General features: G+C 41.8%; 2 protein-coding genes across 5 annotated transcripts; one reads left to right on the forward strand and one right to left on the reverse strand.

The window, feature by feature from the left end:
• Nucleotides 1–19,111: 19,111 nt before the first annotated feature.
• On the reverse strand, nt 19,112–63,685 carry lypla1 (lysophospholipase 1). Of its 4 annotated transcripts, none has more exons than XM_067980023.1 (9): nt 63,567–63,685; nt 53,636–53,667; nt 45,808–45,873; nt 45,404–45,451; nt 43,032–43,102; nt 39,193–39,266; nt 36,028–36,129; nt 22,518–22,694; nt 19,112–20,889 (listed from the first exon to the last, which is right to left on the reverse strand). In XM_067980023.1, the coding sequence occupies exons 4-9, from the start codon at nt 45,430–45,432 to the stop codon at nt 20,836–20,838; spliced, it is 507 nt and encodes a 168-aa protein (XP_067836124.1). In that variant the 5' UTR covers nt 45,433–45,451; nt 45,808–45,873; nt 53,636–53,667; nt 63,567–63,685; the 3' UTR covers nt 19,112–20,835. The 4 variants fall into 4 exon arrangements, with proteins under 4 accessions (XP_067836124.1, XP_067836108.1, XP_067836117.1 ...); XM_067980007.1 differs by lacking the exon at nt 63,567–63,685 and adding an exon at nt 62,862–63,101; XM_067980016.1 differs by lacking the exon at nt 63,567–63,685 and adding an exon at nt 62,966–63,098.
• On the forward strand, nt 63,450–73,941 carry mrpl15 (mitochondrial ribosomal protein L15). The gene is made up of 5 exons (XM_067980000.1): nt 63,450–63,910; nt 65,728–65,885; nt 70,218–70,383; nt 72,316–72,439; nt 73,512–73,941. Exons 1-5 carry the CDS (start codon nt 63,812–63,814, stop codon nt 73,847–73,849), a joined length of 885 nt encoding a protein of 294 aa, XP_067836101.1. The 5' UTR covers nt 63,450–63,811; the 3' UTR covers nt 73,850–73,941.
• Nucleotides 73,942–144,179: the final 70,238 nt, after the last annotated feature.

Raw genomic sequence — 144,179 nt, forward strand, 5'->3', positions numbered from 1 at the left:
TAATTTTCCACAACAGATGTCTGGTGCCAATTTTGTGCTGAATTTTGAACAATTTTTTTGTTCAAACTGAACTGAAATCTGGATTAAAATTGCCCAAATTCATTGTATTTCTAACCTGAGTGTTATGGGTGTCAACCTTGGCTCAGTGGTAGCACTCTCGCCTCTGAATCAGAAGGTTGTGGGTTCAAGTGCCACTCGAGGTCTGAGAAAATCTGACACTTCAGAGCAGTACTGAGGGAGTGCTGCACTGTCGGACATACTGGCTTTTGGATGAGACATTAAACCGAGGCCCTGACTTCCCTCTCGGGAGGACGTAAAAGATCCCATGGCACTGTTTGAAGAAGAGCAGGGTAGCTGCTCCCCACCAATCCCCCCCCGTTTCCTGGCCGATATTTATCTCTCAACCAATATCACTATAACAAATTATCTGGTCATTGTCACGTTGCTGTTTGTGGGACATTGCTGTATGGAAATTGGCTGCCACGTTTCCTACTTTACAACAGTGGCTACACTTCAAAAAGTACTTAATTGGCCTTTTTTAATTCATTCATGGGATGTGGGTGTCGCTGGCAAGGCTGGCATTTATTGCCCATCCTATATTACCCTTGAGAAGGTGGTGGTGAGCCGCCTCCTTGAACCGCTGCAGTCCGTGTGGTGAAGGTTCTCCCACATTGCTGTTAGGTAGGGAGATCCAGGATTTTGACCCAGCAACAATGAAGGAACGGCGATATATTTCCAAGTCAGGATGGTGTGTGACTTGGAGGGGAATGTGCAGGTGGTGTTGTTCCCATGTGCCTGCTGCCCTTGTCCTTCTAGGTGGTAGAGTTCGCGGGTTTGGGAGGTGTTGTCGAAGAAACCTTGGCGAGTTGCTGCAGTGCATCTTGTAGATGGTACACACCGCAGCCATGGTGTGCCAGTGGTGAAGGGAGTGAATGGGCTGCTTTGTCCTGGATGGTGTCGAGCTTCGAGTGTTTTTGGAGCTGCACTCATCCAGGCAAGTGGAGAGTATTCCATCACACTTGCCTTGCAGATGGTGGAAAGGCTTTGGGGAGTCAGGAGGTGAGCCACTCGCTGCAGAATATCCAGCCTCTGACCTGCTCTTGTAGTCGCAGTATTTATGGTCCAGTTAAGTTTCTGGTCAATGGTGACCCCCAGGATGTTGATGGGGGAGTCAGCGATGGTAATGCTTTGAATGTCAAGGGGAGGTGGTTAGATTCTCTCTTGTTGGAGATGGTCATTGTTCTGGCACTTGTCTGGCGCGAATGTTACTTGCCACTTATCAGCCCAAGCCTGAATGTTGTCCAGGTCTTGCTGCATGCAGGCGCGGACTGCTTCATTATCTGAGGGGTTGCTAATAGAACTGAACACTGTAAAGCGCTAGAGACGTCCTGAGGTTGTGAAAGCTGCTGTATAAATGTAAGTCTTTTGTTTTTCTTTGGAAAAAGAGATCAATTGGCTATATTGGAACAAATGGTCACAGGGGAAAAAAGGATGCTGTAATCCAGAGTTGTCCAACTTGTGGCTCTGGGGCTATGTCACCTTTGAACCCTAGCAATGTACCCCCACCAAGCCCAGGCAACGTACTCCTACTTATGCTTATATTTCTTATTTGCTGATTTTTCCTGTTTTAATTTTGTGGTATTTTAGCACTGTTGACTCATTGGTGGATAAATCCTATATCAGAGCACCAACATTTGTTAGTATCAGCAACCTGAGATGTGCAAATTAATGGGAACATGGATTTAAACTTTATATGTGGCCCTAGCAGCTCTATGGTACATACCTGAGCAGCCCAGAAATACAAAAGCTTGGGCAACTCCACTGTAATCTACTACACTATGTAATCACCCTGCAAAAGAATATTAAATGCTGTACAGTATATTCCTGTTAATTTGAGGTTTTTTTACTTAAGTTTTTTTTAAGTGATTGAGTATTGCAAATTAAGCAATCGTAATAAAACGGCAAGAGTGAGTAATGTGAAGTGTAATTCAGTGACAAACCAGTAAATCAGACATATATGGGGGTAAATTTTAACCTCACGAATGGGTGGGTTGGAGGCAGGTGGGAAGGTGTGTATGTGTATATATTACTTCCGTTTTTGACAGAGGCGAGTTGAGGGGCGGGTGACCAATCTGCTCTCAGGAGCTGGGTCGATCAGTAAAATGAAGCAGCGGGCCTCCATTTTGAAATGTTTTTTATTTTTTAACTCTTGAGGGGCCAGTATTCCCAGGCCTTCTGCTTCATGCCATTTAGGAGGAGTTGAAAAGGTCCATTTCAGCAGGTAAGTGACTTTATTGCACTGCTTGTGGGCCAGGAGGAGCAGGAGTGCTTCCTCCAGGCCCAATAAGCCTACCTGCCGCAATCCCACACATGCGATCGCCCCTCCCATCTAAGACTTAACTGCTGGCATCCGCTCCCTGGCTGTTCTCCCGTCCGACTAACGGCCAGCCTGTCACTGACTGGCCTGTCAGGCGAGAAACCTAGTTTTTAAAAAAAAAGATGTCCTTACGTCAGGAACGTAAGGACATCCGGGAAACCTGCCCTCCCAGCTCCCTGTTTAAAATTAACCCCATGGATAATGATACTGTCTTTCTCTGTTCACAAAGCCTTTCAAATAAAAGAGCGGAACCTGATAGCCAAGGTTGTGACACATTTCCTCTTATCTGCAAAGTTAATTGGTGGGGAATTGCCTCTGCTGTACAGGGAGAAACCTGATCTAGTGTGCCTTTCAACAGGTGACCGAGCAGTGCATGCGCACCTGACCCAGTAATGAAGAAATCTATTGCTTGCTTACCTCCCAGCTAAAGGAGCTGGTAGCATGGAAAGATAACCTTGCAAGATTTGATTTCCTAGCCTGTAGTATAGTTTCCATTGTCCTACAGCTCTGAAGCAGCCCTTAAGCTAATTTGAAGTTGTATTTCCAATTTTTTCAGTTGATACAAAATGATACAAAAATTGGCCACATGGTTGATAGGGAGGAGGAAAGCTGTAGACTGCAGGAGGATATCAATGGACTGGTCAGATGGGCTGAAAAGTGGCAAATGGAATTCAATCCGGAGAAGTGGAAGGTAATGCATTTGGGGAGAGCAAACAAGGTAAGGGAATACACAATAAATGGGAGGATACTGAGAGGTGTAGAGGAAGTGAGGGACCTTGGAGTGCATGTTCACAGATCCCTGAAGGTAGCAGGGTGGTAGATACGGTAGTTAAGGCGGCATATGTAATACTTTCCTTTATTAGCCGAGGCATAGGATAGAAGAGCAGGGTGGTTATGCTGGAACTATATACAGCACTGGTTAGACCACAGCTTGAGTACTGTGTACAATTCTGGTCACCACATTATAGGAAGGATGTAATTGCACTAGAGAGGGTACAAAGGAAATTTACAAGGATGTTGCCAGGACTGGAGAATTTTAGCTATGAGGAAAGATTGGGGTTGTTCTCTTTGTAACAGAGGAGGCTGAGAGGTGATCTAATTGAGGTGTACAAGATTATGAAGGGCCTAGATAGTGGATAGGAAGGATCTATTTCCTTTGGCAGAGAGGTCAATAACCAGAGGGCATAGATTTAAAGTGATTGGTAGAAGGATTAGAGGGGAGCTGAGGAAAAATCTTTTCACCTGGAGGGTGGTAGGGGTCTGGAACTCACTGCCTGAAAGGGTGGTAGAGGCAGAAACCCTCAACTCATTTAAAAAGTACCTGGATGTCCACCTGAACTACCATGACCTACAAGGCTATGGACCGAGTGCTGGAAAGTAGGATTAGGCTTGGTGGCTCATTTTCAGCTGGCACGGACACGATGGGCTGAATGGCCTCCTTTTGTGCCGTAAATTTTCTATGATTCTGTGAAGCCACTTTCAGTTGCTTCCTGAAACAAATATCACTAAGATGGCCTAGTAGGGAGGGAAATTCTATTCAATGGTCTTCATGCCTGCAGGAACATTTTCAAAAAATGTTAAATCAATTTAAGATGTTTCCAGAAAAAATGGAGTGCTCTGAACAAAAAAATATTTGCTGTAGAATTTCCTTCCCCTTTAATTTGGTGTCAGCCATGGCTGAGTGGTAGCACCTGAGTCAGATGGTTGTAGGTTCAGGTGCTACTCTAGAGACTTAAGCACATATTCTAGGCTGAAATTTGAATGCAGTACTTAATTCAATAATTAAGAATGAACTTTCATTTATATAGTGCCTTTCACAACCTCATGTCCAAAGCACTTTACAGCCAATGAGATACTTTATGTCAGCTGTGGCTCAGTTGGTAGCAGTTTTTTTGCTTTAGATTCACACCAACTGAAATCATAGAATCATAGAAAGGTTACAGCACGGAAGGAGGCTATTCAGCCCATCGAGTCCATGCTGGCTCTATGCAAGAGCAATCCAGCTAGTCCCAATACCCCTGCCTTATCCCTGTCTGGATTAGGACTGCCCAAACTAATTGTACTCACAACCTGAGTATCAGCAAGGTTATGGGTTCAAAATCCCACTCAAGAGACTTAAGCACAAAATCTAGGCCATAGCACCGAGGGCGTGCTTGCACTGTCAGAGGTGCAGTCTTTTGGATTAGATGTTAAACAGAGAACCCGTCTACCCTTTCAGGTGGATGTAAAAGATCCCATGGCACTATTTTGAAGAGCAGGGAAGTTCATCCCGGTGTCCTGGCCAATATTTATCCCTCAACCAACATCACAAACAGATTATCAGGTCATTATCTCATTGCTGTTTGAGAGACCTTACTATGCGCAAATTGGCTGATGCATTTCCTACTTTACAAGTGGCTACACTTCAAAAGTATTTCATTGGCTATAAAGCACTTTGGGACGACCTGAGGTTGTGTAAGGTGCTATATAAATGAAAGTCTTTCTTTTCCTTAATGTAAGGAAACACAGCAGCCAATTTGTACACAGCAAGATCTCACAAACAGCAATGAAATAATCATCAGGTATTCTGTTTTAGTGATGTTGGTTGAGGGATAAATATTGGCCAATACTGGAGAGCTCCCTGCTCTTCTTCAAATAGTGCCATGAGATATTTTACGTCCACTTGAGAGGGTAGACAGGTCCTCGGTTTAACATCTTATCTAAAAGACGACAATGCAGCTCTCCCTCAGTACTGCACTCAAATTTCAGCCTAGAATATGTGCTCCAGTCTCTCGAGTAGCGCCTGAACCTACAACCATCTGACTCAGGTGCTACCACTCAGCCATGGCTGACACCTAATTAAAGGGGAAGGAAATTCTACAGCAAATATTTTTTGTTCAAAGTACTCCACTTTTTCTGGAAACATCTTAAATTGATTTAACATTTTTTGAAATAAGGTTAATTTTCCTGCAGGCATGAAGACCATTGAATAGAATTTCCCTCCCTGCTAGGCCATCTTAGTGATATTCGTTTCAGGAAGCAACTGAAAGTGGCTTCAACTGCAAAAATTGGAAATGCAACTTCAAATTAGCTTAAGGGCTGCTCCAGAGCTGTAGGACACTGGAAACTATACTACAGGCTTGGAATTCAGATCTTGCAAGGTTATCTTTCCATGCTACCAGCTCCTTTAGCTGGGAGGTAAGCAAGCAATAGATTTCTTCGTTACTGGGTCAGGTGCGCATGCACTGCTCGGTCACCTGTTGAAAGACACACTAGATCAGGTTTCTCCCTGTACAGCAGAGGCAATTCCCCACCAATTAACTTTGCAGATAAGAGGAAATGTGTCACAACCTTGGCTATCAGGTTCCGCTCTTTTATTTGAAAGGCTTTGTGAACAGAGAAAGACAGTATCATTATCCATGGGGTTAATTTTAAACAGGGAGCTGGGAGGGCAGGTTTCCCGGATGTCCTTATGTTCCTGACGTAAGGACATTTTTTTTAAAAACTAGGTTTCTCGCCTGACAGGCCAGTCAGTGACAGGCTGGCCGTTAGTCGGACGGGAGAACAGCCAGGGAGCGGATGCCAGCAGTTAAGTCTTAGATGGGAGCAATAGATTTCTTCATTACAGATTTTTAAGCTTAATACTTTTAATTTAAAAATTGTTTGAAATTTTGTTTCAATAACTTATTTGACAAAAACAGCATCTCCTAGCTTATGGTGGACTATCAGTTGGCTTACTAACATACTGTACTTTCAGGCACTTTTACCTTGATAGAGTGCTGTTTATTACATACATGAAGTGAATGACCCATCCTCTATAGAGCTGCCAACTGCAGCTCTTTATCAGATACATTTTTTTCCCTGCCTCTTCAGCTTGAAACATTAGGTCAGCCCTGTGCAATACTATAAACTTATGTGCACCTGAAAATTGGATATTTGAAATGTTTTTGTTTAACATTCCGTTACTACAAATTGGTAAAACAAATTACATTTATATTGTACCTTTACTATAAAGAAACATTTCAAAGCATGTGTGCGGGAAGTGTATCCAGCTGCAGCTACTGACAGACCGCATTGCGGCACTGGAGCTGCGGATGGATACATACTGGTGCATTCGTGATGCTGAGAGCCACGTGGATAGCACATTTAGCGAGTTGGTCACACCGCAGGTAAAGGGTGTACAGGCAGGAAGTGAATGGGTGACCACCAGGCAGAGTAAGAGGTGCAGGCAGGGGTCCCCTGTGGCCATCCCCCTCACAGATATACCACTTTGGATACTGTTGGGGGGGATGACTTATCAGGGGAAGGCAGCAGCAGCCAACTTCCTGGCACCATGGGTGGCTCTGCTGCACAGGCTGGGAGGAAAGAGTGGAAGAGCTATAGTGATAGGGGACTCAATCGTAAGGGGAATAGATAGGCGTTTCTGCGGCCGCAACCGAGACTCCAGGATGGTGTGTTGCCTCCCTGGTGCAAGGGTCAAGGATGTCTCTGAGCGGCTACAGAACATTTTTGAGGGGGAAGACGAATAGCCAGCTGTCGTGGTGCACATAGGCACCAACGATATAGGTAAAAAAGGGGATGAGGTCCTAAAAGCAGAATATAGGGAGTTAGGAGGTAAATTAAAAAAATAGGACATCAAAGGTAGTAATCTCAGGATTGCTACCTATGCCACGTGCTAGTCAGAGTAGAAATAGGAGGATATTTCAAATGAATACGTGGCTAGAGGAGTGGTGCAAGGAGGAGGGATTCAAATTCCTGGGGCATTGGAACCGGTTCTGGGGGAGGTGGGACCAGTACAAACCGGACGGTCTGCACCTGGGCAGGGCCGGGACCGCTGTCCTAGGGGGAGTGTTTTCTAGTGCTGTTGGGGAGGGTTTAAACTAAAGTGGCAGGGGGTTGGGAACCTGAGCAGGGAGACCGAGGAAAGAGTGTCAGGAAGGGACAGGAGGTATGGAGTAAAAGGTAAAGTGTTAAAAAAGGAAAAAGCAGGAACTAAGTGTCACAAAACATATTTGAAAGTTCTTTATCTGAATGCACGTAGCATTCGTAACAAAATGGACGAGTTAACGGCACAAATAACTACGTATGGGTATGATCTTGTGGCCATTACAGAAACATGGCTGCTGGGTGACAACGACTGGGAATTAAATATGCCAGGGTATTTAACAATCAGGAAGGACAGGCAGGAAGGAAGGAAGGGGAGGTGGGGTGGCTATGTTAATAAAGGAAGGAATCACTGTAATACAGAGAAATGATATTGGGACAAAGGATCAGGATAATGAAACAGTTTGGGTCGAGATAAGGAATAATAAGGGGGAAAAAAAACACTAGTGGGCGTAGTATATAGGCCTCCTAATAGTTGCAACTCTGCTGGAAGAAGTATGAATCAGGAAATAGTTGGGGAATGTAATAAGGGAACAGCTATAATTATGGGGGATTTTAACTATCATATTAACTGGACAAATCAAATTGGGCAGGGCAGCCTTGAGGAAGAGTTTATTGAGTGTATTAGGGATGGATTTCTTGAGCAGTATGTAACTGATCCTACAAGGGGACAAGCAACCTTGGACCTGGTCCTGTGTAATGAGCCAGGATTAATTAATAATGTCCTAGTTAAGGATCCCCTTGGAATGAGTGACCATAACATGGTTACATTCCATATCCAATTAGAGGGTGAGAAGGTTGGTTCTCAAACAAGCGTACTGAGCTTGAATAAAGGAGACTATGATGGTATGAGAGCGGAATTGATTAAAGTGGACTGGGAAAATAGATTAAAGGGTAAGACGGTACATGAGCAGTGGTGTTCATTTCAGGAGTTATTTTACAACTTTCAAAAAAATATATTCCACTGAGGGGAAAAAAGGGTGTAAAAGAAATGACAGCCATCCGTGGCTAAGTAAAGAAATTAAGGATAGTATCTGACTAAAAACAAGGACATATAAGGTAGCCAAACTTAGTGGGAGGATAGAAAATTGGGAAGTCTTCAAAAGACAGCAAAAAGTAACTAAAGGATTGATTAAGAAAGGGAAGATAGATTATGAAAATAAATTAGCAAAAAATATAAAAACAGATAGCAAGAGTTTCTACGGTTATATAAAAAGAAAAAGGGCGGCTAAGGCAAACGTAGGTCCCTTAGAGGATGAGACTGGGAAATTAATGGTGGGAAACATGGAGATGGCAAAAATGCTGAACAAATATTTTGTTTCAGTCTTTACGGTAGAGGACACTAAGAATATCCCAACACTGGACAAACGGGGGGCTCTAGGGGGGAGGAGCTAAATACGATTAAAATCACTAAGGAATTGGTACTCAGTAAAATAATGGGACTCAAGGCGGATAAATCCCCTGGACCTGATTGCTTACATCCTAGGGTCTTGAGGGAAGTGGCAGTGGGGATTGTGGATGCTTTGGTAATAATTTTCCAAAATTCTCTGGACTCGGCAAAGGTCCCGGCAGATTGGAAAACTGCTAATGTAACACCCTTATTTAAAAAGGGTAGTAGGCAGAAGGCTGGAAATTATAGACCAGTTAGCCTAACATCTGTGGTGGGTAAAATTTTGGAGTCTATTAGGGAGACAGTAGCGGAACATTTGGATAAACATAATTTAATAGGACAAAGTCAGCATAGCTTTACGAAGGGGAAGTCATGTCTGACAAATTTGCTTGAGTTCTTTGAGGACATAACATACAGGGTGGATAAAGGGGAACCAGTAGACGTAGTGTATTTAGACTTCCAGAAGGCATTCGACAAGGTGCCACATAAAAGATTATTGCTCAAGATAAAGAATCACTGGATTGGGGGTGATATTCTGGTATGGGTGGAGGATTGGTTATCTAACAGGAAGCAGAGAGTTGGGATAAATGTTGGCTTTTATTGCTAGGGGGATAGAATATAAAAACAGGGAGGTATTGCTGCAGTTATATAAGGTATTGGTGAGACCCCACCTGGAATACTGCATACAGTTTTGGTGTCCATACTTAAGAAAAGACATACTTGCTCTCGAGTCAGTACAAAGAAGGTTCACTCGGTTAATCCCGGGGATGAGGGGGTGGACATATGAGGAGAGGTTGAGTAGATTGGGACTCTACTCATTGGAGTTCAGAAGAATGAGAGGCGATCTTATTGAAACATATAAGATTGTGAAGGGGCTTGATCGGGTGGATGCGGTAAGGATGTTCCCAAGGATGGGTGAAACTAGAACTAGGGGGCATAATCTTAGAATAAGGGGCTGCTCTTTGAAAACTGAGATGAGGAGAAACTTCTTCACTCAGGAAGCTATGGAATTTGCTGCCCCAGGAAGCTACATCATTAAATAAATTTAAAACAGAAATAGACAGTTTCCTAGAAGTAAAGGGAATTAGGGGTTACGGGGAGCGGGCAGGAAATTGGACATGAATCTGAGTTCGGATTGGTCAAGGCCCTGTGGGTGGCGGAGCGGGCCCAGGGGCTGAGTGGCCAGGTCCTGCTCCTACTTCTGTGTTCTTTGGATTGAGGTTAGGATCAGATCAGCCATGATCTGATTGAATGGCGGAGCAGGCTCGAGGGGCCGATTGGCCTACTCCTGCTCCTATTTCCTATGTTCTTATTTCACAAATAAACATAAGAGAAACAGCATTGAGTTTAGAAAGGAGAGATTAGGATGGGTGACTGAACGCTTGGACATACAAATATGTTTTGAAGAGGTTTTTTTGGGGCGGAGAGGAAGAAACCATGGTGCCAGATTAGCATCAGGCAACAACGCATTGCTTCACCTTATTTCCTTGATCATTTCCCGGTATGCATATAGAAGAGAAAGTACACCAAGAAAATTATGGAAACAATTAAATTTAAGATTTTAATGCAAGGTTATGTTTTAACTTTAATAAAAGTTGGAACTTGCAGATTATCAAAGCTTACTTTTATTCTTTCTTTTCTTGCAGTTTTTCATTGTGACCATATCAATGGTTAGACATACACCAGAAGCAAGATTACAGAGATGTTAATGAAGGGTTCTTTAGGGTGGCATTCTTCTTGTAAAGTTCTATGTAGATGTGATTTTTCATCAAGTTATGTCTTTCAAACCTGCAGATGTGTCATTCTGTCGCTCCTCAAATTTGACAAGTGAATACTTGAGAGGACTGGAAGGCATTCAACTTTTGTGGGTTCTTCCTGGGATGGTGGGATCGTCATATAAGGAGAGAATGTGTAGATTAGGCCTGTATTCTCTGGAGTTTAGAAGAATGAGAGGTGATCTCATTGAAACATACAAAATTCTTACAGGGCTCGATAGGGTAGATGCAAGGAGGATGTTTCCCCTGGCTGGGGAGTCCAGAACCAGGGGGCCACACACTCAGAATAAGGGGTAGGCCATTTAGGGCTGAGATGAGGAGAAATTTTTTCACTGAGGGTGGTGAAGCTTTGGAATTCTCTACCCCAGAGGGCTGTGGAGGCTCAGTCATTGAGTACATTCAAAGCAGAGATCGATAGATTTCTAGATATTAAAGGCATCAAGGGAAACGGGGGATGGTGCAGGAAAATGGTATTGAGGTAGAAGATCAGCCATGATCTTGTTGAATGGCGGAGCAGGCTCGAGGAGTCGTATGGCCTACTCCTGCTACTATTTCTTATGGTCTTACGTTAGAGGGTACTAGAAATGGCATGAAGACAGTGATTCATTGTAACCGATCTTTCTTAATTATAACTAAGGGCAAGGAGGGATGGTAGGAGAAATGGCTTTACACAGGATTGTTGGAACATGGAATGCTTTGCATAGGCAGTGATTGAAGCAGCATTTTTAAGGAAACAATGGATAACTATTTGAAGCATAGGAAGATAGAAGAGTGGGACAGTGGGATTAGTTTTATATTGCTGCTGCTAAGACTTGACACAGGCTGTTGGGCTGAATGGCCTCTTTCTGTGCTGTAAACTTATATGGTTCTATGATTACTATGCTACACAGGCACTGGTATTTTTCAAGTGCACATACAACCAAATGCAATGCTATGAAGAGTAGAGATATTGGGGTTCCAGTTAATGCAAGCTGTTTTTTTAATAAGAGGGACTTTGATGCAGCCCTTACAGCTAAATCCTGTGACACTGTTGGCAGGTCAGCCTGTGGTCAAATTTCACAGGATAAATTGTTGTCTTCACATGCCAAATTCAAATGTGCAGCTGGTCAATGACCAATAACACAGGATCATGTAAGTGAAATTTACTTCCCAGGTAGCAGTTATAATTCCTTCATTTTAAGACAATCTCCTGCTTGGGCTATTTAATCAAAAAGATGGACTGGAAGAATGGCTTGTAGCATAAAGGCAACTCTCTTCAGCCCTGGTTCATGATACCACTGCAACATCTAGGATTACTGGCTGAGTAAAGATACAGTAAGGAACATGCAGCCAATAGGATTGTTATTTAACATCCCATTGGCTTCCTGAAGCAGCGCTTTATATATTTGGACAGATTGGAATTATATTACAGTAAAGCCCCAGCAAGGTATCCAAGATTATCATGTCTGCTGCATAACTTTGTACATGCCAACAGTCAGTATTTCACGCTGACTGTGTTTCCTCAGTTGTATCAACATTTACAGACAAACATCAGTGTTTGCACCACTATCTGGTGGTACTCCGTAGTCAACTCAGCTGACCCAGCCATGCAGTCTACATCAGTGGAGTGGTTCTGTTGAATGTGTTATCGCCTCCCAAATCCGTGCCCATCTTTCCCACAACTCCACGTTTGAACTCCTCCAATCGGGTTTCTGCCCCTGCCACAGCACTGAAACAGTCTTTCTGTTTCCAAAATACAAGCTTTTAATTGGTACATTCAAAAGTGATTTAAATTAAACTTACTTTCTATTCATCAGTGGTTGCAGGAACACAAGCTGTCCTATGCTCCTGGCATAATATCCCTAGAGAAAACTTTTTTTAATTTCATACATTTTTCTTTCCATACTTTTCCATATTAGCAAAATCTAATGTATTTCAAACCTATCCTTGCAGCATTTATGAAAACATTTAAAAGCATACTACACTTTGTATAGAATCACAGCATTGTTATTTATTTAATGTAAAATATTCTTTTATATTACTGAAACTTTGTTTAAAGGGATGTCACCTTAAAAGGAACTTGTGGATAATCCATAGACAAACCATATAAATTTACAATACTGAAAAAGGTCATTCAACCCATTGTGTCTGTGAGTTCTTTGCTGGATCAATCCAAAACTAATCCTACTGCCCACTTCTCTCCCAATAGTCCTGTATCTTCATTTGCTTCAAATTTCTATCCAATATTCCCTTAAAAGATGTAATGGTCTGTGGCAAAGCATTCCATGCTCCAACAACCCTCTGTGTAAAGGAATTTCTCCTAACATATCTCCTCCTCTTAGTGACAGTTTTAAATTGATGACATCTCATCACTGACTCTCCAACCAGAAGAAATTGTCTTCCCCTATTCACTCTATCAGAATTCTTCATCATTTTAAAACCTCTGTGTAATTCTATATGATTTAATAATGTACAACACCGAAACAGGCCATTCGGCCCAACAGGTCCACGCCGGTGTTTATGCTTCGCATGAGCCTCCTCCCTCCCTACTTCATCTAACCCTATCAGCATATCCTTCTGTTCCCTTCTCCCTCATCTGTTTATGTAGCTTCCCCTTAAATACATCTATGCTAGTCACCTCAACTACTCCTTGTGGTAGCAAGTTCCACATTCTAACCACTCTCTGTGTAAGAAGTTTCTCCTGAATTCCCCATTGGATTTATTGGTGACCATCTTATATTTATGGCCCCTAGTTCTGGTCTCCCTGCAAGTGGAAACATCTTCTCCATGTCTACCCTATCAAACCCTTTCATAATCTTAAAGGCCTCTATCAGGTCACCCCTCTGTCTTCTCTTTTCTTGAGAATTAGAGCCCCAGCCTGCTCAATCTTTCCGGATAGGTATAATCTCTCAGTTCTGGTATCATCCTAGTTAATCTTTTTTGCACCTTCTGCAGTGCCTCTATATCCTTTTTATAATACGGAGACCAGAACTGTTCACAATACTCCAAGTGTGGTCTAATCAAGATTCTATACAAGTTCAAGGTTCTATAACGTCTCTGCTTTTCAATTCTGTCCTTCTAGAAATGAACCCCAGTGCTTGGTTTGCTTTCTTTAAGGCCTTATTAACCTGCGTCACTACTTTTAGTGATTTGCGTATCTGTGCCCCCAGATCCCACTGCTCCTCTACCCCATTAGATTCTTATTACCCAAGCAATACGTGGCCCCCTTATTCTTCCTACCAAAATGTAATACCTCACACTTATCTATATTGAAATTCATTATCCAATTACATGCCCATTCTGCAAGTTTATTAATGTCCTCCTGTATTTGGTTGCAATCCTCCTCATTAACTATACACCCCAATTTGGTGTTGTCCGCAAATTTTGAAATTGTACTTCCGATTCCAGAGTCCAAATCGTTTATGTAAATGGTGAACAACAGTGGTCCCAGCACTGATCCTTGTGGAACACCACTTCCCACCTTTTGCCAGTCTGAGTAACTACCGTTAACCCCTACTCTCTCTTCTGTTTTGAAGCCAGCTTGCTATCCTTTCTGCTACTTGTCCCCTGACTCCACATGCTCTGACCTTAGTCATAACGACTATGTAGTACCTTATTGAAGGACTTTTGAAAATCCAAATATATTACATCTACTGCATTACCCTTACCCATCCTTTCTGTTACTTATTCAAAGAATTCAATAAGGTTGGTCAAGCATGACCTTCTCTTTTGAAATCCATGCCGACTATTCTTTATTATATTTTGTTTTTTATTACATCTTTGAGTAAGGATTCCATTGTCTTTCCTACCACCAAGGTTAAGCTGTATCTTAGCTGGGCATTGCATCTTAGTAAGAATACCTGGACTCCACGGGCTAAATTACGAGAAAAGATTGCACAAACTAGGGTTGTATTCCCTGGAATTTAGAAGATTAAGGGGTGATTTGATCGAAGTTTTCAAGATATTAAGGGGAACTGATAGCGTAGATTGAGAGAAACTATGTCTGTCGGTTGGGGAGTCTAGGACTAGAGGATATAACATAAAAATTAGAGCCAGGACTTTCAGGAGTGGAGTTAGGAAACACTTCCACACGCAAAGGGCAGTAGAAGTTTGGAACGCACTTCTGCAAAAGGCAGTTGACGGGAGCTCAATTGTTAATTTTAAATCTGAGATTGATAGATTTTTGTTAACCAAAGGTATGAAGGGAAATGGGGCTAAGGCGGGTATATGGAGTTAGGTCACAGATCAGCCATGATCTCATTGAATGGCAGATCAGGCTCGAGGGACTAAATGACCTACTCCTGTTCCTATGTTAAAGGCGCTGTATAAATGCAAGTTGTTGTATGGATGCAGTTCAGCATACTATGGCTCCAGTCATATAAAAAAGATAGAAATACCATCTATGGAATACAATTATAGTAGAATAATATAGACGGTAAGGTGAGATTGATATCCTAGTGTGTTTGCTGAATTACCTACAGTTTTTTCTATGGTTTTTCACCTCTCAGAAATGAGAGTCTGACAAAATTGGTAAATTACCTGTTGGGGGTATTCTGTTCTGAGTTCATGGGCATGATTTTAACTTTGAAGTTGGGTTGTTTTGAGGGGCTAACAAAATCAGGGATTTCAGAGCAGGAAAAAATTCCGGCTCCAACCTGCCGAAAAATGCACACGACCCAGAACCATCTGGGTGCGCGAGCTGTTCAGGAACCTGGAAGTCCCGCCGGCAATTAAAGCTGACAGAACGATATTTACAGCAGGAATTAAAGTACTTAAACTTGTTGAAATAGTCATTAATCTTGTTATTCATGCTGGGAAACGATTTCAATGCTGCCTCAACACGTTTCCCGTGCTGTGTGAAGCACGCCATGGGAAACTAGGCGGGTTGCAGCTGGCAGCCATTTGGCCATTTAAATCCCTGTTTGACAGATGGGGATAAAAAGTGAGTTATTGCAGAAGGGCACTCGGTTCTCTCAAACAAACTTTTGGCTGGGAGTTCTGTGTGTATAGACTGAAGATTATTGGTTCACACTCAGAATTGTTCTATATACACATATTTACCGACTTTTTGGACCCCCTCAAACTGACATCAGGATAGGGGGACACAATGGCTGCATTCACTAGTACATCCGAGGAGGAGGCACATCACCATCCTCACCAAGCCCAGTGTGCACTTCCACCACTTGCAGCTCCACAACACAGAGGTGCACTACAGGGTCCTGCACAAGAGCAGAGAGGGGACCAACAGAGGGAGCAACGTCGCAGGAGGTACTACCCTCGTGAGATGGTCTACAGACCGAGGCTGAGCTTCCTGGACCTCCCTGAGGAGCAGTGCCTACGAAGGCTGAGAGTGAGTCACAAGGCGGTCGCAGACATCTGCGCGCTCCTTCGTGCAGAGCTGATCCTAGCAGGGTCTGGTGGCACTGCATTGCCCGTGGCAGTTAAAGTGACCACTGCCCTCAACTTCTTTGTCTTCAGATCCTTCCAGGGTGCCACCGGTGACATCGCCAGGGTCTCTCAGTCGTCTGCCCACAAGTGCATAAGACAGGTCACCAATGGTTTGTTTTGCAGGGCATTCCACTATGTCAGCTTCCCCATGGACAACCTCAGCCAGACGGAGAGGGCAGTGGGTTTCCACTCTGTGGCTGGCTTCCCACGGATACAGGGTGCAATCGATTTCACATATGTCGCAAAACGAACACCTCCAGACGAGCCAGGACTGTTCATCAACAGAAGGGGCTATCACTCCATCAACGTGCAGCTCATTTGCGACCTCTGGAAAAGATTTTTTCAAGTGTGCCAGATTCCCTGGCAACTGCCATGATTCATTCATTCTGTGGGAATCCAACATCTCGGCCCTCTTCCACACACCAAACAGTCTTAAGGGCTGGCTCCTTGGAGACAAGGGATACCCCCTGCACACATGGCTCATGACACCTCTGAGAAACCCGATCACAAGACCATAAGAGTTAAAAGCAGGAGTAGGCTATTTGGCCCCTCGAGCCTGCTCGGCCTTTTAATGAGATCATGGCTGATCTGATTTTTACCTCTACTCCACTTTCCTGCCCTTTCCCCATATCCTTTGGCTCCCTTGCTGATCAAAAATTTGCCTAACTTAGCCTTGAATGTATTCAATGACTCAACCTCCATGGTTTTTGGGGGTAAAGAATTCCAAAGGTTCACAACCCTCCGGGAGAAGAAATTCCTCCTCATTTCCGTCTTAAACAGGCGACCCCTTATTCTGAGACTATGCCCTCTAGTTTTAGATTCCCCCACGAGGGGTAATCCCGTGAGGGGATCAGCAAGGCACAGTGTCGATACGATGACAGCTACATCGCCACCAGGTCTGTCACTGAACATATGATAGGACTGCTGAAGATGCGATTTCGGTGCCTGGATCGGTCTGGAGGAGCGGTTCAATACACACCAGCGAGAGTGGGTCGAATTATAGTCATCTGTTGTGTCCTGCACAACAGAGAAGGTTACTGGTTGATGAGGCCCCGTGCCCTCTTCCAGCATCCACATCTACCATCAACATTGAGGAGAAGGAGGAAGGACGAGGAGGAACCCATTGGCAGAGCAGCGGCTCAGCTGGGTGCTTGTGAGGTCAGGGAGTCACTAATATTTGAATGATTCTCATAAGGACATCTGCAAAGTGAGGATAGTCCAGTCCTCAGACCAACTGGAAAGATCAGCGCCAATACCAGCCTCCGCCCCCCCGCCGCACAAAACAGTCCTACAACTACACATACATCCACTAGGTGGCATCAAATGTCGCTGTTCATGATGAAGCACATGAAAGGGCGCTATCAGAAAAGCCAGTCAAGAATGGGCAAGACGTGGCAGTAGTGGTGAAAATGCTAACATTTAATGTGAATTTAACAAAAACCAAATATAAATGAAAAACATGACAGTCTGTCAGATATCCTGAGATCACCAAACATTGGCCTATCACTGCCTACTACATCTACGTGCTGCAGCCCCTGTGGCTGTAGCAGAGGTAGAAGCAAGTTGCTCATGTTCAAGCCCTGACTGTTGAGATGCTTTTGGCCTATGTCCTCTGGGTTTTGGAGTCTGTGAGGGCCCCACCAGCACTTGTGCAGGGGCAGACTCGGCCATCTGGAGAGGAGGCAGCATTGTGGGTACCGGTGTTGAGGGGTTTTGGGGGGGGCGGGGTGGGTGGGGGGAAAACGGATGAGACGTGGGAGCGCTTTGAATGGCATCCCCACTTCCATGTCCCCTTTCGCCATCACCTCTCTCCTGGGCCACATCACTCCTATCACCCTGCTGGAGAACAGTTTGGAGGGCATGTGATGCCTTGCAAGCCCACCTGTAAAGTTTGTGTGTGCCTGTTTAAGACGGCAGAACGTTGTTCACTGAGTCCGCACGACCGTTGTCAGGGCCTGAATGGACTCATTTGTGAGCCATGCTTGAAGCTCAATTGAGGCTGCCATTGCTTTGGGTGAGGCTGATTATGAAAGAGATCCATCAGAGGGTGACTCTGACAGAGACATCACATTGGATCAGGATTAGGGTGTGTGGTAATGATGGGGTCACAAATGGGGAGGTGAGGAAGTGCTCAGGAAGGACAGGTGAGTTGACAATAAGCATTAAGTGGGTGTGAGGAGTGATGTGACGGAGTAGGCTTGGCAGTGCAGAGGGGAGGCAGCCAGGCCTTCTTGGTGTTTCCTTCTGTCCGTCGGGTAGGATATTTCCATCCTCCTCACCCTGGCCAGCAGCACCTCAAATGAGGAGTCACTAAATCGTGGAGCTGGCTTGGCCCTCTGCTACTTGCTTCTTTGTCCAGCAAAAGCCATTGATGCAATGGCCCTTTAAATACAGACACTCCAGCTGACAGCAGGTCATGTGGTTGCATAGTCCACTCGCTGTGCAGCTTTCAGACGTCAAACCCAGCAGCCACGTTAAGGGCCATCAATTAAGTCGCGATCGCGTGGGGAACAGTAAGGATTTATTTTTCGGGTTTGCCGCACACACATTGAAACCGCTGCCATCCCGCTGTCTTAATAAAATTGTGCCCCATATTTGCATGACTCAGTGCTATGATTTGGAATTGTATTTTTTTCTATTTACAGAGTTTATATTTACATTATGTTCTGAGAAACACCAATATACGGGGCAGTATTTTTCCATCACTTAAACTTCAGACTACTCCGGACTTCTCAAATCTCATCCAAACATTAAACTGCACCTTATCCATTTCACCAACCTGTCATGAAACCGGGCTTGATATGGAGTATATAGTCAGGCAATTAGTTCATCTACCATCAGAAAATACAGGGAGTTTTCAAGCTTTCCTTCATGGATTTAGGTGCTTTCTTGGGTTTATGGAGTTTCAGATCACAAAAAGTTTATCAGTATTTCATTAATTTGCATATATCTCAAGTTGCTGATGCTAAATCTTGGATTTCTGATTTAAGGTTTATCCACCAATGAGACAACAGCATTAAGAACGGTCATTTGTAAAGTTCCAGGCCCACAAAATTTAAACAGGACAAACCAGCAAATAACAGAGATAAGCACAAATAGAACTCAGATAGCATCCCACTAGCCATAGTTTGGACATTTGGGACAAAGCCATTATCTACCTCAGCTGCACTGGATTTTGAATTGCAAATATTCTTAGAAATTTCAACCTAACAACAGAATCAACTAACTCAGCAGTGGAAGAAAAAACAGAGTAGAAAAACAAAGCATACAACCCACAAATTCTTTATGTCTAGTATCAATAGGTGGTTTTATTTTTAAATCATGTTCTTGGTTCATTCTCTGAAATTACTATGTGCACTAAAAACAGGGCACAATTATCTTATATCTTGACAAATATTTGTGAATCAGGTGTTATCAGCCTCACAGTTTGCATGTTGTACAGCAATTGCAGGATTTTATATCACATCTATGAATTCAATTAACAAAAAGTCTTCATATCATACATATGTGTTTTAACCTAGGAAGCTAGGTATATTTCTCAGAATTGTGAATACATTACCAAATAACTTTATATACTTACCGCACAATCAAAATTTCTTTACTTTTGAAACCAAGTTAAACATTCCATTAAATGTTCATGGGTAGTCAATTGGAATATAGTTTATTTCTGAAATATTTCATTCGAGGGTAAATCACATTTGTTTTGAAGAGGTGCTTCACCTAGTTTCCATGGCAATGAATACAGATTTTTTTAAAACATGGAACTGCAGTACAAAAGCCACTTTTTTCAAAAATAAATTAAACATTGTACCAATGATGACCACAAACTTAAATTTAGATCCTTCTATGAAATCTCATCTTGTTAGTTTGAGAATCATGAAACATGTTTGTCACTGAAACCTGCTTGCATTCTAGGATTATCTGTGTCACACAAGGCACATATCAGTCCTAGATGAATCAATATTATTAAGATTGTATTCAGTTTAAAAATGTAATACTTAAACATTAGGAAAATTTCATATCATACAAAAAGTAAATAAAAATACACGAGCCGTATCCACCATTACAACCATTGCACAAATCTAACTGGAATATATAATCATATAAAGTTATCCCTGCACAGTTTTAGTTCTTTAAACTTGGGAAAATGTACATAGCAAAGACAACTGAAATGAAACTAATAATTATTCATCTCATAATTGTTTCTTAAATTGGTATGTTGTATTACACCAAGTAAGTAATGTTGCCTTGACAAGCCGTATTTATTTAAATGATAAAGTACCGATTGTTATGCTGCACTTGGCTTCATGCAGTTTTTCAACAGTGTATTATTACACGGTAACTTCAAAGCAGCATTTGTTCTTCAACTGATCACTTATTCCTATTGTTTTTCATACTGCGCTGCTTGGATGCCACTTTTTTCAAAAATAATGGGAGAAGATGTGCATTTTTAAACACTAATCTGAGCAGTACACTGATAGGAAATGCAATCGTTACTATTTTGAAATAAGTACCTTTGGTTATCAAATATGACCTTAATTTGATCTTCTATATCGCTATTTGCTGTGTTAAAATACCAGCAACAAGTGACAATCTTTTTGGGAGTTTATAGAAACTTGCTTCTTATATCTTTTCCCATATGGTCATACAGACACTGTCACCACACTGTCAAGATAGAATGAATTACAATGTGAACAGAATCAAAGCAAACTGTACTTGGACAGAGTCAAGATCAGGGTGCTCAAACATTTGAGGATGAGCAGCTTAAATGTTCCCTGCAATTACTGCAGTGCTCAGCATTAATAAACCTTGGCAGGCAGCAATCATCTCATTGTAACATTGAAATTCCTGTGAAAATTACAGAATGTAAATTGGGGGAAAATGTGCAAGTGTTAAAATGATGGATGACTGACATCTTAAAGGATGCAAGTGAAACTAAGGATTAGGGTCTATCATGATCAAATGCTGGTGCAGCCTCTTAGAAAAATGCTTCTGATGGTATATTAGTTGATTGGAGGTAGCTGCTCTTCAATGAATTGTTTGACATCCATCATTTCCTAGTTTTAAAACAAAAGGTCATTAAAATTATTGTATTGTAAAGAGTTGAAAACTGGCTTTAACACATGGGACATTTGCAATGGGAACAGGGGCAATACCAGATGGTCTGTGGCCTATTCTTGGAGATCCATTCAACACAAACTACCCCTCAGCACAGCAACCCACCTATTAGCCATTGGTGGCACCAAACCAAACCAATGACCACCATCTTCAAACCTAAATACCCCAAGAACCCAGGGCCAAAAAGCTGCCTTGGCTCCCTGACCTGCATCACCAAGAGTTTAAGCAACCTTATGTGAAGATACATTCTTCTTGCTGCAACCCTGCAGTCAGGATGTGCTGTGACTCTATAAATGCAATCATTACTATTTGCATTTATGTATGGGAATGTCCACTACCATTTAATGCGTATAATTAAATACAAATGACATCAAAATATATACGTGAATGAATCCTTAATCACACAATGGCTTCATAAAATGTGAACGTACGTTATAATAACTTCTAAAAAAAACAATTTTAAAAGAAGTTGATAGCTGCTAGTACAACCCACCAAATGCCTACTGATGGTGTTTTGATATGTACACAATACAAAGACACTCCCAAGGAGCTACTTCTCCAGTTCAGATTATTTATATAAGTAAATCTGCTCATTATTTCAGATGGGAAATAAAGTTTTCTTCCCCATGATGCTTGACATGGTTCACAGACGTCAGTCAATCAACTTTTAAATTGATAACTTCCAGTGGGGGAAAAAGTAACTGAGAAATTGAAGGCGGCATAGAGTTGGGTGCAATTTTATTTTAAAAACAAAAATGGCAAATAACTGCTGCACTGCATTTTGTAAACTGATGTGGTTTGTTCCAATTTTCTCCTCTCCTGTGAATACTAATCCATGCTGGGGTTTCATTCCATAAGTGCCAGCAGCCCTCTGGTACCTCACCCAAGTGGCTATTCTTCACATAAGCCTAGATAGTGAGTTTCAGTAGGCTATTTGTCAATGGAAAGACATAACAGCTGATCCTGATCGAGATATCCAAACATACACAATTTCTAATAGTGCTCACTAAATAACGATCAATAGCAGGAGCCCTGGTGCTTTTTCCCATCCAAAATCCAGGATTGCAGAGACCAACTAGTGCCTCAACTACCACCACCCTGGCCAAGACCAGCTAACTCAGCACAGACCAAGGATCAAACATGGAACCTTTCTAGTCTGTAACTCTGTTCCATATCAGATGACACATTTAATCACTGATTCATCGGAGGAACTCACTGTGAGGTTTCTTAAAGCGATACTAGGAACAAGAGAAGGGGAGGGGCAATGAAAGAAAAATCATAAAAATATTATACATTTCAAAAAAATGCTTTAATACCAAAAAGTAGACTGGATTTTTAAAAAATTCTTCTACTTGAAACTATGTATTTAAGAGAAAGAAACTACAATATTGCCCTTTTAACAGGTATCAGATGGCTTTTTAGTGCATTGGATTATTATTTCTATAAATTTATAGACGTTAAAACATTGCAGTAAAGTGATTATAATTACTGTCAAATTCAATAACTTTCTGATGATTTTACAGGAATATATTCAGCTTCTCATGCTTCAAGATATGCAATTACTGACCTGGGGACAAGAACCATGCATCATGCCTGCGTAGGACTTGAAAGTGATGTTGTCTGGATTGATGATAGTTTTTAATTTATCAGCAGTGAGAGCACCGAACATTAGAGGCAATAAAGTGTCGGCCTCCCCGTGACACTGGAGAGCACAAATATCTTTGTTTGGACTATTAGCAGATGCCTTGAAAAAAAATGACAAAAATAACTTGTATGACTTGTGTTGCTCCACAGCTCAATCAAAATGAAAAGTAACATGGTTATTTGAAATTGTGCAATGAACCTTACAGAAATGACTTCTGTTAAATGAATAGTACATATATCCGCTCTAAATAGTGCATTCCTTTTACTCAACACAAATCTGTTTTCAGTTAATATTAAGATTAATATATCTGACACTCTTATTTATCCTTTCTACAAGACAAGGAAACAGTAAATAAGTATATAAATAATCAGAGTAATTAATTAGATTTATGGGATAAAATTAAAATGAGGATTCCAACATTAAAAGGGATCCGAACTGCATTAAATAAAAACCGGTATTCGTAAATAATAAATGGGCATTAAGGGGATACTAAAATAAAGCAGTAAATAAACAAAAAAGATTAATTAATTACAAATTAATCTAAAATCAAGCTAAATCCATCTACTAAATATAATCTAGATCTCAAGTAGTTCTGTTATATCTAGAATTAAATTACTACTAACAAATAGAAACTATAAATGGCAGTGCAGGCTACATGTTGGGACTGTGATATGTGGGAGTTTGTGGACAGCGTGACTGTCCTGGATTGCCACATCTGCAGGAAATTTCTCTGCCTTGAGACACTCCAGCTTGAGCTGGAGTGCGAGTTAGAGACACTCTGACACATAAGGCAAGGGGAGGAATTTCTGGATAGTTTTCTCCAGAATACAGTCACATCTCAGAGGAAAGTACAGGTGCAGGAAGGGGAGAGTGTGATAGTCAGTCAGCAAGGTAGGGGGAACAGAGGGGAGATAGAGGGGGAGGTCCCGCAGACACCGGTCTTGTCCAACGAGTACAATGTTCTTAATAACTGTGAGGATAATTAGAAAGGCTACAGGGAGGATAGCCACAACGCTGACCTAGGCACTGTGGTGCAGAGGGTTGTCCAAAGGGGGAAGGAGCAGAATAGAAACGTAGTTACAAGGGATTCAATAGTTAGGGGGACAGATAACATCCTCTGCAGCCACGATCGAGAATCTTGACGGGTGTGTTGCCTACCTGATGCCAGGATAAGGGGTATCTTGATGTGGCTGGAAAGGAATTTGGAAAGAAAGGGGGAAGATATAGTTATCGTGGTCCATGTTGGGACCAATAATATAAGGAAGAAAAGGGAGGAGCTCCTGCCGAGGGAGTACAGGAGTTAGGAGCTAAATTAAAAAGCAGGAACTTAAGGGTGCTAATCTCAGGATTATTACCGAGCCACTAATGGCATAGGGACAAACAGATCAGGAACACATGGCTAAAGGAGTGGTTTCACTTCACAGGACACTGGCACCAGTACAGGAGGGAGCTGTACCGTTGGTATGGGCTGGGACCAAGGTCCTAGCGGAAAGGATAAATAGGGTGGTAAAAAGGACTTTAAGTTGGGGGGGGGGGGGGGGGGGAAGGCTCAGTCAGTAGCAATAGTAAAAATGATAGTTCAAAGATATTAAAAAAGCAGAATTTGATAGCCGAAATAGTAGAGCAGAAATTGATCGCCAAGTTCCGCACCCATGAGGACGGCCTCAACCGGGATCTTGGGTTCATGTCACGCTACACGTTACCCCACCAGCGAACAAATGTTATCTGTTTTTAATATAACGGGTCAGTTGCTGTCTTTTCTATGTTTCTACCTCTCTATCTCTGTTTTTTTGGGTTTTTTTGGTGATTTGTATATTCGGAGACCTTGTAGGTAACACCTGTCTGTCTGCACACTGATTGCCTTGGCAACGGGCAGTTGAAAAAACTGTCTGTAATCATAAAGCATTGTTCTGTGATTTATAAATGCGATTTCATTTCGAGGATTTCATTTCCAACAACGTTCACCTGAGGAAGGAGGAAGCCTCCGAAAGCTTGTGAATTTAAAATAAAATTGCTGGACTATAACTTGGTGTTGTAAAATTGTTTACAATTAAAAAAGGGGTAAGGGCAGAGTTCAGGTCAGTGATATAGATACTCCAGGTGAAGGGAATACTAAAATAACTAAAGTAGTTAAAGCAGAAGTGACAAATAACAAACATGTTTAGTTAAAGGGCGTGAGAAAGACAGCATCAGGGCAGAAGGACAGGTTTGGGTCTCTTGCCCAAATAAGAGTTTTATTTACTAATGCACGAAGTATAAGAAATAAATTGAGTGAATTAGAGGCTCAAATACAGCTTAGAGGGTATGACATGGTGGCCATTACTGAGACATGGCTGCAAGCTGGTAATGATTGAGAGTTAAATATTTCAGGTTATAAGGTCTTTAGAAAGGATAGGGAGACTGGAAGAGGAGGCGGCGTAGGCTTGATTAAAGATTAAACATTAGTTGTACTTAGTTTTGGGGAATGAAGCTGGGCAGGTGGAAGGAGTATCAGTAGGAGAGCATTTTGTTAGTAGTGATCATAATTCAGTTAGATTTAGAGTAGTTATGGAAAAAGACAAAGATACAACAGGAGTAAAAGTTTTCAATTAGGGAAAGGGCAATTTTACTAAGCCGAGAAGTGATTTAACAAAAGTGGACTGGAAACAACTACTTGAAAGTAAATCAGTGTCAGAACAGTGGGAGGCATTCAAGGAGGAGATAGTGAGGGTTCAGAGCAAATATGTTCCCACAGAGAAAAAGAGTGGCACTCCCAAATCTAGAGCCCCCGGATGTCAAGGAGCATACAGGATAGGATAAGGCAAAAAAGGGAAGCTTATGTCAGATACTGAGAGCTCAATACTACAGAAAGCCTAGAGGAGTATAGAAAGTGCAGCGTGAAATTAAAAAGGAAATTAGGAAAGCAAAGAGAGGGCATAAAAAAATATAGGCAAGTAAAATCAAGGGAAATCCAAAGATGCTTTATAAATACATAAAGAGCAAGAGGATAACTAAGAAAAGAGTAGGGCCTGTTGGAGACCAAAAAGATAACCTGTTTGTGGAGGCAGAAGATGTGGGTATGGTTCTTAATGAATTCTTTGCTTCTGTGTTCACAAAAGAGGGGGAGGATGCAGGGATTGCAGTTAAGGAGGAGTGTGAAATATTGGATGCGATAAACATAGTGAGGGAGGAAATATAAAGGGGATTACCATCTTTGAAAGTAGATAAATTGCCAGGCCCGTATGCAATGTATCCCAGGCTGTTAAGAGAAGTAAGGAAGCAAATAGCAGAAGCTCTGAACATCATTTTCCAATTCTCTCTGGCTACAGGTGTGGTGCCGGGGGACTGGAGTGCTTACGTTGTATCGTTCTTTAAAAAGGGGGAAAGGGATATATCGAGTAATTACAGGCCAGTCAGCCTAACCTCGGTGGTGGGGCAAATTATTGGAAACAATTCTGAGGGACAGTATTAATTGTCATTTAGAAAGGCATGCATTAATCAAGGACAGTAAGCATGGATTTGTTAAGGGAAGGTCATGTCTGACCAACTTGATTGAATTATTTGAGGTGGTAACAAGAAGGATCGATGAGGGTAATGTGTTTGATGTAGTCTACGTGGATTTTAGCAAGGCTTTTGACAAGTCCCACATGGCAGACTGGTCAGAAAAGTAAAAGCCCATGGGATCCAAGGGAAAGTGGCAAGTTGGATCCAAAATTGGCTCAGTGGCAGGAAGCAAAGGGTAATGGTCTATGGGTGTTTGTGACTGGAAGGCTGTTTCCAGTGGGGTTCCGCAGGGCTCAGTACTAGGTCCCTTGCTTTTTGTGGTAGATATTAATGATTTAGACTTAAATGTAGAGGGCATGGTTAAGAAGTTTGCAGATGATACAAAAATTGGCCTTGTAGTTGATAGTGAGGAAGAAAGCTGTAGACTGCAGGAAGATATTAATGGACTGGTCAATTGGGCAGAAAAGTGGCAAATGGAATTCAATCTGGAGAAGTGTGAAGTAATGCATTTGGGGAGGGCAAACAAGGCAAGGGAGTACACAATAAATGGTAGGATATTGAGAAGTGTAGCCCATGGAATCGAGGGAAAAGTACAGACTTGATTAGGAAGTTGGCTGAGCGAAAGGCGACAGAGAGTAGGGATAATGGGTAGGTACTCACATTGGCAGGATGTGATTAGTGGAGTCCCACAGGGATCTGTCTTGAGGCCTCAATTTATTAACGACTTAGATGAAGGCATAGAAAGTCTCATATCTAAGTTTGCCAATGACACAAAGATTGGTGGCATTGTAAGCAGTGTAGATGAAAACATAAAATTACAATGCGATATTGATAGATTAGGTGAATGGGCAAAACTGTGGCAAATGGAATTCAATGTAGACAAATGTGAGGTCATCCACTTTGGATCAAAAAAGGATAGAACAGGGTACTTTCTAAATGGTAAAAAGTTAAAAACAGTGGATGTCCAAAGGGACTTAGGGGTTCAGGTACATAGATCATTGAAGTGTCATGAACAGGTGCAGAAAATAATCAAGAAGGCAAATGGAATGCTGGCCTTTATATCTAGAGGACTGGAGTACAAGGGGGCAGAAGTTATGCTGCAGCTATACAAAACCCTGGTTAGACCGCACCTGGAGTACTGTGAGCAGTTCTGGGCACCGCACCTTCGGAAGGACATATTGGCCTTGGAGGGAGTGCAGCGTAGGTTTACTAGAATGATACCCGGACTTCAAGGGTTAAGTTACGAGGAGAGATTACACAAATTGGGGTTGTATTCGCTGGAGTTTCGAAGGTTAAGGGGTGATCTGATTGAAATTTATAAGATATTAAGGGGAACAGATAGGGTGGATAGAGAGAAACTATTTCCGCTGGTTGGGGATTTTGGGAGTCGGGGGCACAGTCTAAAAATTAGAGCCAGACCTTTCAGGAGCGAGATTAGAAAACATTTCTACACACAAAGGGTTTTAGAAGTTTGGAACTCTCTTCTGCAAATGGCAATTGATACTAGCTCAATTGCTAAATTTAAATCTGAGATAGATAGCTTTTTGGCAACCAAAGGTATTAAGGGATATGGGCCAAAGGCAGGTACATGGAGTTAGATCACAGATCAGCCATGATCTTATCAAATGGCGGAGCAGGCACGAGGGGCTGAATGGCCTACTCCTGTTCCTATGTTCCTAATGGAGGGACCTTGGAGTGCATGTCCACAGATTTCTGAAGGCAGCTGGACAGGTAGATAATGAGTTTAAGAAGGCATATGGGATACTTTCCTTTGTTAGCTGAGGCATAGAATATAAGAGCAGGAAGGTTATGCTGGAACTGTATAAAACACTAGTTAGGCCACAGCTAGAATACTGCATACAGTTCTGGTCACCACATTACAGGAAAGATGTGATTGCAATAGAGAGGGTACTGAGGAGATTTACGAGGATGTTGCCAGGACTGGAGAATTTTAGCTATGGGGAAAGATTGGATAGGCTGGGGTTGTTTTCTTTAGAGTAGAGGAGGCTGAGGAGTGATTTAATTGAGGTGTATAAAATTATGAGGGGCCTAGATAGAGTGGATACGAAGGACCTATTTCCCTTAGCAGAGGGGTCACTAACCAGGGGGCGTAGATTAAAGTAATTATCAAAGGATTAGAAGAGAGTGGAGGAAAATTTTTCTCACCCAGATGGCGGTTGGGGTCTGGAACTCACTGCTTGGAAGGGTGGTAGAGGCAGAAACCCTCATCGCATTTAAAAGGTGCTTAGATGTGCACTTGAAGTACCGTCACCTACAAGGCTACGGACCAAGAGCTGGAAAATAGGATTTGGCTGGATGGCAGTTTTTCAGCCGGCACAGATACGATAGGCTGAATGGCCTCCTTCTGTAAATTTCTATGATTAGTAAGAGAGGATATAGGTAAGAGAAAGCAGAGACTCTTATGTTTAGAATTAAGGAATAAGAGAGGACTTAAAACTGTAATGGGAGTTGTCTACAGGCCTCCTGATAGCAGCAATGAAGTGGCAGAATGTATTAATTCAGAGATTAGAGAGGCTTGTAGCAAAAGCAGAGTTGTTTTAGTAGGAGACTTTCATTTTCATATAGATTGGAAAGAGCAGAGTAGCTCAAGTGAATTTCTTGAGTGCATTCAAGATAGTTTTCTGGAGCAATATGTTCTAGAACCAACAAGAAGGCATACTAGATTTAGTAATGAGTAATAAACCAGACTTAGTTAATAATCTAACAGTAAGGGAACATTTATCTAAGTGATCATAACATGATCGAATTCAATATTATGTTTGAAAAGGAGAACCGTAACATAGTTAACATAGTAACTAAGATTCTAGATTTTGGTACGGCTAACTTTAACAGGATGACACAGAGACTGACTACAGCAAACTGGTATAAACTGCTGTCGGGTAAAACTACAAATGAACTGTGGGAGGTGTTCAAAATAGAATTTAGTTTAATACGGGAGCAAGAGCTCTATTTACCAAACAGCCATGGTCGACAAAAGAGATGAGAGGTAACTAAACAGCATACAAAAATGCAAAGAATAGTGTAGATCCAGGGGACAGGGAAAAATATAAAGAACAGCAAAGGAAGACAAAAAAAAGACAGTAAGAGCTGCAAAAAGGGAATACAAAAAGAAACTTGCAAGGGATAGCAAGATCAACACAAAATTTTTACAATTATATTAGAAAAGGGTAGTCAAGGGTAATGTGGGTCCTTTAAAAACAGATGCAGGTAATATTGCGCATGAAGATAAGGAAATGGCAGACTTGTTGAATAATACTTAGTGTCAGTCTTCACAGTAGAGGAAGAGGATAATATACCTGACATTCCAGGGAAACTAATAATGAATCAAGGACTGGAACTCACTAAAGTTAATGTAAGCAAGAAAACAGTATTAGAAAAAAGAATGGCAATAAAGACAGACAAATTCCCAGGACCTGATAGTTTCCACCTCAGGGTTTTAAAGGAAGTAGGTGAGGAAATTGCAGATGTTTTAGCCATAATCTTCCAAAGGACTCTCGATTCAGAAATTGACCCTTTGGATTGGAAAATTGCAAATGTAACTCCATTATTTAAAGAAAGGTGAGTGAGAAAAGCCAGGAAATTACAGACCTGTTAGTTGAAGATCTGTTGTGGGGCAGTTATTGGAATCTAGAATTAAGGACAGAGTGACTGAGCTGTGAAGAGAAATTTGAGCTGATTAGAGAGAGCCAACGTGGATTTGTAAAGGGTAGGTCATGTCTAACGAACCTAATTGATTTTTTTGAGGAACTAACTAGTTTATAGGTTTATAGGTTTAACTAGGTTATAGTTTATATGGACTTCCAGAAGGCATTCAACAACGTTGCACATAAGAGGCTGCTAGCTAAAATTAAAGCTCATGGAAGAGAAGGTAAATTATTGACCTGGTTAGGCGGTAGAAGACAGAGTATGGATAATGGGTATGTACTTGATTTGGAAGGAAGTGACTAGTGGTGTCCCACAAGGATCTGTGCTGGGGCCTCAACTATTCATGATATTAATGACTTGGATAACGCAATAGAGAGCCATATATCCAAGTTTGCTGATGACAGAAAAGATCGGTGACATAGTAAGTAGTGTAGACGGGAGCATAAAATTACAAGAGACAGTGATAGATTAAGTGAGTGAGCAAATTGTGACAGATGGATTTCAACGCAGCTAAGTGTGAGGTCATCCATTCTGAACCAAAAAAAGATAGATCAGAGTATTTTTTAAATGGTAAAAAGCTAGGAACAGTGGAGGTCCAAAGAGATTTAGGGGTTCATGTACACAGATCACTAAAATGTAGTGGTCAGGTACAAAAAATAATCAAAAAGGCTAATGGAATGTTAGCCTTTATAATTAGAGGGCTAGAATATAACAGGGGAGGAAGTTTTGCTACAGCTATACAAAGCACTAGTTAGGCCACATATGGAGTACTGTGTATAGATCTGGGCACTGCACCTTAGGAAGGATATAATGGCCTCGGAAGGAGTGCAGCACAGATTCACCAGAATGTTACCAGGGTTCCAAGGGTTAAATTATGAGGAGAGATTACATAAACTAGGGTTGTATTCCCTGGAATTTAGAAGGTTATGGGGTGATTTGTGAGGTTTTGGGGATTTTGAAAGGAATTGATAGGGTAGAGAGAAAGTTTTTCCGCAGGTGGGCGAGTCTAGGACAAGGGGACATAACCTTAAAATCAGAGTCAGGCCATTCAGGAGAGAAGTTAGGAAACACTTCACACAAAGGGCGGTAGAAGTGTGGAACTCTCTCCCACAAAAATAGTAGATGCTGTTTAATAATTAATAATTTTAAATCCGAGATTGATAGATTTTTGCTAGCCAAGGCTATTAAGGGGCATGGAGCCAAGGCAGGTGGATGGAGTTATGATCAGTCATCTGTCTAACATCTAGCCGAACACCTGTCATTGGGAAAATGCTAGAATCCATTATTAAGGAAGTAGTAGCAGGACATTTGGAGACTCAAAATACAATCAAGGAGAGTCAACAGGTTTTATGAAGGGGATATCATGTCTGACAAATTTATTAGAGTTCTTTGAGGAATTAATGGGCAGGGTGGATAAGGAGGAACCAATGGATGCAGTATATTTGGATTTCCAAAAGGCATTCGATAAGGTGCCACATAAAAGATTACTGCACAAGATAAGAGCTCATGGTGTTGGGGGTAATATACTGGCATAGATAGAGGATTGGCTAACTAACAGAAAACAGAGAGTCGGGATAAAAGAGTAATTTTCAAAATGGCAATCTGTAACTAGTGGGGTGCCGCAGGGATCAGTGCCGGGGCCTCAACTATTTACAATATATATCAATGACTTGGATGAAGGAACAGAGTGTCTTGTGGCCAAATTTGCTGATGATACAAAGATAGGTGGAAAAGCAAAGTGCGATGAGGACACAAAGTGTCTGTAAAGGGATACTGACAGGTTAAGCGAATGAGCAAAACTTTGGCAGATGGAATATAATGTGGGAAAATGTGAAGTCATCCACTTTGGGAGGAAAAATAAAAAAGCAAAATATTATTTGAATGGAGAAATACTACAAATGCTGCTGTACAGAGGGATCTGGGTGTCCTCGTACATGAAACACAAAAAGTCAACATACAGGTGCAACAGGTAATCCGGAAGGCAAACGGAATATTGGCCTTTATTTCTAGGGGGATGGAGTATAAAAGCAGGGAAGTCATGCTACAACTGTACGGGGTGCTGGTGAGACCACACCTGGAGTACTGCGTACAATTCTGGTGCCCTTATTTAAGGAAGGACATAATTGCATTGGAGGCAGTTCAGAGAAGGTTCACTAGGTTGATTCCGGGTATGGAAGGGTTGTCTTATGAGGAAAGATTGAACAGGTTGGGTCTATACTCATCGGAGTTTAGAAGAATGAGAGGAGATCTTATTGAAACATACAAGATTCTGAGGGGACTCGATAGGATAGATGCTGATAGGATGTTAACCTTCATGGGAGAATCTAAAACTAGGGGGCATAGTCTCAGAATAAGCGGTCGCCTATTTAAGACGGAAATGAGAAGGAATTTCTTCTCCCATAGGGTCGTGAATCTTTGGAATTCTTTACCCCAAAAAGCTGTGGAGGCTGAGTCATTGAATACATTCAAGGCTGAGTTAGACAAATTTTTGATCAGCAAGGATATGGGGAAAGGGCGGGAAAGTGGAGTTGAGGTAAAAATCAGATCAGCCACGATCTCATTGAATGGCAGAACAGGGTTTGAGGGGCTAAATGGCCTACTCCTGTACCTATGTTCAAAGGCTGTAAACCTTGTCACCTAAGTTTGCAATTGTACAAGAAAAAAATCCATTATTAACATTATTTTTCTTCTGCTGTGGAATGATTTTGTTTGCCACGGTACAAGACTGTTGGTACTCACAATTCAAGTACATAAAGAAAAAATCCTACTGGGTGGTTGAGACAAACACAGCTGGATAAGCTTTGGCATAAGTTTATCCAAATTAGTGAGGGAAAACTGCTAGCAATGAATCTTGTTTAATAAAACATCCTTGCCAAGCTTTTGCATGCCAGGTGATTAAAAGAAACAAAGGCACAATCAGTGCTTTATAGCTAAGAATATGAATATTCTTATGAGTTTGCAGGTGCAAAAGAAATGAATAATCATTGTCACTAGTGACTTCAATTTCTTTCAACTTTAAATATATTCACAGTATAATTAGGAACGGGTACACAGCTGATGGTTTATAAACCATGTAATGAACTAAGCTTGTGACAGTGTAATGAATAATTGAGCAGTATGGACACTGCTACAGTTAAAACACATGCAAATTTTTAAATCAGAAACTGGGGAAACAAAAGATAAAAAGGAAACGATCCTTCATTGCAGAGTGGTCCAAATGAATGTAGAGTATAGTTTAAATTTAAACCCATCCAAAGCATTAACATTAAAGCATATCTTTTGATTTATGATAGCTAATAAGCTGGAGAGCAATTAAAAGCCATGTTTATATGTTTCAGAAATATATCATGCAATGATAATTTTATAAATTAATAGGTTAAATATATAATTTTCTGATTAATCAAAAATGTTTCACATCCTTCATTTTCAGGGCAAAAAAAACATTTGCTACACAATAGAATTAGCTTTCATTAAGATATTCCAAAAGCAATACATGACTGATCTCTTTCTTGCACTGACAGAATTAAAAACAGACCAATAATTGGAAAGCAATGACAAACTGCAAAATGGAAAATACAGTACAACTGTAAAAAGGACAAATAATGAAACAGAAGAGAAAACAAAAGCTAAAGTACAAAGGCCAGTATATAGAAATAAAGGCAAAATAGCAAATGGGCTAAGTGGTGCAGTGGGACAAACATGCTGCCCTTATATCTGAAAGACCTGGGTTCAAATCCAGCTATCTCCTTTCTCACCAGTGTAAACTTTATTAAGAAAGGCCATACGGATGATTGATGTGGGAAATGGAAATTTCATACTGCTACAGAAGAGGGCGCTCCACACTTGGGTTTTGAGTGAAGGAAGCAAGTTGTTTATGTTATATCTCTCCAGAGCATGTTTGATGTCAAAATTTGTTCCAAGTAGAAGAAAACATTCTACATCAAAGCAATGGACAGCCCTAATTTTGCTCAGTGCAAACCCCTAAAATGTGTAAACATACTCCACTTTATCATGCATGCATTTTAATTGAGGGCTAAAATCTGTCAACATATCACTGTTTCAAACAGTATTAAATAAATTGTATATTCAAGGAGAAAGTCTAGGAGTAATTTCAATACAAAGTGCTTCCTATACTTTTTTTAAAAAAAAGAGGAATGTATTGTATACATTATTTTCAGTAAAAAGATTTCTTTATCTTACAAATTGGCTAGAGATGTTCCTGATAGTTCAGTAATACAAAATGTAACTGCCATCTTAGTAACTAAAACTCAACAGCAAAGTTTAAGAGTTATGCAATATAATGTGCAACATCAGCAACAACTGGTGCTAGACATTAAAATAGCAGCAGTTTGCATGCATTTCTTATGAAGAGCAGATTTAAAGCATAAAGATCATGGGAAAGATGGAAAACAAGTAAGACACAAGAGAAATCAGATGCCTGGGGGGGGGGGGGGGGGAGAATTAGAACAATCTAAAACAGAAAAAGGAAAGATGAGGTAGAAAATCAATTTTAAAAACTAGGACTGGACAGACAAATAGAATAAAAAAACTAAATAGGACACAGCTGCAAGTACAGTAGAGGGAGCTTTACTGTTCATCTGGCAGTGCATCTCAGAGCATTTAAAACAGGGTGCCAAAAGAAAACTCGTTTTAAATTGTAAATCAACAGAATATATTTTTAATAAATTGACAAGAGCAGCACAGATTTTATTAAGAGCTAACTTAAACAGGTAGCTGCAGCAATATGAATTCACTAGAAAAGTTAGGGAAACCAAAAAGATACTGGAAAAATGAATTCGAATAGGGATTATAAAAATTTAGTGACTACACAGGGAAAAAGAAAATTATTGTGGAACACTAAATTAATATGGCAAACAAAAGATTTTAGGCTCAAAAAGACATCAAGAATGTTAAGTTATTAGAAAAATCATTTATGAAATTTGAAAGTATTAACCAGCACAGATAAAGTTAATCAGCAGGGCTTTTTCTAAAGCAACAAGCTCGCCAGTAACTCAATGTAGTGGGAGACAATTATAAAATGAAAATAATATTTTCAAACTTTAAAAAGCACACATTGAATAAATTGCAAGACTAAAGAAATGGTAAGATTTTCCAAACTAACAAGAAAATCTTATTAAACTTTCTGAAGAAAAAAAGGTTATTCCTTTTTAACCACAAATCATCAAATACTAATATCATCCGACTGTTTGCAGTTGACTATCTTGCTTAACATTGGTTAGGCACCTAACCAGAGATCTCAACTTCTTGTGCAGTAGATTGGAACATATGATCGTGATGAAGAAACAAGGTAATGAATTTACATCTGCTTGTCTAGCAGGTCTGATGTCACAAATATCACTTGTTCACTAGTTTTACTCCAAACAGCTATTACAATTTCTTAACCAGGCTGCAGCTAGTGGTAAGGCTGCATTCAGTACTAAAGTAGATTTTTTTAAAAATAGAAATTATTGAGAGAAGGAAAAGTTGGGTTGAATAAAAATACAAAAAGAAAATATGACTTGTGAAACAATAACAAATCTTGTTTACTTTTATACAAGCTGAACTAGATACCTCTTATTGCTAGTGCCTTTGCATAATTGATTGGCTTCTCTCATGCAATAGTCTCGTATTTCCAGTACTTGATTTAATAGCATATGTAGTGTAGTTTTCATTTCATGCCTCTTGTGCGTTAATAAGATAATCAATAAAACTGGTTACATTTTAATTACATAAGAATTTGAAAGGATGGGGAGTAGAAAGCAACAAAATATTAGTCTTGTATGAAATTTGGCAAACATACCAACTCTTAGTTTTCAATTGCCTTTATAGCAGCCATGAAGCAGTACAAACTTAGCACTATTTGTTCCTTTAACCTACAAAATGGTGTGATTTCAATTAGAAATTTGTATCATTTCTGTTATTACTAGCTACCACAATGAGATATCTGCAAGACAATCACATTTTGATGAAACAACCACAGTAGTGATGAATCACACAAAATTTGCACAGTATAGATCACAAAAAGAATGTAAGTATTGATAAGATTAGTTATCAAAACAAGACAAAGTATTTCATATACTTTAGAATATAGCATTACCTATTTTAAAATAATTTTGTGTGTGAAAAAGTGGAAAGTTTTTTTTAAAAAAAGACATGAAGCTCGTGTAGTGCTGGATACTTTAATTGCTCCAATTTCTGCCTCTTATTTCTAAGAATGTTTGCAGAACTTTGCTGCTCATTGAGTAATGACACCAAGCAAGGGTGTGGATTATTTTATTAGTACCTCTGGAAAAGAGTTCCGAAGCGGAAGCCAACAGCTAAGGCCAATCACTCCTCCCAGTTTCTGATGTGTTGTCAGAGCTGTGTACAATGACAGAGCTCCTCCCTACAGAATAAATTAAACCAAGAATTAAATCACTGTTAAGCCTCATTATAACAAACTATTCATGTTAACATTTTCCAGCTGAATCTCTGATCTAGTTAAAGCATCTTCAACTCATTAAAAGGAATGCTGGCTAACTATTACTTTGTTGATCCAAGTCTGTAATGGTCAATGACTATGCAATAGGGAATAATTCCAATTTTCATTACAAATGCACACTAGATTTTTAAAATTCAATCATCTATACCATATTACAAATGTTGTCTAATCTTAAAGCGAAGAATTAGTAATAATAGATTTCCTATCAATAAGCAGTAGTTACAAGCATTACTTACAAGTTTATGATTAAATGTGCCTAGTGTAACTTGCAGATGAATTTCCCACATTTTACCACTTATAAGAGTTACAAAGCCTCTAATATGTCATCCTTTTCATGAACGCTGTACACTCCTAATGATACTTATTTTCTATCCAGAGACATTTATGTGCAAATATATGTGCTTCCAAAAAACCATTGGGACAGCAGTATTTATGTTATAGGATGCCTTTGCAGGAAGGGTGAGCGGGACTTGTTGTAAGATAGGACAGCAGAGGTCTGGATGGGTTGAAGTTTACAGCGTGCAGGATAGGAGGCCAACCAGGATTGCATTGGAATAGTCGAATCTGGAGGTGACAAAGGCATGGAATAGAGTTTCAGCAGCAGATGGGCTGAGGCAGGGCGGAGACGGGCGATGTTACAGAAGTGGAAGTAAGCAGTCTCTGTGATGGCGAGGATATGGGGTCAGAATCTCAGCTCGGAGTCAAATAGGACGGCAAAATTGTGAACCGTCTGGCTCAATCCGAGGCCAGGGAGGAGGATGGATTGAGTAGCTAGGGCCAAAGAGGATAGCTTGGGTCTTTGGCCCTTGCCACTCATTCCATCCCCCTCCAATGTTTAACCGGAAGACACTGCAGCTTACCAAGACTGAATGTCAGACAAGCGGTCCAACAATACAGAGCGCAGTGGAGGGGTTGACAGAAGTGGTGGAGAGGTAGAGCTGGGTGTTGTTAGTGTACCTGTGGAAGCTGACTCCATGTCTTTAGATGAGGGCATCATGTAGATGAGGAAGAAGATGGGGCCAAGGATAGATTCTTGGGAACTCTAGAGGTAATGGTGCTGTGGCAGGAAGAGAAGCCAATGCTGGAGATATTTCAGCCATGAATTGATAAGCAAGAGTGGAACCAAGTGAGGGCACAGAGAGGCTTTGGAGGATAGTGTGGTCAACTGTGCCATAGGCTGCAGAGAGGCTGAGGAGGACAAGGAGCAAAAACGCATCACAGTCAAAGAGGATGTCATTTGTGACTTTAATTAGCTTCATTTTGGTGCTGTGGCAGGGATGGAAACCTGACTAGAGAGATTCAAGCATGGAATTGTGGGAAAGAGGCACAGATTTGGGAGGTGGCAACACATTTCAAGGACCTTGGAGAGGAAAATAAGATTAGAGAAGGAGCAAGGAATGAAGGGTTGAGAGGTTTTTTTTCTTTTTTGAGGCTAGGGGTGAAGACGGCCATACCGGAGGAGAGGGAACAATTTACAATGTCAACTAATATACAAGCCAGGAAGGGAGGTTGGGTGGTCAGCATGTTGGTGGAAATGGGGTCAAGGGAGCAGGACGTGGGTCTCACGGACAAGATGAGCTCAGAGAGGGCATAAGAACATAAGAAATAGGAGCAGGAGTAGGCCAATCGGCCCCTCGAGCCTGCTCCGCCATTCAATAAGATCATGGCTGATCTGATCCTAACCTCAAATCTAAAATCTAAAAGGTGAGGGAAGATAGGAGAGAAACTAGAGAAGGATGCGAGATCAAGCTGGGGCAGGGGGAATGGGGTAAACAACAATGGCAGCGGAACAGATGGTCTCAATCTTGCTGACTAAGAAGTTCATAAGCTCCTTGAACTTGTTGTTGGACACAAGGGTGGGGGGGAGACGGTTAAAACTTTCACTGTACTAAAGGCAGGTCTGCGTAAAACAGCTGATAACGAAATTGAGAATATGGATAACAGCTACTGTAAAATATTACCAACGATGTTAACATGCACACATATCTAGGGTTTGATGGCTACCTTGATTGGGTTGCAGAAATGCATGTAGTTGCTGTTGAAGGTCTGCACCTCCACTATTTGATGGAGTATGCTGCATGTTCATTTAGTGGTCAGGAGCTTGATGGCAATGCATACATATATTTTATGTGCTGCTCATAACAGTGCTTGGATGAGTTCCTGGCACCCAATGTCCACCAAGCGAGGGCTCACACCTGAGCTGTTTGGTTACCTAATGCCCAACTCGTGACTATCCTACTGGGGTGGGGGGCGTTAAGAGAAGAGGTAAGTAGGGTATATTTGGAGTTCAGTTGACTCCAAGGTGACATGCTTGGTAGTGGGAAATTGGAACAAGTCGATTCTCTGAGGCAGACATGGTTATCCAAAATCTGAGCTAGGCAGGTCCTCATTACTTGACAATCAATCAGGCAGTTTGGATCTGGTGGGGTATGCCGGTCATTGGATTTGTCCCTACCTACAGAAAGTTTAAGATTTATCAGTTTAGCTCAGTTTGCTGTATTGCTGGCATTCACAGTTTATCTAATATACTGATCGTATTCTTTTGTAATGCATGCAATTCAGAAAGATAAAGTGTGCAAAAATATTAGATTTTTTTTTAACAAAATCACGAACATAGGCAATGTTGTGATGTTATTAAAATGGACCACGATGTCACAGTATGTGGAGTTCTGTAAATGCCTCTGACTGGCATTTCTAAAGCATAAAACACTGATAAATGTACAGAGAAATGTATCAATTGATAACATTTAAATTATGGGACAATTGCTTCCCCATTAATTCAAAGTTTGCAAAAATTAAGGCTCACTATGCTTTATATGTTGGCAGTATCTGTTCTACAGTTACAGCTGTAATGGAAAAATACCTAATTGGCCATTATATATTTTGCGGTGATGGTCTATTATAATATTGGGGATTGACTAACAAAAGCAGACACGATGTCTTGCTCATATGCATATGATACATCACCTGAGAAAATCCTCCCAAAATAATTCGGTGAGATGGTATTCCATTTTTAACTTCTAGGTCTATCATTGCTTTAACTGCAAAACAAAGATGTTAATAAAAATAAATAGGTGTTGCGTTATTTTCACTCAGTGCACAGAAAAGTAAATGATAAACCAAATGTGATGCAATCTGCTTAGGACATTTATACACCTGTCATTTTTATATATTTTAAATTCTGTACTTTCAAAATCAGTCATCACCACCACCCGCCCCCCAACCAAATAAAAATCCTACCGTTGACCTCCAGGGCCTTGCAGCCTACTGTCCCATCTCTGATCTCCCTTTCCCAATCCAAAGTAATTAAATATGCTTTTGCCTCCCAAATCCATGCCCATATTTTCCGCAACTCCCCATTTTAATATCTCCAATCAATTTCCGCTCCTGCCAGAGCACTGAAACGTCCCTAATCAAAGTCACAAATGACATTCTCTGTAACTCTGCCCATGGTGCATTATTTCTCCTGAACCCATCTTCAATCTTTGACGTTGTCAACCATACCATCCTCCGACAATGTCTCTACTCTATTGTTCAGCTCAGTGGGACTGCCCTCGCTTGGTTCCACTCTTACCTGCCTGATCATATCCATGGCATCTTCAGCAATGGCTTCCCTTCCCACCCGCACACAGTTAACTCTGGAATCCCCCAAGGATCTATCCATGGCACCCTCCTCTTCCTCATTTCAGCCCCAGTGTCATCTACCTCTCCATCATCTCTCTCGATCCCTCCACTACCTGTGTTGTCAGACTGCTTGTCCAACATCCAGTCTTGGATGAGCTCCAATTTCCTTTAGCGAAATATTGGGAAAACCAAAGTTATTGTCTTTGGTCCCTGCCACAATCCCTGCACCCATGCCACCGATTCCACCCTGCTTCCCATTCACTGTCACAGGCTGAATCAGACTGTTCACAATATTGGTGTCCTATTTGATCCGAGCTGAATGTGTGATCCCATATCCTCTCCATCACAAAACCACCTATTGCCACCTCTGTAACATTGCCTGCCTCCATCCTTGCCTAAATTAATCTGCCACTGAAACTCTTATTAATGCCTTCGTCACCTCCAGACTTGACTATTCCCATGCACCTTTGGCCGGTCTTCCATCTCCCACTCCTCCTCCTCCCTCCCCCCCCCCCCCCCCCAACAATAAACTTCAGCCCAACTCAAACTCTGCAGCCCGTAACCTATGCCACACCAACTCCCACTTGCCTACTCCCCTGTCCTCACTAATGTATATTAGCTACTAGTTTAAAATTCTCATCCTCATATTTAAAGCTCTTCATGGACTTACCCTATCCTATTTTTGTAACCTTCTCCAATGCTACACTCCACCGACTCTGGCCTTGTGTGCATCACCCCACCATTGGCAGCTGTACCTTCAGCTGCCTGGGCCCTGTAGTGATGTTGGTTGAGGGATAAATGTTGTCCAGAACAATAGGGAGAACTGCCTTGCTCTTCTTCAAAATAGTGCCACCCGAGGGATCAGATGGTGCCTCAGTTTAAAATTTCATCTGAAAGACAACACCTCAGACAGTGTAGCACTCCCTCAGTACTGCACTGGAGTGTCTGTCTAGATTTTATGCTCAAATTTCTGGAGTGGGCCTTGAACTCTCAACCTTCTAACTCGGAGGCAAGTGTGCTACCACTAAGTCAAAGCTGACACCTTGTACCGTTAAAGAGCATCTGCACCAGGACAAGGTTAGCTAAGCACACTCAGACTTCCACTGCAAATAGCTTCTTAGTAAAGGGATGAATTTAAGTGGGCCGAATGGCCTTTCTTATCCAAGAGTTTTATTCGTTTATTTCAAGTAGTGCACAAAAAAAAGGTGGACAATTCAAAAGCTGATGTTAAAGATCAATGCATCAAAGATGCAGTCTTTAGAAAATAGATCTGAATAGTATATTTTATAGAAAATGGATGTCAGATGATTCCAGAGATGACTTTTGACACTGACCCATGAAGTGAAAGTTGGATATTTTTACTTTTCCCTGTGATTGTCAACCTACCAACTGACATTAAAAGATACATTCCAGAACCCACTAAGAAAAAAAGTGCATTTTTGCAGTGCTTCTCACAATTTTTAAAATGTCTCAGAGCACACTTCAAAGTGGAGAGGAAGGCATAAAAAGTTGTATATGGAGCAAGGATCAGAAAAATTTTGAAGGTGGGCAGAAGAAATCAAAGGCAAAGTCAAAAAGATAAGTTTTTAGACTTTTGAAGGGAGGGAGTAAAAGTGAAGTGGTTTTGAAACAAGAGCTGCAGAAGGCAGAGCATAATGAGTAAAAAAAAAATCAACCTCAAAAGAGGGGCAAGGGAAACCAGGAGTCTAGGCTGGAGAAGGAGGTAGACAAAATAACAGAATTTGAGTGGGATTAAAATCATGAAGTTGATTTGCTGAGGCACAGAGAACTAGTGGAGCTAGGTGAGAACATAAATGATGGGTGTGAGGGACTTTGTACGGGAGCAGACCTGAGCCAGAGTTCTGGATTAGCTGAAGCTGCGAAAGGTCAAAGCATAGGAAGAGTGGAGCAGAAAGCTCAGTTTACAGTCACACAAAATGCTAAAGGTTGCACATCACTGGATTGAACCCAAGCGAGCAGCCATGAAGACTGATGGAGTTAGCACCAATAGAATCTAGGAGCTGATAGCAGCCAATCAAGATGGTTTTAGTTTTGCTAACATTGAACTGTAGAAGTCATGAGTCATGCAGGATTTGAGGTTTGACAGGCAATAACAGTACAGCAATAGCCCTGGAGTCAATTTGGTGGTGGAGAGACAGAGTTTGCTGTCATCAGCATGCATGTGGAAGCAGATCCCATTCTTGTAAATGATGTCAAAATGAAAAATAGGAGGCAACCAAGACTGAGGTGACCAGGCACTTATAACCGCTGTCTTCTGAATTCTACACCCAGATATTAGCGTTGAGGCTTCAAGCTGAATGTCATGATTAATACATTATTTTAAACAGGTTAACTATAGCGAGGGTTGGAACCTAGCAGCTGAGGAAGGCCTTTTGGAATATTTCTCAAGTTTAGAAAAAAAAAATCCATATTCTCTAGTCTTTGTTAGACTATTATCTTCAAGGACTCCTAAAACTGAACTCTAATGAAATGACTGTCTTCATAAAAGAAAGCTAGATAACTACAGTTGATAGCTCCCCCTGCCAATAAGCACTTTACAAAAATACTGGTACTGAAGTAGGGGTAAAGTGCAATGCCTTGTCCTGACAACAACCCCTGATCATTGAACAAGTACTTTTGGTGGCAACATCTTACTTTCTGACAAAAGGTCTTGGTACTGAAACATTAATGCTGTTTCTTTCTCCACAGATGCTGCCTCACTTGCTGAGCTTTTCCAGTATTTTGTTTCTATTTCAGATTTCCAGCATTCACAGTATTTTGCTTTTGACTTTGTCTTACTTTAACCCTATTAATCTTTAGAGTTGCAAATGAGTTATTTCATGTCAGCTGGTTTGGACCCTGGGGATGAAAATTTATTTCATTTCATTCGTGTACGAGTCGAAATGTTAAAGGTAGGCTAGTGGAGAAGGATAGAAAATTCCTTCGGCATGCTGGAAAACATATTACAAAAGTAACACATCTCAGAATATTGGCGTCTAAGGAGATGGTAGAGGAGCAACATAAATATTTAATGTTACTTATCAAAATTTTTCTGAAAAAGTTAATGATTGAGGCAAAAGTTTTAAAGCAGTCTTGTTCTAGAAAGTCTAAACATGGCTATAATTATTTACCAACACAATCAATTCTTGGCTTAATTAGGCAAAGATGTTTCTCCATCTTACCACTTTCTGCAGCATTTTTGATGCCTCCCTCATCTTCAAGAGCATCCACAGAAAGTCCAATGATATCAAACCTATGGGAAAAAAAGTTTTACTGACAAATTAGAAAGAACTTACTTTTGATTTTACTTAGGTTATCTCAGTTTGGGGAGGGCGTGTTTCTCATGTCTTCTCTTGTGAATACTTCAAGGAAGTAATCATTCTGAATAATTACGATTTTGTATTCAATCTCAATTTCAAACCCGTTTGCATCGTCTAGGTTTTTCACCTCTTCTCTGACTGCCATCTTACTGTTGTAATACTGATTTTTTTTTTGTTTAGACTTTGCTCTTATGCTTTTTTTCTAGTGCCCCTTTTAAAATGTTTCTGCATTTTCTTATGTCATCTCAGTGAACCCTTTCTCCCTGCAGGACTTGCAGGGGTAGTTTCCCCATATTTTTTAATTTGTTAATCCATTTAGCATTAAGTTTGTTTAGCCTCAACTTGCTAGTTTTAGGAAAGTATTCCTTTTAAAGGTGTTCCATTTGTCTTCAACTGACCCTCATTTCTTTAAATTTAGCCCTTTTCAAGTTATCTACCTGACTCCTGATCTTAAATATTTCTGACTCCCAGATCATGTTGAACGTGATCATTCAATGGTTGCTATTGCTTGGGGTGCTACACCTTCCATTGTCTGGGTCACTAACAAATGCCAGGTGAAGATAAGTACTGCCTCGTACATTGTAGTCAGTGCCCATTGCAAATGGATATTTAGCGAATAGCCTTGACAATGTCTGGATGAGCAGTTTTGACTGTATTTATAGTGAGCATAAATGATAAAGTTTTACAATATTTCTAGAAAGAAAGTCCTATATTACAACAGTGGCAACATTTCAAAAGTACTTCATTGGCTGTAAAGTGCTTTGGAACGTTTTGACGTCATGAAGGGTGCTATTTAAATATACAGGATACACTGCAGCAACTCAACAAGTTTACTTTGTTGTGACCTCCCAGCCCCACAATTTCTGCCATTACTCTGGCCACAGTGTGCCAGTAGTGAAGGAAGCAGATGGAGTCCAGTGGCAGGGGTACCGATCAAGCAAAGTGCTTCATCCTGCATACTGGATGCAGTTGATGATGCTGCACCCATCCAGGCGATCATTCCATCACACTCCTGAATTTAGCCCTGTAGATTGTGGATAGGCACTGATGGGTCAGAAGGTGAGCTACTTGTTGCAGAGTATCCAGTCTCTATTTTGGGGCCTCAACTTTTCACCATATTTATTAATGATTTGATTGAAAGAATAGAGAGTTTATATCCAAGTTTGCAGACAACATTGAATATTGTGTACAATTTTGGTCTCCTTACCTAAGAAACTATATACTTGCCATAGGGGGGGTGCAACGAAGGTTCACCAAACTGATTCCTGGGATGGCGGGATTATTGTATGAGGAGAGATTAAGTAGACTAGGCTTGTATTCTCTAGAGTTTAGAAGAATGAGAGGTGATCTCATTGAAACATACAAAATTCTTACAGGGCTCGACAGGGTAGATGCAGGGAGGATGTTTTCCCTGGCTGGGGAGACTAGAACCAGGGGTCACAGTTGCAGAATAAGGGGTAGGCCATTTAGGACTGAGATGAGGAAAAATTTCTTCACTCAGAGGGTGGTGAATCTTTGGAATTCTCTACCCCAGAGTGCTGTGGAGGCTCAGTCATTGAGTACGTTCAAAACAGAGATCGATAGATTTCTAGATATTAAAGGCATCAAGGGATATGGGGATAGTGCAGGAAAATGGCGTTATGGTAGAAGATTAGCCATGATCTTTTGAATGGCGGAGCAGGCTTGAGGGGCTGAATGGCCTATACCTGTTCCTAATATTCCTATGTTTCTCTGCCCTGCTCTTGTTGCCATGACATTGATATGGCTGATCCAGTTAAGTTTTGGTCAGTGGAGACCTCAACAATGTTAATGGTGGAGACTCAACGATGGTGGTGCCACCGAAATTCAGGAGAAGTGGTTGGGCCTTTTTTTGTTGGAGATGGTCACTGCATGACACTTATGTAGTGCAAATGTTACCTGCCACTTGACAGCCTAAGCCTGGATGTCGTTCAGGTCCTGCTGTAGATTGGCTTGGGCTGCTTCATTATTGGAAGAGTTGGGGATTGAAACTCAGTTTAAGGTTGAACAGGACACTACAAAAGCTACAAAAATATTTGATAGACAGAGGGAGGGATGAACTGGTTTGCAGCACTGCAGGAACCAAAAAATATTAAGGAACCTCCAATATTTACATTACTAATGCATTCCTGAAAATTCATACATCCCCATGGCATTTCAAGCCAACTAGCCCCCATAGTGGTTACAAATAAGAGTCATCCTATTCAAATACTTACCAAGATGACATATTCATTTTGAAGTTCATTGTGACAGGAGCAATAGGCCTAAAAAAACAAACATGGATCACGTGTATTTACATATAATGTGGTGCAGAAATTAGTAAGATTTAATCCTAGTTTCTATCTTAAAGCAAACAAAAATTAGAAATGAAAGTTCAGTCATGGGCCAAACATTTCTGGAACAATCTCAAAAAATTGGTAATAACAAAGCCTCATAATACAATTCAAACACTCTTCAAATTACTCAGTAAAGTAAGATTCATTTGTACAGGAAGCATGTGCCATTGACAATTTTTAATATATCTATTATACTGAATTGTACCAAATGTTCAGCTTTATTTTGGTATCTACAACTCAAAGTCAGAAATGGCCTATACAAAATTTTCCATTCAAGTACTTACGCATGTGGACATATATATTTCACATGTGGTGTCCTGATAGCTGCCAATCCCTCTGCCCAGCCATGTCTACAAAATATAAAACATGTAAAGACAGTAACTACAAATGTTGTGCATAAAAATCTGAAACATTCCCATTAAGATGGATGCCAGCCACACTCACTCGCTCATCCAGCAGGCCAATGTATACTTATGTTAGGCTAAGCAGTGAGTGACTGCAGACACTATATGAATGCACAACACACTCGCTGAATCTGGTGCCGTGCTCCACGCATGTGCACTTCCAGCTTGGGTTACAGGACAACGATCATAAGCGGAAAACCAAAACCAACTTTCTTCCCTAATTGCGAGGTGCCAATACCCCCATTACTGTCACTTGAAGTATGCTGGAGAAGTTTTGACTGACAGAAAATACAAGCTTTTATAAACGAGGTGGCTGCAGAGATATTGGATGCATTGATGCGATCTTCCAAAATTTCCTAAATTCTAGAACGGTCCCAGCGGATTGGAAGGTAGCAAATGTAACCCTGCTATTCAAGAAAGGAGAGAGAAAACAAGGGAACTACAGGCCAGTTAGCCTGACATCAGTCGTCCGGAAAGTGCTGAAATCGATTATTAAGTATGTGGTAACAGGGTACTTAGAAAATCATAATATGATTAGGCAGAGTCAATATGGTTTTATGAAAGAGAAATCATGTTTGACAAATCTATTAGCGTTTTTTGAGGATGTGACTAGCAAGGTAGATAAAGGGGAACCAATATTTGTATTTTCAAATGGCATTCGATAAGGTGCCACATAAAGGGTGGTTACACAAGATAAGGGCTCTTGGGGTTGGGGGTAATATATTAGCATGGTTAGAGGATTGGTTAACGGACAGAAGACAGTAGGGATAAATGGGTCATTTTTAGGTTGGCAGACTGTATCAGTGGAATGCCGCAAGGATCGGTGCTGGGCCTCAGCTATTTACAATCTATAATCTTAGATGAAGGGACCAAGTGTAATGTAACCAAGTTTGCTGACGATACAAAGCTAGGTGGGAAAGTAAGCTGTGAGGAGGACGCAGAGTCTGCAAAGGGATATTGACAGATTAAGTGTGTGGGCAAGAAAATGGCAGATGGAGTATAATGTGGGGAAATGTGAGGTTATTCACTTTGGTAGGAAGAATAGAAAAGCAGAATATTTTTTAAATGGCGAGAAACTATTAAATGTTGGTGTTCAGAGGGATTTAGGTGTCCTTCTACATGAAACACAAAGTTAACATGCAGATACAGTAAGCAATTAGGAAGGCAAATGGTATCTTGGCCTTTATTGCGAGGGGGTTGAAGTACAAGAGTAAGGAGGTCTTGCTGCAATTGCACAGGGATTTGGTGAGACCAGACCTGGAATACTGTGAACAGTTTTGGTCTCCTTATCTAAGGATGGATATATTTGCCTTAGAGGAGGTGCAACGAAGGTTCACTAGATTGATTCCTGGGATGAGAGGGTTGTCCTATGAGGAGAGATTGAGTAGAATGGGCCTATATTCTCTGGAGTTTAGAAGAATGAGAGGTGATCTCATTGAAACATGCAAGATTCTGAGAGGGCTTGACAGTGTAGATGCTGAGAGGATGTTTCCCCTAGCTGGAGAGTCTAGAACCAGGGGGCATAGTCGCAGGATAAGGGGACGGCCATTTAAGACTGAGATGAGGAAGAATTTCTTCACCCAGAGGGTTGTGAATCTTTGGAATTCTCGATCCCAGAGTGCTGTGAATGCTGAGTTGTTGAGTATATTCAAGGCTAAGATAGATAGATTTTTGGACTCTAGGGGAATCAAGAGATATGAGGATCGGGCGGGAAAGTGTAGTTGAGGTCGAAGATCAGCCATGAACTTTCTGAATGGCGGAACAGGCTCGATAGGCCATATGGCCTAGTCCTGCTCCTACTCATGTTCTTAAAATGAAAGCTATATTAGATTAATATATCCTGAGATATACCTCTAAGGTAGTAATCGCAGGATTACTCCCAGTGCCACGTGCTAGAGAGAGCTGAAATAGGAGAATAGACCAGATGAATGCGTGGTTTAAGAGATGGTATAGGAGGGAGGGGTTTAAATTCCTAAGGCATTGGGATCGATTCTGGAAAAGGCGGCACCTGTACAAGCTGGACGGGTTGTACCCAAGCAGAACCGGGACCAATATCCTCGCAAGTGCATTTGCTAGTTCTGTTGGGGAGGGTTTAAACTAGTATGGCAGGGGGATGGGAACCAAAGGGCAAGTACAGATAGGACAAATTCAGACCAGGAAACAGGAAGTAGAAAAGCAGTTAGTGACATAATTAGCGACTCAAAGGCAAAAGAAGCAAAGATTAAATAGTGTTCAGCACAGGAATTTGACGGGGTTAGAGGGTATATCCTTCAATGCAAGGAGTATTACAAACAAAGCAGATGAGCTAAGGGCACAGATAGACACATGGCAGCATGATATCATTGCTATAACGGAAACCTGGCTTAAAGAGGGGGATAATTGGCAGCTCAATATCCCTGGATATAGAGTTTTCAGGCAGGATAGAGTGGGTGATAAAAAGGAGTGGGGGGGGGGGGGGGTAGCATTATTGGTTAAAGAATCAATTGCAGTTGTGAGAAGGGATGATATGCTCAATGGATCATCAATCGAGGCCATATGGGTTGAGCTAAGAAATAAAAAAGGGGCAGTCACAATACTAGGAGTGTACTATAGAGCCCCGAGTAACGAAAGGGAGATAGAATAACAAATATGTAGGCAAATTTCTGAGTGCAAAAATAAGAGGGCAATAATAGTAGGGGACTTCAACTACCCTAACATCAACTGGGATTCAAACAGTGTGAGGGGTACAGAGGGCAAAAATTCTTGATCAGTGTCCAGGAGAACTTTTTTAGCCAGTACATGACAAGCTCAACAAGAGGGGATGCAATTCTAGATTTAGTCCTGGGAAATGAAGATGGGCAAGTGGGTGAAGTGACAGTGGGTGACCATATTGGGGAAAGTGACCACAATTCAGTTAGTTTTAGCATTATTATGGAAAAGGACAGAGTTAAATCAGGAGTAAATGTTTTAAATTGGGGGAAGGCAAATTTTACAGAACTAAGAGGTGATTTGGCAGAAGTGGACTGGACACAACTACTTGTGGAGAAACCAGTGGCAAGCCAGTGGGAGGCACGAAGAAGTGAAATTCTATGGGTACAATGCACACGTCCCCTCAAAGAAAAAGGGTGGCACTGCCAAATCTAGAGCCCCCTGGTTATCTAGAAGTATACAGGGCAAGATAAAGCAGAAAAAGAAAGCTTATGACTATCACAGAAAACTAAATACTGCAGAAAGCCTAGAGGAGTATAGAAATTACAGGGATGACATAAAAAAGGAAATAAGGAGAACAAAGAGAGTGCATGAAAAAATATTAGCTAGTAAGATTGAAGAAAACCCAAAGATGTTTTATCAGTACATTAAGAACAAGAGGATAGCTAAGGAAACAGTGGGATCTATCAGGGATGATAAGGATAACTTGTGTGTAGAAGCAGAGGATGTGGGTAGGGTTTTAAATGAATATTTTGTCTCCGTATTCACAAAGGAAAGGGATGATCCAGACATAGTATTTAAAGAGGAGGTGTGAACTATTGGATAAGGTAAACATAACGAGAGAGGAAGTACGAGAGGGACTGGAATCCTTGAAAGTTGATAAGTCATCAGGGCCGGATGGATTGTTTCCTAGGCTATTGAAGGAAGCCAGGGAGGAAATAGCGGATGCTCTGAGGATCATTTTCCAATCCTCACTAGATACAGGGGAGCTACTGGAGGACTGGAAGACTGCAAACGTATTACCATTGTTTAAAAAGGGTACGAGGGAAAGGCCGAACAATTATAGGCCTGTCAGTCTTACCTCGGTAGCGGGCAAACTATTAGAATCAATACTGAGAGATAGGATAAACTGTCACTTGGAAAGGCATGATTTAATCAGGGATAGTCAGCATGGATTTGTTCAGGGAAGGTCATGCCTTACAAATCTGATTGAATTCTTTGAGAAAGTGACAAGGAGGATTGATGAGGGTAGTGCAGTGGATGTTGTCTATATGGATTTTAGTAAGGCATTTGATAAGGTACCACATGGCAGACTGGTCAGAAAGGTAAAAGACCATGGGATACAAGGAAATGTGACGAATTGGATCCAAAATTGGCTCAGTAACAGGAAACAAAGGGTAAAAGTCAATGGATATCTTTGCGAATGGAAAGCCGTTTCCAGTGGTGTGTCACAGGGATCAGTGTTGGGTCCCTTGCTGTTTGTGGTATTTGGACTTGAATGTAGGGGGTATGATTGGCAAATTTGCAGAAGACACAAATATTGGCCATGTAGTTGATAGTGAAGAGGATAGCCCTAGACTCCAAGAAGATATCAATGGGTTAGCGGAGTGGGCGGAAAAGTGGCAAATGGAGTTCAACCCAAAGAAGTGTGAGGTAATGCACTTAGGAGGGCAAACAGTAAAAGGGAATACGCAGTAAACAGGAATATACTGAGGGGGTAGAGGAAGTGAGAGACCTTGGAGTGCATGTGCACAGGTCCCTGAAGGTGGCAGTACAGGTAGATAAGGTTGTGAAGAAGGCATACAGAATGCTCTCTGTTATTAGCTGAGGTATAGAATACAAAAGCAGGGATGTAATGATGGAACAGTATAAAACACTGGTAAGGCCACAGTTGGAGTATTGTGCGCATTTCTGGTCACCACATTACAGGAAGGACGTAATTGTCCTGGAGAGTGTGCAGAGAAGATTTACAAGAATGTTGCCAGGGCTTGAAAATTGCAGCTACGAGGAGAGATTGGATAGGCTGGGGTTGTTTTCCTTGGAGCAGAGGAGGCTGAGGTGTACAAAATTATGAGGGGCCCAGATAGAGTAGACAGGAAGTACCTCTTTTCCCTAGCGGAGAGTTCAAGAACTAGAGGACATAGATTTAAGCTGATTGGCGGAAGGATTAGAGGGGACATGAGGAAAAACTTTTTTACCCAGAGGGTGGTGGGTGTATGGAATTCGCTGCCCGAATTGGTGGTAGAGGCAGGGACCCTCAACTCTTTTAAAAAGTAGCTGTAAGCTGCAGGGCTACGGACCGGGTGCTGGAAGGTTGGATTAGAATGGGCAACTGGTTGTTCTTCGAGCCGGCGCGGACAAGATGGGCCGAATGGCCCCTTTCTGTGCTGTATCTTTTCTATGGTTCTATGGTTGTAAAAACTTTGGTTGTAAAAACAGAAAGGCAGATTATTATCTGAATGGTGATAGATTGGGAAAAGGGGACGTGCAAGGAGACCTGGGTGTCCTTATACACCAGTCGCTGAAAGCAAGCATTCCGGTGCAGCAAGCTGTTAGGAAGGCGAATGGTATGTTGGCCTTCATTGCAAGAGGATTTGAGTACAGGAGAGGGACGTCTTACTGCAGTTATACAGGGCTTTGGTGACACCACATCTGGAGTATTGTGTGCAGTTTTGGTCTCCTTATCTTGGAAGGATGTCCTTGCCATGGAGGGAGTGCAACAAAGGTTTACCAGACTGATTCCTGGGATGGCAGGACTGACGTATGAGGAGAGATTGGGTCGACTAGACCTATATTCACTAGAGTTTAGAAGAATGAGAGGTGATCTCATCGAAACATATAAAATTCTAACAGGACTAGACAGACGAGATGCAGGGAGGATGTTCCCGATGGCTGGGGAGTCTAGAACTAGGGGTCACAGTCTCAGGATATGGGGTATGTCATTTAGAACAGAGATGAGGAGAAATTTCTTCACTCAGAGGGTGGTGAACCTGTGGAATTCTCTACCACAGAAGGCAGTGGAGGGAAAGTCAATAGATGTATTCAAGAAGGAGATAGATATATTTCTTAATGCTAAAGGGATCATGGGATATGGGGAAAAAGCGGGAACAGGGTACTGAGTTAGACGATCAGCCATGATCATTTTGAATGGCAGAGCAGGCCCGAAGGGCCGAATGCCTACTCCTGCTCTTATTTTCTATGTTTCTATGGTTCTATTATATTTTTGTGCAGTGTTGTGTCATGTGCATTAGTTTAAAAAGTTAAGAAATTTCAGTAACAGACTAAGTTTTTGTTGGGTGTGCTGGTACTATATTTTTCAGGGTGGGGAGGATTGCATTGTGCACAGCATTACTCAGTAGCACGGTTGAATGCTTGAGGACAGCCGTCACAATGCATATTACAACATCACCAATAACTGGACAATAAGTGAGGATGCAGTATGTATGTCTATGTAAATATGTCCATCTATATAGATATCTTCATATATAAAATCTTTCATCTAGCACATAGTCATCATACACCTAACATCATATTTTGATAGATGCAAAACAACCTTTAAAAAAAATCAACCATGTACCAGATTTGAAAGCAATGTCAATAGAGATCTTCTTGTAAAAGGAAATAAAAACTAGAAATTCTACCTTCATTCCCTTTCATTTTGAAGATGTTTCAGTCCCCTTTTAAATGCATTTCTAAAGCCTGAAAGTGCTGTTTTCACACCATTTTCAATTCTCTTTCCTGCCTATTTGAGATCTTTGTCCATCATCCAGCATTTCTCCCCCACATCTTTTGCTTTTTAAAAAGTCTATTTACAGCCTCTTGTAATAGTAGTTAGCATACTCAATTCCTTACCATTACCTGTGGTTTTCCCCTTTCCAGTCTGTTCAGTCCTATTAAGTGGCTCACTTTCTCATTCACAGTTCTGACAAAAAGGGCTACACCCAAAAGATGAATCTGTCCTTTCAGATGCAGCAGAAAATTCACTTCCCAGATTTTGTGTTTTTATTTCACTGATGTGTACGTTGGTTATTAAGATTTGACCTTGGTTTCCAGGTTTGTTTGGTTTTTATTTAGGTGCTGCTTGTGCACGAGTGGTTGTGAGATGCATGAGCTCTTGTGTAGCATTGATGTGTTTTTTATATATATTACTGATGGTGCAGAATGCTTAAAGACAGCCACAATGAGGGAGTTGCCATAGTAAATTATGGAGAGATCCAGCACTAGCTGTTTGATTTATTTTTAAACTGCCAGCGGCTTGCAGGAAAGCAGTTCTAGTCTGTTCACACTCACATATAGAATAAACTACATATTCCAGGTACAGAGACGAACTCGTATTTCATGCTGCTTTGGCCACATAAGCCATGATAAAGTATTATCCAATACACAAAAGATTTAAACTGGTTGATGCTGAGTTTGCATTATGAGATGTATGGATCTGAATTGGTATTTATGAATGTTTTCAAAAATTAGCTACTATATGTGCTTTGTCTACATTTTCGGTTAAATCCTGTCTGGTGTATTTTTATTACGATAGGCACTAATAGAATTGTTACAGGTTTTTCTATTTAGTAGTGAATGTATAGAATTAATCAAGTAATAACAATCACATTATGGTGTGGTATTCACTGTGCCAATAGCTCATCCATATGCATGCTCATCACATGCAAGCCTAGAGAGAGTGAGTTTTGGGGTGCTTTTTGATCATGGAGACCAACCCTGTCCTTAGACACGGGTGTGTCTGTGTGTGTGGAAAAAGTACAGGAACCTTAGCCAATTTTACTCAGTCTGTAGCTGAGGGACACCAAGGGCAATTGTAATGCCCCTTCCTCACCCTGACAATAATTAGCTAACCTAGCACATGTCAGGAATTAAACATGGGACCTTCTTGGTCTCCATACCACACGAGTACATTTATTGAGCCATGGAGGAACTCTACATGGCTGACTATAACAAAGTTTCAAAGTACTGTCTTTGAAGTGATATACAGTACACCAGAACTTCTACGAAAGTCTCCTCTTACCCAGTGTCTCCTAATCCATGTAGAAAGATAACCTGCAAGTAAAAGGGGAGAAGCCCTGTAAGAATGACTTTTAAATTGGCATTACTAGTAAATTGTCTCATTTGTCAATGTAAACACCCTAAACAAAAATTTGCTTAAATTTTCTGCACAGAAAATGCTCCTCATAAAAAATTAGTGCAAAACCATAAATAAGTTTATGACACAGAATTGCATACAATCAGGACATGCCTGCATTTTTTTTAAGCAAGGTCAAAATTAAAATTCACAAAACCAAGCTGTTTCTAACTTACTTATGTTTGTCATTGTCCATTGACATTATTAACCAACATTTTTAACAACAAATTAGGGGAGCCATTTCTTTTTGTTGATTAGAAGCATCATATCCAGTCACATTTGTTCACTGCCTAACCACTTGTGAGAAGGTGGGGTTTGTGCACTCTCAAGTCTGAAATTATTTCTATAAATTTGATTGGTTTCATTGTTGCACTACAAGTTGTTACTGACATCTTTAGCACAATACTATTCTATCTTAGATTACAAATGGAGCAGCATATTGTATACTTGTAGATCGCCAGTGATGTTGCACAAGGGGACTCAAATCGATGAACTGGTTCGAAATGTCAGCGAGTGAAGTCCAAAACTAAAGCTCTCAATAACACAACAATGAACTTGCAAAAATAAAATGCATTAGCAAAAACAGGTTATTGCCTACTAAATAAAAAGAATATGTATGTGCAGATCACCAGTCAGTTTAAAAAAAGCCAAGAGTGAATTATTCGGGGGTAAAAGGTAAAATCACTGTATAAAAATGAATAATGGTGTAAATTGTGTATACATAGATCAGAGGCCACGCATGCATGATAGGCCACAATTCTGGCCCAAGGTTGGGGGGGCAGGGGGAAGCAGGAGGGGAGGCAGGGGAAGAGAACCAAGCCAGAAATCCAGAAGGCTGTAATACCTACCAAATGGGTGAAACTCTGTAGGAAAACATTATTCCAGAGATTTCAAATACACAAGAGACACTTTTTGACCAGTAAACAGACTCAAATGTTCAAATGGAACATGTAAACACAATTAATAGCTTCAATCAACACCAAGAATCAGAAGGGTGGGAGATTGATCTATAGCTTAACTCCACAGTCATAGAGTAAGACCACACCTACAATACCAACATAATATTCTTCCTTATTTGTGCAACTTCATATACAAAGAGCAGTACAAAGTACTGCAGACTTGGAGGTGGGATTCTGAAGATCTAAAAGTACATGCCAGCTTGCAGCACTGCAAAGCTGAAGTGTTTATCACCCTGATCTGACAAGCCAGGACAATAATATTTAGTAAAAGCATACAGGTTACTTAAAGTAATTGCTTTACTGAAAGCATGAAAAAAGTCCTCTGCTTATCAAGTAATATGTGACCATGGGTCGAGTAGAATAGCATGCAACTTATCACGGTGCTTTCAGGCCAGGCATAAAGTAACATAAGGAGATACATCATACTGTTCTACTAACCAGTTTGTTAAAGTTATTTAGTGATTGTTTGTTTGGGGAATTAAAACCACCAACGAAAATAACTCCTCATTGCAACCATCTTTTTCTTCTTACACATGCTGTTTAATCAAAGCTGGTTATTTTAATTCACTTGGGCTGAAATGACTGCCACAAAAACTCTCATCACCCATCTTTGGCAGATGTGGTGTGATGTAAATGGTTGGCTCCATCCATATAGAAACTTTAAATCCAATGTAGATCAACATGTAATAAAAGAAAGACTTGCATTTATATAATGTCTTTCACAACCTTGGGACATCCCAAAGCGCTTTACAGCCAATGAAGTACTTTTGAAGTGTAGTCAGTGTTGTAATGTAGGAAACACGTCAGCCAATTTATACACAGCAAGGTCCCACAAATAGCAATGAGATAATGACCACATATAGGGGTGTTGGTTGAAGACACAATTGAGAACTTCCCTGCTCTTCTACAAATGGGATCTTTTACGTCCAACTGAAAGGACACACGGGGCCTCAGTTTAATGTCTCATTTGAAAGACAACACCACCGACAGTGCAGCACTCCTTCAGTACTGTACTGAAGTGTCAGCCTAGATTTTATGCTCAAGTCTCTGGAGTGGGACTTGAACCCACAATCTTTTGACTCAGGGGAAAGTGCTACAACTGAGCCAAGGCTGACAACTTGTACTGCTAAAGATCATCTTTATGTGGACAAGGTTAGCCAAGCACACTCAGACTTCCACTGTAAGTAGGTTTGGGTCAGTGATAAGCCACACCATTGGTCCTATTGATATTTGAGTTCATAAGCTCTTCACCTATTTGGTATCCATGGGACCTTAGGTGATGGCCATTGATATTTGCACACATTTTCTGTACAGCAAAGACAAGAATCTGTTCTTGGGAAAGGAAAAATTTGAACTTTAGCTTACCCTTCAAGGAGTCGGTATTCCAAGTGGCAAGAATGTCCATTTGCAATAACAACTAATTTGGGTGGTAAGAAAGCATTCTGACAGGAATCTTTACAGTTCTGTAATGGAGCAAGCTTTGAGGCAAGTTGTGGATGCTGGCCAATATAGCATCCAGACAAACACCAAATCCAGCTACGCTCGTAACTAACAGCCTTGGGTGCATTGAGCACGTCTCCACCTCCCCAGATCTTGAACTGATCCTTTCAAGAAACCTAACGGCTAGGACACGGCAATTGGGGGGTGGTCACTCTGGCTGTCTGCCTCTCTTCCGCGGTCTTCTCCACACCCTAGTGGCCCTGGAGAGGGAGCACGCGGTGTCCACCTTCCGCGACCGCTGGGCACCACAGGGAATGGAGTGTCTTACTGACATGAGCAATAACATTGATTTAGTTTTATAAGTTTCCTTTTTTTGGTTGAAAGTACATTTTATGTCTGAGTTCCTTTATTAGTTGTGCCCCTTAAAAGAGGGGGGACATGTATAAATTTGTTTCTTCTGTTGATGACACTGAGGCAACCCAGTGTCATCCTTATGGATCATTTGAAAAAAAAGGATGTAGTCAACATTTCAATCCTTTGACCTTTTCTCAGGACTAGATGACACAGATGAGCAGCATTTAAATAGGACCACAAGGGAAAGGGGGTAGGCAAAAAGAAGAAATAACAGACACACAGGAAAAGAAATAGAATGATCTGTTAAGTGCTTGGGTAGAGAATAGAAGTTGATTAAATGGCAGAATGGGAGAAATCAATTAAATATACAAGACAGAGAGAGCTAAAGGGTGATAGGTAAAAAGGGAGGCATGAAAAATTGGCATAGTGGCGCAGGCAACAGTGGCTGGGAGTCTGGTGGAAGAAAAAAAGAAAGCAAGTCAACAGCAAGGGCGCAGACCACCCCACAATATTTCTGGTTACCATGAGTGCACACCTGGACTGCTCTCTAAAAGGAGGGGAGTATGTTTCCGTCCAGACATTTATCCTATTCTTCTGGGACAAAATAATATGCATGAGGGGGGTGTGGGGGGAGAAGAGAAGGTGAATCCAGGAAAGAATTATACAACTGTCAACTATGTAGGGCTTTAAATGATACTGTTTGCCAATATTATATATTTTAAGTTTGTTATTATGGATTGGGGTAAAGGAATTAATATTGAGTTATTGGATGGAAAAGTTTATCTACCAGAGTAAATAATCAACTTTTGCCTTCAAATATCCAGCAGTATGGCCTTCCATTTTATTAAGCAATTTGGAATAAGTAAAAGATACAGAAATAACTAATTAACAGCAGCTACAAAATAAAAATGCTACACCTAATCAGTCAAATGTCACACCTTCTCTCCTACTCTTTTCAGCCCCAGTGGTGTCCTGCACTAATGACATTAGTTCTAATACTAAACTTGAAAAGAAGTTAAGTGATGATAAACTATGATTAACAAACATTTTCCAAAAGTAGGGAGGAAACAAAAACTAAAATAGAAACTGATAAGAGACAGAAACAACTCCAACAACTGAAAATACAGAAAAATTTGAAAAGTAAGGATACATTAAAAGCAAATAAAACTCAGGAGAAATTGGGAGCGCAAAATTAAGGGGTAGAAACACATTGTCCCAATAGATCATTGGTGTTTTTATGTAACATTTATTTTTTGAGGGGATGGAAGGAAAGGAATATAACTTATGAAAATGTTAAACAGGTAAAGACCAGCTGGTTCATCTATCAGTCCCATATAGTTGTGATGTCTTATGCATCACATCAAGAGAATCCTTACCCCCGAAATGCCAATGTAGTCTCCTGGGAGAGACAAAAAAACAGGTCACTAACCAAGGACAATCAGGGAAAAAACATTTTGAACATTCCCCTCTTGTCCCTTTAGGCAATCGAAACTAGTCCAGGAAATCACATTGACCATGACTTATATTAATTGATACCTTCCTCTTCTACGATGTGATCTTCCCCCAGCCAGGAACAAATCCAACTCTCTCTTAAAAGGTACACAGTGAATTAGCACTCACTGCACAAGCCGGTAACATGTTCCACAGACCTACTCTATAGGAAAAGAACAACTGCCTAACATCCAACCTATTTCTTCCCGTGTGTAATTTATATGCATGCCCCCTGGTCCTCCTCAACCTATCTAATTGATCAATGTTCACACAATCTACTCCCTTCATTATTTTATTGACTTCAAATCAAATCGTCTGAGCATACAAGTCTCTAAAGTACGTAGACCCAGCTCTTTAAGCCTATCTGGGTAGCTAACATGTTTTAAACTGCAAATCATTCTTATGGTCCTCCTCTGAACCTTTTTCAAAGCCCCAATATTATCCACCATGTGAGGGGACCAGAACTGGACAGTATTCTAAAAGAGGCCTAACCAAGGTCTTGTACAAGGACAAAATGATAGGTTTCATTCTGTAATGGATGGTCCTATGAATGCAGCCCAGCATCCCATTTGCTTTATCTATAGCTTCATAGTATTGGTCGTGAATCTTTAGAGATTTATGAACTATGATCATTTTCTTTCATCATAGGCTTCAGTTCTGTTCCTTATAAGGTGTAAATATGCTTAGCGTTAGTCGTGCCCATGTGCGTAACACTGCACTGCTCTAAGTTAAATACCATTTACCAAACGTAGGCCCATTCCCCCAACACATCAAGATCTGCTTTCAGTTGTTTAGTCTCCACCACAATCCAAACACCAGCACAAATCTTCCTATCATCCCCAACACTTTCATCGAGGTCATTAATATAGATAATAAAAAACAAAGGTCCTAACACGGATCCCCGCGTGACACCGTTGGTAACCAGTCTCCAAACAGATCCACAGCCATTGGTAACAACCTTCTGTCAACAGGCATGCAGCCAATTCTTTATCCACTCTAGCAACTTCCCACTAATTCCACTGATTCTATCTTGTGGAGTAACCGATTGAGAAAATTATGCTTTCTGAAAATCCAGATGGATAACGTCTGTCTATCTGTGAATATAATATGATTGAATTTGATATTATGTTTAAGAGAGAGGAGGGAGAGTCACAAGCCAAGGTTTTAAATTTAAATAGGTATCAAGCTAAAAGAAAAGGTTTACACAAGTCCAAGGAAAAGTGGAAATCCAGCAGACTGGGAGAGCTATAAAAAGCAACAAAGGAACAAAGAAAGTAATGAGGTGCAAAAAGGGAATATGAAAAAAACCTTGCAAGGGATATTAAACCTAACAGCAAAAGTTTTTATAAAAATAATGAGAGAGGGTGGTAAAGAGGAATGTGGGCCCATTAAAGACAGATGCAAACGAGACTATGATATAGTAGCCATTACAGAGACCTACCTACAAGATGGGCACGATTGGAAGCTAAATATTCCAGGCTATAAGATCTTTGGAAAAGATAAGGAAACTGGGAAAGGGGTAGGAGTAGTAATACTGATAAAAGGCACATTATAGCAGTAGAAAGAAATAATTTTAATAAGGATGAGCAGGCAGCGTAAACACTTTGGGTAGAATTAGGAATCGCAAAGGATGCAAGACTCTGGTAGGAGTTGTCTACATATCTCCTGATACTAGTAATGTAGCGGTAGGATGTATAAATATGGAGATCAGAGAAGCATATAGCAAAAACAATGCAGTTATAATTTTTACCTAGACAGGGAGAAGCAGGACAGCTCAGTAAAGCCAGCAAATTTCTAGAGTGTATTCGGGACAGTTTCTGGGAACAATAAGTTTTAGAAGCGATAAGGGAACAGATTTAGTCACCATGATATGATTGAATTTGAGAGGGAAATAGTAAGAGTCACAAATCAAGGTTTTAAATTTCGAAGGGATGAGACATAAATTGACCACAGTAAACAGGGCTGAACTGTTAATGGGTAAACCTACAAACAATGGGAGTATTTGGCACAATACAAAACCAATACATACCCCTAAAAGACAAAAGCAATCATGTTCAACAAATGAGGTACGAGGCAGTATCACGCTAAAAGAAAACACTTCCATAAATGCAAGGAAAAGTGGAAAACCAGCAGTCTGGGGGAGCTATTAAAGGCAACAAAGGGATACAAAGCAAGTATTGAGGTGCAAAAAGGAAATATGAAAAAAACTTGCAAGGGCTATCAAAGCGAACAGTAAAAGTTTTTATAACTATATTAAGAGAAATAGAATGGCAAAGGGGATTGTGGGCTCATTAAAGGCAGATGCAGGTGATACTGTAATCGAAAATAAAGAAATGGCAGACTTGTTATACAAGTACTTTGTATCCTTTTTCACATTAGAGGGAGAGGATAAAATACCAGCGATACAAGGGAAAATAAAAGAAATAGGTGAGGAAATTGGAGATGCGTTAATCAGAATTTTCCAAAGCTCCCTTGATTCAGGAATTGTGCCGTTAGATTGGAAAATTAAAAATGTCACTCCATTATTTAAGGAGAGAGGAAGTGAAAAACCAGGTAAAGTAAAGGCAGACCTGTCAGTCTAACATCAGTTTTCAGGAAGTTACTGGAATCTGTCATTAGGGACAAAGTGACTGAACACTTGGATAAGTATGAGCTGATCAGAAAGTCAGCGTGGATTTATAAAGGATGTCTGACTAATCTAGCTAAATTTTTTGAGGAGATCACTAACATGATGGATAAGGGAGTGTCTATGGGTGTTATCTATATGTTCTTCCAAGAGTCATTTGATAAGGTTCAGCATATGAGCTTATTAGCTAAAATGAAAGCACACAAAATTGGAGGTAACCTTGCAATGTGAATTAGAAATTGGTTGGGAGGTAGGAGACGGGGAGTAGAGATAAAGTGAATGTAGGATGTGACAAGTAGTGTTCCCCAGGGATCTGTACTAGGGCCTCAGCTTTTCTCCATATATATCAATGACTTGGATGAAGGAATAGTGTTGTATATTCAAGTCTGCAGATGACACTAAGGTAGGAGGCCCAGTAAATTGTGTAGATGGGAGCAAGATTACAAAGGGACATAGACAGATTAGGTGAGTGGGAAAAACTATGGGAAATGGTGTTCCACGTGGGAAAGTGTGAGATCATCCACAATGGATCCAAGAAAAACAAATCGGAATGTTTTCTTAATGGTGAGAAACTAGGAACTGTGAGAGAGCAAAGAGATTTGGGTGTCCATGTGCACAAATCACTAAAACCTAGTTCACAGGTACAAAAAGTAATCAAAAAGGCTAATGGAATGGCCTTTATCTCAAGGGGCTGGAACACAAAGGGGAGGATGGTACAGAGCCTTGGTCAGACCCCATCTGGAGTACTGCATTCAGTTTTGGACACCACACCTCAGGAAGGATTTAATGGCCTTGGAGGGGGTACAGCAAAGAGTCACCAGAATGATCCCAGGGCTTTGAGTGTTAAATTATGAGGACAGGTTACATAAACTTGGCTTATATTCCCTTGAGTATAGAAGATTGAGGGTGATCTAATCGAGGTGTTTAAATGCTAAAAGAATTCAATAGGGTAGATACAGAGAAACTATTTCCTCTGGTGGGGGTCAATCTTAAAATTAGAGTTGGGCCATTCAGGAGTGAAATCAGGAAGCACTTTTTCACACAAAGGGTAATGGAAATATGGAACTCTCTTCCCCAAAAAGCTGAGATTGCTGGGACAATTGAAATTTTCAAGACTGAGAGCATTACATTTTTGTTAAGTAAGGGTATCAAGAGATATGGAACAATGGCGGGTAAATAGAGTCGAGGTACAGATCAGCCAGGATCTAACTGATTGGCAGAACAGACTTAAAGGGCTGAATTGCCTATCCTGTTTCTATGTTCTACCAGGCTTCCGTCAGCTGCTAACCTGGTGACGTCTTCAAAAAATTCAATCAAGATAGTAAGACACAATCTTCTTTTCCAGAAGCAATGCTGGGTGTCCTTGATGACTCCTTCATCTAGGTAATAATATAGAACATCTATTGTGATCCATTAAAGCATCTTACCTATGAACGGTCAAACTAATAGGCTTATACAGCCTTGATCTGCCTTGTCCCTTTTGAAAACTGGATTTATGCACACATCCTTCCAGTCTAAGGGAACAGTCCCTGACCCTAGTGAACTGTTACAGATGCAAGCAAGACACAAGTAAAGCAAATGTCTCTCTAAGAACCCTCAGGTGACTGTCATTTGGCCTGGCAACCTGAGCTATTTTAAGGTTTCTAATCCTTTCTAAGATGACATCCCCATTATCTTAACATTTACAATTTTTCTGTTAACAACTTCTCGCTGGTAGCTGATCATGGTCTTCAAGATTGAAGACTGATGCGAAGTAATCATTTAATACCTCAACCTTCCCATGGGAGTCCATTTGAATCCGTCTCTGGGAATCTTTCAATGTCCTTAGAGTCTTCAATGGTTCTGACAACTAAAGCAGTTAAGAAAGCTGTTACCATTTCTATCCCAATTGTCTACTATCCTCTTCTCCAGTGACCTTTTAAGCAGCTCTGATAGCAGCTTTCGTTTCCTCTAATTTTGCATTGTATATGTTTGTTTCCCCGAGAATTACATCCTTATTAATTCACGAAGAGGTGAAAAAGTCTCAAGTAATATACAACTTACCATAGATGGTAACTACCTAGAAATACCAGCAAACCTCCCCCCCCTCCACTGCATTCCCTCGGCACATGTTTTCTCAGTATGTGATTTAGTCAGTATTCTTGGGATCAGCGCACTATTCCGGTTGTGCCGTGAACCGGACAATATTAAGCACTGAAAGTTGCACCCGCCCTTTGTCCATCGCCTTCCAGGTGAGACTCACCGCGGCCGTTGCTTTCTTTGCAGCGGGGATAATGGCAGGAACCGGCGCTGACATGTTGTTACCACACATACACAACAAAAAAAAAAGAAAAACGTCCAGCTAACCCCGGGTCACCTCCACCACACACAGGACACCACACGCCCACCGCCGCTCTCAGCGTGCGCTCCGCTCCGCTCCTCAGCCGTTAACATCCACGGTCCCGCGCCGCCGCACAACTCACCACCGGATGTCCCGCCCCTCCCCTCTTGATCCGAATTTGACGCCTCCGCCGCCTGAAGCCCGGCTCGGACGTTGTGATTGGCCAACTGGGATGTCAATCAGGATAAACAATCACCGGCGGATTGCGCAGGCGCGGCTCCAGGCCGACCTTTAAATGGTTGGAATAAGAAGATAAAACGCTGGAGAAGTTTAGCTCAGTATCAGTGGAGAAAGACACAAGATGTTAACCTTTCAGGTCGCAGTTCTGAGGAAAGGTCTTTGACCTGAATCGTTAACTCTGTTTCTTTCTCCACAGATGCTGCCTCACTTGCTGAGCTTCTCCAGCGTTTTGTTTTTATTTCTGATTTCCAGTATCCGCAGTATTTCGCTTTAGTTTTAAACGGTTGGGACTGACTCCTCGCTGCTTATATGCGGTCTCCTGTCTAGCATTTTCCCGCTGTCTTTGTGATGAACGGGAATAAATGCCCCATGTAAAAGCGGTCTTACAATTTTAAAAAAAAACTGCGTCTGTTGGTCAAATTTTTGTCAGTTGCTACTCGCATATTTAACAGTTCTGAGCTATGAAAGATCCAGAATAGAGGCTGCGAACCACACACAAAATCGGTGACTGGAAGTTAAAGGACAAATGGGTCACTCCAAGGCCACGACCCAATCCCGCCCCCTGCCGTAAAACAGCGTCACCGTGGCCTTTACGGCGGCCGCGCGCGGTGTTGCTGGGCGACGGGTTGAGAATGTGTTCGCGCGGGGGTCGCGCGGGGCTCGAGCTGCTGCGGCGGTTGCCGCGGGTTTCACTCGCCAACCTGAAACCGAACCCCGGAGCCAAGAAAAGGGTGAGTTACCGGCACCGCGAGTCTGCATTTTACCGCAGGCCCACTCACAGAGGGCGGCCATGAGGGCCTGGGAGCCCGGGCCTTGGGACTCTGGGCGCCCATCGCCTGTCCCGCCCCACTGCTGTTGAAAGCCGCGTGTATTCCCCTACCGCCCTTTGACCGTGACCAGAGTCAAATCATTAGAGAGGACGAATTGCACCTTATCGTCGCTCTCAACAACACTTTTGAGTTGCTGCCACTGTTCTGTGGGCAAAGGTAGATGTCATTTTTGTGCACAGCGAGATCCAATTTTGGTGTTGGTCGTGGGAAGAATGTTGGCTGAAACGCCGGGGTGGACTCCCTGCTCTTTGAAACGAGCCGTGGGATCTTTCACATCCACCTGAGCGGGAGGTCAGGTCGTCGTTCCAACGCCCCATCCAAAAGTTGGTGACTGTGCAGCACTCCCTCAGTACTGCACTGGGAGGTCAGCCGAGGTCATGCTCTCAGATCCTGGGGGGGGGGGGCTTGAACACTCTGAATCATGGTGAGAGCGTTTCCAAAACAACAACGACCTGCATTTATAAAGTAATTTGTAAGTTGCTTCACAGAGGCAGAAGAGGAGGGAGAGGAAAAGACGCTTAGCCAAAGAAGGTGATATTAGGAGGGGCAACTGAAGGTTTGTTTAAAGAAGTGGGTTTTAAGTAGGATCTTAAAGGAAGAGAGGGAGATGGCAAGGCAGATGAGTTTAGAACATAAGAATTTGGAGCAGGAGAAGGCCATAGGGCCCCTCGAGCCTGCTCCGCCATTCAATAAAATCATGGCTGATCTTCGACCTCAACTCCACTTTCCTGCCCTATCTCCATATCCCTTAATTCCCTTAGAGTCCAAAAACTATCGATATCAATGACTGAGCATTCACAGCCCTCTGGGGTAGAGAATTCCAAAGATTCACAATCCTCTGAGTGAAGAAATCTTTCCTCATCTCGGTCCTAAATGGCCAACCCCTTATCTTGAGACTATGACCCCTAGTTCTAGACTGTCCAGCCAGGAGAAACAGCCTCTCAGCATCTAACCTGTCAAGCCCTCTCAGAATTTTATATGTTTCAATGAGATCACCTCTCATTCTTCTAAACTCCAGAGAATATAGGCCCATTCCACTCAATCTCCTCATAGGACAACCCTCTCATCCCAGGAATCAATCTAGTGAATCTTGTTGCACTCCCTGTAAGGCAAGTGTATCCTTCCTTAGGTAAGGACCAAAACTACACAATACTCCAGGTGTGGTCTCACTAGAGCCCTATATAATCGCAGCAAGGCCTCCTTACTCTTATACTCCAACTCCCTTGCAATTTAGTGAGCTTGGGGCCTAGGCAGCTGAAAACGCAGCCACCAATGGTGGGACAAAGGAAGGAGGGAGGCACCAAAGGCCAGATGCAGAGGAATGGACAATTTGATTTGGGAAAGGGGTTCTGTAGTGCTGGAGGAGGTTGCTCAAACAAATTAATGCTTATTCTTGCTTGAGTCATCATTTTGCAAATAACTTCAAAAATGTTAAGCAAGATGGTGTTAAGAGTGCTTTGGCCAAATTAACAGTATTTCTTAGCCATAATCAAGGAAGGCCAAAATGCAACTTTTTTTTTGTGAGGTCTGAAAGGATTATTATTGTACTTGGATTTTTGTTCCTAGAAATGCAAAAAAGACTGATGTCTCATAACTAGCTATCTTTGCCATTCTGTTTTTGCTTCAACTGGAACAAAGATGAAGGAAAATCTGTCGTAGATAGTTTGAAGGAAAATCTGTCGTAGATAGTTCACTAATAAATGATGTTTAATTTCCAGGAAAAAAGACGTGGCCGGGGCATCCATGGAGGGAAAAAAAGTGGCCGAGGTCACAAAGGCCAGACACAGCGTGGAAACCGCCCACGATTAGGGTTTGAAGGTGGACAGACTCCATTTTATATTGTTATTCCAAAATATGGATACAATGAGGGGCACAGGTTGGTGAATGAACAACTTTATTGACCATGCAGTTAATGTTATTTTCATTCACATCACAAACTATTGTCATTACATCATATTTTGAAAAGTATATACTGCTTTTCATGGGGAAAAATATACAATATATGTATGCATGTCTGTGCCTGTGTACACGTGCACGTCTGTGCCTGTCTGTACACGTGCACGTCTGTGCGCTTGTCTGTGTGTGTGCGGGCGCCTTTCTATCTGCGGGCATGCGTGTGCACCTGTCTATCTGCGGGCGGGCGCCTGTCTATCTGCGTTTCTGCAGAATGTGCAGGGTTCCCATACGCCTGCTGCCTTTGTCTTTCTAGGTGGTAGAGGTCGCGGGTTTGGGAGCTGCTGTCGAAGAAGCCTTGTCGAGTTGCTGCAGTGCATCCTGTAGATGGTACACACTGCAGCCATGGTGCACCAGTGGTGTAGTGAGTGAACGTTTAAGTTGGTGGATGGGGTGTCAATCAAGCGGGCTGCTTTGTCCTGGATGGTCTCGAGCTTCTTGAGTGTTGTTGGAACTGCACTCATCCAGGCAAGTGGAGAGTATTCCATCACACTCCTGACTTGTGCCTTGTAGAAGGTGGAAAGGCTTTGAGGAGTCAGGAGGTGAGTCACTCGCCGCATAATACCTAGCCTCTGACTTGCTCTTGTAGCCACAGTGTTTATGTGGCTGGTCCAGTTAAGTTTCTGGTCAATGGTGACCCCCAGGATGTTGATGGTGGGGGATTTGGCGATGGTAATGCCATTGAATGTCAAGGGGAGGTGATTAGACTCTTGTTGGAGATGGTCATTGCCTGTCATTTGTCTGGCACGAATGTTATTTGCCACTTATGAGCCCAAGTCTGGATGTTGTTCAGAACTTGCTGCATGTGGGCACGGACTGCGTCATTATCTGAGGGGTTGCGAATGGAACTGAACACTGTGCAATCATCAGCAAGCATCCCCATTTCTGACCTTATGATGGAGGGAAGGTCATTGATGAAGCAGCTGAAGATGGTTGGGCCTAAGATACTGCTCTAAGGAACTCCTGCAGCAATGTCCTGGGGCTGAGATGATTGGCCTCCAACAACCACTACCATCTTCCTTTGTGCTAGGTATGACTCCAGCCACTGGAGAGTTTTACCCCTGATTCCCATTGACTTCAATTTTACTAGAGCTCCTTGGTGCCACACTCGGTCAAATGCTGCCTTGATGTCAAGGGCAGTTACTCTCACCTCTCCTCTGGAATTCAGCTCTTTTGTCCATGTTTGGACCCAGGCTGTAATGAGGTCTGGAGCCGAGTGGTCCTGGCGGAACCCAAACTGAGCATTGGTGAGCAGATTATTGTTGAGTAAGTGCCGCTTGATAGCACTATTGACAACACCTTCCATCACTTTGCTGATGATTGAGAGTAGACTGATGGGGCAGTAATTGGCCAGATTGGATTTGACCTTTTTGTGGACAGGACATACCTGGGCAATTTTCCACATTGTTGGGTAGATGCCAGTGTTATAGCTGTACTGGAACAACTTGGCTAGAGGCGCGGCTAGTTTTGGAGCACAAGGCTTCAGCCCTACAGACTGGATGTTGTCGGGGCCCATAGCCTTTTCCGTATCCAGTGCACTCAGCCGTTTCTTGATATCACTTGGAGTGAATCAAATTGGCTGAAGACTGGCTTCTGCGATGGTGGGGATATCGGGAGGAGGCCGAGATGGACCAAACACTCGGCACTTCTGGCTGAAGATGGTTGCAAACGCTTCAGCCTTGTCTTTTGCACTCACGTGCTGGGCTCAGCCAACATTGAGAATGGGGATGTTCACGGAGCCTCCTCCTCTTGTTAGTTGTTTAATTGTCCACCGCCATTCACGACTGGACGTGACAGGACTTCAGAGCTTTGATCTGCTCCGCTGCTCCGTTGTTTGTGGGATCGCTATGGCATGCTGCATCTGCTGTTTAGCATGCATGTAGTCCTGTGTTGTAGTTTCAGCAGGTTGGCACTGTACCTTTTTAGGTAAGCCTGGTGCTGCTCCTGGCATACTCTTCTACACTCCTCACTGAACCAGGGTTGATCCCCTGGCTTGATGGTAATGGTAGAGTGAGGGATATGCTGGGCCATGAGGTTACAGATTGTGGTGGAATACAGTTCTGCTGCTGATGGCCCACAGCGCTTCATGAATGCCCAGTTTTGAGCTGCTAGATCTGTTCTGAATCTATCCCATTTAGCACGGTGGTAGTGCCACAAAACACGATGGATGGTTTCCTCAGTGTGAAGACGGGACTTCGTCTCTACAAGGACTGTGCGGTAGTCACTCCTACCAATACTGTCATGGACAGATATATCTGCGAGAGGTAGATAGGTGAGGACGAGGTCAAGTATGCTTTTCCCTCGTGCTGATTCTCTTACCAGCTGCCGCAGGCCCAGTCTGACAGCTATGTCCTTCAGGATTCAGCCAGCTCGGTCAGTAGTGGTGTTACCGAGCCACTCTTGGTGATGGACATTGAAGTCCCCCACCCAAATTACATTTTGTGCCCTTGCTACCCTCAGTGCTTCCTCCAAGTGGTGCTCAACATGGAGGAGTACTGATTCATTAGCTGAGGGAGGGCGGTAGGAGGTTTCCTTGCCCATGTTTGACCTGATGCCATGAGACTTCATGGGGTCCGGACCACTCCCAGGACCACTCCCTCCTGATTGTATACCATTGTGACGCCATCTCTGGTGGATCTGTCCTGCCGGTGGGACAGGACATACCCAGGGACGGTGATGGAAGAGTCTGGGACGTTGGCTGAAAGATATGATTCTGTGAGTATGGCTATGTCAGGCTATTGCATGACTAGTCTATAGGACAGCTCTCCCAATTTTGGCACAAGTCCCCAGATGTTAGTGAGGACGACTTTGCAGAGTCGACTGGGCTTGGTTTACCTTTATCGTGTCCTGTGCCTAGTGGTCCGATGCCAGGTGGTCCGTCTGGGTAAGAACGGCAGGTTCCTTCCCTAAAGGACATTAGTGAACCAGATGGGTTATTACGACAACCAGTAGTTTAATGGTCACCATTACTGATACTAGTCTTTTATTCCAGGTTTTATTTAATTAACTGAATTTAAATTCCCCAGCTGCCATGGCGGGATTTGAACTTGTGTCTCCGGATTATTAGTCCAGGCCTCTGGATTACCAGTCCAGTAACATAACCACTATGCTACTGTACCCAATTATGTGTATGAGTATGTGTATGCATATTTGTATACACATACGTATATGCGTGTACACTTACGTACGTGCATGTATGTGTGTGTGTACGCTTATGTATAGGTGTATAAGCATATGTATAGGCTTGCTTGTGTATAGGTGTTACTACATGTCTATTGACGTATTTGCGTGTGTATAAATGTATAGGGTGTCAGCAGTGACAGCAGAGTTGGTAGCACTCTCGCCTCTGAGTCAGAAGGTTGTGGGTTCAAATCCCAATCCAGGAACTTGAGTACAAAATCTAGGCTCACACTTCTGTGCAGTACTGAGGGATTGCTGCACTGTCTTTCGGATGGGATGTTAAACCAAAGTCCTGTCTTCCCTTTCGGATGGATGTAAGAGATCCCATGGCACTATTCGAAGAATAGCTGGGGAGTTCTCTCCGCTGTCCTGGCTGATATTTATCGCTCGACCAACATCACTAAAACAGATTATCTGATCATTATCTCATTGTTGTTTGTGGGGCCTTGCTGTGTGCAAATTGTTTGCCACGTTTCCTCCAGTACAACAGTGACTACACTTCAAAACTACTTCATTGGCTGCAAAGTGCTTTGGGAAGTCCTGAGGTTGTGAAAGGCGCTATATTAATGCAAGTCTTTCTTTCTATATGTGCATGTCGATGTGCATGTATATGCATATATGTATGTCTGCATATCTATGTATATGTATGTCTGCATATCTGTATGTATATGTATGTCTGCATATCTGTATGTATATGTATGCCTGCATATCTGTATATATGTATGCCTGCATATCTGTACCTATATGTATGCCCGCATATCTGTACCTATATGTATGCCCGCATATCTGTACCTATATGTATGCCCGCATATCTGTGCCTATATGTATGCCTGCATATCTGTACCTATATGTATGCCTGCATATCTGTACCTATATGTATGCCTGCATATCTGTACCTATATGTATAATCTGCGTATCTGTCATGTATAATTGGTACTGCACTGAAGGACAGATTATACATTGTCTGTGGAAGGACCAGGCTTAATGGGCAGGATGGCTTGTTCTGGTGCAGAATTTTATAAATTTAATATTATGTTTAAGAAAAACAAGTATTTTTTCAAACTTCTTTTCTCAGTTATAGGCGGCAGTACCAACCCCTAAGTCTGAATCGATTGCAGTATTTGATAGACCTGGGCAGAGTGGATCCCAGTCAACCTATTGACCTGACCCAGTTGGTGAATGCTAGAGGAGTTACTGTCCAGCCACTCAAGAGAGACTATGGAATCCAGCTAGTAGAGGAGGTAATGCAAACCAAGCATTATTCTATGTTGACGACACAAAGTGACAGCTCTATTTCTTAAGTAGGCTTAGCAATTTTCCAATCCTCTCTTTATTAATCCCAGGAAGCCCATGCAAATAACAAGAAATAAATCTGCCACATGTTGCTTTTGAATCCTTAGCAGCTATACAAGCAGTACAATTCAGAAGACTAAACTTCATTAAGATATTTACTGTGTTTGTCTCACAAGTTCCAGAAATCTTATCTCAAACACAAATGGCTACAAATTCTTCCATTTTATCTCATGGACAAGGTCACTTAACTACTAGGAGTAAGCCTTTGGCTTAGTGGTAGCATTCCCGCTTCTGAGTTAGAAGGTGCAAAGTTCAAACCCCCACTCCAGACAGTCCTAGTGAGAGGAGACTAGAGCTCCGGCTCTGAATTCTGGGTTGACATCCAGCGGGATACTCATGTCTGGTGGGTGTGGGTGGCTCCCACCCCTCCTCCTTATTGTATGGGTTGTGGGAGCCCATAAATCCCTCCTGCCATATAGAACTAACCGCCCTATCGGCTGGTATAAATATGGTTACGGAACGAAAGGAGCGAATCCATCAACTACTTTACACTATTCTATCCAATGGAAGGATATGAAGATATGAAAAACAAACGTAACCACTGTGGAGAAATTTCCAGCTAAACGTGTTTAGGTAATGGTTTGTATGTAAAGAAGAATCCTACAGACATATCCCGACTCGAGGAGCAATAATCACCCGCCAAGAACACTCCCTGCCCTGAAGTGCAAATCCATCTCTGAATATTCTCATGGAGGTAGAAAACGTCTGATGAAACCTTTGAGGAAAAATTCGCCTGCAGTTTCCCCCCTCCGCTCGCGTTCCCCCCTCGGCCTGCCTTCTTCCCGCCCCCGCCCGCCTTCCTCTCTGAATGTTACAACAACTTTAACTTAGAAAAATGTTCCAAGGCACTTCACAGATGTGTAATCACACAAAATGGATGCCGAACCAAAGAAGATATTAGGATGAGTGTCCAAAAGCTTGGTCAAAGGGACGGGTGGAGAGGAGAGGAGAGGAGAGGCGAGGCGAGGTGAGTAGAGGTGAGTAGAGTAGAGGGAGTTGGAAGAGTTTATGGAGGGAATTTCAGAACTTTGGTACCAGATGGCTGAAAGCATGACTGTAAATGGCGGGCAAAGAGAGGGAGAGGAATGGAGACTTCTGGGGTTGTAGGGCTGGAGACGATTTCAGAGTTATGGAGGTGTGAGGCCATGAAGAGATTTTAGCATGAGGCTTAGAATTTTACATTTGATGTTTAGGGGATCGGGAGCTAGTATAGATCAGCAAGGACAGGAATGATGAGTGAATGGGAGTTAGTGCGGGATAGGATGTGGGCAGCAGAGCTTTAGATGAGCTGAAGTTTAGTGATCGTGTAAGATGTGAGTCTGGCCAGGAAAGCATTGGAATAGTCGAGTCTGGAGGTGACTAAAGCATGGATGAGAGTTTCAGCAGCAAATGGGCCGCGGTATGGTAGAGGAGGTGGGTTACTTTATAGGTTAGTAGGAGTTCGTGCTGTTCTCTGTTCAGTTTACAAGATTTGTTTATATCAGCTGCTTTTTTTTAGTCCCAACTAACCTGTGTTCCTAATCAAATGAAGAAACGGACAAAAAGCTAGGCAGTTATAGTTTATTTGAACAGTTGTTTTTCTGGCTGCCATTAGATGGAAGCAAAAGCACACAGTTTGTGACCCTGTAGACAATCCTGCTAGTTTATCAAGGATATAATTAGAAACTGAGAAATTTATATCCATCCGAATAGGTAATTGTTAACATAACATTTTCACATAGATTACTATAAAATATAACCACGGATGAGCCAATAATTAATTACATTTGTGAAAATTAACCTGACTATTGTTATCATAGCGTTCTCATTTCAATTTTTAGGGTGCTGACAGCTTTGCTGCAAAAGTGAGCATTGAAGTCCAGTGGGCATCAGAGCTTGCTATAGCTGCGATTGAAAGGAATGGTGGAATTATAACTACTGGATTCTATGATCCACGGAGCTTAGGTAAGCTTAGTTCTGTTTTTAACCATTTGTGCATAAATTTGTTCAAAGCTAGCAGGGCCTTTTATTGTGCCTTTTGAGAATTATCTAAAATTAAATACTCATTCTGTAATTTTTTTGGTCTAGAAATTTGATGACTTTGCGCCCAATTTTCAGGTGCTAAGTGGATGCTTAAGCCCCCAATATGGCAGGCTGGAAGGGTGCACTCATTACAAGCTGGAAGTACGCCACCTGCCATATTGGTATAGGCAAAAAAATAATAGGGTCCGAGCCTAAAACAGGTGTTAGGCCCCTTATTTGCATATGCAAGGGGCTTAACGCCTGTTTGAGGCCCCCTGTGCAAAATTAGGTTGCCCTTTAAAGGGTAGCCCTTCCCCCGATTGCCTTCCCTCCCAGTTGCCCCCCTCCAGATCGCCTTCCCTTCCCCTTTAATCACTTAACTGATGTCTCTGCCGGCGACGCATCGGCCTGGAATTCCAGGCCTCTTTGCCGGCAAGCTGCCTGGGGACGCCCAGCAAGTTCTGAAGCTCGCCGGTCTCGTTTAGGTGAGGCCCGAGGCTCAATATCAGGTGCGCCTTGGGCCTACCTGTTCAGGCACAGGGATCGTGCCTTGCACCCAGTTTGCACCAGCTTCTATTTACAATAGAAAGGAGAACATGATCAAAAATCTAATACTGTAAGAGTCCTGCAAAAATGACTGGCTAACTTCAGTCCAGTTCATGGTGGGTATAGGTCTACAGCACAAAACTGCTCACCAATTGGCACTAAATTGACACTTTTAGAATGACTGAGAGATGAACAAAACAAGTAGGTGCATTGCAGTAGTTTTTGTCAATCCTGATAAACAGAAAGTGGTATGTTGTAGTTAGGTCTAAAGTATAGTATGGAACTTGTATTAGAATTCAGAGCTTGTATCAGGTATGATTTGTCCAGACTTTAGTGTACCTGAGCAATAAACTTACTGTGGATTTAACTATCTAAACTGGTATGCAACAAACCTACAGTGTAGAGTAATTTAATCTTCTTCATGTATCAGCATAGTTAACCATTTAGCAATGTTTCTGCATTCAAACAGATATTTTGTGTAAGCCAGTGCCCTTTTTTCTAAGAGGACAACCCATTCCAAAACGTATGCTTCCACCTGAAGATCTAGTTCCTTACTATACAGATGCTCGAAATCGTGGCTATTTAGCAGATCCAGCAAAAATTCAAGAGGTACGGATGGTACTGGCTAAGAAATATGGCTACATTTTACCAGACATTACCAAAGATGAGCTGTGTAGCATGTTAACAATGCGCAAGGATCCTCGGCAAATTTTCTTTGGTCTTGCTCCCGGTTGGGTGGTGAACCTGCCTGAAAAGAAAATTTTAAAACCAATTGATGAAGAGCTGTGTAATTACTATAGTTCTTGAAACTGTGATAATGAAGTCATTGTAACTAGAAATTTCTATGAGTACTCGCCTGTGCAATTTGAATTATGTATTAAAAGACCATTTCTTTTCTACTTTTGAGTTGTTTAGTTTTTGAGTTCAGTTCTTCTGTAGACTTTGATCATTAGTTATTGGTGTTTACACATAGAAAATTAGCAGCCGGTATCCTGTGGTGTTGCTCGTGGTAAGTTGGAGGATATGTTGTTTATAACACAGAGGGCGTTATACTATTTAATGTACAATATATTGTACAATTGTAAACAATTTTACAACACCAAGTTATAGTCCAGCAATTTTATTTTAAATTCACAAGCTTTCGGAGGCTACCTCCTTCCTCAGGTGAACGATGTGGAAACAATACACTTGATCTCTTGTGCTGTTGCTCTTGAAGGAAATAAAAGCTAAATTGACTTTTAATCCCGACAATTTACTTATTCTTTCCAATTCTCTCATTCGTTGTGTTGCTCTCTGTAACTTTCTGTTTGTCTTCTGTTCTTTTTTATACTTTTTATGGTTGATATTTTTCTCATTCTGGTCTCTATTTAATTCTCTCACAATCTGAGATTGTGAAATTAAACCTAAATAAGGGCAATTACAATGGCATGAGGGCAGAGTTGGCTAAAGTGGACTGGGAAAACAGATTAGAAGGTATGACGGTGGATGAGCAGTGGCAGACATTTAAAAAGATATTTTATGACTCTCAACAAAAATATATCCCAGTAAGGAGGAAAGACTCCACGAGAAGGGTGTACCAACCATGGCTAACTAAGGAAGTTAAGGATGGTATCAAGTTAAAAGAAAAGGCATACAACGTGGCAAAGGTTAATGGTAAGCCTGAAGATTGGGAAAACTTTAGAAACCAGCAAAGGAGGACTAAAAAAAAGGGAGAAAATAGATTGAGAGTAAACTAGCAAGAAATATAAAAACTGACTAAGAGCTTTTACAAGTATATAAAAAGGAAGAGAGTAGCTAAAGTAAGTATAGGCCCTTAGAGGATGAGACTGGGGAAATAATAATGGAAAACAAGTAAATGGCAGAGGCATTGAACAGATATTTTGTATCTGTCTTCACAGTAGAAAACACTAAAAGCATACCAATAATAGTAGATAATCAAGGGGCAAAGGGGAGGGAGGATCTAAAAACAATCACTATCACTAGAGAAAAAGTACTAGGCAAACTAATGGGTCTGCAGGCTGACAAGTCCCCTGGACCCGATGGCTTGCATCCGAGGGTCTTAAAAGAAGTGGCTACAGAGATAGTGGATGCATTGGTTGTAATCTTCCAAAATTCACTAGTTTCTGGAAAGGTCCCAGCGGATTGGAAAGCCGCAAATGTAACACCTCTATTCAAGAAAGGGGGGAGACAGAAAGCAGGTAACTATAGGCCAATTAGCCTAACATCTGTCATTGGGAAAATACTAGAACCAAATATTAAGGAAGTAGTAGCAGGACATTTAGAGACTCAAAATAAAATCAAGGAGAGTCAACATAGTTTTATGAAAGGGAAATCGTGTTTGACAAATTTATTAGAGTTCTTTGATGAAGTAACGAGAAGGGTGGATATAGGGGAACCAGTAGATGTAGTGTATTTGGATTTCCAAAAGGCATTCGATAAAGTGTCACATAAAAGGTTACTGCACAAGGTAAGAGCTCATGATATTGGGAGTAATACATTAGCATGGATAGAGGATTAGCGAACTAACAGAAAACAGAGAGCTGGGATAAAGGGGTCATTTTCAGGATGGCAATCTAACTTGTGGGGTTCCACAGGGATCAGTGCTGGGGCCTCAACTATTTACAATCTATATCAATGACTTGGATGAAGGAAGCAAGTGTACTGTGGCCACTTTTTTTTATTATTCGTTCATGGGATGTGGGCGTCGCTGGCGAGGCCAGAATTTATTGCCCATCCCTAATTGCCCTTGAGAAGGTGGTGGTGAGCCACCTTCTTGAACCGCAGCAGTCCGTGTGGTGAAGGTTCTCCCACTGCTGTTAGGAAGGGAGTTCCAGGATTTTGACCCAGCAACAATGAAGGAACGGCGATATATTTCCAAGTCTGGATGGTGTGTGACTTGGAGGGGAACATGCAGGTGGTGTTGTTCCAATGTACCTGCTGCCCTTCTCCTTCTGGGTGGTAGAGGTCGCGGGTTTGGGAGGTGCTGTCGAAGAAGCCTTGGCAAGTTGCTACAGCACATCCTGTGGATGGTACACACTGCAACCACAGTGCTCCAGTGGTGAAAGGAGTGAATGTTTAGGGTGGTGGATGGGGTGCCAATCAAGCAGGCTGCTTTGTCCTGGATGGTGTTGAGCTTCTTGAGTGTTGTTGGAGCTGCGCTCATCCAGGCAAGTGGAGAGTATTCCAACACACTCATGACTTGTGCCTTGTAGATGGTGGAAAGGCTTTGGGGAGTCTAGAGGTGAGTCACTCGCCACAGAATACCCAGCCTCTGACCTGCTCTTGTAGCCACAGTATTTACGTGGCTGGTCCAGTTAAGTTTCTGGTCAATGGTGACCCCCAAGATGTTGATTGTGGGGGATTCGGCGATGGTAATGCCGTTGAATGTCAAGTGGAGGTGGTTAGATTCTCTCTTGTTGGAGATGGTCATTGCCTGGCACTTGTCTGGCGCGAACGTTACTTGCCACTTATGAGCCCAAGCCTGGATGTTGTCCAGGTCTTGCTGCATGCGGGCACGCTCTGCTTCATTATCTGAGGGGTTACGAATGGAACTGAACACTGCGCAATCATCAGCAAATATCCCCATTTCTGACCTTATGATGGAGGGAAGGTCATTGATGAAGCAGCTGAAGATGGTTGGGCCGAGGACACTGCCCTGAGGAACTCCTGCAGCAATATCCTGGGGCTGAGATGATTGGCCTCCAACAACCACTACCATTTTCCTTTCTGCTAGGTATGACTCCAGCCACTGGAAGGTTTTCCCCTGATTCCCATTGACTTCAATTTTACTAGAGCTCCTTGGTGCCACACTCGGTCAAATGCTGCCTTGATGTCAAGGGCAGTCACTCTCACCTCACCTCTGGAATTCAGCTCTTTTGTCCATGTTTGGACTAAGGCTGTAATGAGGTCTGGAGCCGAGTGGTCTTGGCGGAACCCAAACTGAGCATTGGTGAGCAGGTTATTGGTGAGTAAGTGCTTGATAGCACTGTCGACGACACCTTCTATCACTTTGCTGATGATTGAGAGTAGGCTGATGGGGCGGTAATTGGCCGGATTGGATTTGTCCTGCTTTTTGTGGACAGGACATACCTGGGCAATTTTCCACATTGTCGAGTAGATGCCAGTGTTGTAGCTATACTGGAACAGTTTGGCTAGAGGCGCGGCTAGTTCTGGAGCACAAGTCTTCAGCACTACAGCCGGGATGTTGTCCGGGCCCACAGCCTTTGCTGTATCCAGTGCACTCAGCCGTTTCTTGATATCACTTGGAGTGAATCGAATTGGCTGAAGACTGGCTTCTGTGATGGTGGGGATATCGGGAGGAGGACGAGGTGGATCATCCACTCGGCACTTCTGGCTGAAGATGGTTGCAAACGCTTCAGCCTTGTCTTTTGCACTTACATGCTGGACTCCGCCATCATTGAGGATGGGGATGTTTACAGAGCCTCCTCCTCCCGTTAGTTGTTTAATTGTCCACCACCATTCTCGAATGGATGTGGCCGGGTTGCAGAGCTTTGATCTGATCCGTTTCGTTGTGGAATTGCTTAGCTCTGTTTATAGCATATTGCTTCCACTGTTTAGCATGCATGTAGTCCTGAGTTGTAGCTTCACCAGGTTGGCACCTCATTTTTAGGTACGCCTGGTGCTGCTCCTGGCATGCTCTTCTACACTCCTCATTGAACCAGGGTTGATCCCCTGGCTTGTTGGTAATGGTAGAGTGAGGAATATGCCAGACCATGAGTTACAGATTGTGCTGGAATAGAATTCTGCTTCTGCTGATGGCCCACAGCGCCTCATGGATGCCCAGTTTTGAGCTGCTAGATCTGTTCTGAATCTATCCCATTTAGCACAGTGGTAGTGCCACACAGCACGTTGGATGGTGTTCTCAGTGCGATGTCGAGGCTTCATCTCCACGAGGACTGTGCGGTGGTCACTCCTACCAATACTGTCATGGACAGATACAGCTGCGACAGGTACGTTGGTGAGGACGAGGTCAAGTAGGTTTTTCCCTCGTGTTGGTTCGCTCACCACTTGCCACAGGCCCAGTCTGGCAGCTATGTCCTTCAGGACTCGGCCAGCTCGGTCAGTAGTGGTGCTACCGAGCCACTCTTGGTGATGGACATTGAAGTCCCCCACCCAGAGTACATTCTGTGCCCTTGCTACCCTCAGTGCTTCCTCCAAGTGTTGTTCAACATGGAGGAGGACTGATTCATCAGCTGAGGGAGGGCGGTAGGTGGTAATCAGCAGGAGGTTTCCTTGCCCATGTTTGACCTGATGCCATGAGATTTCATGGGGTCCAGAGTCAATGTTGACTGTATATCACTGTACCGCCACCTCTGGTTGGTCTGTCCTGCCGGTGGGACAGGACATACCCAGGGATGGTGATGGAAGAGTCTGGGACGTTGGCTGAAAGGTATGAATCTGTGAGTATGGCTATGTCAAGCTGTTGCTTGACTAGTCTGTGGGACTGCTCTCCCAATTTTGGCACTCGTCCCCAGATGTTAGTGAGGAGGACTTTGCAGGGTCGACTGGGCTTGGTTTGCCTTTGTTGTGTGTGGTGCCTAGTGGTCCGATGCCGGGTGGTCCGTCCGGTTTTATTCTTATTATGACTTTTTTTAGCGAGATTTTACAACTGAGTGGCTTGCGAGGCCATTTCAGAGGGCAATTAAGAATCAACCACATTGCTGTGGGTCTGGAGTCACATATAGGCCAGACCGGCTAAGGACGGCAGGTTTCCTTCCCTGAAGGACATTTGCGAAATTTGCTGATGATACAAAGATAGTTGGAAAAGTAAGTTGTGAGGAGGACACAAAGTCCCCGATATTAGCTGGGAGGCGAGATTGCAGGGGCTGGGGCTGGGGTGGAGGGTGGGGGCGATTGGGTAACCTGCCCAATAAAATCTCTCCGTTCCCCACACGATCGCAGGTAAATTGGAGCCACTTAACGTGGCTTCCGGGTTTGCTGCCCGAAAGCTGTGCAGGAGGTGGACTGCACATCCGCATCACAGGCTGTTAGCTGGAGAAGCTCTATTTAAAGGGACAGTCCTCCAATGGCTGCTCCTGGAGCAAAAACCCAAACAGCACAATGGAGCAGCACAGGGGAAAGGCTGCTTCTAGATTCAGTGATGCCTCACTCCAGGTGCTACTGGATGGGCTGAGGAGGAGGAGGGATGAGTCCTACCTGGCGGACGGGAGGAAGTGGCTTGGCTCGAGGTTGCAGAGGAGGTCACCAGCAGCAGCAACATCTCCCGCACCTGGATCTAGTGCAGGAAGCACTTCAATGACCTAACTAGGTCAGCCAAAGTGAGTATGCTTACTCATTCTCCTACATTCCGTCTTCCAAATCACCGCCCCCACACCCCAATTCATTCTGCACTGCCAACACTACCACATCACTCCTCACACCCACTCAAAGCTCATCCTCAACTTACCTGCACCTCCTCAGCACTTCCTCACCTCCCCATTACTCACCCCACCACTACCACTCAACCCAATCCTCATACAACGTCATGGCTCTGTCTCATTCTCACCCTCTGATGCATCTCTTTCACGGTCAGTTGCACCCAAAGCTATGCATTCGTCGGTTGGCCACGTCACCTTCACTCACTCACGCATCTGTACTTTCTCCCCTGACTCTGAGCCTCCATATGCACTGCTCCTCAGAGAGGTCCAGGAAGCTGAGCCTCGGTCTGTAGACCTTGTTGCGAGAGTAGTGCCTCCTGCGACGCGCTCTCTCTGTTGTTGCCCTCCGTTTTCTTGTGAAGGTGCTTGTGGCGCAGCACTGTGTTGTGGAGCTCCACGTGGTGGTGGTGGACGCCATGCCTGGCGAGGCTGGTGAAGTTGCTTGTCCTCGGATGGAGTGGTGAATGCAGCCATGGCGCCCACCCATCCTGGCGGTGTGAGTTTGAGGGGGTCCACAAAGTAGGTAAATATGTTTGGGGTGGAAAGTAAGAATTTTGAGTGAAAACACAAAGTTCTTGCAGCCAAAACTTTGTCTGAGTGCCCTGCTGCAATAAATGAGGTTTCCTCCCCACCTGTCAAATAATCATTTGCATCTCCCACTGGCTGCTGGCTGAAACACGTCTTGCAACAAGGGAGTGTTTCCCACAGCATGGGAAACACGCTGAGGATCCTTCAAAATTGCACCCCTGCCAAAATGTCTAGTCATTCAAGTAGTTCAAATACTTTAATTATCTGACAAACTATGCAAATGATCATCCCGCTGGCTTTAATTGCCAGTGGGACTCCCGCATTCGGGAGGCATGTGCGCACCTGAACGTGTCACTGGGGAACCCGGAAGTCAGTGGGTTGGAGCTGCGCTCCGAATCCGCTCCGGATTTCAGTGATTTTTGGAGCCCCCAATGCGCCCGCTCCGTCATCCGAAAATCGGCCCCAAAGTGTCTGCAAAGGGATATAGATAGGTTAAGCGAGTGGGCAAAAATTTGGCAAATGGAGTATAATGTGGGAAAATGTGAAGTCATCCACTGTGGTAGGAAGAATAAAAAAGCAAAATATTATATAAATAGAGAAAGACTACAGAATGCTACAATACAGAGGGATTTGGGTGTCCTCATACATGAAACACAAAAGGTTAGCAGACACATACAGCAGGTAATTGGGAAGGCAAATGGAATATCGGCCTTCATTTCAAAGGGGATGGAATATAAAAGCAGGGAAGTCTTGCTACAACTGTACAAGGTGCTGGTGACATCACACCAAGAGTACTGCGTACAGTTTTGGTTCCCTTATTTAAGGAAGGACATACTTGCACTGGAGGCGGTTCAGAGAAGGTTCACTAGGTTGATTCCAGGTATGGAAGGGTTTTGTTATGAGGCAATATTGCGCAGGTTGGGCCTATACTTACTGGAGTTTAGAAGAATGAGAGGAGATCTTATTGAAACATATAAGATTCTGAGGGGGCTTGACATGATAAATGCTGTGAGGATGGTTCCCCTCATAGGGGAACCTAGACCTGGGCGGTATAGTCTCAGAATAAGGGGTCGCCCATTTAAGACGGAGATGAGGAGAAATTTCTTCTCTGAGGGTTGTGAACCTTTGGAATTCTTTGCCCCAAAGAGCAGTGGAGGCTGAGACATTGAATACATTCAAGGCTGAGTTAGACAAATTTTTGATCAGCAAGGGAATCAAAGGATATGGGGAACAGGCAGGAAAGTGGAGTTGAGGCCAGAATCAGATCAGCCATGATCTCATTGAATGGCAGAGCAGGCTCGAAGGGCCAAATGGCCTACTCCTGCTCCTAACTCATGTTCTTATGTAATCTTTTTTTCTATTGCTTGTTTAAGTCTTTCCATTGCTGTGTCTCTTCTCTTTTCTGTATCTCACTCAATCTATCTGCATGACTGTGACACACATTTCTTTGCTTATGTACTCAATTTCCATCCTGTAGGGCACACCTCATTTACCTAAGACCTGTGAGCATAGGTACAGGTTGTAAATAGCCACGGCGTGGGGACCCCCCCAAGTGTACTTAAGGGTAGTGCTGGAGTTTAAATGTTTCAAGTCATGCACCTCACCAGCATATGACAATGGTAAACTGACCCCTACTTGTCCATATAGGACCACCCTACCCCTTAGAGGACTGTCTTGTAGGATTATCTGGAATTGAGTGAGAGGGACGCCAGTGATGGATCTACCTGGTTCAGGTATCTAATTTTTGAGTTTGTCACAGAAAATGAACTCGGTTCCAATCTACCACTGTCAACATGGAACCAAACTAACCTCAAAATTACTTCCGTCCCCCTCCTAGGAAAGTGATCACTAGTTGGCCATTAGATAATTGACAAACGTAGATTTGTGTCCCAACTAGATGTGCAGCGGGCACCCAGAACTATTGCTTGAGCTCAGAGGTTGGGAAAGACTGAGTGAACCTCTAACGGAGTAAAGTGCTAACAGAGTGAGAACTTCCAATTGGGAATTTGGTGAGTGTGGGAATTAGGTGTGGGGGGGAGGGGAAGGAGGTGCTAAGTGATTTAAACCAAAGAACAATAGACTAAGACTGAGCGGAGCATAAAGGGAGCCGCATGAGGAATCAAAAATCAAGAGGATTTCCCTTGCTAAGTAATAGGAAACAGAGAGTAGTGGTGAATGGCTGTTTTTTGGACTGGGGGGAGGTGTTTTTTAAAAATTTTTTTTATTCGTTCATGGGATGTGGGCGTCGCTGGCGAGGCCAGCATTTATTGCCCATCCCTAATTGCCCTCGAGAAGGTGGTGGTGAGCCGCCTTCTTGAACCGCTGCAGTCCGTGTACAGTGGTGTTCCCTAGGGGTCGCTACTAGGACCACTGCTTTTTTTGATATATATTAATGACTTGGACCTGGGTGTACAGGGCACAATTTCAAAATTTGCAGATGACACAAAACTTGGAAGGGTAGTGAACAGTGAGGAGGATAGTGATAGACTTCAAGAGGACATAGTCAGGCTGGTGGAATGGGCAGACACGTGGCAGATGAAATTCAATGCAGAAAAGTGTGAAATGATACACTTTGGTAGGAAGAACGAGGACAGGCAATGTAAACTAAAGGGTACAATTCTAAAAGGGGTGCAGGAACAGAGAGATCTGGGGGTATATGTGCACAAATTGTTGAAGGTGTCAGGGCAGGTTGAGAAAGCGGTTAAGAAAGCATACGGGATCCTGGACTTTATAAATAGAGGCATAGAGTACGAAAGCAAGGAGGTTATGATGAACCTTTATAAAACACTAGTTCGGCCACAACCGGAGTATTGTGTCCAGTTCTGGGCACTGCACTTTAGGAAGGATGTGAAAGCCTTAGAGAGGGTGCAGAAGAGATTTACTAGAATGATTCCAGGGATGAGGGACTTCAGTTACGTGGATAGACTGGAGAAGCTGGGGATGTTCTCCTTGGAACAGAGACGGTTGTGAGTAGATTTGATAGAAAAATTCAAAATCATGAAGAGTCTGGACAGAATAGATAGAGAGAAACTGTTCCCATTGGCGGAGGGGTCAAGAACCAGGGGACATAGATTTAAGGCGAAAGAACCAAAGGTGACATGAGGAAAATCTTTTTTACACAGCCAGTGGTTGTGATCTGGAATGCACTGCCTTAGGGGGTAGTGGAGACAGATTCAATCGTGGCTTTCAAAAGGGAATTGGTAAGTACATGAAGGGAAAAATTTGCAAGGCTACGGGGATAGGGCGGAGAAATGGGACTAGCTGGATTGCTCTTGTAGAGAGCTGGCATGGACTCAACATGCCTAAAGGCCTCCTTCCATGCTGTAACCATTCTATGATTCTAAGAAAAAGTCAAAAATGATGTCACAAGACAAGGAGGAGCACTGAGGTTAAGTCAGTATGTATTTTGTTCATTAGTTAGTGTTTTTAAAGGGATAAAAGGAGCGGGAGCGGAGACCCGAGAGCGGAAGGAGCAGGATCAGTGGCCAAGAGCAGAGCACATAAAGCTGAGACCAACTCAAACACAGGCAGAAGTTTGAAAGAGTGACATCAGAGGACAGATCGTTGGTGACTGGTGAGTAATAGATTTTTTTGCTCTAAGCTAGAGGAGTGGTTGAAACTAGGAACCTATAACTTGCTAATACTTTATTAAATTAATAACTTAAATTAGTTAAAATTTTTAGTTTAAAAAAATAACTAAAAATAAACCAAGTGAAGTAATAACATAAAAACTTTAATTAAGTAAATAAATAAAACAAGGTTAGATAGAGATGGCAGTGTAGGTGGTATGCCGTAACTGCAGCATGTGGGAGTTTGTGGAGAGCAGTGTGATCCCAGGCATCCACATCTGCAGTAAGTGTCTGCAACTCAAGGAACTTCAGCTCCGAGGTGCAGTCATTGCTATGCATCAGGGAGGAGGAGAGTTACCTGGACACTTTGACTCAGGAGGCAGTCACACCCCTTAGGTTAGGTTAGGTAGTGGTTTAGATTTGGTTAGTGGTCAGGGATAGGAGGGTGTGACTGCAAGTCAGTTAGGTAAGGGGACCCCAGATTCAGTGGTGGAAGAGCCTCAGCCTTTGACCTGTCCAACAGCTATGAGGCTCTTGCTACCTGTGTGGATGAGAACAAAGACTGCAGGGAGGATGGGCAGATTGACCACGGCACAGTGGTACAGGAGGCCATTCAAAAAGGAATGTGGTAGTGTTAGGAGATAGAATAGTCAGGGGGATAGATACTGTTTGCTGCAGCCGCGACCGGGAGTCCAGAAGGCTGTGTTGCCTGCCTGGTGCCATGGTTAAGGACATGTCCTCATGGCTGGAGAAGAACTGGAAGCAGGAGGGGAGGATCCAGTTGTTGTGGTCCACGTGGCAACCAACAACATAGGTAGAACTAGGAATGAGGTTCTGATGAGGGAGCTAGGGTGCAAATTAAAAAGCTGAACCTAAAAGGTAATAGTCTCTGGATTACTACCTGAGCCACGTGCAAATTGGCATAGGGACAAACAGATTAGATGGTTAAATGCGTGGCTGAAAGAGTGGTGTGGGAAGCAGGGGTTTCAATTCATGGGGCACTAGCACCAATACTGGGGACAGGGGGAGCTGTAGCCTGATAATAAAGGCAGTAGTGAGAAAGGATCTTAGCTCAAAAAATCAGGATGTAGAATCAGTATGGGTGGAGCTAAGAAATAACAAGGGGCAGAAAACACTGGTGGGAGTAATTTATAGGCCCCATATCAGTAGTTATAGTGTTGGACAGAGTATAAATCAGGAAATTAGAGGAGCATGTAACAAGGATAATGTAATAATCGTGGGGGTCTTTAATCTTCATATAGACTGGGCAAACCAAATTGGCAGAAGTAGTTTGGAGGACGAGTTCATGGAATGTATTCAAAACAGTTTTCTAGAACAATATGTTGAGGAACCAACTAGGGAACAGGCTATTTTAGATCTAGTATTGTGTAATGAGACAGGGTTAATTAGTAATCTTATAGTTAAGGATCCTCTGGAGAAGAGTGTTCATAATATGATAGAATTTCATGCTGAATTTGACAGTGATGTAGTTAAGTCCGAAACTAGGGTCTTAAATTTAAACAAAGCCAATAGGTATGAGGGGTGAGTTGGCTAAGGTAGGTTGGGAAATTAGATTAAAAGATTGATGGTAGATAAGCAATGACGAACATTTAAAGAAATAATTCATAATCCTCAACGAATATACATTCCCTTGAGGAATAAAAATTCCACGGGAAAAGTGATCCAACTGTGGCTAACTAGAAACATTAAGGAGAGTATTGGATTTTGTTGCCAAAAACAATAGTAAGCCTGAAGATTGGGAGGATTTTAGAAATCAGCAAAGAATGACCAAGAAATTGATAACGAGGGAGAAAATTGAATATTGAGAGTAAATTAGCGAGAAATATAAAAACACTGTACGAACTTCTGCAAGTATGTAAAAAGGAAGAGATTAGCGAAAGTAAACGTAGGTCCCTTAGAGGCAGAGACTGGAGAAATTATAATGGGAAATAAGGAAATGGCAGAGACATTAAACAAATATTTTATATCTGTCTTCACAGTAAAAGACACAAAAAACATACCAGAAATAGTGGAGAACCAAGGGTCCAATAAGAATGAGGAACTTAAAGTAATTAATATTAGTAAAGAAAAAGTAGTGGAGAAATTAATGGGACTAAAAGCTGATAAATCCCCTGGACCCGATGGCCTACATGCTAGGGTTTTAAAAGAGGTGGCTGCAGAGATAGTGGATGCATTGGTTTTGATCTTCCAGAATTTCCTAGATTCTAGAATGGTCCCCGTGGATTGGAAGGTAGCAAATGTAATCCCGGTATTCAAAAAAGGAGGGAGAGAGAAAACAGGGAACTATAGGCCAGTTAGCCTGACATCAGGGAAAATGCTAGAATCTATTATTATGGACATAGTAACAGGGCACTTAGAAAATCATAGTATGATTAGGCAGAGTCAACACATTTTTATGGAAGGGAAATTGTGTTTGACAAATCTATTAGAGTTTTTTGAGGGTGTAACTAGCAGGGCAGAAAAAGGGGAACCAGTGGATGTAGTATATTCAGATTTTCAAAAGGCACTCCATGAGGTGCCACACAAAAGGTTGTTACACAAGATTATAGCTCATGGGAATGGGGGTGTAATATATTAGCATGGATTGAGGATTGGTCAACAGACAGAAAACAGAGGGGAGGAATAAACGGGTCATTTTCTGGTTGGCAGTTGTAACTGGTGGGGTGCCGCAAGGATCAGTACTTGGGCCTCAGCTATTTACAATATATATCAATGACTTAGATGAGAGGACCAAGTGTGATGTATCCAAGTTTGATGATGATACAAAGCTAGGTGGGAAAGTAAGCTGTGAGGAGGACATAAGGAGGCTGCAAAGGGACATAGACAGGTTAAGTGATTGGGCAAGAAGGTGGCAGATGGTGTATAATGTGGGGAAATGTGAAATTATCCACTTTGGTAGGAAGAATAGAAAAGCAAGTTAGAGACTAAGAAATGTTGGTTGTCAGAGGGGTTTGGGTGTTCTTGTACACGAAACACAGAAAGTTAACATGCAGGTACAGCAAGCAATTGGGAAGGCAAATTGTATGTTAGCCTTTATTGCAAGGGGTATGGAGTATAAGAGTAAGGAGGTCTTGCTGCAATTATATAGGGCTCTGGTGAGACCACACCTGGAGTACTGTACAGTTTTGATCTCCTTACCTAAGGAAGGATATATTTGCCTTAGAGGGGGTGGAATGAAGGTTCAGTATATTGTTGGGAGGGTTGTTCTATGAGGAGAGATTGGGTAGAATGAGCCTATATTCTCTGGAGTTTAGAAGAATGAGAAGTGATCTCATTGAAACATATAAAATTCTTATAGGGCTTAACAGGGTAGAGGCTGAGAAGCTGTTTCCCCTGGCTGGAGAGTCGAGAACTATGGGCCATAGTCTCAAGATAAGGGGTCAGCCATTTAGGACCGAGATGAGGAAAATTTTCTTCACTCAGATGGTTGTGAATCTTTGGAATTCTCCACCCTGGAGGGCTGTGGATGCTCAGTTGTTGATTGTATTCAAGATTGAGATCAATAGATTTTTGGACACTAAGGGAATCAAGGGATATGGGGATAGGGTGGGAAAGTGGAGTTGAAGTAGAAGATCAGCCATGATCTTATTGAATGACGGAGCAGGCTTGAGGGCCGTATGGCCTACTGCTGCTCCTAGTTCTTATGTTCTTATTGTACAACGTAATAAGCAGCGCAACTTATCATAAAATGTGAGAGTGCGTAGCCACCACCCCCTGATCGTAGCATGGACACATACCATGCTACATTTAACAGTGGAGCTTCAGCAGCATCTGATTAGGTCTGTGCAAATCAATCAAGATAGGCATCAAACCATGCATATAGGAGCATGAGTCAGTATATCTGGCCATGGAACTACTTTTATCCCAACATCAAGTTCTCCATCAGCTATATGATGAATGTCTGCCCTTAGCATAGTGGAAAAACCTATACATGACAAATTGTGACATACCAACCACCATGATTTTATGAAAGTCTATATATCAGCTCTTATTCACCACCAACTACTTAATCCTGGTCTTCCTGCAAAGGGCTTTGATAAAGGGACATGATGGCTCTGACATTGAGACCCCTTGCAGGATGCTGAGCGACAGATTGGTATAGGCGTGAGCACTCCCTCCTTGCAAATATTTCCCCTTCTGCACAATTTCACCTTGCATCTTATTCTTAGATTTCATACGTGGGCCAAAAGAAAACCTTCCACTTTGAATCGTGAAGAACTTTTTGAGCTGTGTATAGCTATAATACTGCTTTTGGTTGCACTCACCCCATATCCCACTGTTGGCCCATTTTTTAAGATGGCAAGTGAAGCACACTAGTTCCCTAGGTAACTTCACGAACAATGCATCATCTGTGAAAATAAGTTTTGCATTATTGAATTATTTTCACTTGCTATAAAACATATCATTGTTGCATAAAAATGAAATAACTTAAACATTGGGGGAGACAAAGTTTAGCCACAAATAAACATGTATTTAGAAACTAAAAGTGGTTTTATATTGAGTTTTGTTCTGCACTTATGGTGAAAATCTTTATTGTTATTATTCTTTGTACCATATATCAGATGATTCTGAAAGTTATGTTTGCAAAACTTGTTCTTCATTGCATGTTTTCTGTTTATTTTATAGCGTAACATCCATGGATATTGTACTTTCAAGTAATAGGCTCTTGTGGTACATTTATTAGCTTGTATACATTATACCGCATATACCAATATAAAACCATTGAAATATTTATTGTTTTTAGTAGCCAAGAAATATTGTCAAAACCAGTTATACTGGAATCTAGTCTCAAGTGTCGGCAGCCTGAGTGTTGGGGGGATTTGTCCATTTCAATTTTGTTAAAAATGTAATATTTTATTAAGTTGTCACAGAACTTATGTTTATAGCTACATGATTCATCACAGAATAAAAACGAATTTCAGAAATGTAATTAAAATTGAAGATCATTGAGCTGCAACTTTATGTATGTACTTCTGCATTCCCAATTTACTGTATTGTGCACATACGTACATTTTAATTCATTTTAATTCTGTACTTGAAGTGACATCCATTGTTGATTTCCTGCAGGTTGTTTTACTGGTAAAAGGTAAAGTCTTGGAGTAAGCAGTAGTATGCAAATCTTTTTGGTATGCATTGTGCTTGCTGTGTTTATGGATCAAGAGAGGAAAGAAGCAAGCATTACTGGTAGGTCATTGATTTTCATGTATTTCAGCCCATAATAAGTTGGAGCGCCAGAAGTTTGAACTAATTCCAAAAGATCATCTTTAAAAACTAGTCCTCTATTTCCTTCAGTTTTCGCTTGAGAGGAGTTTTAAGATGTTGGCTCGGCCTTTTTGTAGAGAGGTAGCTCAGGTGATCAAGTGAGTATTAAAGGGTATTCCATTCTCTTAACTGCCTTCATTACAATTAATCCAAAATTGAATATTAAGAATAACTTATTATTTAAAACAAAAAGGATGTTTGTCTCACACTCAATATCTCATGGCCAGCAAGTAAAGTCCATTCACAGGGCTTTATTGCTACTGCACTATCTGGTCAGTCTTTTTTAAGTTATTTATCATATGCTGCTGTTTGTGACATAACCTCCATTTCACATTGGAAGGGTGTAGGGACAGGGAAAATGTACTTGGGAATGTAAATAGAATTGTTCCTATTAAACTGTGAAACTGCCATTGTCAAAAACATTCACACAGTGAGCAATGTTGGATATTCATTATAGGAAAGACTGCTATTTTGAAAAATGTAAAGAATCTTACAACACCAGGTTATAGTCCAACAGCTATTTTGAAAGATGGAACTGCATTGTTAGGGTAATGCAGAGGCAGCCTCAGACCTCTTACCTATGTGCAGGAATAGTCAGTAAGAAAGAATTAGCATTTATATAGCACCTTTAACATCCTCAGGACGTCCCACAGCACTTCACAGCCAATGAACTACTTTTGAAGTGTAGTTACTATTACGTGAGCAATGTGACAGCCAATTTGGACACTGCAAGGTTTCACAAACAGCAATGAGTTAAAGACCAGCTAGTCTGTTTTAGTGATGTTGGTTGAGGGATAAATATTGGACAGGATCCCTGCTATTCTTCGAATGGTGGCATGGGATCTTTTGCTTCAGCCTGAACAGCCAGATAGAGCCTCAGTTTAATGTCTCTTCCTAAAGACAACACCTCCGACAACACAACTGTCCTTCAGTACTGCTCTGAAGTGTAAGCCTGGATTATGTGTTGAAGTCACTGAGTGGGACTTAAACTCACAACCTTCTGATTCAGAACAGTGTGCCCACTGAGCTAAATTGACATTTAGGCCACTATTATTTCTGCCAAGTTAAATAATAAAATGTTTCAGCACTTTAAGCTATAACCATCTTGAGCAGAAAAAGTTTTTTCTTAGGAGAAGGGTAGCTAACACTAATGTGTTAATTCATATTTTTTTCCTGCATAATGGGAGCATGTGCCATGGTGATTATATTTTGTGTAATATATACAGTAAATAAATTTTCACTTTTTTAGTTAATTTTCAAATGTTACTGCAGGTGACATGGAAATGAGGGGGGAAAATAGTTAATTGTGTAAATGAAAACAGGAAACAGATGCTTGCTTACTGGAGGTGATAGGATTGCGCTGATTGAGTGGACGTGATGTTAGACAGGGAGCAGCTGCATCCTGGTTACAGTGTTGTCTCCTTTTGCATACTTACAAATTGCATCAGAATCTGAGCTGCACCAAGCTGTTTTTCTTTGTTAAATTTGAGCATTAACTAGGCATGAAGCTGTAAATCAGTAAATGGTTTCATCTGCTACAATGCACCACATCATTTTTAAAAAGCAACATTATGTCTGCATTTACATAGGTACAAGGCCTATTGAGATGTGTATGACTGATTTAATAATAGAGATTATTTTTATTGGATTTTATTTATATTTCAATCCATTTTAAAGCCTCCTGTTATGTCTTTCCAAATGAAATAAGCTTTTATCAATATAAAATCCTGAGCTCTATCAATTTACAGTTTAATTTAAATGAAATTTTAAATAATAGGGAGAAATGTAAATTACTTGCTTTAGCCGTAAGTTTGGCTCATTCAGAGAAGTGTTTGCTGAACACTGGCATTGATTTTATTTCGAGGTACAGTGCATCTTTAGTTGATCTAAAACTGACAATGGAATAATGTTCTGAACTGAGTTTTATCATATTTCCTATCATCTAAATAAATCATGATTTTGTTCATACTATTAATTTAGACAGCATTTTTAATTGACTTCATTTAAGTTTCTCAAAAGGGAACAAAACCATAGTACAGGCCTCAAGGTTAGTTATAAAGGCTGTATAAGATGCTAGAAGTTCCTATATTCTGCAGTTGTGAGTGACTTTTTGATGCCTTTTTTTGTTTTTCAGAGAAGCCTAGTCTCTTTTCAAGATAATATAATGTACAGAAACTACGATGTGTGACTGTATCAGGCAATAAAATCTCAATGTGCTTGGTGTCTGATTGTCCACTGGTGAGAACGGAAAGTTATAAATCTCTGTTTCTGTGTACTGTACAGAATGCACCCTCTGAAATGTATTCCAAGGCAATCATCTAATGCATCATCTTAAATCTTCACTCTTAACTGCCTGTGTTATCCTATAACTTTCCAGATTTAATGATACAGAAATTGCTTCTACACAGTGGGAGTATTTTATAGACGACAGGAATGCTCCTTCCATAACCATATTTATACCAGCTGATAGGGTGGTTAGTTCTAAACAGGGGGAGGGATTCATGGGGTCCCACAACCCATATGGTGAGATGGGGGGCACCCACACCCACCAGATGCAAATATCCCACTGGATGTCAACCCAGAATTTAGAGCCAGAGATCTGGTTTCCACTCACCAGGGCTGTCTGGAGCAGGGTTTGAACTCTGCACCTTCTGACTCAGGTGGAAATGCTACCATTGCTGCTCCATATTATGGCATAATTAAAGCTATATGGTATAGCGCCACTGATTTTTCATGGAAAATGCTTTGAATCACAGAACGTAATCCCTAAAACACCAGTAAAAATCCTAGAATCCTTTGTAATATAAACAAATTTGATTTATTCATTGAATTTTAAATTATTCAGTCACCATAATCCAGTGGTAGTGAATATCACAACATTATCGTTTTTTGCTGAGGGTCTTATTCCAAATATACACTACTGGGGGATGAAAAGGAAGGGAGAAATTTGGATGAGGGGACCAAATGTAATATTTCCAAGTTTGCTCATGACACAAAACTAGATGGGAATGTGAGTTGTGAGGAGGATGCAAAGAAGCTTCAAAGGGTTATAGATAGGCTAAGAGAGTGGGCAAGAAGATGGCAGATGGAATATAAGGTGGAAAAATGTGAAGTTATCTACTTTGGTAGGAAAAACAGAAATGCAGAGTATTTTTTAAATAGTGAGAGATTGGGAAATGTTGATGTTCAAAGGGACCTGGGTGTCCTTGTACATGAGTCACTGAAAGCTAACATGCAGGTGCAGCAAGCAATTAGGAAGGCAAATGGTATGTTGGCCTTTATTACAAGAGGATTTGAGTACAGGAGTAAAGATGTCTTACTGTAATTATATAGGGCCTTGGTGAGACCGCACCTGGAGTATTGTGTACAATTTTGGTCTCCTTACCTAAGAAAAGATATACTTGCCATAGAGGGAGTGCAACGAAGGTTCACCAGACTGATTCCTGGGATGGCGAGATTGTTGTATGAGGAGAGAGTGATTAGACTAGGCCTGTATGCTCTACAGTTTAGAAGAATGAGAGGTGATCTCATTGAAACATACAAAATTCTTACAGGGCTTGACAGGGTAGATGCAGAGAGGATGTTTTCCCTGGCTGGGGAGTCTAGAACCAGGGGTCACAGTCTCAGAATAAGGGGTAGGCCATTTAGGACTGATATGAGGAGAAATTTCTTCACTCAGAGGGTGGTGAATCTTTGGAATTCTCTACCCCAGAGGGCTGTGGAGGCTTAGTCACTGAGTACATTCAAAACAGAGATCGATAGATTCTAGATATTAAAGGCATCAAGGGATATGGGGATAGTGCAGGAAAATGACGTTGAGGTAGAAGATCAGCCATAATCTTGTTGAATGGCAGAACAGATTTGAGGGGCTGTATGGCCTACTCCTGCTACTATTTCTTATGTTCTTATGTTCCGACCGTGCTCTGCATTCTCCCCTTCATTTCTTTCAGTCACGGTCCCTTTCATCTCCCCCTGCTAGAGCATAACCCACCATCTCTCTTGCCAATGCCATATGCTTGCTTCTCAGGGATAAACCTCTTTAACCTCCTTCCCAACCCATTCTGCTCCAAACCTGCTGGATCATGAGCCACCAGCCCACTTCATACAAGATCCCAGGATGTTCACTTCCTCATGAACAAGGCCCTCACCATCCATGATCTCACTGTGGATTATTAATACCGGGGCACTGAAGGAAACCTGGCTTAGAGGTTGTGAATTCTCCCCCCTCACTGATGTCCTTTGCTTGGCTACGCATTTCATCACTTGCGTCTTCCAAATTGCGGTGACAGTGGCATAGCTCTTATCACCAGTTCCACCTTGGTTTCTCTCACATTCCTCTGACACATTTTCCTCCTTCAAGTATTTCACCCTCTTCCAGCTTTCCACCTCTGACTTCAAATCTTTGTTGTGTACTGACTTTCTTGTTGAGATCCTCAGCCCTTCCCTTCTCCCTTAGCCTTTACACCAAGTGACTGCTCATCCGTGGCGATTTCAACCTACACCTAAACTTCTATAACCTACTTTCCTCCAACATCTCTGCCGTCCTGACCTCAATAAATCTCACCTTTCAAATAACCCTTACATCCACAGTATCCCTCAACCTTCTTATCTCACGCAACCTCTCTATTTCTGGGGTCTCATTCACCAAAGGCTGATTCTGACCACATCCACATTTCTCTTACAAACCACATCCCTCTTCCTTCCCCAACCCTGCTATTTTCACCATCAACTCATGGATTCACTTTTTAATTCCCAACTCCTTTTCCTCTGACTCCACCTATCACAACATCTGTATTGCTGTTCCTCGCTTCAGCCTTCAACACCCTCATTCCCTCCTGGATTAATCATTCATCACCAGATCTGGCTCAATCATGTTAAGAACTACTGTGACTTACTCCTCAGCCAAATCCCCTGACTACTGCAGGATTATTCTAGAGGACAAGGACAATCCAAAGGTGCTTTCTCAAATCCCTTTCCCTTGCTTCCTCCACCTTCACTTCCAATATGAAGAATTAACAGAATTTTTTTGCCTCTAAAATTGAGACCTTCCTTGCAGCAGACTCTACCGCCAACTCTCATTCCTCTCCTTCCTGTTCTCGATCACTCCCAGTCCCTCATTTATCCTACCTTCAATATCCCATCACTGTGCAGTTTGTTTCTTATCCCCTGCTATCTTCAAGTTTATTGTTTTGGTTCCCATCTGAAGAACAGCACCTTTAACAATGTGTACTGAAGTCCTGGAGTGGGGCCTGAACATACAAGCTTCTGACTCAAAGGCAATTCACCTTTTGCTCCCTCGATCTCTTCCATTTTCAACTGCTGAGCAACCAATTACTTCTCCTGGCCCCAATGCTTACCAAATTGTTAATAGTTTTCTTTGTGCAATTAGTGCCCCTCTCCCTTTCAAAACTAGTGCCATGCCCCTTCAACCTGTCTATTTTCTCCATATACTGCCCTTTCTCTAATTTCTTTTCCCTCTCTTGATGTTAGCTTAGTTCAGTGGTACCACTCTTGCCTCTGAGTCAGAAGCTTGTATGTTCAGGCCCCATTATTAGGTATACCTGCAGCTTTAGTTATGTCTAGCCCATATCCCACGGCAGTTTCACTCATTCCTTGCCTTCCATGTCAGAAGCCTTATAATCAGGAATGTTTCTGAGGTATAGGTTTTTCAAGGCTGTGTTACTTTTTTTGAAGCTTTGCTAGTTTTTGGGGTGGGATCAAGGTAGCTATGGGAGTCGGTGGGCTTATAGTAGAAGCTACCTTGATTACACTTCCTCCCACCCTGCTTCCTGTAAGGGCTCTATTCCATTCTCCCAGTTTCTCCATCTCTGTCACATCTGTTCTGACGTTGCTACCTTCCACACTAATGCTTCTGATATGTCTTCCTTTTTCCTCAACCGAGGATTCCCCTCCAGTATAGTTGACAGGGCCCTCGACCATGTCCTTTCCATATCCTCCACTTCTATCCTCACTCCTTACCCTCCCTCCCAGAATCACAATAGGGTCCCCTTTGCCCTCACCTTCCACCCACACCCTCCACATTCAACGGATCATCCTCTGTCATTTCCGCCACCTCCAGCGCGATGCCACCACCAAACATATCTTCCCTTCCCCTCCCCTTTCAGCATTCCAAAGGGACAATTCCCTCTGTGACACCCTGGTCCACTCTTCCATCACCCGCTCCCCTTCTCTTGGCACCTTCCCATGCGAGCGCAGGAGATGCAACACCTGCCCTTTCACGTCCTCCCTTCCTGCCGTGCATGGCTCCAAACACTCCTTCCAGGAGAAACAGCAGTTTACTTGTACTTCTTTCAATTTAGTATACTGTATTCGCTACGCACAATGCAGTCTCCTCTACATTGGAGAAACCAAACGCAGATTGGGGATCACTTTGCTGAACACCTCCGCTCAGTCCGCAAGTGTGACCCTGACCTTCTGGTCGCTTGCCACTTTAATTCTCCGTCCCACTCCCACTCTGACCTCTCTGTCCTTGGCCTCTTACACTATTACAATGAAGCCCAACAGAAGCTCGAGGAATAGCACCTCATCTTTTGATTAGGCATTTTACAACCTTCCAGATTCAACATTAATTTTAATAAATTGAGATCGTAACCACTGCTCTCATTTTTTCAGACAGTAGGTGCTGATAATAGTTCTAATGTTGCCATTTATAGCTTCTCTAGACCTATCTTTTGTTTCTTTACTTGTCCCATTACCACCCTCCTTGCCTTGCACCATCATCCCTTTTGTCATTTAATCACTGCCCTCCACTCTATCACAAACCTTCCCTTTTGTTCTTTCCTCCCCTCCCCTTCCTCCCTCCGCCTCCTCCCACCCACTTTGCCTGGCTCTATACTTGCTTAAAAACTGTTAAACCGTTTACTTCTTCTAGTTCTGATGAAAGGTCATCAACCTGAAACGTTAACCACAGATGCTGCCCGACCCAATGAGATAATACCACTTTCATACCTGACAAGCCCGTTTGAAAGTTTAATTGATCATTGACACAGTAATGGTCGAGCACTGTAAAAGTGACTTGTAAAACTGATGGATAGAATCTCTGCCAGGGTTTCCTGATCTCCTGCCATAACTTTGGCGAAACCCTGAAGAAACAGCATAACTATTTATGCCATTTCTCCGGGGCTTCTGCAATCTTCTGCCAAAGTTACAGTGGAAGATTGGGAGCATTCTCGTGGAAATTCCAGGTGTGAAAGCCAGGTGAATTACCGTTTTTTTTAAAAAAAGGAACTTGACTTTATATAGTGCCTTATCCCATATTAAGGTCATATTACTTTATAAAGCATAGTGACTATTGTTGGTGTAGGTGGCACACAGCAAGGTCCTACAAATTGCAAATGAGATAAATGACCAGTTAATTTGTTTTTGATGGTGATGGTTGGGGAGGCATGTTGGCCAGGACACTGAGAGAACTTTGCTGTTTATTGAATAGTGTCATGGGATCTTTAATATCCACTGGAAAGGCAGACAGGGCCTCATCCAATTGACAGCACCTCCAACAACGCAGCACTGAAGTGTCAGATTAGATTATGTGCTCAAGTCCCGGACTGGGGCTTGAACTCACAACCTCCTACTCACAGCTGAATCAACTGAATCAAACTGACATTGTATTACAATCCAGCCATTATCAACTCAAGTGATCAAACAGGAAAAGAAAAAATTGGTTAATCCTATAATTAGAACTATAAGCTAAAAATGTTTGATATAAGTACACATTATATTAAGAATAATTGATTAATTGAATGGCATAGCTTAGTTTTTGGAATCCTTCCAATGTGCAGATGTAGTGCGTTTCTCAATTTGGGATTCTGCTGCATATATTATCTTGTAAAAGATTTTTTCCTTTTGGGATTTCAAGAATCTATGGCATGTTTATATGCTGAAAATTATCAGCTGCGACAGCTTCAATTTAATTTCCTATGTTTGTTGAGACATTCATATAAGCAATAACAGATTTCTGCTTGACTTTACAGGACTACCATAACAGGAAAGGCTGCTGCCAGGCTGCATAGTAGGAAGTTGTTACTGGTGTGTGCCACATGATGTCAGCTCTTAAAAATCATACTTATGTGGCGATTGACCTCCTCCACATTTGATCTGAGGTACTCATGTATCAATAAATCTAAAAGGGATTTTTTTTATTCAACCAAGCAACAACTCAAAGATAAAGACATTTCACAATAATGTAACTGTGTTGTCAAAAAATAATTTTAATATTATTCTCACAAGCATCTATTGTATATACTTAAAGGAAATAAGCAATTCTAGAATTGCTATATTTGTGGGGGTGGGGACAGTGCTGCAGACGGTTTGGGGGAAGGGCATATTTCCTTCAATTTGTTAACTTGTTTTGGTATAGTTTCTTTTAATTCACCCTAAATTTTGCCATTTTATTAACCCTCATTGGGCAGGAGGCGGAGTGTTGAAATTGCATCGCTCACCCGATCGCAGCAGAAGCCTGAACCATTTTGATGGTAGGACCTTATTAGCACACAACTGGTGTGAGTGAGCTAGAAGGAATGAGGGACAAGAGGGGCAGATAGGACAGACTTTATGGAACTGATGACCACATTGCACCCACCTAGCAGCCTCTGGTGTAGAGAGCATATTGCAGCCAGTGTTAATGCTGTATGCAGAACCTGGAGGACCATGAAGGATATCAAAGAATGAGCTTACATTTATATAGCACCTTGCACAACTTCAGGACCTCTCAAAGCACTTCACAGCCAATTAATTACTTTTGAAGTGTAGTCATTGTTATGTAGGTAAACACGGCAGCTAATTTACACACAGTAAGGTCCTACAAACAGAAAATGATCTATTTTGGTGGTGTTGGTAGAGGAATAAATTTTGGCCAGGATGCAAGGAGAACATTCCTGCTCTTTGAATAGTGCTATTCAATCTTTTATGTTCATCTTAACAGGCGGATGGGACCTCAGTTTCACATTTCATCCAAAAGATGGCACTTCCAACAATACAGCTCTCCCTCAGTACTGCATTGAAGCTTTTAGTCTTATTATATGATCAGATTCTGAAGTGGAGTTTAAACCCACAACTTTTTGATTCACAGATGAACATGAGAACATAAGAAATTACACCACTTATGTCTTCTTATTCATCCAAAGCATTCCATGCCCTGGTTCTATTATGCCAGTACTAATGGATAATCTTTCCCTATTGCTTCATATCTTCCAGAATGAAAGGACTGAAATGCTAGCAGAGGTGTCTTTCTTGCATGTCCACTTGTGTCAGTGTTTGAGTAGGCTATACTGCTCTCGAGCCAGCTCCCTCAACTCCACTTTCCCATCCTATCCCCATATCCCTTGATTCCCTTAGTGTCCAAAAATCTATTGATCTCAGTCTTGAATATACTCAAGGACTGAGCATCCACAGCCCTCTGGGGTAGAAAATTCGAAAGATTTACAACCCTCTGAGTGAAGAAATTTTTCCTCATCTCGGTCCTAAATGGCCGACCCCTTATTTTGAGACTATGACCCCTAGTTCTAGATTCACCAGCCAGGGGAAACTGCCTCTCAGCATCTACTCTGTCAAGCCCTCTCAGAATCTTATATGTTTTGAAGAGATGACCTCTCATTCTTTTAAACTCCAGAGAATATAAGCCCATTCTACACAATCTCTCCTCATAGGACAAACCTCTCAGCCCAGGAATCTAGTGAACCTTTGTTGCACCCCTCTAAAGCAAGTATATCCTTCCTTAGGTAAGGTGATCAAGACTGTACACAGTACTCCAGGTGTGGTCTCACCAGCGCCCTACATAAATTGCAGCAAGCCTTCCTTACTCTTATGCTCCAATTCCCTTGTAATAAAGGCTAACATACCGTTTGCCTTCCTAATTGCTTGCTCTACCTGCATGTTAACTTTTTGTGAATTGTGTACAAGGACACCCAAATCCCTCTGACTACCAGTGAGAGTGCTGCCACTGAACCAGTTGATCTTAGGAAAAATATGTCAATACTGAAGAAATCTGCTAAGGTAAGCTGACAATACTGATAAGCATTACAAACACTTAACACAAGTATTGACATGCAAGAAAGACATCTCTGCTAGCATCTCAATCCTTTCATTCTGGAAGATACAAAGCAATAGGGAAAGATTATCCATTAGTACTGGCATAATAGAACCAGGGCAAGGAATGTTTTGCATGAATAAGAAGACATATATGGTGTAATTTCATTGACATCAAGTTCCTGGAGTGGAGCCTTACTCACAGAGAATGTATATTGGAAATTCAGGCTGCACAAGATTTTCCAGCCATTAACTTAAACAGTTGGAAAATCAGGTGCATCACGCACCCAAATTTCTGACTTGTGCTTCAGGCAATCAAGGCTTCTTATGAGAGTGCAAAGTTAGAAAGTTATCCCTATGTTGTATAGTTTAATTACAATTAGGAAGTGCATATGACAACCTGTGTTCAAAGCATCAATTCTTAAAGGGGTTTAACACAAGGAATATGCTTCTTCAATTTGTGATATGTAGAATGCCCTTGAAGATTTGCAGGTGTATGACATTGTCACTGCTCTCTGTACTTTCAACATCTTTGTACTATTGTTTTGTGACCAATGGTCATGTGACTCCTTTCAAGGAGGCTAGTCCTAATAACATTGGATGGGATGCATTGTGGGATTAGGGGACAATAAAGCTAGAGGTTCCTTGTGAGCTCCTGGCTCTCCTGACAGTATGTAGATAGTGAGGGCACCTGCTGACTCTTGGATCAGCACAATTTTTGCCTCTGCTGCAGCTCCTGAGGATTCAGACCTCATAAGGCCTGCTTACAAACAGAGAGTGCTGTTTGAACAAGATTATCTACATTGTAGTGTACTCATCTGGACAGTAAAGGCAGATTTGGGAGTTTTTGTGCTTGAGCAGCTACCATGCTACCATTGTGTAATGTAAGAATTGAATATTTCTGCAAATCAGTAATTAATATTTAGGAAGACATATTTGACATTTTAGCATGGATAGTTCAAGAATAGTAATGAGTTATTTGTGGATGATTTTGGGGAAAATCAAGGATAATTTCAGGAGATATGAATATGATTAACTTCTGTAAGTTATGCAGCTGAGCTGTAGGCCTGTGTATGTCTGAAATGAGTTAATACCTCAGATCTATGTATCCCACATATTTTTATCTGTCTGGGCAACAATATAGTTCTACAGAAATTAAAAAGTTAGTTTATCACCATGTAGAATTACTAAATTTTTCTATAAACTTTACTGTCTAGCTCTTTCAATGCTTGAAAATGTTTGCTCACACTGAGTCTGGCAAGCAAATAGTTTCAGCTGGTGCATTGTCTACTTGGCTTACATACAGCTCAAGCACTACAACACATTAATCTACCTTCAGCAGTATGTAGCATTACTATACCAATGTCACAGAAAGTCATTTGCAGTTAATTCTCTCAATTCTTCAACGACAAACTTCATGTTGAAAAGTCTGTTATTCCTGTTGCTTAGCATCATTTCAAGATACCATTTAATTTACAGAAGAAAACTGAGGCAAAGCTAATAGAGTTAGAGAATAGTTCAAGATGTAGATTGTCCTACACCTCGGGTCTCACTTCTTATAATCATCCTCAAGTCCAAGAATCTGAACAACAAATGCCTTTGTGTTGACATGCAAGCAGCAAACAAGTGCGAACAACATGATACTCTGACTCTGAATGAGATTATGACACAGGTAACAAATCATATCTTCTGTGAAAGCTAGACTTGAAATTTGGGTATCATCAGCTAGAGCCACTATATTACAACATTTGCAACACGTGTTGGCTTGAAGTGATACAAAAAAAGAAAGAAAGAACTTGCATTTAGATAGCTCCTTTCATGATCTCAGGACATCCCAAAGCACTTCACAGCCAATTTTGAATTCAAATCACTGTTGCAATGTAGGGAAACACGACAGCCAAATTGCACAGAGCAAGTTCCCACAAACAGAAATTAGATAAATGACCAAATTGTCTGTTTTGTTGGTTTTGGTTGAGGAATAAATGTTGGCCAGGACTCGAGGAGAACTCCCTGCTCTTCTTCAAATAGCTTCATGGAATCTTTTACATCCAACTGAGGGGACAGTCACATCTGAAAAACAGCACCTCTGACAGTGCAGCACCACCTCAGTACTGCACTGAAATGTCAACTTTTGGTACATCTTCAGGAGCAGAGGTATTTTAACAGACCATCTGACAAATTATTGAATTCCAGGTGTCTTGAATATTCTGATGCAAGCACCCAACCAAACAGAACACATGTGCCTTTGCAACATTCTTCACAGGCTGTAAGAAAATAGTCTAACCCCATATATAAGTGTGAATTTGGTACAAAACACCTGGAATATTTTGGCATAGTCTTCACAAAGCAGGAAATATCACCAGATTCCAAAAAGTTCAACACAATCCACAATGCTGCAGCTCCAATTAACATATCAGAAGTCTGCATTTTGGGCATAGTTATTTACAACCATTGCAAGAACTAACAACTAAGGATAGCATCTTCAAGTAGAAAAACAAGCATGATCATGTCCTACTACAGATCAAACAGTTGCTATCTAATCAAACAGTGATGAGTTATTTTGATGCTAACAGGCTAATGGAGATTTATAATAATGCCAGTTCTTTACAAAAGGAACTGACCTTATGCAAAAAGATAGTCTTGGTACAAAGATTCCTATCATCTATGACATGATTGCTAACTATCTCCCTGGATATGACTACATAAAAAGATACTCGGATCTGGATACTGTCATGTCATTATTCGGAGAGAGCTAAGGAGTTCACTAATTTTGTAGCTTAACATTCTACAGCCAAAGCGATCACTCCAGCTGATATCAAGCAATCTACACAGGTTCTTATAATGCAGGCAACCATACGCTACACACAAATCAATTGTAAATGTTGAAAGCTGCCTATCAGCAGCTATGGCTGATTCACTTTGAGGATGACATCATCCTACACAGTAAGCGTATAGTTATCCCAATGGAGCTACAGGATTGAGTGATATCTCTCAACTCCATTGACAATCAAGGGCTAACCAAAGGCCTCTTCAGAACCAAAGTGTCATTCCCAAGTATAGACAATAAGATGGAAGAAGCTGTTAAAAGGTATCTCAGCAGTAAGGCAATGATTGTTGAATATAAGATGGCACCACTCACCATATTGGATCTACCTACTATCCACGGCAAACAGTAAGTGTTGATATCTGTGCATTCTTTCCGCCAGGAGACTGGGTCTGAATTTACTTGCTGTTTGCAGTATTGTAACTTTGTAAAAATAGCACGATGGCATTTTGTGTCTCGCAAATTGGAACAGCTGTTCTGGTGGAAAATTGGGAAATCCCATGGAAATTCTACTCACATCATGTTTAGAAAGGTAAGCATGACATGTGTGAGTCACTTGTATCCATGCAAAATGCACTGTAAGGTTTGGGGAAGAGTATGGAGGAGTCCTCTGCCTGGATTTGCCAAAAGCTGCAAGAATAATCGTGGTGCAGGTTATAGGCAGTGGAAACACTACTTAGAAGAATCTTAGAAAGGTTACAGCATGGAACAAGGCCATTTGGCTCATTGAGTCCATACCAGCTCTATGCAAGAGCAATCCAGCTCGTCCCATTCCCTCACCCTATCCCCGTAGCCCTGCAAATTTTTTCCTTTCAAGTACTTATCCAGTTCCCTTTTTCAGCCATGATTGAATCTGCCTCCACCACCCCATCTGGCAGTGAATTCCAGATCCTAACCTCTCGCTGTATGAAAAAGTTTTTCCTCATGTCATCTTTGGTTCTTTTGCCAATCACCTTAAATATATGTCCTCTGGTTCTTGATCCTTCCATCAATAGGAACAGTTTCTCTCTATCTACTCTGTCTAGGCCCTTCATGATTTTAAATACCTCTATCAAACCTCCTCTCAATCTTCTCTGTTCTAGGGAGAACAACCGCAGCTTCTCCAGTCTATCCACGTAACTAAAGTCCCTTATCCCTGGAATCATTCTAGTAAATCTCTTCTGCACCCTCTCTAAGGCCATCATATCTTTCCTAAAGTGCGGTGCCCAGAACTGGACACAATATTCCAGTGTTTTATAAAGGTTCATCATGACTTCCTTGCTTTTGTACTCTATGCCTCTATTTATAAAGCCCAGGATCCCATATGCTTTTTTAACCGCTTTCTCAACCTGCCCTCCCACCTTCAAAGATCTGTGTACATATACTCCCAGAACGCTCTGTTCCTGCACCCCTTTTAGAATTGTGCCTTTAGTTTATATTGCCTCTCCTCATTCCTCCTACCAAAATGTAGCACTTTGCATTTTTCTGTGTTAAATTTCATCTGCTACGTGTCTGCTCATGCCACCAGCCTGTCTATATCCTCTTGAAGTCTATCACTATCCTCCTCACTGTTTACTACCCTTCCAAGTTTTGTGTCATCTGCAAATTTTGAAATTGTGCCCTGTACACCCAAGTCCAAGTCATTAATATATATCAAGAAAAGCAGTGGTCCTAGTAGCGACCCCTGGGGAACACCACTGTACACCTCGCTCCAGTCCGAAAACAGCCGTTCACCACTACTCTCTGTTCCCTGTTACTTAGTCAATTCTGTATCCATGCTGCTACTGCCCCTTTTATTCCACGGGCTTCAATCTTGATGACAAGCCTATTATGCTGCCTATTATGCGGCACTTCATCAAACGCCTGTTGAAAGTCTTGTGAGTTCTCGCACTGTTCCAATAGAGGCTTTGGGCTTAATCTTGAAGATACTTTCTTAGCTGGCTTTCACATGCTGGAAGATCGGATAGAGACAATTTTGAGGCAGGAGTTCAAGAATCTCGTAGCCGCTGAAAATTCTGCTCTCAGACAGATCAGTGGACACGTTGAAGAAATGTTCAGCAGCTGTAACATGCTTGTAATAATCACAGATTAGGCTGGTGGCTGTTTGAGGAAAACACAATAACCACAGTCACATACCACACAGTTAATTCAATAAATGCACTGCACTTGATTTAAATATTGTGTTGAGTATTTGCATGTTATTGGGTAGAATAAAGCAGGATACCAGAAGAAAAAATGGGAATTGACAGTAATGGATGATGCACATAAATGTGGGCAGAGGAGGTTTTGGGAAGAATCATTTGCAAATGTGGATCATAGGTTTAAGAAATGTGTCAGCTGTAGCACTCATTGGAAAGCATCTTGAATTAGAGCCTGGTGCACCAGTCTTCCTTGCTGTGTGCTGGTTTGACAGCTAATTCCTCATCGTCACATGCATCCTTTTGCTTTGCCATGGTTTCATCATCCTGTCCTTTGATATCCATAATGAGGTTGCTTTCCACGGTGAGGTTACAGAACAAACAGCAAATGATAATTATTTGGGAGATCCCCCCTTGGAAGGTATACTTGAGCCACCGCTGATCAATACTAATGGTATGATCAATAGCCATTCTGATTGTAGCTGAGTTTGCACTCTGCTTCGGTTCCTAGTTAGCACAAGTGTGCCACGAGCCCTAGCTGCAGAGATAGCCTTGATTTGCAGGAAACATCCTTCCCCTGTTCACTTTCAAATAATGGTGGCACAGAAGATGGCCTTAAAATAAAAGGTAAGCAGGCAGTCATCTACATTATTCTATACTGGTGGTTGTAGATCAGCTGAACTTCGATGGAATAGAATCCGTTAGTCCATATAAGGCATAACATTGTTCACAGGGGCCTGTAGAATTACGTTGGCCTTGTTCCTGCTGTTGGTCAGTGGTGAAAGTGATGAAATTGTTGATCCTGCTGAATAATGTGTCTGCGGGCAGTAAACATCCCTGACACTGCAAATATTCCCAGCTCTTGCCTAGAAGGAGGCGACACGCATAAATTGATGACCAAGGTGACTTTGACAAATGTTTGACTATGTCTGTAGGTCTTATTGAAGGAGAAGATACATCTGTCATGGCTTTTCTAGGCACATCTCTTCCATCATTTCTATGTAGCTGTGCTTTGGACCTGCTGTGTTGCATATACCAAGCAGCCCTTTCCTGCTCTTGTTGGTCCTTCTCTGCCAGTTGTAGTTCTACTAAAGCAATTATTCCAAGCCCATTGCGTACAAAAAAGTATAGATTTCAGCTAAAAGGTATAACAGCTCACCTGTCAAAAAAAGCAAACAGGTTGCAAAATACTGGTTTCAAATGAGGCTGATAATGCACTAAACCACACGGGCGATGTGTGACCCCTAGGATATGGTAAGCTTTACACTTAACTACCTGTTATGCCGGCAACCATATTTTTAATTACTTTAATGCTTCAGTACAAAAGCACCAGAAACCACTTCCTCCAAACAGCAATTACTGACCTTTCTGCCACTGGAAACAGTTTCTCCTTATTTACTCTATCAAAACCATTCATGATTTTGAACACCTCTATCAAATCTCCTCTTAACCTTCTCTGCTCTAAGGAGAACAACTCCTGCTTCTCCAGTCTCTCCACATAACTGAAGTCCCTCATCCCTGGAACCATTCTAGTAAATCTCCTCTGCACCCTCTCCAAGGCCTTGACATCCTTCCTAAAGTGTGGTGCCCAGAATTGAACACAATACTCCAGCTGAGGTTTAACCAGTGATTTATAAAGGTTTAGGATAACTTTCTTGCTTTTGTACTCTATGCCTCTATTCGTAAAGTCCAGGATCCCATATGCTTCTTTAATAGCCTTCTCAACTTGTCCCGCTTCCAACCCATGAATGCTTCATCGACTCCGTCCTATATCCTGAGATGAAGGGCATTTAACATTGTAAGCATGTGTCTGGCTATTTATCAAGTGGATGGGATACCTGCCTCAGGTGATGGGCAGGAAAATCTAGACAATGTCTTACTGTAGCATAAGTGAGTGCTGACAGTGCTGGGGAACATGTTGAAAAATATTTAAAAATTGCTGGTTCTTCATTATGCCAGTTTGATTATAATACCAAAACTGGCCTTTAAATGTTAAATATTCCCCATATGATATATTTCCCTCATTTGTTTGTCATTGTAATACACATTCCCCTGTGTGGATGATCATATTATGTGACTGCTCCAAAAATTAGCCAGAAATTTTGAGGGGTTGAAAAGAGGTGGAGACCTAGTAAAACCGGGTCTCCCCCAAATTCTGCTGCCACCTGCCCCGATAATGACAGCTTTGCGACTCTAGGACCTACAATTTCAGGACTCCTGAGTCCATACTCTAGAATTACTTTTTCTTTTGTTTCATTTTGTCCTTGCAGCTTCTCTCCTGAAGGCACTGATTCTTGTCAGAATAAAGGTGCTGGAATCCCTTTGGTATCTCAGCATTGACTAGTGATCAGGAGCTAGAACCCTGACCGATTTTTCTTTTTCTCTTTTCTCCCTCTTTCTCTGTCTCTCATTCTCAACAAAACTTATATGATTGGGGCTGATACTTGGAATAGCTCATAAAGAATAATAGGTAAGTCTTGTATTCAAAAGATGTTTAATAAAAGAAAGAGAAAGAAAGAACTTGCATTTGTACAGCGCCTTTCACAATGTCGTGACGTTTGAAAGCGCAACACACCCAAAGACTTGTAGTAACTGTTGTAATATAGGAAAATATAGCAGCTAATTTGCACACAGCAAGGTCCCACAAACATCATTGAGATAACTGACCAGATCATCTGTTTTGATGGTGTTGGTTGAGGGCTATGTATTGGTCAAGACACCGGGAGAACTCCCTCCTCTTTAAATAGTGCCATGGGATCTTTTACATCCACTTGAGAGGGCAGGCAAGGCCCCAGTTTGACATTCATCTGAAAGATGGCACCTTCAATAGTGCAACACTCCCTCAGTACTGCACAGGAGTGTCAGCCTAGAATATGTGCTCAAGTCGCTGGAATGGGGCTTGAATTTCTGGCTTAGGAATGAGAGTGCTACCACTGAGCCAAGGCTGAGACCTGTAATAAATTCTTTTCAAAATTATATTTGTTAGCATCTGTTTAAAATCAGCCAACAAATTATTTCTGTTTTACCTGGAAGTGGGACTGCCAGTAATTAAAAAAAAATCAGCTTGAAATTATCACAAAATTTCATACCTTCATACCTATCTTAATGTAACTTACTGGGGTAGAAATTGGTATGTATTTTATCCATTTTTCAGGTGTAAAACAGGCGCAACATATACCAATTTCTGGGCGCGAGGTTCTGCTTCTGAAATGCAGTGGCAGCATGGCCACCACCATATTGAACTGCGTTGCTTTCAGGCATGCTTGACGGCCATGTGACAGCAGCGCTGGCCCAATTTAAATAGAAAGAAGGGTCCTTCGCCTGTTGCATGACCCTTCTGCCATTTTGGTCAAAAACCCGTTGGAGATTGCGCTGAGACTGCGCAAGAAACAGAAAGGTAAATTTTTAAAACCTACCTGAATGTGGATCCAGCAGGAGCAGGATTGCTGCTCCTAGTTCCACATTAAAACTGCGGGTCGCTGCTGGTCCGCGCTCATCACCCTACCGATTGCCTCCTTCCCCTCTCCTGGAAGTACTGTAAGCCCTTGGTCAACTGAATGTGCTCCTCCTTGCGACAGGTGAACAGCATCTTGGGGCGGGACTAGTGCCCGCAGTAGGCCGATTGCCTGCTGATGATGCAAGAGGAACAATATTGCACGGTCCTGTCTCCCATCAGTTTAAGTGTGGTGGTCGTTGCTGCTGATTGGTTCATGCCCAAAAATGAGTGTGAACGAATCTCTAGGCCGGTGAGTCCTAAAATTGTAGCTATCTACCTGCAAGAGCCCAGAGAAAAAAGGACCACTGCAACTTTATAGTAAAACAATAGGTGGCGCCCTTAGGCAGAAAATCCCAATGCAATAAATACAACATTTTCCTCATTTCAAGGGCTGAATCTGAGGTACAAGCAGTTTTCTTGGGGGTTAGTGTGTTCAACAAAGCCCTTTAACTTCAAATCTGAAAGCAGTGTTCAGTACAAATCAAAAATCAACTGGCAACATTTCTTTCACTGTCGTGTTGCTACCGACATTGCAATGGCAATTGGATCGACTCTTTTTCAAAAGTGGTACTTTATAACAGTAATTCTGCAAAATAATCTAATTTTGAAACATTATGTTTATATATGTAATGTCTGTTTCCTTCTTGCCTCCATGAAGCACCTTAGGACGTTTTCTAGGTTAGAGGCGTTATATAAATGTAAGTTGTTGTTGTAGCAGTAATAGCAAAAATAAACCTTCCAGTTATTCAAGCCATTTCTCCAGGGTTTCCACTGATCTTCCGTGGAAGTTACGGTGGGAGATCGGACAACCCCACGGAAATTCTACACCATGGTGTTTACTTCAGCCCTAGCCTGAAAAGGCCATTCCAAGTCTTGCCTTCTTTGATTGTCCTCTGAGGATTTGAGCTACATATTAATACTTGAGTGCATAGTCTAGGCTGACACTCCAGACTTTTCAAGGTGATAAAGGGCTATATATTTGCAAGCATTATTAGCCTATGAACTTGGTTGGACTTTGTGGAAAATTTCTGTGTGCACCCCATTGATAAGTCTTCAGCTAGAATCTTCTGCCTGGAATATTTGTAGGGGTTCACCTGATCTCTCACTGTAACTTAGGAAGAAGACTGGTGGAATCTTTTGAGAGACAGCACAAATGGCTAAAAACGGCTGTTTACGCAATTTCTCCATGGTTTCTACTTCCACTGAAGTTACGGTGGGAGATAGGGAGAACTTCATGGAAATTCTCCCTCCCTCATATAACTTCTTTATTGCCACATTGCATGCCATGATGTGGCCTCTTTGAACTGTCTTGGCTGCCTCTCAATGAGTGGAAATGGAAACCAGGGGGTCAGATGGCTGAGCAGGTGGCTCCTAAAATTGGGGATTCCCGGAGCGGGTCTGGAGCCCGGCTCCAACCCGCCCACTTCCCGGTTCCCCAGTGACGCGAATCGGTGCGTGCGCAGCCCCCCCATGCGGGACTTCCACCAGCAATCAAAGCCGGCGGGATCCCACTTAAGGTCATTATCTGGGTACTTGAGGTCGTTTACAGACCTCATTAGTTGGAGATTTTGGGAGGATTCGGATTTGGGACTACCCAGAACGTGTTTCCCATGCTGGGGGAAACACTCCCTGTTTAAGATGGCAGTTGCAAAGGTCCATTTAACAGGTGCGGGATAAACCCTCATTCATTGCAGCAGGGCACTCTGTCACCTCAGACAAAGTTTTGTCTGCCACACCATTGTCTCCACACTCCAAATTATTAAATCATACCCAAAACTCTGCTGTCCAAACACATTTACCTACTTTGTGGACCCCCTCACACTCACACCGTCAGGATGGTGGGGGGGGGGGGGTTTCCTTGCTGCATTCATCATTCCATTGGAGGACGAGCAACATCACCAGCCTCACCAGGCATGCTGACAACCTCTGCCACGTAGAGCTACACAACACAGTCTGCGCAACAGGTACCTGCACAAAGTAGTCGTGCAACTACACATACACCCACTTCACGGTGACCCAATGGGTGGCATCAAGGGTGTTCATGGAGAACCTCATGAAAGGGACTTATTGCACAAGCCAGTCAAGAATGGCCAAGACATGGCAGTAGGGTGACAACATAATATGTAATGTGAGTTGATCAGAAATGAAATATAAGTAAAAACCATGACAAACCCTCAAACACCCTTGTGCATCCCCTTCATGCTCACGACACGGTTGCCTTATGCTTCCTACTACACATATGTGATGCATGCCCTGTGGCTGCAGCACAGGTAATGGCAGCTAGGGTGAAGCTGACCATGAAAGAGATGCATCAGAGGTTGAATATGAGATAGAGCCATGAGATTGTATGAGGATTGGGTTGAGTGGTAGTGGTGGGATGAGTACTGGCGAGGTGAGTAAGCGCAGGTAAGATGAGGATGAGCTGTGAGTGGGTGTGAGCAGTGATGTGATAGAGTAGTGTTGGCAGTGCAGCAGGAGATGTGGGGTGGGGGTGGTGATGTGGCAGACAGAGTGTAGGGGAATGAGTAAGTGTACTCACTTCGGCTGACCTACTTAGGTCATTGAAGCGCCTCCTGCGTGCAGGTGCGTGATATGTTGGTGGTGCTGGTGACCTCCTCTGCCACCTCGAGTCAGGCCTTTGTGGTGGCAGAGGCAGGCCACTTCCTCCCGTCCACCGGGGAGAAGATCTCTGTCCTCCCCCTCCTTCTCGCCCCATCCAGTAGGACCTGGAGTGAGGCATCATTAAACCTGGGAGCAGCCTTCCCCCTGGGCTGTTCCATGCTGTAATTTTGGCTCCTTTCTGCAGCATCAGTCAGTGGAGTACTGCCCCTTTAAATAGGGCTCCTCTAGCTGACAGCCTATGATGTGGGTGCACAGTTCGCCCGCTGCGCAGCTTTCCAGCGCGAAACCCGGAAGCCAAGGTAAGTGGCTTCAATTTACTTACGATCGCGTGGGTAACCCACCGATTTTACTGGGCGGGTTACCCAAGCGCCCAATCGACCCCCCGCTGGCAACCCGCCTCCCTCCTAATATCGGGCCCCAGGACTTACATTCATCTTTTTACATGCTGAAGAAAATGTGAGTCAGAAAGTAGTATTGAATCTCCATTTTTCAAAAAAGTTACAACCGATGAGCATGGCAAGAGTCCAATAGATGGCACCTTCATTAAATTTTAGAACATGCCATGCCTAATGAACTGTTCCACTAAACACCATGTGTACTATTATCGTCTACTTCACATTATCTCCATGCATGCTCACCATTCATCTGCTATTACCAGAATCTGCACCAATACAAATGAACTTTCTGGCCAAAATGGAAGTTCTATTCAAACAGTTTGTACAAAAGTACCTCGTATATATATTTTTAATCCCACAGTGCTTCTTCTTGGTGACTGTGTACAGTGTGTGTCTTATGTTACCTAATCTATTAATCCCTCTAGATACTACTCCTGCTTTTTCCCAGGCTGCTGTTCACTCTGCCTGCCCACTCCCATGCTCCAATACTAACCCCTAACTTCATTCTGGCTTCAGTGTCCCTCCTCAGACCCACTTTCTCTCTCAACTGCCCATATTGTAACACTCTCCATCAGCCTCTCCCTATTTCTAATCCAAACTGGTATGTGTTGCCTCTCATCTTCCTGCATACCCCAGTCCTTAAAAAGGATAAAATATATAGATTGAGTACTCAACAAATATGTGAGAGCTACATAGAGAGATTGAAGATATACAAAGTAGAGGTACAACAAAGGAGAGGGGAGACTTACAGAAAGAATGAATCAGAAACAATGAGAAAAATAGTCAGACCGTGATACAGACACCACAATGAGAAAAATGTGTGAAGCTTTTCAGAGAGCAAACGAGAGAGAGTGAGAAAAAGAAAGGGCAGAAGACACAGAGTGATGCAAAATGAATTAGAAAGTGAAAAGTTCCTAGAAAAGAGATATAACTGCTTTTTGTCTCTGTGTAACGCCACAGGAGATCTATATTATAATACATTGTGTGTTACATAGTCTAGTGTTCCTGTCATTGTAAAATAGTGTATCCTCTGACTCACTGTGAGCATTGCTGGGGGGATCTGCTAGTATTAAATAAAATAAAAACTTTATTGTGAGGGATCAATAGTTCAAACTGTTGAGCTTCCAACCAGGAAGTCGTGCTAAAAAACAAAAACTGCAGGCTCTAGAAATCTGAAAGTAATGAGTTCAAATTTCAGCTCAGTTTGTCTGAAGTTGAGTTTTGTCAGTTCTTGGATCCAGTGCTGGATGATATGCTAATCTGAAGCAATCTGCTCAAATTTGGAGGGGGGGATAAATGGAAATTATCCTTCTTGAAAAATTCTATTACAGTTACAATGGATGTGCTTTTGGATGCAATTACTATATGTAGACTAAAACATGCAGGTGCTTAACAGGACAGTATTCCTGACTGCAAGGAACACATCTGGTGCTTAGAAACAATTTGTATCGATCACTGAATGTACTTATTGTGGATTCAGGTGTATATTTTAAACACCTGTATATGCAGCACCAGCTCAGATCAGAATACATCACAGATCATGCTGTTTAAGTTTTCCCTATGTGTCAAAAATAAACTGGAAAATACTAATGTGTTGAGACATGCCCAGAGCAGGTTGATTATATCTAAACACGAGCCACACAGTACAAAGAATAGAAGGAAGCCTTTCACTATTAAATTTTCTATGCAGCTATTAAAATGTATTGATGCCAGTCATTAGAGGACATTTTGTGAACATGAAATTCTGTACATTTCAAATACTAAATATTATAAATCAAAGTTAGAAAAGGGCAAGAACCCTTTGCGGAGCAGGCTCGAGGGGCCGATTGGCCTACTCCTGCTCCTATTTCTTATGTTCTTACTGCTTTAGTTCATTTAAAACATTTGTTTAAATCAAATTTTCTAGTTAAATGTACATTTTTATTTTGGTCCATAGAAGGGTACAATCCAGGAATTGGACCTGGGCCTTCTAGTCTGTATGATTTAATACCATACTGGGAAGTGCCACACTAGGTGCACAGGGAGACAAGAAATGTATTGTGCAACTCATATTTAAGCCACAAGCACAATAATATAAACCACTGACTACCAATCTCAAACTATTTTGTACCTCTTAGTTAGCCCCTTCTTTAAAACAGGAACAGCAGAGGTAGTTGCTGGTGAAATAATATATATGACAATTGATAACACAAAGGAAAAATAATTAAAACACATCACTCATCAATGTGTCATTTTTCTTAGGAGAATAGTGAAGAATCTTGTAAATCTTGCTGAATGTTTGTTCTCTGTGTCTCCCTGATAAGACAACTGAAATCAATAACTCACCATATATTCAGAGGATGACAAAAACTCAGCAAGATTTATGATTTATAATTCTTCTGCAGGAGTTTTTTTTCCAAACACCACGCCTTAAAAATTTTCTGTTGTATCACTTCATCTTTCTGTTGTCATTTTTTTTCTTAGCAATCAGAATGTTTAGCAATGGAATTGATACTAACCACAACTATCATCTCAAATGTTACACCATTTTCTCAATTGGCATCCTGTGGAGGTTGAGCCATATTGTGCTTTCTGAAAATATAAAGAAGAAAGAACTTGAATTTATATAGCACTTCACATCCTCATGATATTCCCAAAGCACTTCACATTAGTTAATTCATTAATTACTTTTTGAAGTGTAGTGCTGTTGCTATGTAGGCAAATGCAGCAACCAATTTGCACGCAGCAAGGCCCCATAAACATGATTGAGTCGAATGACCAGTTAATCTGTTTTGATGGTGTTGGTTGAGGGCGGGATGTTGGACAGACAGTGCACCGAGAGAGCTCCCTTCTTCTTCTTTGATGAAATGCCATGGGAACTTTTACATCCATCTACACAGGCAGAAGAGGCCTCGACTTTAGTGTCTGAGCTGAAAGATGGCATCTCTGAGAATGCAGCATTCCTTCGGTTTTCAGAGGCCAGAATGTTCAAAGGGTAATTCTTTGATCTAGCATTCCCAGGGTAGGGAGCAGTTCTCGCAGAGATGGCACCATGGGAAATTGCTGCACAGCCTGTGATTTTTCACCATTAAGAGAGACATCCTGAAATTCCACCGGCGTTCTCCTGGTCTTCTGGTGTAAATTCGGTGGATTCCCCCGAAAAATGGCGTAAATGGCTGTTTTCAATCATTTATGCTGTTTCCCTGGGAGTTCCACCAGTGTCCGGTTGAAGTTACTGCCCGAGACCAGAAGAAACCTGCAGAATTTCAGGGCCATGATATCATGGGCTATGCATCTGTGATTTCCTAAGATGCACTCTATGCAAGCACTGCTCCCCACTGAGTGCCAGATCATGGACTCACTCCTATAATACTAATTTATGTGTGTATTCCCCCTCACCCAATTTTCCCTCCTTTCCTGATGGCGCTGACTCATGTAGGGTAGGGTACCGTAGGTGCAGACTATACTTTGCTACATTGCCAATCTTTGTGTGTGAGCCTAGACAATAAATGTCATCAGGTTGTTTGATTCTAGTGGATAATAACTGAGTCTAATCCTGTATTCACCCAAATTCCACAGATGCATACTTTCCAACGAGGATCACTGGATTGCCATCAGGAACAGGAACATTGGCTTATTTTTTTCCCTCTCTATCCTGGCATTATTAAAGCCAACTGTAGTAATGCCACCCTTCATGGCCTCGCCGCTCCATATCTCTGTAACCTCAAACAGCCCTACAACCCTCCGAGATCTCGTGCTCCTCCAATTCTTGCCTCTTGTGCATCCCCGATTTTAATCACTCCACCATTGGCGGCTCTGCCTTCAGCTGCTAGGCCCTAAGCTCTGGAATTCTCTTCCTAAACCTTTCCACCTCTGAACCTCTCTCTCCTCCTTTAAGACGCTCCTTAAAACCTAGCAAGCTTTTGGTCACCTGTCTTAATATCTTCTTATGTGGCTCGGTGTCAAATTTTGTTTGATAATCGCTCCTGTGAAGCGCCTTGGGACATTTTACTACGTTAAAGGTGCTATATAAATGCAAGTTGTTGTTGTTGAGACCAACTAATGAGGGATTTAACCTGGACCATTCTTGGTCTATATGGTTCAGTTCCACATTAGGTAGTGCAATTACCAACTGAGCTATTGAGGGAATTTTAGTTTGTATTTTCAGCTCCCATATATATTGAATACCTGAATCATGTCCTTGTTCATGAAAGGAACTGTATATCCAACTGTTTCCCTGAATTATTCCAGACTTTTGTCATTATCTTTTACTTGCAGTTATTGCAAACAGTAAACGGAAGTGACTGAGAGGGATCATGCAATATTTAGGGAATTTCGTAACAAAATCTGATTGAGTTTTGGCAAAAGTCACAAACCAAATGAAAACCAGAAAAATGCAGGAAGAACACATTGTAAATGAACCCTTGGCCAATCAATATAATAATATCCGTGTTCTATTATAAGTAAGAATTTACAGATAAGTTTACTTGGGGGTCACACTGAAGAATTTAAACTATTGATTCCTTTTAATGAGACTGAGGAATGTTGTACTGGGAATTTGAGCATAGAATTAGAATAGTAATAGAAATGTGAACTCTGTGATAGTTCACATTTAGGAAAACATTTTAAAAAAATGAATGGTAACAGCAGCAGGTCGAAATGACAGGGTCGTGTATTGATTCCTATTTAAAAATATTAACAGTGGTATGGCACTGTAAAGTACTAACTCTGAAAGAGAATTCCAGCATTGCAATGTTTAAATTTTGGAACAGACCTTTAAGTCTGTTACAGAAAATCCCATGTGCAAAACTCAAGAATAGGCCACACCCTAATGGCTACTTATGAATACTGTTTGATATACAAGTACTCTTCTCAAATACACAAATACTTTTCGAAATCCATTGATACATTTAGCAGGAATTCAACAACAACAACAACAACAACTTGCATTTATATGGCACCTTTAAAATAGTAAAACATCCCAAGGCGCTTCACAGAAAAAATTGATACCGAGCCACATAAGGAGATATTAGGACAGGTGACTGAAGTAGGTTTAAAGAGCATCTTAAAGGAGGAGAGAGAGGTAGAATGACGAAGAGTTTAGGGAGGGAATTCTCGAGCTTAGGGCTTAGGCAGTTGAAGGCACCATGGTCGAGCGATTAAAATCGGGGATGCGCAAGAGGCAAGAATTGGAGGAGTGCAGAGATCATGGAGAGTTATAAGGCTGGAGAAGATTACAGAGAAAGAGAGGGGCGAGGCCACCGAGAGGTTTGAAAACAAGGCACTGCCCGGGGAGGTGATGGAGGCAGATTCAATCATGGCCTTCTAAAGGGAACTGGATAAGTATTTGAAAGGAAAGAAATTGCAGGGCTACTGGGATAGGGTAGGGGAGTGGGACTAGCTGGATTGCTCTTGCATAGAGCTGGTGCGGACTCGATGGGCTGAATGGCCTCCTTCCGTGTTGTAACCTTTTTATGATCCTATAAGGATGAGAATTTTAAAGTTGAGGCATTCCCAGACTGGGAGCCAATGTAGGTTAGTGCGCACGGGGGTGAACATAAGAACATAAGAAATAGGAGCAGGAGTAGGCCATACGGCCCCTTGAGCCTGCTCCGTCATTCAAAAAGATTATGGTTGATCTTCGACCTGAACTTCATTTTCCCGCCTGATCCCCATATCCCTTGATTCCTCTACAGTCCAAAAATCTATCGATCTCAGCCTTGAGCATGTTCAACAACTGAGCATCCACAGCTCTCTGGGGTAGGGAATTCCAAAGATTCACCACCCTCTGAGTGAAGAAATTCCTCCTCATCTCAGTCTGAAATGGCTGACCCCTTATCCTGAGACCATGACCCCTAGTTCTAGACTCTCCAGCCAGGGGAAAGTATCAGCATCTACCCTGTCAAGCCCCCTCAGAATCTTGTATGTTTCAATGAGATCACCTCTCATTCTTCTAAACTCCAGACAGTATAGGGCCATTCTACCTCTCATCCCAGGAATCTATCCAGTGAACCTTCGTTGCACCGCCTCTAAGGCATGTATATCCTTCTTTAGATAAGGAGACCAAAACTGTACACAGTACTCCAGATGAGATCTCATCAAAGCCCTTTACGTTGTAGTAAGACTTCCTTCCTCTTGTACTCCAACCCCCTTGCAATAAAGGCCAAAATGCCATTAGCCTTCCTTCTTGCTTGCTGCATCTGCATGCTAACTTTTTGTGTATCTTGTACGAGGACACCCAAATCTCTCTGAACACCAACATTTAATAGTTTTTCACCATTTAAAAAATATTCTGTTTTTCTGTTCTTCCTACCAAAGTGAATAACCTCACATTTCCCCACATTATACTCCATCTGCCACCTTCTTGCCCACTCACTTAACCTGTCTACATCCCTTTGCAGACTCTTTGTGTCCTCCTCACAGCTTACTTTCCCACCTAGCTGTGTATCGTCAGCAAAACTGGATACATTACACTCGGTCCCTTCATCTAAGTCATGAATATTGATTGTTATTAGCTGAGGCCCAAGCACTGATCCTTGCAGCACCCCACTAGTTACAGCCTACCAACCTGAAAATCAGCCGTTTATCCCTACTGTCTGTTTTCTTTTTTTTAATTCATTCATGGGATGTGGGCACTGCTGGCAAGGCCAGCATTTATTGCCCATCCCTAATTGCGCTTGAGAAGGTGGTGGTGAGCCGCCTTCTTAAACCACTGCAGCCCTTGTAGTGAAGGTTCTCTCACAGTCCTGTTAGGCAGGCAGCTCTAGGATTTTGACCCAGTGACGATGAAGGAACGGCAATATATTTCCAAGTCGGCATGGTGTGTGTCTTGTAGGGGAATGTGCAGGTGGTGATGTTCCCATGTGCCTGCTGCCCTTGTCCTTCTAGGTGGTGGAGCTCGCGGGTTTGGGAGGTGCTGTCAAAGAAGCCTTGGCGAGTTGCTGCAGTGCATCCTGTGGATGGTAGACACTTCTTGAGTGTTGTTGGAGCTGCACTCATCCGGGCAAGTGCAGAGTATTCCATCACACTCCTGACTTGTGCCTTGTGGATGGTGGAAAGGCTTTGGGGGGGTCAGGAGGTGAGTCACTGACCTGCTCTTGTAGCCACAGTATTTATATGGCTGGTCCAGTTAAGTTTCTGGTCAATCGTGACCCCCAGGATGTTGATGGTGGGGGATTCGGCGATGGTAATGCCATTGAATGTCAAGGGAAGGTGATTAGACTCTCTCTTTTTGGAGATGGTCATTGCTTGGCACTTGTCTGGCGCGAATGTTACTTGCCACTTATCAGCCCAAGCCTGGATGTTGTCCAGGTTTTGCTGCATGCGGGCATGGACTGCTTCATTATCTGAGGGGTTGCGAATGGAACTGAACACTGTGCAATCATCAGCGAACATCTACATTTCTGACCTTATGATGGAGGGAAGGTCAGCTGAAGATGGTTGGGCCTAGGACACTGCCCCGAGGAACTCCTGCTGCAATGTCCTGGGGCTGAGATGATTGGCCTCCAACAACCACTACCATCTTCCTTTGTGCTAGGTATGACTCCAGCCACTGGAGAGTTTTCTTCCTGATTCCCATTGACTTCAATTTTACCAGGGCTCCTTGGTGCCACACTCAGTCAAATGCTGCCTTGATGTCAAGGGCAGTCACTCTCACCTCACCTCTGGAATTCAGCTCTTTTGTCCATGTTTGGACCAAGGCTGTAATGAGGTCTGGAGCCGAGTGGTCCTGGCAGAACCCAAACTAAGCATCAGTGAGCAGGTTATTGGTGAGTAAGTGCCGCTTGATAGCACTGTCGACGATACCTTCCATCACTTTGCTGATGATTGAGAGTAGACTGATGGGGTGGTAATTGGATGGATTGGATTTGTCCTGCTTTTTGTGGACAGGATATACCTTGGCAATTTTCCACATTGTCGGGTAGATGCCAGTGTTGTAGCTGTAGTGAAACAGTTTGGCTAGAGGCGCAGCTAGTTCTGGAGCACAAGTCTTCAGCACTACAGCCGGAATGTTGTCGGGGTCCATAGCTTTTGTTGTATCCAGTGCACTCAGCCGTTTCTTGATATCATGTGAAATGAATCGAATTGGCTGAAGACTGGCTTCTGTGATGGTGGGGATATCGGGAGGAGGCCGAGATGGATCATTTACTCTGCACTTCTGGCTGAAGATGGTTGCAAAAGCTTCAGCCTTGTCTTTTGCACTCACGTGCTGGACTCTGCCATCATTGAGGATGTGGATGTTCACGGAGCCTCCTTCTCCCATTAGTTGTTTAATTGTCCACCACCATTCTCGACTGGATATGGTAGAACTGCAGAGCTTTGATCTGATCCATTGGTTGTGGAATCACTTAGCTCTGTCTATGGCATGTTGCATCCGCTGTTTAGCATGCATGTATTCCTGTGTTATAGCTTTACCAGGTTGGTACCTCATTTTTGATATGCCTGGTGCTGGTCCTGGTCCTGGCATGCTCTTCTACACTCCTCATTGAATCAGGGTTGATCCCCTGGCTTGTTGGTAATGGTAGAGTGAGGAATATGCTGGGCCATGAGGTTACAGATTGTGCTGGGATACAATTCTGCTGCTGACGATGACCCACAGCGCCTCATAGATGCCCAGTTTTGAGCTGCTGGATCTGTTTTGAATCTATCCCTTTTAGCACAATGGTAGTGCCACACAACACGTTGGATGGTGTCCTCAGTGCGAAGACCGGACTTCATCTCCACGAGGACTGTGCGGTGGTCACTCCTACCAATACTGTCATGGACAGATGCATCTGCGACAGGTAGTTTGGTGAGGACGAGGTCAAGTAGGTTTTTCCCTCGTGTTGATTCGCTCACCACCTGCCACAGGCCCTGTCTGACAGCTATGTCCTTCAGGACTTGGCCAGCTCAGTCAGTAGTGGTGCTACCGAGCCACTCTTGGTGATGGACATTGAAGTCCCCCTCCTAAAGTACATTCTGTGCCCTTGCTACCCTCAGTGCTTCCTCCAAGTGGTGTTCAACATGGAGGAGGACTGATTCATCAGCTGAGGGAGGGCAGTACGTGGTAATCAGCAGAAGGTTTCCTTGCCCATGTTTGACCTGATGCCATGAGATTTCATGGGGTCCACAGTCAATGTTGAGGATCCCAGGGCCACTACCTCCTGACTGTATAATCACTGTACCGTCACCTCTGGTAGGTTTGTCCTGCCGGTGAGACCAGACATACCCAGGAATGGTGATGGAAGAGTCTGGGACGTTGGCTGGAAGTTATGATTCTGTGAGTATGGCTATGTCAGGATGTTGCTTGACTAGTCTGTGGGACAGCTCTCCCAATTTTGGCACTAGTCCCCAGATGTTCGTGAGGAGGACTTTGCAGGGTCTACTGGGCTTGGTTTGCCTTTATCGTGTCCAGTGCCTAGTGGTCCGATGCCAGGTGGTCCGTCCGGTTTTATTTTTATTATGACTTTCTGTAGCGTGATTGTACAACTGAGTGGCTTGCTAGGCCATTTCAGAGGGCAATTAAGAATCAACCACATTGATTTCTTGTCCGTTAACCAATCCTCTATCTATGCTGGTATATTATGAGTGAACGACACTTGGTGCAATTTAGGATACGGGCAGCAGAGTTTTGAATGAGCTCAAGTTTATGGAGGGTGGAAGATGGGAGATCGGTCAGGAGAGCATTGGAATAGTCAAGTCTAGAAGTAACAAAGGCATGGATGAGGGTTTCAGCAGCAGATGAGCTGAGGCAGGGGTGGAGAAGGGTGATGTTACGGAGTTGGAAGTCTTGGTGATGGAGTGAATATGTGTTTGGAAGCTCATCTCAGAGTCATGTAGGATGCCAAGGTTGCGAACAGTTCAGCGTCAGACAGTGGCCAGGGAGAGGGATGGAGTCAGTGGCTAGGGAATGGAGTATGTGGCGAGGACCGAAGATAATAGCTTCAGCCTTTCCATTATTTAGTTGGAGGAAATTTTTGCTCATCCAGTGCTGGATGTTGGACAAGCAGTGAGACAAATCAGAGGTAGTGGAGGGGTCGAGAGAGGTGGTGGTGGTGAGGTAGAGCTGGGTATCGTCAACCTACATGTGGAACCTGATGTTATGTTTTCAGATGATGCCGCCGAGGGGCAGCATATAGATGAGAAATAGGAGGGGGCCAAGGATAGATCCTTGGGCGGTTCCAGAGGTAACGGTGCAGGAGCGGGAAGAGAAGCCATTGTAGGTGATTCTCTGGCTACGTCTGGAGAGATAAGAATGGAACCAGATGAGCAGAGTCACACCCAGCTGGACGACGGAGGAGAGGCGTTGGAGGAGGATAGTGTGGTCAAACGTGTCAAAGGCTGCAAACAGGTTGAGAAGGATGAGGAGGGATAGTTTACCATGGTCACAGTCACATGTAATTCCTACATAAAGATGTGCTTGAAGTGCAATAGAGTTATGTTTTTCAAAAGTGCATCTACAAAGTACTGTATAATTTACATTGCATCTTATGAATGTAATTTATGTCAGTATGTTGTAATGCTGCTTTTCTTATATGTAAATGTTGGACAATTTCAGATACTTCAGTAATACATTAGTGACACCCTGAAAATGCAAGTGTTAATCTGAGAAAATTGACATGATACTATTTGGAACTGTGAGAACTGAAACCACTAATCTGTGACTAAAATACACTTCATCAACCAGGTCTGAAAAGTTATTAACTTAGATTGGGCATTACTGTTATTAATCCCTTAAAACGACAGGCTTCCATAGAATAAATGGAGGTCTGTACTAATACAAATCTGAATGTTATTTTCTCACTTTAGGCTTAAAGGGAAAATAAGACTTGGATAACTTTATATGTAAGCTAATTATTTAGCTGTAGCTGTAACAGCTACATATGCATACGGCATGTTTAGAAGGAATGGATAATAGTTACAGCCACATTGGCCTGAATATGCTTGATCTTGTCTGATCTCAGAAGCTAAATTATGGAATTTAGGCCACAGGGCGGAAATCTTGAAGATCTGGGTTCAGTTCCAAATTCTGTCCCCCCCCCCCAACAACACAGGTGACCCACCACACATCCCATTGGTATTTCAGTCTCTGACTTTTTTAAATTAGCAGATAAAATAGAAGTGATTTCACATTGACATCAGTCAGTCTCACATCCAGCCATTAGATTATAGCTGCTTTTATATTGCACAAGACCAGTGCTAGTGCACAGGCTTCTAATGGCTCTGAACTTATCTTCCTGGCTATTGGCTTTATTGAAACCGAGCAAGTTTATTTTTGAACTGCAGCAAGTCGCATGAGACTTGCCGAAACCACTGGCATGGGTGTTAGCAATAAAAAAAAAAGCAGCTTGTCCGCGAAAGATCTATTGCACTTATTATTAAATTCCAACACATTGTAATTGCAGTTTTGGCTTCACAGCAAAGCAAAATCTGTGGTATGACTTGGGTGATTCACATTTTAGCAAATGGTGTGAGACTACTTTGAAGAGTTAGTCTTACACTGCTTCTGACTCACACCAGCTGCAGTATAAATGCAATTTAATCAAAGAAATTTGAAAAAAGAAAGACTTGAATTTATATATTGCCTTATCACGTCAAAACATCTCAAAGTGCTTCATGCAATGGATTACTTTTCTTCTGGACTATTGCTATGTAGGCAAAAGAAAGTCTCTGCTGCAAAGTGTAAGAACATAAGTTAAACTCGTCATACCACACAGTCCTCTTCATTATTACAAATTCTAGCAAAGCCTGGCATAAATGAGCACAAAGGAAACTATAGTCTAATCTACGTGTCCGGGGACCTGGAGATTGAATCGCAGCTCTGACACTAGAACAAGAGATGGAATGTATAATATTCTGGGAATTTCATGGCACAACTTGACCAAGTTTTCATCACAATCACAGAGCAAATTAAATCTGAAAAATGTAGGTGAGGCTGTGTACATATTAATGGAATTCTTGGCAATCTGAGATAACAACAGTCACGTTCTATTACGGTAAAAATTTTTTATAGATTAAGCCAAGTTGGGCATCGCATTGAATAATTTTAGAAATGCTTGAAGTATTGATTTTTCCTAGTAAATGAAACTGAGGTGGATTGTATTGGGAATCAAATCATTAAAATAGCAGTTAACATACTTTGATAGTTCCCATCCTTAAATTTGTTTAAAAAAAATTGGTGGCAATCATATCAAATCAAATGCCGATGTCATGTATAGTTTCCTGTTTAATAATGCTTATCAGTGGTATGAACAATGTAACGTAGCAGCTATGAGGGAAAGGTGCAGATTGTAAAACATCTCAATTCTTAGGTAGCAAGTCATAATCCAACTCTTATGGATATCAAACCTGTGGTGACATGTATTATAGACAAGGTAAATAGAAAACAAAAAGCCATGTTGCCCAGAAAATACCTGTAGGTGAAAATCTTTAGATATCCTGTAGTCTAGGTTTGTATAAAACTATATGTATGCCAGCACTGGAATTATTCTATAAGAGTTCTTATTCTATACTCAAGCTATACAGACATGCCAGGTAAATGTACACAGCTTAATGTGTTACACAAGTGTTGTCAGCCAAACTGCATTACTTGATACCATGATTTCAATCACAATACCAGCAGGCATTGCTCTTTTTTAATGTTGCAACTGAAGTGGGATGAGAGATGACCTCCTTAAAGTGGTCTCACACTCCTTAAAAAATACGAATCACTATCCCGAGCATAATGCTTGCCAAAAGTAATTTTCTTTCTCCAAAGTTTTCAGTACAGATGAATAAAGCAAAAAAGGTAATGTTCAATCATTGCTGAACTGAATATGCTATATGTTATAATACATGAATGTTAGCGAATTCTTAATAAGTCAGCTGACTGAAATAATATTTTACAATAGGGTGTTTTACAAGTAACCAATTAAAACTTCAAACAGCTCATCATCTAACACCTACTAACCAATCATTATGTGATATCTCAAAATTGCATTCTGAAAATATAAAATATTTTTAAAATCCTGATGTGATTATGAGTTGGAGCACCCAAAAATAAGTTTTTTTATATTTCTTATCTGCATAAATAAATAAAATTGTTCCTTCAAACAATACTTACCAGTCTCAATTGCTATATGAATGCTTTTCACCACTATTCCCACCACCCCACAGTATTTTACAAGCTTCTGTGTAGGGCACACAGAGTCAGACACTTAAAAAACCTCAGTTGACAAATACTGTCATCTTACTAACTTCCAAAACATGCTACAAGGTTCAGAAAAAAAGTAATCAAAATCACATAATATAACTTTGTATACAGAGCTGCTGAGTTTCTTGGCAGAACTGGTTTCAGTTTGTTTGAAGACAATTAGCTTGTAATTCTGTAATTTATTGGGTTGTGGGAGTTCATATGTTTGACATCTCCAACATATACCACTTGTAAAATTTATTAAACATTTTGGCTGAGTTTTTGCTATTCTCTATGTTTTTGCCTGATTTGTTCCTCTCCCCAATATCTGTCCTTTTATTTTATTGCCTATATTTACCTTCCTGGAACCCCATTCCAGTTTTATTTTACAAAGCTCCCCACTGAGAACAAAGGGAGCCATGATCCCATTCCACATGACACTTGTCTGATTGTCCACAGCACCAATAGTACTGACCTAACAGTCATCCAACCTCTATACAACATTGAACACTACCATCAGCTTTAGCATTACATTAAAAAGACAGTAAAAGACACCAAGACACATATTATGTTATGATAATGGCATATTATAGAAAGTCATTTGCTCAAGATATTACTGATACAAATCGTTGTAATATCAGACATTCATGAGTTACTCAGTCCTCTGCCATTCCAAGTCACTTCACCCCTCACCTTAATTTTCTTATCTTTTGTTTGCTTCTCAATTCAAAACTGTATCATGTTACCTATGTGACACCCTTGCTCAAGTGGCTATTCTTCATTTGTGAACCTAGAAAGTAAATTTTGACAGGGTATTCTATCATGAAGGGCATCACAGCCAAGCATCTATTCTCCAACAACATGTACACACACACAAACACATATACACTCACACTTCAAGCAGGGCTCACTAGATAGCATTCAGGATTGGGACTCCTGGTTGATTTTTGTTTTCCTGACCTGAGGACACCGAGGCCAGTAAAAGCATGCTCATTTCTGTCTCAACTAAGATCACAATATCATAAGATAAATATGGATGAGGAATGATGGATGGATGTAAGCAAAATTGAAGCCCATGGGATTAAAGAGACAGTGGCTGCATGGATACAAAATTAGATAAGGGACAGAAAGCAGAGAGTAGTCATGTGTGGTTGTTTTTCAGACTGGAGGGAAGTATACAGTGGTGTTCCCCAGGGATCAGTGTTGGGACCACTACTCATTTTGATATATGTTAATGACCTGAACTTGGGTATACAGGGCATCATTTCAAAGTTTTCAGATGACACGAAACTTGGAAATGTAGTAAACAGTGAGGAAGATAGTAACTTCAGGAGGACATAGACAGACTGGTGAAATGGGCAGACACATAGGCAGATGAAATTTAGCACAGAGAAGTGTGAAGTGATTCATTTTGGTAGGAAGAATGAGGAGAGGCAATATAAACTAAATTATACAATTTTAAAAGGGGTGCAGGAATAGAGAGACCTGGGGTGTACGTACACAAGTCTTTGAAGGTGGTAGGATAAGTTGAAAAGGCTGTAAAAAGGCATACGGGATGCTTGGCTTTATAAATAGAGGTAGAGTACAAAAACAAGGAAGTTATGCTAAACCTTTATAAAACATTGGTTTGGCCCCAGCTGGAGTATTGTGGCCAATTCTGGGCACCACACTTTAGGAAGAATGTCAAGGCCTTAGAGAGGGTGCAGATGAGATTTACTAGAATGGTTCCAGGGATGAAAGACTTCAGTTACATGGAGAGACTAGAGAAACTGGGTTTGTCCTCCTTAGAGCAGAAAAGGTTAAGGGGATATTTGATAGAGGTGTTCAAAATTATGAACGGTTTTGATAGAGTAAATAAGGAGAAACTGTTTCCAGTGGCAGAAGGGTCAGTAACCAGAGGACACAGATTTAAGGTAATTGGCAAAAGAACCAGAGGCGACATGAGGAAAAACAAATTTACTTAGATAGTTGTTATGATCTGGAATGCACTGCCTGAAAGGGTGGTGGAAGCAGATTGAATAGTAAATTTCAAAAGGGAATTGGATAAATAATTGAAGGGGGAAAATTTGCAGGGCTATGGGGAAAGAGCAGGGGAATGAGAATAATTGGATAGCTCTTTCAAAGAGCTGGCACAGGCATAATAGGCCGATGGCCTTCTTCTGTGCTGTATCATTCTATGATTCTGTGAGGAAGGCCATTCACCCCATTTTAGTTCATTCATCCAGGAAGAGCCTACAATTCCCCCATTGAAACATCCAACTGTTTCTTAAATGATTCCAGGAGTGCCATCATCACAAGGACTGCAGCGTTTTAAGGAGAAGGCTCACCACCACCATCTCAGGGCAGCTAGAGATGAGCAATGAATGTGGCCTTGCCAGTGTCACCCACATCCCAAAAAATAAATGAAGAAGTCATTACTTAAATCATACATGGCAGCACACCAATGGCTGATAGGACAACATAATACCTGTGCTCAGACACGAGAATGCATCATTGCATTCAACATTATGCTTGTGAGATGGAATGGAAATTCTCATTTAGATTGCCATATTTACCTGGCTAAATAAAAACCTTAAAATAGGTGTTAAAAATGAAAGAAATAAGTCACAATTTTTAGACATATTTATTTAAGGGCTTATTTTGAATGCAATTTAACTTTACAGGCCCTTTTGAAATACAACCTTTGTGAGCCAACAAAAAGAAACACTTCCTCCTTAAATGAGTTTACAACACATTGCAGATTCCATCTTCCCTTGATGTTCTGCTGCACTTGTTATCAGATGTTTTTACTACCAAAATATCCAATGGGATATCCTGCTGAAAAATTTTACAGTATCTTATAAGGTTCTTGATTTTTAATTCTTTTAGAATATATTTTCAATGATAGTAAAAACAGCACAAAATATATGATTATCCTAAAATTAGTGACACTTCTGACTGATACAAGTTTACCACTAAACATGGGTCTCTAGACAATTTGACCTGACAGCTCTAACTGAAATAAAAATTATTGTACAATTGTTCAATTATTAATTATTTAACCTTTCTCTGCCTCACAGTCAGTAACTAATGTGCCACTGCAAATTTAGTTAGTCCCTAAATTTTAACAGATTGGATTACATCAACTGAACTACACTTGGTTTTAGGAACAGAAGGTGCACTGTGTTTGCATACAAGCACTCTTGTGGCTACATTCTCTCTTAGATTTTAGGGAATAGATCGCAGGCAGTTCAAGCAGTACCCCTCCTCCATTCACAGCAACATGTCCTACCATAAGCTTTTCCCCAGTCTGTCTAGGTCCCATGGAGAGTAGGGATCAGGATTGGGCAAAATTGCATATTCATTCTTTCAAGTATTAGTAATTACCTGATTAATCTGAGACTAAAAGTAGCAGTGGATTGAAGGTGTCTGAGATAATGTTAGCGGAGCCACTACCTGCAGTGCAAGTACAATGCTTCATCAAAATTAGAGCTTGCATTTAGCACTGGTCATAATACTGATAGACTAGTCAGAAACTACCAGAACACACACAATTTCATTCACACATACTTTATAACTCAGCCAATGTCTGAAACTTTTACATGTTCACATTTACCAATAAACTTAAGTTCATTAATGTTTACTCCATCTCAAAGGAACTATGTGCCATATTAAATCGCCAGAGCAATCTATGTTATAACAATATATTTTTTTCTTTCAGTAGATCAAATTCATTGACCTGATCTATCCCTAATATTGCCAAGACATCACTTTGGAACCAAAACTCCAAGCAGTTGATTTATCCCATTGTGCATTTGGAAATTGGAGAAGAAATCTGTATTTTTAAAAATTAAGCAAAATTAAACTATAAAGTTGCTGAAAAGTGCACCAACTGCTGAAAAATGCTACACTAAACCTTCTGTTGATTCATTAAGTTAAAAATTCCTTAGTATATAGATTTCATTTAAAATATACAGTTCTTTTAAATAGGGTCAGGTTTGGTTAAAATATGTGTGAAAGGTGCTGCTCCAATAAAATAAACTTGAAGTATAGGTGCAGTATTTTGAAGTAGCGTTAAATACTTCTACCCAGACACCCAGTTACTTTTATCATGTTTTTGAATTCAGAAATGTCTCCATTTAGGATGGAGAATCTTACTTTAATCACTAATACTATGCATCATATACAAGACAGGGAAAGCAGAAAGTTTATACAGTGCCTTTAATGTAATAAAACGTCCCAAGGTGCTTCACAGGGGCATGATAAGACACAAAACAAATCCCGTTGAAAGCATCTACTGACATCTAAGGACCAATTACTTGGCTTTACCTTGCATCTTATTTAGCAATTCCTTTGGTTCACCAGATATGTCATCACAAACATCTGGCATATGCTCAGCGAGAGTGTTAAGTCGCCGAGTGATTGCTGTAGTCTTACCATTTGCAATCAAGGTGAATACTGCAATCAATTTCTATGTTATAGGCCCTTTTCAGTCACCAGGAAGTGTCTTGTAAAGTTACATGTGCTGGAACTTTCAACTTCAATGGGGCTGTTAAACGGGCGGTAGTGGATTGACCACCCATTATACACCCCATTCAATTTTCCTTTCTATTGCAGTCAATGGAAACGAAAATCATCCAGGGTGCGTTACCAATGGCCGATCCGCTCCCGCCTGTATTATGCCCCTGTCGAAGTTGAAAGTTCCGCCCATGGTCTATTATTTTGAATTGTACTCAAAAGGTGGGGGCACACCTGTGCTAAGAAGAGGGAGATAGATCCATCTTCCAAAAACAACAATGGAGCAGGTTGCCATGGTGCAAGTTTTTGCACCTTTGCTAGGTATTGTTGTTGAAATTAGGGATGAAGGCACAGTTCTATGGTCTCCACCAATTGTAACAGATAGCATCCCTAAATGTGCCGAGTATGAAACCCTGCAGTGAATTACAAATCCCTTGTTTGACCCATGATACCTTCGCTTTGAGTTAGTTGGTGTCGCAAGATTCCTAAGACAGCTCCTCGATTGTATCAATTGCCTGATGACACTCTGCACAATCCTCAAGCATCAGATAGGCTCAGGTATAATGAAGCATACCAGGGAGCATGAAACACCCAAGAATTAACTTTTATAACCTTGAAAAAAAGATCTTATTGTTTGGATCTCTCCAAAGGTGCCTCTTTAAGCACTCCTCAGAATCTACAAAATCTTTATTGTGTTATTTATATTTCACAACTCAGCAAACAGAGAGATACAGAATTTGAAATCTCTGAGAATGTTTGCAATAGAAGAGCAGGAACTTCAGCAGCACAGAGATGAGATCCCTGGGCATTCGTAGTGGAAGCTACAACCAAACATGTGCAGAAATTTTTCACTTGAAACATGCAAACATTTCCCGAAACATTACCACTGAAGATCCTCCTAACCTGCTGAAAGAAACCATATAAATTTATGAATTTGAAAACCAAAATAAATAACATTACATCAAGAATCCTCTTGAGGTCATCATAACAGAAGGAAAGCTATAGTTAAAAGTCATTACCAGCTCCAAAAGCCAGCATGCAATGCAGTCCATATAACTTTGGTTGAAAATGAAAGGTTTGAAATTTCTCAGCTTGTGCAACCACAAGCAAAGCTGGTATGCCACTAGAGTTGTTTCTTTAAACAGAATTGATACAAATTGATATAAATAAATCAAAATGTGGATTTTATAAATTTGTGTTTCTGGCTTGGAGCTTCACATGCCAGAGGCACATATTGGGAAGTCAAGTGCAAAGTCAATGGATGGATTTAATGGATGGGAAAGTCTGCACGATATGCTGACGCCCCGCATGAAGCTCCGCGTCAAGAGCACAAATTCGTAAGCTCTGCCCATTTGCACCTGAATTTAGTTATTAAGCAGCTGTACTTCTGTTTCAGGCAGGTGGGCTGCTCACCTATTTACAGGCCCACCTGAATATGGCAACGGGTGGGCTTTGGGCATTAATGGGGTGGTTGAGGTGCCCCCTTCCGATTTTCAACTCCTGGCCACTTGTTTTCAGACGCAAAATAGATAGCCATGAATTGAATTTCTGCCCTATATCTTTCAGTCCCTTCTAATTGCCTCTTTATTCCAACCCATTTATACTTCTTTCTCTCTGGAGGGCAGAATGACTTCATTTGTCACTTCTATTGATGTGTAGCCTGAATTTGATGTTATTACAGGAGTGATATTGATCAAGTATGCTTTTTCTGCCTCTGGGGATCTGAGTCAAACTGTACGGCATTTTGCAGGGGAGCTGAGTGGTCACTTACCTGGCTGCGACCACTGTGAATGGTGTGCCAAATGCCTCTTAATCTTGCAGTTATAGCAAACTGCAAGCCATCTATAAACTAACAAATCAACATTCAGAATTAAATGTAATCTATCCTTGATGTCAACAAAAACAAGTTTGGCAGCGAGAGGACTAACAGTAACAATGAGAGAAGATTGTAATCTGGCCCCCAAGATAGTTGCCTGGAATGATGCACTCATGTTGGACATAGCAACCACTACAATGAAATAATTTCTACCAAGTCAGAATTCAGTACAACATACAAGTGTACTAATGGACTTTACAAGTCTTGCATGCCTTTCTGGATAACCCGTTCCACACTGTTACTTGTTTAGCTCCAATCTGATTCCTTGTATTGGACATTGTGTGACTCTTGTGACTACCTCCGCATTCTGTTGATGCAATAGGATCCTTTCCTCGAAAAGCAAGAAGTTGAGTTGAGAAATGTGACAATGGTGCCCAATCAGGGTAGTCAACCAGTTTAAAGATGTTAGAAAAAAATGAATAAAGCAACTCTGCAATGAGTGTGGGCTGGTGGGGGTGGGGGGCGGGGGGAAGGAACACAGTGAAACGTGAATGGGAAAATCAGGAAATAGCTAAGGTCTGAAGTTGCTCAAGTCAATGTTTAGACTAGAGGGCTGAAAAATGCCCAAAAGGAGGAGTTGATGTTGGTTGGAGCATTGTAGGAAGCCCAAGATAAAATGCTTACAGTAAGAATGAGAGAATGGAGTTAAAATGCAGAGGCACAAAGAGTTCAGGATTAGGATCATGCTTGCAAACAGAACAGAGCAATTTGGAATAGCAGTCCATTGAATCTGCATTTGGCTTCCAAGTGTAAGGAAGGCTACACCATAAACAATGATTAGAGTACATTAGACTGGAGGAAGTGCATTTTAACACATTGGAAATAACATTTGAGACCACAAAGGATTGATGTGAGAAGAGGGGAATAGAAAGGTGCTGCATCTTCTATAATTGTTAGATCTGCTGCAGTTGCATGGGAATGTGCTTTGAGAAGAACAAACAGTAGTGGGGGTGATAGAAGAGTGCAACAATGTCTTGGAGGCAATGGATCATCCAGAAAGAAGAGGAGGAAGGAAGGGGAGGGGAGATTTGTTAGGTGCTGGGACCTTTTTGTAGGTGGCACAAATGGAAGAAAATGATCTGGTGGTTGCGCAGTTTAGTGGGATGGAATGTGAAGACAAGAGATATCCTTTTATTCTTGAGACAAGGGAGAAGAGGTGAAAGGGGAAGAATACAAAATAGAGCAGATGCACTGTGCACTGTTCACTTATTTGATTCTCGGATGTAGACGTCGCTAGCAAGGATGGGTGTTTATTGACCAGCCCTTGTTGTCTTTGAGAAAGTGGTGGTTGGCCTTTTTCTTGAACCGCTGCAGTCTGTGTGGTGAATGCACTCCCACAATGCTGTTAGATAGGGAATTCCAGGATTTTGACTAAGCGATAATGAAGGAATGGCAATATATGTCCAAGTCAGGATGGTGTGTGACTTGGAGGGGAACTTGGAGGTGATAAGAACATAAGAAATAAGAGCAGGAGTAGGTCATATGGCCCTTCGAGCCTGCTTCGCCATTCAATAAGATCATGGCTGATCTTCGACCTCATCTCCACTTTCCTGCCAGATCCCCATATCCCTTGATTCTTCTAGAGTCCAAAATTCTATCTATCTCAGCCTTGAACATATTCAACGATTCAGCATCCACAGCCCTCTGGGGTAAAGAATTCCAAAGATTCACAACCCTCAAAGTGAAGAAATTCCTCCTTATCTCAGTTTTAAATGGCAGACCCCATATCCTGAGACAATGACCCCTAGTTCTAGACTCTCCAGCCAGGGAAAACAACCTCTCAGCATCTGCCCTGTCAAGCCCCCTCACAATCTTATATGTTTCAATGAGATCACCTCTCATTCTTGTAAACTCCAGAGCATATAGGCCCATTCTACTCAATCTCTCCTCATAGGACAACCCTCTCAACCCAGGAATCAATCTAGTGAACCTTCGTTGCACCATCTCTAAGGCAAGTATATCCTTCCTTAGATAAGGAGACCAAAACTGTACACAGGTGAGGTCTCACCAAAGCTCTGTACAATTGCAGCAATACTTCCTTACTCTTGTACTCCAACCTGCTTGCAATAAAGGCCAACATGCCATTTGCTTTCCTTATTGTTTGCTGTACCTGCATGCTAACTTTTTGTGTTTTTATATGAGAACACCCAGATCTCTCTGAAGACCAACATTTAATAGTTTCTCACCATTTAAAAAATATTCTATTTTTCTATTCTTCCTACCAAAGTGAATAACCTCACATTTCCCCACATTATACTCCATCTGCCATCTTCTTGCCCACTCACCTAACCTGTCTATAATCCCTTTGCATCTCTTTGCGTACTCCTCACAGCTTACTTTCCCACCTAGCTTTGTATCGTCAGCAAACTTGGATACATTACACTAAGTCATTAATATAGATTGTAAATAGGTGAGGCCCAGCACTGATCCTTGCGGCACTCCACTAGATACAGCCTGCCAACCTGAAAATGACCTTTTATCCCTACTCTCTGTTTTCTGTCCATTAACCAATCCTCTATCGACGCTAATATATTACCCCAACCCCATGGGGTTGTGTAACAACCTTTTATGTGGCACCTTATCAAATGCCTTTTGATAATTCAAAAATAGGAACATAGGAATATAGGTACAGGAGTAGGCCATTCAGCTCCTCGTGCCTGCTCCGCCATTTGATAAGATCATGGCTGATCTGTGATCTAGCTCCATATACCTGCCTTTGGCCCATATCCCTTAATACCTTTGGTTGCCAAAAAGCTATCTATCTCACATTTAAATTTAGCAATTGAGCTAGTATCAATTGCCGTTTGCGGAAGAGAGTTCCAAACTTCTACAACCCTTTGTGTGTAGAAATGTTTTCTAATCTCACTCTTGAAAGGTCTGGCTCTAATTTTTAAACTGTGCCCCCTACTCCTAGAATCCCCAACCAGCGGAAATAGTTTCTCTCTATCCACTCTATCCGTTCCGCTTAATATCTTATAAACTTCGATCAGATCACCCCTTAACCTTCTAAACTCTAGAGAATACAACCCCAATTTGTGTAATCTCTCCTCATAACTTAACCCTTGAAGTCCGGGTATCATTCTAGTAAACCTACGCTGCACTCCCTCCAGGCCAATATGTCCTTCCGAAGGTGCGGTGCCCAGAACTGCTCACAGTACTCCAGGTGCGGTCTAACCAGGGTTTTGTATAGCTGCAGCATTACTTCTGCCCCCTTGTACTCTAGTCCTCTAGATATAAAGGCCAGCATTCCATTAGCCTTGTTGATTATTTTCTGCACCTGTTCATGACACTTCAATGATCTATATACCTGAACCCCTAAGTCCCTTTGGACATCCACAGTTTTTAACTTTTTACCATTTAGAAAGTACCCTGTTCTATCTTTTTTTGATCCAAAGTGGATGACCTCACATTTGTCTACATTGAATTTCATTTGCCACAATTTTGCCCAGTCACCTAATCTATCAATATCGCTTTGTAATTTTATGTTTTCATCTACACTGCTTACAATGCCACCAATCTTTGTGTCATCGGCAAACTTAGATATGAGACTTACTATGCCTTCATCTAAGTCATTAATAAATAGGTTTCCCGTTATCTACCCTGCTAGTTACATCCTCAAAAAACTCTAATAGATTTGTCAAACACGATTTCCCTTTCATAAAACTGTATTGACTCTGCCCAATCATATTATGATTTTCTAAATGCCCTGTTACTACTTCCTTAATAATGGATTCCAGCATTTTCCCGACAACTGATGTCAGGCTAAGTGGCTTGTAGTTCCATGTTTTCTCTCTCCCTCCTTTCTTGAATAGCGGTGTTACATTTGCTACCTTCCAATCCGTCTGGTGTTCCCATGCACCTGCTGCCCTTGTCCTTCTAGGTGGTGGAGGTGATGGCTTTGGGAGGTGCTACCGAAGAAGCCATGGCGTGTTGCTGCAGTGCATCCTTTAGATAGTATACATTTCAGCCACTGTACACCGATGGTTGAGGGGATGGACGTTTAGGCTGGTGTATGAAGTGCCATTCAAGTAGACTGCTTTGTTCTGGATGTTGTCGAGCTTCTTGAATGTTGTTGCAGCTGCACCTATCCCATCAAGTGGAGAATATGCCATCATGCTCCTGACTTGTGCCTTGTAGGTGGTGGAGAGGCTTTGGGGAGTCAGGAAATGAGCCACTTACCACAGAATACCCAGCCCCTGACCTGCTCTAGCAGCCACTGCATTTATGTGGCTAGGTTGGTTGAGTTTCTGGTTAATGGTGCCCTCCAGGATGTTGATGGTGGGGGACTTGGTGATGATAATGTCATTGAATGTCAAGAGGAGGTGATTAGGCTTTCTCTTGTTGAAGATAGCCATTGCCTATCACTTGTGTGGCATGAATGTTACTTGCCACTTATCAGCCTAAACCTGGAAGTTGTCCGGATCTTCTGCATGCCGGCATGGACTACTTCATCTGAGGAATTGTGAATGGAGCTAAACACTGTGGAATCATCAGTGAACAGCCGCACTTCCGACCATATGATGGAGGAAAGATCATTGATGAAGCAGCTGAAGATGGTTGGGCCTAGAATGCTGTCCTGAGGAACTCCTGCAGCAATGTCCAAGGATCGAGATGATTGGCCTCCAACAACCACAACCATCTTTCTTTATACCAGGTAAGACTTCAGCTACTGGAGAGTATTCTCCCTGATCCCCATTGACTTCAATTTTACTAGGGTGCCACATTTAGTTACATGGGATCTTAACATCAAGGGCAGTCACTCTAACCTCACCATGGGAATTCAGGTCTTGTGTTGATGTTTAGACCAAGACTGTAATAAGATCTGAAGCCAAGTGGCCTAGGTGGAACTCAAACTGTGCATCGATGAGCAGGTTATTGGTGTGTAAGTGCCACTTGATCGCACTGTTATTGACTCCTTCCATTGCTTTGGCGGAAAAAAACAAACATTGCAGAGGTTATGGTGCAGAAGGTGGGTTTTTTTCCTAGGTAAGATTTAAAATACAATAAGTGCCGTTTCATATTCCACTGGTAAAGAGCCACCAGCAACGTTTCAAGGATTTTCTTCTCCAAAAAAGACTGACTGATTATTGTCACACACAGTCACACACAAGTGTAACTGAATAAATGTAACTGAATACACGGTGTGTCACTCAGTAACAAGTGTCATTTGTCAATATTCATAAAAAGAACTTTGAATGGCCAAGAAAGCACAGGTGCTCGAAACTCTGGGGATTCACTGTTCAGCCAATGCACAAGCTTTTAAGAAATGGTTTTCTTCTGTCATGCACCAAGGATTGTTGGACATAATATTTTGTATTGCCCCTTAGGTTGGCTATAATGTTGCTGGTACCATAAAGAATCCCTGGCAGTCCAGCTTCTCCTCTATAGAAGGAAAATGAAAATAATCTATGATTATAATAATAAAGAATAAATAATTGTTTGATATTTTTGTCATATATGAGACATCAAAGATAATTATCCATGACTGCAATTTTCAGAATTAAATATTTGGAGTTGAATATTTTATATTTTGTATTGAGCATTTTAGCTGTTATGAACAGTATATCATAGAAAGGTTACAGCATGGAAGGAGGCCATTTGGTTCATCGAGTTCGTGCCGGCTCTATGCAAGAGCAATCCAGCTAATCCCACTCTCTGACCTATCCCCATAGCCTTGCAATTTTTTCCTTTCAAGTACTTACCCAGTTCCCTTTTGAAGGCCATGATTGAATCTGCCTCCACCACCCCCTCGGGCAGTGCATTCCAGATCCTAACTACTCGCTGTGTAAAAACATTTTCCTCATGTCTCTTTTGGTTCTTTTGCCAATCACCTTAAATCTATGTCCTCTGGTTCTTGATCCTTCCACCAATGGGAACAATTTCTCTCTATCTACTCTGTCTAGATCCTTCATGATTTTGAATACCTCTATCAAATCTCCTCTCAACCTTCTCTGTTCCATGGAGAACAACCCCAGCTTTTCCAGTCTATCCACGTAACTAAAGTCCCTCATCCCTGGAATTATTCGAGTAAATCTCTTCTGCGCCCTCTCTAAGGCCTTCACATCTTTCCTGAAGTGTGCTGCCCAGAAGTGGACACAATACTCCAGTTGTGGCCGAACCAGTGTTTTATAAAGATTCATCATGACTTCCTTGCTTTTGTACTCTATGCCTCTATTTATAAAGCCCAGGATCCCGAATGGTTTTTTAGCCACTTTCTCAACCTGCCCTGCCACCGTCAATGATTTGTGTACATATACCCCCTGTACCCCTTTTAGAATTGTGCCCTTTAGTTTATATTGCCTCTTCTTGTTCTTCCTACCAAAATGTATCACTTCGCATTTTTCTGTGTTAAACTTCATCTGCCACCTGTCCACCCATGCCACCAGCCTGTCTATATCCTCTCACTATCCTCCTCACTGTTCACTACCCTTTCAAATTTTGTGTCATCTGCAAATTTGGAAATTGTGCTCTCTACACCCAAGTCCAAGTCATTAATATATATCAAGAAAAGCAGTGGTCCTAGTAGTGACCCCTGGGGAACACCACTGTACACCTCCCTCCAGTCCGAAAAACAACCGGTCACCACTACTCTCTGCTTCCTGTTACTTAGCCAATTCTGTATCCAGGCTGCTACTACTCCTTTTATTCCATGGGCTTCAATCTTGATGACAAGCCTATTATGCAGCACTTTATAAAACACCTTTTGAAAGTCCATATACCACATCAACTGTATTGCCCTCATCTACCCTATCTGTGACCTCATCAAAAAACTCTATCAAGTTAGTTAAACACGATTTGCGTTTAACAAATCCATGCTGGCTTTCCCTGATCAACCCATACTTGTCCAAGTGACTGCTAATTCTGTCCCGGATTATCGTTTCTATAAGTTTCCCCACCAGCGAGGTTAAACTGACTGGCTTGTAGTTGCTGGGTTTATCCTTACATCCTTTTTTGAACAAAGGTATAACATTTGCAATTCTCCAGTCTTCTGGCACCACTCCCGTATCTATGGATGTTTGGAAGATTATGGCCAGTACCTCCGTAATTTCCACCCTTACTTCTCTCAGCAACCTAGGATGCATCCCATCCGGACAGGGTGACTTATCTACTTTAAGTATAGCTAGCCTTTATAGTACCTCCTTTTTATCAATTTTTAGCCCATCCAGTATCTCAACTATATCTTCCTTTACTGAGACTCTGTTTTATAACATGTTTATATCATGTTTTATAAACTCATATTAAAAGACATATACGAATATTTGCCAGATTCAGCAGTCATTTTTCCTATAGCATAGTCTAAACTCTTTCCAAGCTTCCAAGAACTGAACTGAAAAGGGTCCAGACTTTTGGCAGGCGACATGATTGGTCCTCTCCCTATGGCTATGTAAACTTGGTGCTTGACTGAAATTTCTACTGTAGTCATTTTAACATAATCGTTTTCTGACATCTATCCATATTCTTATCAGAGAAATTGTGTTCTGTTGCTCTGTAGCTTCATACCACACTTTATAATACTCCTGTTATTGGATGAGAGGTAGAAAATTGATCGTGCATCCAAAAGTGTCTGTTCGCCTCTTTAACAATTCATCTACATTTCCTATCTTCACATGTACATCTTCTATTCTTTAAAACATGGCTTACTCATTCTTTTCTGTAAGTTAGCCACTTTTTACTATTAAGGTAGTGACAGTATTACTATCCAGTAACTTACAGATGTCAAGGGCATAGTTTGCAGTTTGTGAGATATTTAAAATTACTGAAATAATTTATCAACAGCAAATTACTTCACATGAATGTGGATAATAATATTTATGTAGCTCAGTAGTAAATTCCTACTAGTTGCACATTGTTTTCCAACTTACTGCAATCTCCTCTCTGTCCTCTCCTCAAGGAGCTGATGATCAGCTAGGGTACCATTCTTAAGGAATGATCATGGAAGTAAAAAGAACATAGAAGAGAAAGGGATGAAATTAGACGATCTGCTCCATAGAATTATCTTCCACCTGTACCACTGAAATTGCTCCAGTCTGTGCTGAGTTAACTGATTAGAGCAGTGATCTACCTTTCTTTCTTTCTTTCTTACACATTGCAAAATCAGTGCTGCAGTGTGAATTATTTGTGTAGTTTTTATACATTTACCTATATTAAACAAAGTAAAAATATTAAATTTGTAGCAGCAAATGCAACCGGCAATGTGATGATATTACATTTTTCTCTATGCATAAACATGGATAAGTATTATCAGGATACATTACAACAAAAATACTGGCCCATTGTAGCACATTTCAGATAAAGATTGCATTCGAAATGACTACAGCTAGAGACTAGAATCCTGGATTGCAGCACAAAGTAAAATTGTAGATGTTTTTTTCAGAATCGCACCTCAGGATATCTTATCCTGGACTGTATAATTTCCTCAATTAATAATAGCTATAACTGATTTTTTAAGATAATGACAGTAAGTTTTTTTTAAAGTTGCGCTGAGCTTTCCAGAATTCCCCAATGTAAGAAATAGTTTCCTTAACAAAGTTGACATTTCTTGTGAGGATAATGAAGAAAGCTGCCACCAGTCTTTGTTTCCTTGACTCTGTGCACTGCATAGGCCAATTTTTGAAACATTGACGCAACAGCATTTTGCAATAACATCAGTTTTTTCCTGTTTGACGTGGAAGAACTAATTCCTCTACAATGAGTCACTCACTCATGGGCCAAATTAGTGAATTAAATCTACTTTCTGTAGCATTCCTGACTTAATTACTTTAACAGTTGCGTTTACTTAGCAAAAGACCACTCAAGAGAAGCAAGCAGATTGATGTGCAAGTCTGGGCATTGTTCAAGACAATAAATAGATTTGATTTGAATCCAGTCCTATGGTACTAATTATTTGAAGTTACTTCAGAAATAGAAAAATCAGCTCATGCCAATCGGATTAGTGTGTAACATCTGATATGCTTCCTCTCTGATGGCTGATTGACTATAAGACTGTAGGATGGAAAATGATAAAAATATAAAATCATCCATTTTTATTCTCTGTTTTACTTTATTTACCTGTCTCTCTTTCTTACTCTTCAAATTTCTGAAGGCAGCGAATTATGCTGGAACATGGTTACACAGATGCTAACAGCCATCTTCATTTCAGCCCTTCAAGTCTGTGCTAGTGTTTTTCTCCACCTAATCCCACTCTCCTGCTTCTTCCCCATATCCTGAAATAATCCTCTTTTCTTGCAGTTATTTAATTCTCTTTTTAAATAATTTAAGTACTTAACAACAGTTTGTGGCAGAGAATTCCACATTCTAACCACCACGTGTAAGGAAACATTTTCTTACCTCTCTCATTCTTTCAACAAAGTTGAAATACCATCAAGATGCATCATTGATAGCAATGGCAAACTGTGAAGGCAACTGGTGAAGTCATGAAAATTCTTAAAACTGTTTCCTTTTTTTGTTTCATTTTGAAAGTATTTTTCCACGTATCTTAGTCTTCTGAATCTACATACCATCAGTGGCAGGTGACCAGCTTCTTGGCCTTGACAAATGGCACTCTGAAACCATCTGCGAATAGATACTCAACAATGCCCATTGATGGCACACCTTCTGATTTTTTTTTCCTTCCATAGACCCAGGCTCAGGTTAGAATGGCTGAGGTTGGGAACTCAGTGTGTGGTGGATTGCAAACCACATCCCACCACTCCTTGACATTGCTGTACCACTGTGTTGATAATGTAGGATGTTTTAACCACTTAGTGGGAATTCCTTATGCAATTAAAAAGCTACAATATAAAAAATAATTGAACATTCGCCTACAATGAATATTTTTGCAGTCTTGATAGAAACATTTAAACTTAGTTTGTTTTTAATGGGATTGAGACCTTGCTATGCGAGTCAGAGTTTTTTATTGATATTAGTGTTGATATTAATGCAGGTGCTCATTACTATCTGGTGCCCAAAATCTCTATTCTGTTCAGTACAGAAATGATATTGGGCCAGATTTTGCTGTAAAAGTAATGGTGAGGCTAACAGCAATCACCGTTATTTGTGTTCAAATCGGACAGTAACATGTGCGGTTAAAAGCGGAAATCTGGAAGTTGCTGTACGAGATGCGATCCTCCTCCAAAAGCTTTGTGAAAATGGGATCTCACTGTCTGGCTCCCTATTGAACGGCGTGAAGTTCCTGTATTTACTTCATAGATTCGGACTAAACCCGCCAAAAAGAGTTAAGTTAAATCATTTCAAGCCTACGTACCATTTTAGTGGCGTGGTAAGTCTTAATTACAGCCAAACAACCTCTTTGGCAGTGAAAATTAACTTTTACAAGTGTGGAGTCTCATTCCTTCAGATTTTAATTATTGTTGGGCATTAATAAAAATGTAAATAATTTTTTTAAACTTTTTCTTTCTGTCTCTTTTATCTCTATCTCTTAATTCAATCTTTCTTACTCTCTCTTTATTTTGCTTTTTGGACCTGATTTGACATTGAATTCACTATTCTAACTTACACTTCCTAGTTCAGACTCTGCACTTTTATTAACGATACTTCAATCTGATTGGTTAAGGAGATATACAATTACTTGCCCTGTTTACACTGGTCCCAGATGCCCACTAGAGGACGTTGTGCTTTTTGGATTTCTAATTATCAGGAACTTGCCGTGCAAAAGCTCATAGAAAGCCTATGGGCAAGTGCAAATCTAATGAATGGCCTTCGCCGCTCACTGCAAAATCCGGCCCATTATGTGTAACCAGATAAGTGTGTAAATTACCATTGTCAGAGTCCTGACTGCATATCTCACTGGTTCTTAAAGAGACCATACTCCCTTCCCATCTCCAATCAGATTAAAGGATGTTATAATTGCCACAGGTGCTGTCTGGAATGTTTGGCCAATTGGGGCCAGGAATCCTTTCTTTATGGCACACTGCATGTTGGTGCAAAAATTGTGATGGAGGCATAATTGGAGGCAAAGTGTTCTTTGTGGCAGTGCAAGGATAAAATCTGTTTAACACTGAAGATGGAAAAGAATTCCTTTGGTGCCACATAAATGCAAATGTCCCTGTCTTTATTGTCTCCCTAGCAGTACAGAGTTAAAATATCGCTTGTGGGAAACCCAAAGAATTTAATGGTTTTTCTCTGCTGCCACCACAATTTCTTTCTGATTTTTCTTAAAACCACACATTATGCTGCCAAGTTACACTTGGAATAATAACATTGTTCTGAACAGATCTGCAATACTGGGTTCCAGCTCTCTCACGTGCACGTCAAGGGCAAGGCAACTCACTGAAAATAAATCAATAAAATTAAAACTCTCAAACCATTTGCAAAGAGGCTCCCAACAAAGATTCATGATGCACCCAAAGATTTTTTTTATCTTTTGTAGTATAAAACAAATGTCTTAAAAATATCTTTTAACCAACTTACAGAGGCTTGCAAAATGTATACTGCAAAAGGGTCGTTCCTATTGAATTGCTCAAAAAAGCTTATTTTTTCAATTAATTTCTCTCTCTATGAAGAAGCAGGAAAGAACTTGCAATTATATAGCACCTTTCGTATTCTGGGGACATATCATTTCACAGCCAATTAATTACTTCTTTGAAGTATAGACACTGTCATAATATAGGCAAATGCAGCAGCCAAGGTACTACAAATAGTAAATGTGATAAATGACCAGTCAATCTGTTTTAATGGTGTTGGTCAGAATACCAGGAGAACTTTCTGTTCATCTTCAAATAGTCATTGGGATTTCCATATGTCCACCTGAACAAGCAGACAGGGTTTAACTTCTGATCTGAAAGATGGCACCTTGGACAATGCAGCACTCCCTCAAAACTGTACTGAAGTGTCAGCCTAGATTATATGCTCACATCCTGGACTCAGGCTTGAGTTCACAACTTTCTAACTCAGAAGGAAGAGAGCTATCAACTGAGCCAAACTAACACTATGTAAGCTTGTCTTGTGCCACTTCACGGATTAAAAAGGTGAGCAAATGACCTGCTCTTAGACTTCCACTCATTTTCCCCTGGAACCAGTATTTTCCCAAGGGTCATTGTGGGGAGGTGGCTGATTTCTAAAATACCTGCTAGAGAACAGGTCAAGAGCAACTTACCATAAGAGCAAAGAATGAAACGTGGCATAGGAAGACTAAAACATGGACCATAAGTTAATTATCGGTAGTTATGATGAGAGAACTGGTAGCACACTGTCCTTTCCCCTGCAGGATCAGATTTGAATTCAACGCAGACTGATGGGATAAAAGTTTTTTTTTGTTACTAAATATAATGGTCTTATATGAAATAAATTGAGTTCCTAGTGTGTATGGATTTTGTTTTTGCTCTGAAACTTACAGAAACAATCACCATGCTTCACACCACAACAGTCTCCAAACCAAACTGCTGAGAAATTAAATAAGTTGAACTTCTGTTTGTCCGATATTATATGCACACTCTCCCCAAAATGTATAGGTCTAGAAATTAGATTGCGCCCAAAAATGGGCATGCAGGGAGTGGGGCATGCACTGCACGTGCCTCTTAGTGTTGTCCCAGGCAGCACGTAATATTCGTGCTGCCTGCTCATCCTGAGTCAGACGTTCAGCCAGCGATTCCCACACTGTTCATTGGCTGCATGCCTATTTCGGGGAGCTGGATTTTGGGTATCTCTGACATCATTTAAAAGGCAGCCAACACCTCTTAAAGGGGAGGTGCACTCTGGCTGCAGACACCAGGGAAGACTTGTAAAAAGAGAAATGGCTGCAAGACCTGCAGATCAGGTCCCCAGGTTCTCAGATGCCTTGGAGGCCTTGGTGCAGCTAGTGGACAGGAGGAGGGAGATCCTCTTCCCCCCAGAGGGCAAAAATGCCTCCAGACATCAACTCCACCATCAATGTGAAGTGGTGGCTGAGGAAGTCAATGCCAGGAGCTTAGCTCCAAGGACATGGCTCTAATGCCACAAAAAGTTCAATGACCTCACCAAAGTTGTCGAGGTAAGAATCCTGCTCTCACCTCCACCACCTCCAGCCTCACTACTCACAATACTCCCCTCCCCTGCTTCCCTTCACTCTCTTACATTCACTGCACCACTCTTCACTCCTTCTTCCCCTCGTACTCAAACAATCACCACTATTACAACACTCACTTCACTACATTTCACATCTGACACACTGTATACCAGCTATTCTACCATGATAGGCACATTCTCTAAACACCTCACAAGACCATAACTAACACACTCCCTTCTTTCTTGCAGGAGAAGACTGCCAACAACTCTTGGCAGCATGGTGCTGGAGGAGGAGACCAAGCCCACCTGCACATGCTCTCCCCCCTCGAAGAAAACGTGCTGGTCATCATGGGCTGGGGAAGAGTCATGGTCATGGTGAGTGGCAATGCTGGAGGAGACATTGGTAGGGTTTCTTCACTCCTTATCCTCTTTTCCCTTATTACTTCTATCTCACCCGACACACTCTGCATGACAAACTGCAGATGCCTTCACCACCCACTTATCTCTCTCTGCACTCCCTTCACACTAAAAGCTAAACCTTGTCCCTCTCTTTCATTTCAGGTGCTGAAGAAGTGGACATACCACTGCCACTAAGGAAGAGAAGGACAGCCTTTCTGATGATACAGCATCACTCGATCTCACCCTCGCAAGCACCAGCTCAGAGACTGGCTGCACGCATACTTTAACGTCTAGGCTAGAGGATGGGTCTTCATAAGGTGAATCACCGGCCACAAGTGTACAGGACCTAGGGCCGGGGGATAGGAAGCCACACGTGCCAGCTCGCCGGAAAGTGAGACCACATACTAGCTCTGCTGTAGAGGACTCAGATGCTGACTTTGATTCAATTTGTTAAGTATAGTAACAACACCAACAATAATTTTTAGCTTAATATTTCTTAATTCCCATTGTTCCATGAATGCACTCCAACTATTCTAATTTAATGAAATTTTTATTTGGCTGACATTCTCAAAGGGTTAAAAAGGAAAGAACATTGCATGCAAGCCAAATACTGAGGTTGAAATGGTTGAGAGTTCCAAGTTTCAGAGAAACTGATTGAAATCCAGGTGACCTTCAATCCAGGTGGGATCATTGCTTCATATTTAATCACTTGCTACTAGAATTTCAATAAATTCATCAATTTAATTTGAAAAGTTTTATTTACCACAAAGACTTTTAAAGCATGTTTGTGATTCCATGCAACACAACAGGTTGCTTTATAACTCATTATAAATCAAGTCGTAAGCACTGGCCAATCTGAATTCAGCATTGGCGGTGCGAGACGACCTGTTATTCAGCGAGGAAACTGGCATTCTGAACAGCTAATTCCTTAGTTTCTCGCCTCATGCCGTGCTTGACTGGCATATCAAAAAAACACACA

The sequence above is a fragment of the Heptranchias perlo genome, chromosome 3 (assembly GCF_035084215.1).
Source record: "Heptranchias perlo isolate sHepPer1 chromosome 3, sHepPer1.hap1, whole genome shotgun sequence".
NCBI classification, from domain to species: domain Eukaryota; kingdom Metazoa; phylum Chordata; class Chondrichthyes; order Hexanchiformes; family Hexanchidae; genus Heptranchias; species Heptranchias perlo.

Bases quoted from the DNA above. Each gene is read 5' to 3' on its own strand.
- lypla1 (XM_067980007.1), bottom strand. From the start codon at position 62,930: ATGTGTGGTAACAACATGTCAGCGCCGGTTCCTGCCATTATCCCCGCT. The intron at 39,267-43,031 runs GTAAGATGGAGA...TTTGTTTTGCAG, and splicing joins CAAAAATGCTGCAGAAAGTG to TTAAAGCAATGATAGACCTA. The intron at 22,695-36,027 runs GTACTAATAAAA...TTTTTTTTCAAG, and splicing joins TTCGGAACTCTTTTCCAGAG to GCATCTGCTAATAGTCCAAA.
- mrpl15 (XM_067980000.1), top strand. From the start codon at position 63,812: ATGTGTTCGCGCGGGGGTCGCGCGGGGCTCGAGCTGCTGCGGCGGTTG. The intron at 70,384-72,315 runs GTAATGCAAACC...TTCAATTTTTAG, and splicing joins GAATCCAGCTAGTAGAGGAG to GGTGCTGACAGCTTTGCTGC. The intron at 72,440-73,511 runs GTAAGCTTAGTT...GCATTCAAACAG, and splicing joins CTATGATCCACGGAGCTTAG to ATATTTTGTGTAAGCCAGTG.